Source organism: Agelaius phoeniceus, chromosome Z (genome assembly GCF_051311805.1).
Source record: "Agelaius phoeniceus isolate bAgePho1 chromosome Z, bAgePho1.hap1, whole genome shotgun sequence".
Taxonomy (NCBI): domain Eukaryota; kingdom Metazoa; phylum Chordata; class Aves; order Passeriformes; family Icteridae; genus Agelaius; species Agelaius phoeniceus.
This window is the reverse complement of record NC_135303.1, coordinates 25,355,959-25,480,103: the sequence shown is the minus strand read 5'-3', so window position 1 is coordinate 25,480,103 and position 124,145 is coordinate 25,355,959. Positions and strand designations below refer to the sequence as shown.

Below are 124,145 nucleotides of genomic sequence, written 5' to 3'. Positions count from 1 at the left end.
AATCTGAAGGTTATCTGGAGGTTTCACTGACAGACAAGTCCTCCCAACAGGACAGCAATGACATCTGACTTAGTGTCACATCTGTTGTCCTGCCCATTGACGTCAACAACGGCAGAGTAAACAAGGAATATCCCATGCACATACTGCAGATGACCAGGTAGGAGGGTGCATGGAAGGAAGTTAATAAGTAATCTGGATTTAGCTTCAGAAAGGGTCTCTCTGGAGGGAGAACCAAAAGTGAATTTGGCTTTTGAAAGTGCCATATGTATGGGAAATGTTCATCCAGTTGGAAAAAATTATAATGGCCTTGTTCTTTGTTTAAAGGTGAGAGGAAATCCTGGAATGGTAGGAAAGCATGTGATGGAACTGGCAGAAGCTGTATAATGAGAAAATAAGGGGAAGAATTCTCTTCTCATAGTGGTGACACAACCTGTCAGTACCAGGAGTGAGCAGTGACAGAGATAAACAATGTATTGCAACAGTGCAAAAATGTTTGTACAATGGGAAAGTCCTGTGAAATCTTCATGTCACACTCCTGATGCTCTGTTCAGAGCTGGTACTATAGCTGATGAAACAGTGCTGTGGGTGAGCACAGCTGCAGTGGTGGCTGGCTGGTGTTAGTCCAGCCTGTCTGCACACAGTTTTGGTTCTGGCAAGCCTTCTGTCTTTGGTTGTAGCTGTGGCTGAAGGATATACTGCTGGAAATCATTTCTGCAACACCATTTAACATGGTGGTTGTGAGTCAGCTTATAAAATGGCAGCTTTGCAAGGGAAAAGGAGTTTGCATTTTAGTGAAGATTAGGATATATTTGGAACTGCATTAAGCTATTATAACTCATGCTATAAGAGTTCTGGGTATCAGGGGTTTGGTTTTGTCTCTTTTTGAGGAACTTATTGAACAGAGGATAATGCAGGAGTAGGACCCCTTTAAATGCTGATCTTCAGTATAATCATATAGAAATGAGAATTTTTTTTAAAAGGTGATCAAAAGTCATCAAATATTTTTGAGATCTTCAGGGTAGTCATCTAGATGGAATTATTTTTAGTTTTTAATTGAGATTTTGAAACCTTTTTGCCTATACTTTCACAAATAATAATGAATTTGTGTCTATAAACATAAGAGGAAATGAAAAATACCACAGTGCCTGCAGGATACTGAGATGCAGTTTAAACAGTGTGACTGATCGGAGGTTCCAGGATTTGTCTGGACCTTGCAGTGCCTCACCAAGTACCATTACTGAAGAAGAAAATGATAGATGTTAATTAGTCATCTGAAGAATACTTGATGCATCACTAATGATGCAGTGATGTCGCTGACAGCTGAGTTCCTGTTTCCAGGTTGCTCTTAGGAGTGTCATTTGCCATGACTCAACACTGAAGTAATCAATTAGTTAGTGGACTGCCAGTATGTGTGAGGCAGGCATGCCAGATGATTCTTACTCCACAAGGGGAAATGCTCATCATAGCTGGAGCTGCCAGAATTCAACGTGCTTGACTTGCACACATTTCTGGGAACTAAATTCCTATGGATAAAGGATTTCTTGAGACAACCTGGATTCATTGCAGAATGATGAGAGCCTGATGTGGACATAGTGCTACATTCTAGAATAATTCCTTAACAATCTTCTCTGTCAAAGTTCACAGGCATCTCTGAGACATCTATCATCAAATGTTTTGCAGGATAAAGTAATGCAAAAAACATTGCCCCGTGATTTTACTTCCAGTTTTGCATGGGCTGAGCTCTTCTATTCTTGTCTTGGATACTGGTTAATCTGTACTCCTCCAAAATACTGTAATAATATCAGCCTCTGAAGGTTTATAGAACTACCAGTTAATTAAGAAAAGCACAGCTTGCTTTCTCCCTGTAATGGGCATGTACTTGAATGTTGAGATGTAAATCACAGCATTAGCAAGGAAAATAGAAGAAAATACAGCAGGTCATCAAATGTGAGCCACCTTGTAAACCTCTAGCCCTATAATTATGTACGTTTTCTTTGTTTAGGAGTTCTCATAAGTAAATGTATGCTGGTAGAAAATGCAAAACTAAGTGATTATTGGAAGCATCAGCCTGACTTACAGAGTTAATGAGGAAAGCTTTGCAAGTGACAGGGAGAGATGCTTTTCTTTATCAGATGTTTAGGGAGCTGCTCACGCAAACTGCCAGCATTAATTTCCTGCCTACATTTCATCTGAAAGCTAATACAATTCAAAACTCTTGGTGAAAAACAAGCCATGAACTCTGTATACGTTCTCATCACATACAGTGAGTTTGTAAAGTAGGATTCTTAAACTTTGAAACTTGAAGTAAGATCTTTCTGTGGCTTGATAACACATTTGCAGACAAATTACCTGTAACAGACTAGAAATAAAATATTTGGCTTATTTCAAATAGCAGACTTTCCTGCTGGAGCCCCTAAAAATAGTTAAGATGAAGTCACATTAAAATTATCTCTTTTTTTCTGAAGCCAATAAGAAAACATCTACTTGTAATAATAGGGGTAATACTCATAATTCAGTCATCAATAATAATTTGAGGACATGAAAACAAGAGCCAAAGGCTCCTGCAAGGAGAGATTTTATCTGAAGAATCTCTCCTTGCATTTGCCTCTGACATAACTTCAGAAACCCAAATTGAAGGGATCAGATGTATTCCTATAAGTGCTTTGAAAACAGCACTTAATAGTTTAATAATTTGCTTTTAAACTGCAACAGAGAATACTATGTTTTTATACAAAAAACCAAAAATGGTTTATGCCTGTTACTGAATGGCAGCACTCACTTGAAATCTCTCTTTTAAGGACACCTTGCATTTTTGGGCCTCAAGATAGTACTATCTCTTCTTCGTCTTGCACTTGACTTGCAGTTTCCCTAATCTTATGTGAGCAAATATGACACAGTGTGTCAAACCTATCTATGAAAAGTATCCACAGTTTAATTATTACTAAATGTATCAGCAGTGAAGCTTGTAACATTTGTTGAATAATATGTAGTTATAAAGTTACATGGGTAACAGCTAGATTTTTTTTTTCCTCCTGACTATTATGTTCCTTTTAGGGTTATTTAGTATTCTTTTCCCAGAGCCACTGCACTGTGGAAGATTCTAGCTGCATCAGAGCTGTACAGCCTCTGACTGTCAGCAGCAATGGATTACTCCGGGTTATTCCCAGTAGAAGGAACAGAATTGATACCAGAAGCGTAAAACAAACTGCTCTACCTTGTGGGTCCACCTTGGAGATGGACTATGCGAGTTTCATCAGACACGGGGTAAGATGGTAGATCAGCTTCTCAGAAAGAGCAACCCTGTAGCACCCACACTACCCAAACCTTGCCATGCAAACCCAATACAAAATACACTTATGAGGTGAATATGAAGTGAAAGCCATGGGTCTTGGGGGGAAACGATTAAAAGGTCCTACAATATTTTTTATAGTATTAGAGAAATGCAGAATAATCCCAGAGCTTCCATATCCAAGGAAAAATAAGACCCATAAAACCTGACAACTTCTATTCTTTTAAGCAACAGCAGATTTACTATTACCTACATGACAAAGATTTTAAAAGTCTCTCTGGAAATGGCTAATATCTCATTCTCCACAGAAAATAACTCTTCAGTAGCAGCTGGTCTTTCTGACAACAAGTTAGTGATGGAACCTTCCAGAATGAAGCAAGGTTGTAACTGCATTACTCAGAGAAAAGTCATAATGCAATCTTTATGTTATAAGACTGATCTTATGCTTTTAAAAGATCACAAGGAATTTGCCTAGAAAATACCTAGAAAGACTGAAGCTGTATTGCTATAATCTTTTCATTTTAGGAAATTGTTACCTTAAGGTTTAAGCCATCCCAAAACTATGCAGGGACCGCAACCTCCGAGCTATGGTTTTCACTGTGTTTCGGCAGGAAGTTTTTCTTTATTTCCAGTTCTTGAGGTGCATTTGGGTATTAGTAATTCTGACATTATGAACTCTCCCTTCAAGAAAGAATTGCATTTTGGATCACCACACCCAACTAGTTGCTTCTTTCTCATCCTCATCTCATGACTGCACCTAAGGTCTATGGCCACCAAGTACAGGTCCTGGCTATGTTACTTCAGAAAATCACATTAGCAGCTGACTGGTTGTGAACATCCCTACCCTCCTACCCCCCACACAAAAAAAAACAAAACAAAGCAAAAAAAACCCACCAAAGAGTCCTCCCGCAAATGAGATGAAACACAAAAATAAAACAAAAAAATCAAAACAAAAATGAACAAAACAATAGCAACAATATCCCCTGTCCCGTGCTGGAGCACTTACCCAGGACACTCAGAATGAGTCCTGTTGGGCATTCTTGTCCCTTGCCACTAAAGTGTGCCATTAATGAAAACAGAGTGTGTGGTTCTAAAGGAAGGGTAATGCATATGCTTTAGTCTTTAAATGGAGAGAAGGGCCTCTGTCAAATATCTGACAGTGCCAAGCAGGGTTGTTCAGCCAAGTTTGTCCAAAATGCTGTTTAGAGGCAGAGGGTAGGGGGGAGGTGGTAAGAAGGGGAAGAGGGTGTGGCAGGAAACAACTTGTGAGTATGGAAGTACAGAAGTTCACACGGCCTGTACTTGCCTTTAAAAGACTGATTTGGATTAAGAATCCCACTCATAGAACTGAACACTAGACCTTCAAAGTGACAAAACACAGTTATCACTACTTTACCTTTGTAATTTGATACACTTTTTAGTGAGCTTTTGTTTGGGTTTTTTGTTTGGGTTTTTTTGAGGGATTCAGGTGTTGTTTTGGTTTTCTTAACATTAAAGCATTTTTCCATTAGTGACTCTGTTGAGTGTAGATCTTTTCTTCACAGAGCTACTGCTTAAGTAGCTCTGAGTTTGTTAGTCTGCAACTGGGGAATGTGTTGTGGCTCAACCTGAGCCAGCAGTCAAGCCCCAGGTAGTGTTTACTCACTGCCCCACCTGCAGGACTGGGGAGAGAATCAGAAAGGGAAAGGCTAGAGAACTCTCTCATGGGCTGAGATACAGGCAGTTTGATACGAATGCAAAACTCACACACACAAGCAAAGCCAAGCAAGGAATTAATCGACTGCTTCTCACAGGCAGGCAGGTGTTCAGCCATCTCCAGGAGACCAGGGCCCCATGACACATGATGGTGACTTGGGAAGAAGAACACCACCACTCAAATGCCCCCCATTTCTCCTTCTTCCCTCCACTTTATATACTGAGGATGATGATCTGGAATATCCCTTTGGTCAGTTTGAGTCACCTGTTCTGGCTCTGTTTCTTCCCAGTCTCCATCATCCCTACCCTACCACTGGGGCAGCACAAAGAGCAGAAAAGGCCTTGGCTTTATGTAACCTGTGCTCAGAAATAACAACCAACTCTGTATAGTGAACCCTGTGTTCAGCACAAGACCAAAACAGCCCCATGACAGCCACTGTAAAGAAAATTAACTCTACCCCAGGTAGAGGGTAACTCTACCTGGTTACCCCATCCTGCCTAACCAGGACAGAATGTTGTGCTTGTGCTCCTTCTGGAAGGTAAATGATGTTAGAAGGGAGCTTGATTTACTGACCTTGAGTAAACTATACTGGTAGTTAAATATGTCTTCCCCAATTGATTTGAAATCAGGATAGCCCTGTGGGCTTCATGTTTGACATACTTCAATGAAAAATTTGGTTCGAGTTTTTTAATTTATATTTAGAAAACTGCTTTGCTGTGTCATTGTTCCCAAAGAGAAGGTTCCCAAAACTGTGTGACAACAACTGAGTTGTTGCTCCAGAGTATAATGCATACATAAATCATCTAAAGTAGATGCATGAAGTCACAGAGACTCCTTTTTTTTATTTTTTTCCTCACTTAGTAAATGTGGAAGGAAGAAAGCGGAGCTGAAAAAACCCTGTGTCCCTGTGTTTGCAAATTGGAACATTTGTTTGTCAGTGCCAAAGTACAAGCTTTGTGTTGCTGCTTTTACGGATGTCCTCACGTTTCTCTCTCGAAAAAGCTACCTTGCAACACCAGGTGTCACTGTAGCAAAGTGAAAAAGTTTCCTCGCAAGATAGCCGCTCGCTGCTCGGTGGTACAGCAAGCTGGGCATCTCTGGGGGGCTTTGTTTTCATTCCTCCGAGCTGGCTGGCCAGCTGTTATCTCACAGGGATGCGGGCCCCCCCCGGTCTGCGCGACACAGACCATCTACACTTCTAGCCAGCTTCTGAGGGAGGAGCACGGGATCAAGGGCAGACACCTGAGCCAGAAATCCTGCTTTTAATGTTTTAAGTTTGTTTGTAAGGAAAGCTTAAAAGGCTATACTTCCCAGCCTGGCAGCCTGGCTAACCCACCTGCAGCTGCTAGCACAAGTAGGCAAGTGCTGAGTTTCTAAAAGTCAGAGCTACAAACCTCATACTGTATGTTGGCTTCTTAAAATGTGAATATTTAATTAATTAAAACATACACATGCAGATAAAAATAAAATCCACACCAACCAACCAACCAACCAACCAACCAACCAACCAAGTGAACACTGCACAAACACATTAAATTACACTAATCAAAGGATTACACATAGTTAGATTAAGCTCAGCTCATTAATTTCCCCAGAAATCTCGGAGAACCTGGTGTAGAGTTGTCGAGAGAGAAAGAAATCTAAAAATGAAAACGTACTGCCAGCACATCACATTTAACCAAGAACTCTCATTTTCCACAGCAACTTTTCAGGAGTAACCCTGAGTTGCTAGTTGAGAGGACATGGATGTGTGTGTCAGGACAACATAATTTTTAATTTTCTCTTTAGTTAGGGGAAAAAAAAAAGTGTAGGTAGAAAAGGAAAAGAGTTAGTCTGCCTTCCTGTTACGAATTCCTTCTCAAAAATCACCTGCTCATTCACCATGGTGGGCTAGCCATTACTGAGAGCCAAATGCTCACACAGCTGCTTCCTAGTTTTGTTCTCTGCAACATGGGAAAAGGTAGAAGAAATCTAAGGAGACTTGTGAGATAATTACAGCTTGAGACCCAACCTTAATCCCAATCCTAACCCTGAAAGTAAAATATAAAGTAAACAATGGGTGTTGGGGGTCTACAAATCAAAAGGAGAAATACACTTTCCACTTGCAGGAGCTGTTTAGTTGCTACCAGAAGAGCAGGGCTTTCCCATGAGTAACATTTGTGGGCTGCTGTAGAGAGTCAGCTCCATGTCAGCCAGACCCAATACATTAATGTACTGCATGTGCTTTCTGAATTGTTTCAGTGTCACAGCAAACTCAGCTGTGAGCACTAAAATGATAAATTATTGTAAAACATTCAGTACAGACCTTTGCTGACACACACTGAACAAATTTGTAAGAAGCTAGATCAGCATACACCTGGGGATCCATATATACCAAATGTTTGCCTCTCACTAAAATGTCACAGTGTTCACTGTGGGGTACATTGCATGATAAGCAGTTCTTTCCTTGAATGAAAGATCTGAATCTGTACTTTAAAAAGAATTAATGTCTTCTTCACCAGTCAGCAACTGGAAGACTGTCAACAAAATATACAAAAAATAGTAACATGCTAAATATTTAGGATATGGTTATTTGGAATCATTTGAGTTCGAGAGCAGCAGCAGCATTTGAATTTGTGGTTTGACAAATTTTTCTCTTTTGGAGGTTCCTCAATCCCTTCACTTCTTGAATGCGTGTGTGTGTGTGTGTGTATGTGTGTGTGTGTGTGTGTCCTGGAGAACATTGAGTTTGAGTGGTCATGAGAGGGACAAAGTACAATCATAACTGCTTGGGCATAGAGACCTGAAAACTATTTATGGGCCACTCCTCCTAAGAGGTTTTCAGAGCTCCTTCTTATTTCTTCCACAATTAATTTCAGACTTTGATTGGTGATCTCTAGCAGAGAATTATGTGCATGAGAGCATTCAAATCTATGCCAGCATGTTGTTTTATTTAGTATTAAGGTCTGTATTACAATAGAGCAGCTTTACAGAACAGCACTGCACCAGGTATCTTTCTGAAGTACTAGAGGGCTTTCTGAGACATAGCAAGTTGTTCATTTATCTCAGGTGTCCTGGTTTTTTGGCTGGATTAATGTTAGTTTTCTTCCTAGTAGTTGGTACAGTGCAGTGGTTTGGATTTATGTTTTTGTAATAAAGAAGAAGAGTTTAAAGGGTTTAACACCAGTAACTACACTCCAAACAACCACTGGCTCATTCTGCTCTTCCCACTTCTCCTCTTTCCTCCTCACTTTCTGGTGGGATAAGGGAGAAAATCAGAGTAAAAAAGAAAAAGCGTGGGTAGAGATAAACACAGTGTAAAACGTACAGCAAAAAGGTAAAGAGAAAGGTAAAGCAAAAGACACACACACAAGCAAAAAAACCCAAGGAATTAGTTTACTGCTTCCCATGGGCAGGCAGGTGTTTATTCCTCTCCAGCAGACCAAGACCCCATTACAGGTGATGGTGACTTGGAAGACAAGTGCCATCACTCCAAAGGTCCACCACTTCCTCTTTCTGCCTCCACTTCATACACCTAGCATGATGTCCAGTGGTGTGGAATATCCCTTTGGCCAGTGGGGCTCAGATCTCCTGGCGGTGTCCTTTCCCCAGCCCCTCTCTGGCTGCGTGGGGTGAGAAGCAGAAAAGAGCCTGGTCCTGTGTAAGCACTGCATCAAATCCAGACTGTATAAAAATCACTGGGAATCTCAGTACTAAATCTAATGATGTCTGGATCAGGCATTTTCCAGTCTCTACTGTGCTAAAGGTGACTTTGAATATGAAGCCTTCTGCATTGCAGGCACGCAGATCAGATCTTGCTCCTTCTGAGAAGACCTTGTGGTTCACATGGAATCTCACTATAATGAGATGATTCACAAGCATATCCACAAATGCTTGTTTATCCAAATTGGTCACACAGAAGCTGTTTTGAAAAGCTGTTATAGCAGTGTTTATTTCTGATGTGAATTTCTCTTGCTGGAAAGGCCATTGAACCTAAGGAGATCTTAAGTCTCAGATAAGGTAGATTTGGGGGTAAAATTTTTTTCAGCCCAACAAATAGGTGTAATTTCTGTTTATCCCAAAAGTGAATTTTCTGACCCAAATCTTGGGAGCAGAAGGATTCATCTTCCAATGGTCTAAGACAGGTGGACACAGAGGAGTTGGATAAGACAGCTACCATCAATTCTTCTGTTTTTCTAGACTTTTCTCAGGTAGAACTAAAGATTTCAAACATCCCTTCTCAGCTAACTTGACTGTTTTTTTGACTCTCAGGGTATTTTGTGCATTGAAAACAAAATAGATGAAATTTAACAGCATCTGTTGAATCTTCCCTAAATTCCCCCATAATTTTTGTTGCAAACTTAAATGATTTCTATGGTAACAGCAGAAGAGTGTTTCTAAATTTATAACATCACATTGTGGGTGGGCATCAGTGCTCTTCTCTGCTGAAAGATATTTGCAATTGAACCATTATAGGCAAAGTCTAAGATTTGCTTAAAACAAATTATGTATTTTTATTGTTTTAATTTTTAGGGCTGGTACAATAGGCAAAAAGCTCATTTTTGTTCACAATTCAGCTATGAATCACTTGCCTTGGCTGCAATAAATGTGGTGACTGGATTAACTGCACCAGCAGTGTTCAGGTGTCAAGAACTCTTCCTTTACATAATGTTAATCACAAAAGTGTCAAAATCAAATGTCTGGTCACAGACATATGTCTGGTCATAACTGATGGCTCAACCATGGTTTACAGTGTGAGCATTTATAATTAAAGACCAAATCAACAGCATGAAATGAAAACACAATTGAAAGCTACAGCTTTCACAATACTGTTCTCATTTAGTAACAGTACTAATATTGAATTAAATTAGGTAAAATTAGTATTTGTTATCACAGAAAAAATCTAGAGGTTCTTGACACCTAATCTAAGTAGGCATATCCCTAGTGCTTTTTGAAATGGATAAGGTAGTGACTAGGTCTCTATTAAAAGCTGAAAGTAGCTTTTTTTCTGAGGAATATCTTAATTTGATCTACAGTGTTTCCTGAATTGCAAAAGGCACTGCAGTAAAAGGCACAGGCCATCATGTAAGTAAATTGTATATGGAACAAAGTAAAGTGCATGGATATGGAACAAAATATGTTTTATAAAGAGATGTAATGTAATGTTTTAGGAGTTGGAGGTTACATTGGAAAAATCTTTCTGAAAGCTCTTTCTGGTGTACATGAAGTAACATCAAAACATAAAATTGTTTAGGTTGGAAAGACCTTAAAAATCATCTAGTTACAGCTCCCCTAGCATGGGCAGGGGCACCTTCCTCTCCCAGAGCTACCAGCTCTTTTCCCTCCTAATTAGAAGTGAGTGGATGAGAGTTTGACCAAATGGACAAGAAGAGAGAAATCTTGTCCTTTTTTTAGCCAGTAGATAGAAATTAATAAACAGAAATAGTTTTCAACGTTTTCCTAATCATATTTTTCAGACACTGCCTTCCTTACTAGCAATTTATTTCCTGATGCAAAAACAGCCACAAGGTCAAAAACATCAATGCAGAAGGTCTAGAAAATATTCCATGTACCGTAAAGCACTTTCTTTAAGAGCTTAAATAGTCCTTGTGGCCTTGTGCTGACAAACAACTGGAGTCTTAATTCACCTGCTGAAAAATATCAAATCTATTTTTGTGCGATCTTAAAAAAAAACCCAACAAAGCCACTTTGACTCTGACTTGGTCAGTTCATTTTTTACAATTGCTGTTTGCAGAGTGCAGGAATTAATCACTCTGATTAATGTCTATGGTATTTCACATCAAATGCAGGCCTGTTTCTTTGAACAGTTTTTATTGAAGTGGGTCCAACTCAGAACACAATGTAGTTTCAATAAGGCAGGTCAGTTTAAAGATATAAATTATATATTCCCTCCCTGTTTCTGGCTTAGAAGCAAGTAACCATGGTGACTGGAAAAGCTTAACTTCTGCACATATTCTGAGATTGTCACCTTTCACAGCTTTATTCCCTTCTTAAACCCCCCAAAAGAATTACCTTGCCAAAATAACTTCATTACTTCATAAAGTGATGCCAATAGAAAAGCTTCTTGCCATTCAGCCTAACTCCAAACTGCTGTTCTTGTACCACACACCAGGTTATCTCTAATCTCATATGTGCACAGCAGATCTGATGACAAACTGGAAAAAAAAAAAAAAAAGCTGACCAAACAAGTCCAAAGGACATTCTCCATATGAAAGATAAGACTTTCAAAAACACCCCTGTGCCCAGGGAGCCTGGTCTGTACTGACTTCTTGACACAGGAAATTTATTGTTGTGCCCTGTGCAGCTCACACAGCTGCTGCAGGGTCAGCCAGAACTCGGCAGGTTTGTACCCCACCTGAGAAGCCTCTCCAGGATCACCACTGTGCTGGGAAGTCCAGCTTGGAAAGTCCAGGAGGGAGTCAATGCCCATGGGGAGAGAGAATGGGGGCTGCTGGTGGTGAAGGGAGTCCCTTGCCTCACCCTATCCAGCTGTAACACTGCCATCACCAAGCACCCAAGCAGGCCCTGCCCAGCAAGGGGCACCACCTCCCTTCATCTGGGGCTGCACAGAGGGGTTCTTGACCAGTGAGCTATCGTCCTCACACTAACAACTAATCCCCCAAAAGTTGTTCTTCTGTAGGCCTGATATTTACATCATGTTCATCAACCTGGATTGTGCATGGTCACACCACAAAAAAATAATGGACTTATTTCCACATCTTTTGCCCCATTATAAATGCATAAAGCCAGGTATATCTCATCAGTATTACCTTAAAATGCATATGTCCTGAAATGATTCTTACCATAAAGGGATGTCTGCAGATGAGGGACTCTGCCTACAGGAAGTGCACTCAGGGGTATCACTTCATGGGGCTCTGTTTGACAAAACTGGAGCAGCAACCGTTCCACCTCATCCGCTAGTGTAGGATCATTGTGATGGCTGAGACCAGCTGTCGAGAAAGTATCTTCCTTTATTTTTTCCTTGCTTCTATGTATTGTGTACTTTTTGGAAGAGTAAAGAAGGCACTTTGGCATGTGTTTATACTCAGCACCATACATTCTTTTAGGTCTTCAGTTTCACTTGGTTAATCTGAAAATGTGTCTTATCTTATAAAGCCTTGTCAAAAAGAAGAAGTTCAAGTATCAAGATAGACAGGGCACTATTTTCCAAAATCACTTTGCAAAGAAGCCTCTGATCTTTAACTACTTTTGGTATACAATCATTCTGAAAAAAATTGAAAAAACTTGAAGCAAGGTTGTAACAAAGATCCCATAGTAATTCTGTTTTGTATTTATATAATGCATTTCTTTGAACTGTTTCAGTACAACTCTTTTTAGAAAGAACAAAAGTTCAATATACTTCATGGAACAAAGTCTCAGCTGAGGAGAAAACTTGCATTTTAAGTGTCTGCTGGACCATGACTGCAAAATGGAAATTGAGGCTGCTGATTCCTGTAATCCAAATCAAGTTTTAAAGCTGAAAGTGCTCGTGTTTTCAGGGCTTTGGCTGTATTAACACCAGAGCTGGACATAGTGCCAGATCAGTGCATTTTGATAGAGAGTGAGAAACAGAAGAATGCTGCTGCTGGCTACAAGGTCTTTTCCTGAAGGCACAGTAAATCACACCCACAGTATTACAGGGATTCTTTGGACTGTTGATAAAAATTGTATTTTGTTGTTCTAGTAGTAGGAACATATTGAATTTTCCTTCCTTCATTGCTGGCAAATATAAACTGAATTTTTAGCAGAAAGAAGTAGTAGTAGAAGTAAGAAAAGGTGATGGGGAGCTCAATGTGATTTTGAGGGATCCAAGGAGGCTTTTGGGGTCCAGACAAGATAAAGAAGATTTTCTTCCTATCATGTGTTGTGAGTAGAGTGTTGGTTTGAGCAGACAGGCAGATAACCACCTCTCTTTGTCTACACCCAAAACTGGTGTAGAGTAAAACTGGGGATGCATGAGCATTCCTTGTGAAAATAAGGGATATAAACTGAAGTAGCATTCTTTTTGGAGTATGTCAAACCCTACCAGCCACAAGCTAGGATTGTCTCTGGAAATACTTGCTGGTGCCTGGTGGCTCACTTGACTTTGGCTTAGCTGTTCCCTGACACAGTTATCACTGATCTTTCCCAGAAGTTAAATTACCAGGTGAGACAGCCCTCCATCTGAAAATCCAATTTTTTTTTTTGTTGTTTTGTTTATAGTGCAAGCTTCTTTGGAGATTATAGTGTTGTTTTAATACTTGCAGCTCACAAATGCAATGCAGTACATGACATACATACCCTTTAGCATTTCTGTGGTGTGATATGCGACTCAAACAATACTGGGAATTAAAAAAAGCCAACTAAAAGTACTCATAATTTAAAACCTCTAGCCTATAGGTGTTCCAGGTATTTTGTGTGGAAACTAAAGACTGATATCTTCCTCTTCCACTTAAAAAAATCTGGAGTAAATTTTGAGATGTAAAATAAGACCTTTTTCTAAGAAGTAGAAGCCTTAGAAACCTTTTTTTTCCTATACCCTCTGGTCTACAATTAAAAAACCTGCACCCCAAAAATTTTGAATAATTATGTTGGTCTTTGAATTAATTATGTTGTGTCTTTCTCTACCAAAAGTGCATGGATTAATTTGATTAATGAAGAGGGATTTAAGAGGATGAGTTAACAAAATATATGAACTCAGAAAACCTGTGCTAGATTCTGAGGACATGTTTCACATTCCTTTTCTGCCCAAGGTTTCACCAAACTCTTCTGAAATTGGGGTGTGAGGGATTGTCAGGGGAGGTATTTGGTGAAAGAGGTAATTTCTGCTCTTTCTCTCTCTTTCTTTCTTTCCATCAAGAGATGGACTCTCTTGATCATCAAATCAGACAGAGCTGTATGTTTTCTGAGATTTGATCTGGACTAGCTTGAAATTCTTTTAAGCCACGACATTGCTGAGCCAAAATCTGTGCATTGCTTAACGCGCTTTATTAAATAAAATTAAAATTATTGCCTCTCTTACCTCTTACCTTCTCTTACCTACCTCAGGCATCAGCCCTGTTAGTGACTTTGTTCTGCACGTGTAGCAGCCACACATCTCAAAAGACTGACTGATGTTAGAAGCTACAGATTTTGTAAGGTTTGTTTGGTACCATCCAAACAGGTAACATCCTTCTGTAAAATCAGTAACACATGTCTGGAAGGACCACAATAAACTGGTTTTGATCTACAAAAGGAGGAAATAATCGTTTGGGCCAAACCTACCAAATTTTTTTCTCTTTTCTTTTATCACAGCAGTCCTGAGCCTGGCCATCCTGACCTCAGAGACCTAAAGCCAGTCAACCCTGTGAATCAAGAGCCGGAAAGGTGTATCAGACATGTGGTATGATATACATAATGCCTGACTAATGATGATTAAGTTTTAGTTGCCAAGCATTTGCCTAGTCTGTGAACAGAAGTAAATACAGTTAAAATGGAAGTTTTGAGGTTAGCCCGCTCCCATCACAGCAATCCACAGATGCCTAACAAAAACAGCTGCAACACCAACAATATGCACTGCTGTTTATGTCTTCGCAATGGTCTTTATGCTTTAATACACTAGGGGCACAAGACAGACACTACTCAGGGGACACCTGAGACACAAATTTTTCTCACAAACAATGTCTTTTACAAGCACATGTTAGCTGCCCTGATAAATCTATTTTACAATGTTATGCATGCTAATATTCAAATCCTTCACAGACCTCAGAGAATGTAAATGCTATTGTGAGAACAATGGTTACATTATCACAATTTAGCCTTGCAGATGGCTTTCAAAAACTCTAGTTTCAAAAACTGGTTTTAGCAGAACAGATAAGCTGTTCATGAAGTCTAATTGTACCATTTTCAGATTAATTAGACTGTATCTATATCTCAGCCTTGTATGGTAAACTACCTGATTTAGTAGGACAAGCTTTTTCTGACTGTGCTTCAAGGACTAGAAAAGATCAAAATTTACTTCATGACTGACAGAGGCTGCTGCTGTCTGGTGATTTTTCCCTCTCACCACTGTCAGTCACCTTGGCATGGCCCACACCACCATCATCACAGCACAGCCTTCAGCAACGACTCTGGGCCCTGCTGCAGCCCTGCTGCAGACAGCATCCTGTCTCTCTGGGGTGGCTTCATTCCTTTAACCTGGCAGCTCTTGCAGCATTATACCCAAAATCCTGCTTATGGGATGGAGGGATCATAGCTTACGTACAAGTAAAGTTATAAGTGTATTGTTAGGATGATGGAAATCCTAAAAGACTAACTCATGAATCTTTAATCATCTGTTGGATATGAGGGATGGTAACCTGCTGTGGGATCTGATATGCCACTGATTGCACAGGTTGATCTGACTGATCTGTCTAGCTTAGGCAGGTGTTCCCTCTCTTCCTAACATTCCATATACGTTCCTCTTAATGATGTGTGCTTGGTTAACGAGTAGAGCCTCCCCAACAGACCATTGTTCATTGGTCAAAGGGGTGTGGTAGCTGTGCTCCACTGCTGGAAGCTCTAAGTAAGCTCAAAGTCCGTTTGTAGATAAGTGTAGGGTAATCAAGTGCCCAATACTGAAGACACGTCCAAATGAGAAGCTGCATGCATCAGTCTGCTAGTGGCTTTTTTAAAAAATAAAAATTTCTTAGGGCAATGAAGCTGGGGAAGGGTCTAGAGAGTAAGTCATATGAGGAGTGGCTGAGGGAGCTGAGGCTGTTTAGTCTGGAGAAAAGGCTGTTCAGAGGGACCTTATCACTCTCTACAGCTACATGAAATGAGGTTGTAATCTGGTGGGGTTGGTCTCTTCTCCCAGGCATTGAACAACAAAACAAGAGGAAATAGCCTCAAATTGAGCCAGGGGAGGCTCAGGCTGGACAACAGGAAGAATTTTTTTACTAAAAGGGGTCGTCAAGCTGTGAACAGGCTGCTCAGTGAAAGTGTTTGCGAAATGACTGGACATGGCACTTACTGCTGTGGTCTAGTTGACATGGTGGTGTTCAGTCAAGGTTGGGCTCAGTGATCTTGGAGGTCTTTTCTAATCTTAATAATTATATGAATCTGTGACCTACATCTAATTATTACAGAATATGAGCTAATAAAATTTCAGTCAAATCCCTTCTATATGGAAAAGTCCTGGTAATAACAAAATTAAAATTAAAATACCCCCATCCTGTAGTTTTTATCCCCCCTTTCCTAGAGCTCATCTTCCCACTGCTCCCCTGCATCTTGAAGTCAACAGATTTGGGCCCCTAGAAAGGACAGTGTCAGAAGCTGTCAGCCTCATGAATCAGTCAGGAGGAGAAAGATACTGATATCACTGGTTTCTTCTTTCTCCCTCCAGCACCCATTTGAGGCCACTTGTACACATTTTTTTTACATCTTCCTTTTTCTTCAGTGGTATGTAGCATCCTACTACACCCAAATTTACTATGTATGGGGCTCTCTATGTATGGCATATTTATTTGTTCTCTTTGTTTTCTTTTAAACCAGTTCTGGCCAGCTCTGGGTCTGCATTTCTTTAACTGATCACAGAAGAGTTGTTTATAGATGCAGAGTCTCTCTCCAGTGCCAATCTTGTTCCCCACTTTCTGTCACCCTGTGCCTGTACTCCTCTGCATCATACTGTGCATCTCTGCTTTTCAAGGCCTCTGCTATTGCACCAGACCTGGGTTTCTCTCTTATGCCATTGTGTCAGAGGAGTAACTATCCCATTCTTCATAGAATGGCTGTTTGTTATTGTTATCTGTAAAAAAAAGAGTGGTTTGTTCTATACACAGATTCATCATCAGCTCTTGCTCAATTAGAGGAGTTGCTTTCACTGCTGAGACAATAAAAAGAAAGCCATAGGTCAACAAAAATTCAGCCAGAACAAGGCTGACAAGCTTCAGACCCAAGGTCTTGCAAATTCAATAAAAGGAGTAAGTGTGACAGATCTGAGCCACTGTTTGCTGCTATGAGGCACTGTGGAAATGGGAAAAGATGCCATAACTGCCATTTTTACCCTGAAAAAGCCAACTATGAAGTGCTTTAGGAGCATGCTTATTCCTGAAACTCTTAACAGTAAGGAGGGAGGGAGTTGTCACTCCTCAAAGGTATTTCATGGAATAAGAATTTATAAAAAAGAGATATGAAACTGTTAGAGAGGGTCCAAAGGAGGACCAAGAAGATGGTGAAGGGCCTTGAGGGGAAGCCTTGTGAGGAGTGGCTGAGATACCTTGGTCTATTCAGCTTCAAGAGGAGGAGACTGAGGGGAGACTTCATCACTGCCTTCACCATCTTCATGAGGGGAAGCGGAGGGGCAGACACTGATCTCTTCTCTGCAGTGACCAGTGACCCAAGAGACTGGGTTGAAGTTGTGTCAGGAAAGGTTTAGGCTGGATGTTAGGAAAGGTTTCTTCACCCAGAGGGTGGCTGGGCACTGGAACAGGCTCTCCAGGGAAGGGGCCACAGCACCAAGCCTGACAGAGCTGAAGAAGCATTTGGCCAGTACTCTGCGGCCCCTGGTGTGGCTTTCTGGAATGGTTCTGTGCAGGGCCAAGAACTGGTCTCAATGATCCTTATGTGTGCTTTCCAACTCAGCATAGTTTGTGATTCTGTCACCTAGATGAAGTCACCTGTCACCTAATGCACCCTCAGCCTCAGCAAGTTTGCTGATGATCCCACACTTGGGTGAGTGGCTGCTCCACCTGAGGGCTGTGCTCACCTTCAGCAGGACCTTCACAGGCTGCAGATTTGGGTGGAGGGAACCCCAATGAGGTTAAACAAGGGCAAGTGTAGGGTGTAACCTGGTGAGGAATAACCCCAAGCACCAGCACAGGTCAGGGGGTGACCTGCTGGAGAGCAGCTCTGCAGAGAAGACCAGGGAGTCTTTGCGGATGACAAACCTATTGAACATGAAGATAATACTTTTTCCATACATGGGAAGGTGATCACAGAATGTTAAGGGGTTGCTCTATCTCTATCCAGTGCTGTAGCCTCATCCTAGATAGATCACCAAATTCATCAGGCATGATTTCCCCTTTGTAAAGGCGTATTTCCTGTTACCAATCTCCTCTTTCTTTTCCATGTGCCTTAGCAAAGTTTCCAGCAGAATTCCTTTAATGGTCTTGTCTGACACTAAAGTGAGACTGACTGATCTTTAGTTCTCTAGGTCTTTTTTACCATTTTAAAAAATACATGTTATATTTCCTTTTTTCCAGTCATCAGGGACTTCACCTGACTGCCATGATTTTTCAAAAATTAGGGACAGTGGCTTAGCCGCTTCATCTGCCAGCTCCCTCAGGACCTATGGAGGAGTCTCACTGGGTTCCATGGACTTGTACACATTCAGGTTCCTTAGGTGGTCTTGAAATGGATCCTCTCCTATGGTGGACCTAGGGATTTTATTCTCCCGATTCCTAAATTTTCTGTTCTGGACTTGGGAGATGTGGCTGGAGAACATTAGAGAACAGACCTAGGACTTCAAGCACAAAAACTTTGCCTTTTTCAGAGAACTTATAGGTGGGATCTCATAGGAGGTGTCTCTGAAATTGAAAGAATTCCAGCAAAGCTTGTTGGCCTTCAGGAACAGAGTTCTCCATGGGCAAGAATGGTCCATCCTCATGGAAACAAGGAGACATATCAGGAGGCCAGCTTGATCAAGCAAGCAAGTTGTGACACATCTTCAACAAAAAGATGCAAATACAGGTTGGGGACAGGGACAGGATGCAGAGAAGGAATAAATGAAGACTGCCAAGGCATGTAGAGGCAGAATAAGGGAAGCCAAAATTCTACTGGCTTGCAAGAAGTGTCAGGGTCAGTGGATGTTTTTACTACTACATTAGTCACAGGAGGCTGACCATTGTAGTGTGGGGTAGGTGATTCAGTGACAGCAGGCATGGATAAGGCAGGTCTTCACCACCCTGCTTGTTGTCACCAACAAAGTCTGCCAGGCCTCTGCACTCAGTGAAGGAGAAGAGGAGCTACCAGCTGAGTTTAATGGTCAGGTCAGGGGTCATGCAGGAGCACTTAACACCCACACACATCCTGGGACCTGTCCTGCTGCACACCAGGGTGCTGAGGGACGTAGCTGATGTCCTTGTACAACCAGTTTCCATCAGCTCTCCCAGGCTGTAGATACCAGGGGGAACCCCAACAAATGGAGAAAGTGAAGTGTCAGAGCTGCCTTCAAAAATGGGCAAAAGCCACCTTGATATGCCTGCTGGCTGGCCATAATTCTGGGGTAAAATCAAGGAGGGAGACATTCTGGAGCCTGCATGTGGGCATCTGAGAGAGAAGACAGTGATGGGGAGCAGTCAACAAGAATTTTCCAAGGGTATTTGTTGCTGCTGGAGAAAGATTCTCTCCAGTAAAACTCTTATTCCAAAGAATTTACATTTGCAGAAATAAACGAGCATGAATAAACATTCATCTGAAGTAAACACAAATTGAGCTACATGATGTTTACTTCAGCTGTGAAATGCTTGCTTTTTTAGAGGTTGGTTGGTTGGAAAGTGGGAGCCAGTGCCAAATACTTGTTACTCCCAAGACTAGATGGAAGATCACCTGACATTGTATTTATTCAACAGGAAAATGATTATACTTTTGCTGCATTTTATCCTTTTGTGTGGTGGCTGTATTGTGTGGGATGTTGAAATATGTACATAATGAAGAAATTCTTAGGGATATAATCTGCAGAATGTCTCTTCTGCTGCTTTCTATCCATCAATATGTTTTCCTGAATACAATGAATGATCATTCTATGGAATAATCAATATGTACCATTCTAGTAGCAGCACTAGCCACTCTCATTTCTAAGTAGTTTCAGAAAATAAAATGCAATTTGCTTTCTCTTATTTCTCCTATTGCACATGAGCTGAAAATACATGATTCAATAAAACACATTTGTTTGATAAGAGAAGGATCCAAAAGGAAAGACCTGTAATAATATTTTAGACTCCTGAATATGCATTCCTCCTCTAGTGTTCACTGAGTCTTCAGGATGACAGACTAGAAATATGAAGCCTGATTTTCAACTAGTGGGAGTCAGCTCAGCTCCATTAAGGACCTATCTATGATGCAAGGTGGCTTCTGAGTGTCAGGCTCAGTATAATTGCAATACTTAGAATCTTGAAAGGGAAATTCAGTTTGGATATGAAATTTATGTATTTTTATGAGCTGATATGAGACATGAGAGAAGGACTTCCCCATTATTAAGAACAGAAATAAAATTTAATCACACTTCCCAAATAGCTAGCTCATAAATTAAAAAAAAAAAAAAAACCACACTGAAAATGATCTTATTTTGAAGCAGAATAGTATGGAAACATACATGATACATTCAGTAATTCTACATGGCTTCCCTAATGCAGAAAGCAGCAACTAATCTTTCAAGCCCTGTCTTTCAGGGCTTGAAAAAACTAAACAATTTCTCAAATGTCTGCCAAAGCACAAACATAGAAGTAATGTTAGAAATAATGAAGAAACAGCTTTATTCAGTGTTCCAAGACAGAAAGAAGGGAATAATACAAAGGAAAAATTCCCTTCAGTTTCATTATGAAAAATGGACTAATTTTTTTCCAGAATAAAATCCGTCAGCTTGTTTATTTGGGCCCTTCTTTATTATGCTATTCACAGTACTCATCACAAATCTTACAAATGCAGTCTTACTCTCCCCTTACTACTGCAGCTGTAGTGATGTGCGCAGTGAGTTCATAGCAGATGGAAGTCTTATTGCAACCTCCTCTTATGGAACTTCCAGTGGGAAATAAGGAAATTAGTTTGATGTGTTATTGTTTAGGAATGGTATTCTCCAGTACGGTGCCCCCACTAAAACCATGCACTGCTCGCTCCCTCCTACCCTGCTCCAGTGCTGTGTGCTGGAGAGGGGACCTGGGGGTACAAAAGGCAAAGACCACGGGCTGAGATATGAACTATTTACTGGAAACAGCAATAAGATAAGAAAATGAAGGGGAACAGCCACAATATTAATGACAGAATGTACAAAGGAGGGTGATTCACATGTAAAATGCCCACCTACAGCCGTGACCAGGAGGGAGCCCTTCTCCCTGGAACAGACTCCCTTCCCCTACTCCTGGTAATAAATTGAGGTAGTATAGAATAACTTCTGGGTTCTGGCCATGCCCCTCCTGGCTACTGCAGATAAGGACCCTGTCCTGGCTGGAACCAGAATAGATGTGAAATAAGTTAATACATTTTTATCTTCTCCCTTTCTTTCTTGTCCTTCTGTTACTGAATTCCCAGATTCTTCATCCAAAGTCTTCCAACCACTGTCTGTTGTAACTGGGGCCTTTGAAATGGCTTAGAGAACAGGTATATAACCTGAAGCTAGATCTTGACATGATAGAAATAGCTGCAGCCATTACAATTATGAAAGAACAACTTATTACCTCTAAGAACAACCTGAAAGAAAGACTACTTGTGGAGGCCACTTCATAAGAAGAGACAGGCTGACCTCAGTTTTGTCTCCTCACACTGTCCTCGAGATCTCTTCTTGAGGTAAAATTAAGCCTCCAAATTTTCAAGTAGAAATCTCACAACCCCTTTAAGAAGATACTTTGGGGGTAGGAGTTTCAGGGCTAGTATAATAAGCTGTTTCGCATCCTCCACATTAAAACCGCCTCTCTGAAATTTTTTATACTTCAGTTAAAGATCTGTTAAGCAGAAAGCTCTGAAAAAGCTCTTTTTTGGCAAGTGCTGTGGTACTGTGCAAGCAAGTACCCAATAGAGATTGGACAGTCACAACAAAAAGAGCTGCTGCTAAGTGGAACATATAAATTCAGAAGCTTAAGTCAGAAAAAAGGGAGAAAAGCAGGCCCAGAAGCAATGATTAGCTTGCACATTCAAGCCTATCTGTAGCCATTTTGAAATAGATATTGTCTTAGCAGGCACACTTTCACTGCAAAGGCATATAATATGTAACCAGTCTTAAAAAAACCCTCAAGACTATCTTTAATCAGGTGCATCTGAGCATGATTTAAAAGAATGAGTTATGAACAAAGTGGGTGTTTGCATGTGGGAAGTGAATGAAGTTATTCAGCAGTGAGGAGTTAACGAATTCTGGTGGGTGCTGCTATTTTTGTTTAAGGCACACTGAGCTGCTGTTAGTATTAATACAACCTTCAACTAATTAGTTGCTTAGTCTTCAGCCATTACAGGGTATTAGAAAGGGTATCTTCTCACTCCCAAAACTAGTTCAATTAAGTTGCCCAGAAAATGAGCTACAATCTGGCTTTTCTAATCAACTCCTTCACTGTACAAATTTGTTTCACAATATAAACATTCCTTCCCCCTAGAGAAAGAAATGGGTCCCTGCCAGTAATTAAATAGGATTTTAATGTACACAAAATCTTGTATTTCTGCTGTACTATACTGCCAAAAGTATAGACTATATAATATGTAATATGTAATATGTAATATGTAATATGCAGTGTAAAGTAATTAATGCTTAGATGGAAAATTTAAAAAAATTGTAAAACAAATTAAACATCCAATGAGCCTCTGACCACAGACAACCTGGAGACAGATTACCACACCGAAGTGGTTGCGAAACTCCTGGTGGCAGCAGGGATGAATGCCTCGTTAACTAATAAAAGATGTGGCTGGTGCAGAGATGGGCTTCCCCTGGAACCACCCAGGAACACCCAAGGACCATCAGTACTTGATAAGTGTCATCACTCAAGATAACCAAAGTCATCAAGAACATCCATCTGAATACCCGACTCCCCCTGACATGATCAGCACCCACCAGCACCCAGGAAACAGCGATTGTCCAGCCCTGCACGGTGAAAGAAACTCTCATGCATGTGCGGGATTACAAAAGAAATCGGGGCACCTCTGCCTCAGGCATAAAAAACTGTATAAAACAGCCCCTCTGGAAATGGCATTTGGGAACAGAGGGAGATCCGGTGCCATAGAGGTGGGATCCAGGTTCACCCAGTGCTGATCCTGAGCTCAATGCTGTCTCTTTGGCTGTGGGTTTTTGAGGACTGTATTTTGGTCACAAAAAATAAAATCTTCTGCATTTATTAATTTGGCTTTCTTGTTGATCATTTATAAAAACTATAAACCCCAGTTTCATTTTGTGATGTAAAATGCAATTGCCCACTTTTTGTTTTGTAGTTTAGCTGTGTCAAAATAACCTGGCTTTTTCAGTTCTAACTGCTCAGCTGAGGAGTGAAAGATGCAAATGAGGCTTTCTCTGCAGATCAGCCTTCCTTATGTTATAGATACATATTATAATATTGGCTTTTCGCAAATGTTAAAATGGATTTTATATGTGTAGTGTTAAAGCAACTTTGTTATAAAGATATAGTTTTTACTTCTGTTGTTAATTAAGTTTAGACATAGTAGTGAAATAGCTATGCTTGTATTAAAATAACTGCTTGGAGGGGATAACATCCAATGAACATAGGATGAGGACACCTGCTACAGATATGCCAGCTATCAGCTCTCACTGTCTGAAGACAGTGTGGACCAAGGCCCAAACTGGAAGTGATAAAGAGAAGGAGCCAGAACCACAGCCAAGAGATACACATGCTCTAAAAAGGTGGATCCAAGGAGGAACCATGTAAAATAGCTCCTGGAAAATGTAAACTAATTTATGGATATGCATGAGGAGCTATGAATATGCAACAGGCTGATGTAAGGGAAAAGGTATTTAAAGGGTATCTCCGAAGATAACAGTGTGCTCTTGGCTGAGTGCCAAAATGCACCTGGCCATAATAACCTTTGCTCTATGGTCCTTGTCTCCTATTGTCCTTTAGTAAACTTTTTAAATTTTCACAGGAGAGTGAATGTGTTTTTCACACTTATAATTCGATATAATTTTTTTATAAATAAATTTCATGATTCCATAGATGAGATGAAATCAGGAAGTCTGACAGCAACCATTTCAAAATCATTTTCCATTATTTCAGTTCAGCCAGTTTAAGATTCCTAAAAATACATGGGATTTAAGTTTTGCGGCAGCAGAACACACTTTGAGGCCAGTGTTTGAGGAGCATCACCACTCATAGCAAGAAACCAGCAGGGGTAACGGAGACTTCTATGACATTTTGCAGTCAGAAACTTGCTCAGATATTTTACATTTCTGCACAATTTCCCTGATGTGACACAACAGACCTGGCATTGCTGGAACATAGTTAATTATTGTTTAAAATGGTCTGGATTTTGCTAGCACATTGCTCTGGAATAGCCCAGGCACATCCAGCTTTGTTAGTTAGCCAGTGTCCCCTGGCCACCTACTGTGCTATGCAAATGCCTCTGGAGCAACCATGTTGTTTCCTACAAACCAGGAGTTGCCACATATCTCTTGTACCCAGACCACCACCTAACTGATCATAATCCTGCTTGGAACTGTGCCTGGATGTCGGCAATTCCCTCAGCACAGTGAAGGTGGCCTTCCCTCTTGGTAGTCATTACTGCAGTACAGGATGCCAATTATATGACAGTTTCAAAATCTGTCTGGCTTTATCATGGAATCTATATACCCAGAGCCTTCTGTATGTGTGTGAAGAGTGGCACACATATATGACCTCTAATCTTGCAGGATTGGGAGGTCTGTAGTTGCTGCAAATACAGCTATAAATTCTTCTTCCTTCCCCCTCCCCTTTTCCTTTTCTTTTTCCTTTTCCTTTTCTTTCTCATTTCCTTTCCTTTCCTTTCCTTTCCTTTCCTTTCCTTTCCTTTCCTTTCCTTTCCTTTCCTTTCCTTTCCTTTCCTTTCCTTTCCTTTCCTTTCCTTTCCTTTCCTTTCCTTTCCTTTCCTTTCCTTTCCTTTCCTTTCCTTTCCTTTCCTTTCCTCTTCTTGTTATAAATGATCAACAAGAAAGCCAAATTAATAAATGCAGAAGATTTTATTTTTTGTGACCAAAATACAGTCCTCAAAAACCCACAGCCAAAGAGACAGCATTGAGCTCGGGATCAGCACTGGGTGAACCTGGATCCCACCTCTACGGCACCGGATCTCCCTCTGTTCCCAAATGCCATTTCCAGAGGGGCTGTTTTATACAGTTTTTTATGCCTGAGGCAGAGGCGCGCCGATTTCTTTTGTAATCCCGCACATGCATGAGAGTTTCTTTCACTGCGCAGGGCTGGACAATCGCTGTTTCCTGGGTGCTGGTGGGTGCTGATCATGTCAGGGGGAGTCGGGTATTCAGATGGATGTTCTTGATGACTTTGGTTATCTTGAGTGATGACACTTATCAAGTACTGATGGTCCTTGGGTGTTCCTGGGTGGTTCCAGGGGAAGCCCATCTCTGCACCAGCCACATCTTTTATTAGTTAACGAGGCATTCATCCCTGCTGCCACCAGGAGTTTCGCAACCACTTCGGTGTGGCAATCTGTCTCCAGGTTGTCTGTGGTCAGAGGCTCGTTGGATGTTTAATTTGTTTTACAATTTTTTTTAATACATTTTCCATCTAAGCATTAATTACTTTACATTACATATTACATCTTCTCTTCTCTCTTCTCTTCTCTTCTCTTCTCTTCTCTTCTCTTCTCTTCTCTTCTCTTCTCTTCTCTTCTCTTCTCTTCTCTTCTCTTCTCTTCTCTTCTCTTCTCTCCTCTCCTCTCCTCTCCTCTCCTCTCCTCTCCTCTCCTCTCCTCTCCTCTCCTCTCCTCTCCTCTCCTCTCCTCTCCTCTCCTCTCCTCTCCTCTCCTCTCCTCTCCTCTCCTCTCCTCTCCTCTCCTCTCCTCTCCTCTCCTCTCCTCTCCTCTCCTCTCCTCTCCTCTCCTCTCCTCTCCTCTCCTCTCCTCTCCTCTCCTCTCCTCTCCTCTCCTCTCCTCTCCTCTCCTCTCCTCTCCTCTCCTCTTCTCTTTTTTCCCTCAGTGCAGCAGGTATTTGCCTTGGAAGCTGTAGGGTTGGCACACAGCAAAACTTATGTAGAGTCACAGAGTATAAGTTCTTTTTCTCAAATGATACATCCAGAGCAGAAAGAGTATTTTTGGCTGGTTCTTACCTAGTTGTCCAGACGTCCATTTCTCTCTTACTTGACAGAGCAATGGGATAAAACTCCTCTTCCCCCAGACAGTGAAGGACTCACCAAGAAACTCTGGTAGGCCCCAGCTGTTTTTCTGTAGCTCTGTGTGGAGGACTGAGAAAAAGGAGCCTATTTGATTTGCATAAATTAACTGCCTTTTACAAAGACTTAGTCGTGGTGGGTTTTTTTTTTCCTCCCTGTTGTATCTAATAGAAAAAAAAACCAAATTACAGTGTTTTAACACTGATAGTGTGTGAATGAGTGTGTCTTACCAGGGATCAAGATTCTCAAAGCAGACAATCCACTTTGACTGCTCTGTCTTTCTGTCATGGTGTACTATTTAAAGCTTCATACTTGCATATCAAAAGAGCCTGTGAGTCACGACAGAACATCTGAATCACAAAAATTTGTGCTTGTGCCACAGATGAAAAAAATAGCTTCACTGTGAATGCTACCAGGCAGCAGACAGTTGAATACCTGTGTGTATGTGAGTAGATGTTGGAAGCAGAACTTCTGCATTCCCAGGAAGCAGCCTGATAGTTGCAAGGGTCACTGGGTGGACCTGTAAATACTAATAATACCTGGTTTAAATACAGATAGCATTTTCCAATTCTGGAAGGGATGTTAGAAACCACTTAAGAGGCTGATGACATATTCTGCTTCTGCACACAGACTATTTGAGTTAGGAAAGCTGGAGCCTGGAAAAGAGTAGGTAAAAAAAAAAAAAGACAACTCCCTGGAAGTGAAGGGAGACTGGAGACCAGACAGCTGAGTGAAGATGAGTGCCAGGAGATGCCCAGAATTTCTAGCCAGCACCACACTAGAGAGGTAACTGCCAGAGGTGACACAGCAGGAGCCTGTGTGACATTCTGGCTGACAACACTAGGTCAGCAGTGACCTCCCTGCTGCAGACTGAGGTTGACAATTGGGAGCCTAATGCTGAGGGAAACAAGGGTGTAAGTGCATAGCTCAGATCCCAGATCCTTGATGAGCTGTCATTCAATATGTCTCATCTGGGAAACCTTGACAAGTTGCTTCATATTTTTAATTTAATGATTTTTAAACAATTTCAGAGCAAAGATTTACTAATGTATGCCAGGTGATGCACACAGATGCTTTGGATTAGAGATACCACTGCTCTTTCCCATAAGGATTAAAAGAAACAGTGAAAGGAAAAAAGCACAGGACATATTTACTGTAATGATTTTGAGTGCTTTTATCTCTTAAATAAGATTTTTCTGCTATAGTGGAGTGATAAAATTCTAAAAAGCCTAAAATTTTAAAAAAACTTCACACTGAATAATCTGTTTTATCAGAAATAGCACAAGATGGGATACCATACAGAGTCTGTTTTTGACCATCTCACTAACTCATATGGGAATGACAGACCTCTAGCCACTATTCATGTGAAAGTATATTATGGTATCTCCACTAGAATTGTGGAGATACTGATGCTGTGCTCCACATTCATCTTACTAGCCATTAAAAAAATATATAAATTTTCACTGTTACACTCTGCAAAATACACCAATAGGAAGAGTAGCAAATAATAGAATCCACTTCTGTGATCTGGACATCTTGACTGCTTTGTCTCAAGCAAATTGTGCATACATAGACAGACACAAATATAAGGTGTATGCTCATGAGTGACTAATGTATATTGTATTTATTATGCAGCTGGATAAGACATAGGATTTATCGTGGTCTATAAGGTAATATGGCCTGTTGGTGGAACAGTACAAACAAAATGGCAAACATGCAGGCTTTAGCTGTATAAATAGGGACATTACATAACCTCTGCATTTGGCTTTACCGTGATTGTTTCTAGCATATGGCATTCAGTTCTCAACATCCATGACAGACACTGAAATCAGACAGAATCAGAAAAAGACATAAGAAACATTTAAGCTGGGAAAATAGGCTGTAACATGCAGGACCAAAACCACAATCCATTTAGATTGTCAAACAGAGAGTGAAGGGATCTTCTTGTTACTAGTGAAAGCACAACTTTCATAAAGAGTTTTCCTTCTCAATATAAAAATATTTTTGTTTGGGAAACCAATGTGAACAAATTCAAATTATAAATAAAGTGTCTTTCTCTTTCTTTTTTTTTTTTCTTTTAATAATTTGTCACATCCTATTGAAGACCATAATGAATACTCTACTACTGGCAAATTATTAATCAAGGTCTTCCTAGAGATATTTGAATTAACATACAAAGCCTCAGGTGTTGCTAGTGGCATATATTACATAGATCATCAGACTGTATGATCACAGTTGTCTCTTATTTATACAAAATTTAGCTACATATATGAATGAAGGGACAAGCCATGGAACACACCACAGTTTAACAGCCTTGCATTTACTGTCTCAGCTTAAAACTTGAATGGTAAAGGACACCTCTTCATGTCACTAATGTGAAAAACTAAAAAGCACATTTTAAAAAAATTGGAAAATTTGCTGGAAGTTTTAAGAAAAGAAAAGTTTGAAGAAAACGTGTGTAAACCATAACAATCCTTGAATACTGCAAGGCAACAAAACATGTCTGAGAACAAATTAAAATGTTATGGTATTCATCCATTCACTTAGGCTGAGGCCAACTACATGATGTTCAATAAGGTCAAGTGCTGGGTGCTGCCCCTGGATCAGAACAGTGCTATAGGCTGGGGCACTGTTATGGGCTGGGGCAGGCTGTGGCTGGAAAGCTGATGGCAGGAGAGGACCTGAGGATGCTGTTTTAGAGTGGCTGATCATGAGACAGTGTGCGCCCAGTGGCCAGAAAGGCAGTGGCATCCTGGTGTGAATCAGCAATAGTGTGGCCAGCTGGACCAGGGCAGTGATTGTCCCCCTGTGCTCAGCACTGGTGAGGCCACACCTCAAGTTCAGTGTCCATTTCTGTGCTCCTCACTACAAGAAAGACATTGAGGTGCTGGAGGGTGTCCAGAGAAGGGCAATTGTTGCGGTGTGATGTCATAGCTTGCCTCAGTTTCCTGGTCCTTCCCCAGGTGCCAGTCACCTCTGCTTTCCCCACCCTTACCCCCTGCTGAGTGCTGTCTGTCAGTCCTGGCATTCCAGAAGGGCGTTGAGTGATTGGCAGAGTTCAAAAGATGCCTTTCAGCCCTGGAGGACATTGGGCCATCCAGGTGCCATTTGTCTCTTAAGATTTCCCCCCCTTACCTGGTTGGTGGGATCCCTACCCCTTCCCAACCCCTCTCCCCGGGGTTAAAAGGAACAGCAGGGACACAGTTCAGGGAGTTCTGTTGGAGCTGTTGCTGGCTTCAGAGGCCTGTGGGCCAGGAATAAAGCTCTGGATCAAAACCCTCTGTAATATATGGTAGGGATAATTCATGCTAATAATGAATGTATGTTATAAAAGATTGTAAAAATCCAAACACATGTCTCTGACCACTCTGGCCTGAGAGCAGATGTCTATTCAGATTACAATGAATTCCCAGACACAGCTAAGATAATGATTGATGCTTTAGTTGAGAACAGAAGCTTCCAGGGCGATGATCACTGGTATCTCGAGTTGTTGGAAACCACCTGAGAGCGATCATCGCCCTGCTGATTGCATCAATCAAGATAGTCAGCGGCTCCAAACTTATACATCTGAATACACGGCTTCCCCGGAGCCCATCAACACTGACTGCACACCTGGAACCAGCTTTTGTTCAGCTCTGCACATTGAAAAGAACAATGACGGATGTGAAGAGTTACAAAAGAAATTTGGACACCTTTGCCATGGGCACAATAAATTGTATAAAACCTCACTGCAAGAAGCGGCATTCATGATCAGGGGAGACTCTGACATGCTAGGGATCGGGTCCAGGTTCACCCAACACCGATCCTGGGCTCGATGGTGTCTGTTTGGCTGTGGTGTTTTCGGAGACCGAAACTCGGTCGCGCAGAAAGATTAATAAATCTTTTCAAAATTTTTGATAATTTGGCTCACGATTGATCATTTATAACAATCTGGTGACAACCCAACGTGATTTGAATTTGGGGTTCGGAGGCCCCTTCCCAGCCAGAAGATGCCCCACTGATTTCAGCAGTCTGATGGGATTGGGAGTTCGTGAGACCAATCAAAAATCACCGAACTGAAACCAGAGCCAAAAAGGGATAAAAACAGACCCAGTTCTCAGAAACTCGGCAAGATCCAGGAGAGATCTCTGAGGCCGAGGTGCTTTTTCCACTCAGAAATCGATTTGCACAAAGAATCCATGCGGGAAAGGAACCCTGAGTATTGTGTGGTTGAGTGGGGTATGACCGAGAGTGTGTGTGAGACACGATTCTGTCACAAAGTGAGTGTGGACCCCACGATCGCATTCCCACTATCCTGCGAGGGACATGGTCGGTCAAGGGGGAAGCCGACACTTTTCCTTAACACACATGGGACTGGGGACTCACAGGGAGTTCAGGGGGTAATTGGTCACGGTTGGGTCAGAAAAAGGGGAAAAAGACGGTCCCGGAAAATTCCAGGAGCCCGTCTGCCTTCTGATCCGGAGAAAACAGGTAATAAGACCGGAGATCAGTTGAAAAGTCTGTGGAATGATTCTCTGTGTGACTGAGTAAGACTGGCAGCATTTTGCAAGCACAGGAAATCGACATCGGACAAGGATTTGGGACACACATCAAGCATCCCAGCCAGAGGAGACAAGGTGAGAAAATTCGCAGGCAGGATTTTTGGAAAAATGGGATTGGGAAAAAGCAGGTTCCAGAAAAAGCCCCAGGAAAAATCTCCCAGGGTCCCGGGAAGGTTCTGCCAGAAATTCCAAGGGAAATCTGTTGGGATGGATGCTAGAACATTGGGACAACAGCCCTAGGAGAACGGGGAAGTCCAAGGAGAAAATGGTCCATTTTTGCATGGAAAAATGGGGAGGGAAGGAGATTGGAAAATATGTGGTCTGGCTGATGTTTGGCACATCTGAGGCATGGACTTGTGAGTCCCTGTATGATCATGTATTTGATTGCTGCCCACAGGATTTCAAGGAAATTGAGTATGCCGAAATGTGGAGGTACGCTTGTACGAGTTTATACCTGGTATGAGCCCTCCGACGAGCAGCAAACAAGGGAAAAAATGAATGGGAATCTTTGGACAATCTTCCACCTCCCTACCTTGTTCCTCCACCCCAGTCCGGACCAGTCCAGGCACCGCCGGTGCCTGTGTTGCCTCCTGAGGCAGTGATCCCGCTGGGACGGGTCTCAGTGCCGCCGCTCCCACCGGAGCAGGCTGCGGCGCCTTCCCTCCCATGTGAACAAGTGGCAGCACCTCTGCTCCCATGTGAGCAGCCACTGCTGCCGACCCTCCCCAAAACTGAAGAAAACCGGGTAACTTTCCCCAGAGACAGCTCTCCCTTGGCCCATCGAATGAGGTGGTGAACAAGGAAGGCAACCATGGGAGACAGTGGGGATGAGGAAGAGAAGCCTGGCATCTTTCCTTTATGGGAAGTGCTGACGGCTCTGGGAGTTATTGGCTTTGTACATGCGCCAATCAATACCGGAGATGTTAGGGCATTCAAGAAAGAGATGGGAAAATTGATGGACGATCCTTTGGGGGTGGTGGAAAGGCTAGATGAATTTCTAGGGACCAGCAGCTACACCTACGAGGATCTGAACACAATCCTGAGGTCACTGTTCACCAATGAGGAGAGGGAGATGATCAGACAGCCACGATCAAGGATTGGGAACGGAGAAATCCCAGTGGGGAAAGTGGGGACCAGAGGTGGCCAAACCAGACACAATCCTGGAGTGCCCAGACGGAGGAGGGGAGGCAGAAAATAATAAACTTAAGGAACATGATAATTCAGAGTATCAGAGAAGTGGTACCCAAGGGGCAGAACATGAGTAAGGTACTCAGAGAATGCCAGGGAAAGGATGAGACACCCACGGAGTGGTTGGAGAGGCTCCAAAAGAGCCTGAGAATGTATTTGGGGACAGATCCTGATTCTCCGATTGGGGTGGTTTTCTTGAAAACTCAGTTTGTGGCAAAATCTTGGGAAGACATTCGGAAAAAATTAGAAAAGATAGATGGATGGCAGGACAAGGGATTGCAGGAATTGCTCTGAGAAGCCCAGTAGGTCTACATGAGAAGAGACGAAGAAAACCAGAAGATTCAAGCTAAGGTATTGGTAGCTGTAGTAAGGGAAGCACAGAAACAGGAGCAGGTCAGAGACAGGGCAAAAGCGGCACTGGCAAAGAAGCAGAACCCTTCCCAAGTCAGAGGACAGAACAACCAAAAGAAGGATTTTGAGTGCTATTACTGCAAGCAAAAGGGACACATCCGAAGGAATTGTCCCAAAAAGCCAAGGACAGGCAATGTTTCAAGAAGATTAGGGGTGTCAGGGACTTTTCAGTTTGGGGTCCGGAACACCAAGGAAGCCCTTGATAAAATTAAGAATAGGACCCCGCAGACAAGAGATGTGGTTTTTAGTAGACTCAGGGGTGGAACGAACAGCAGTGCAGCAGCTACCGCAAGGGTGCTCTCTGAGCAACAACTCAGTGATGGTAATTAGGGCAAAAGGGGAACCCTTCAAGGTTCCAATCATAAAAGATGTAGAAATAGAAACGGAAAACAAAAGATGTACAGGAAATATATTATTGATAAGGGACACAGATTTTAATTTACTAGGGCAGGACTTGATGGTAGCCCTAGAGATCAGCTTGACAGCGGAACGTTCCCAGCTCAGGGTGAGGATGTATAAACTCACCGTCCAGAATGAGGAGAAAATAGATCCGAAGGTTTGGTATGTCCAAGGGGAAGCTGGGAGGTTGGGCATAGAGATGATTCGTGTCGAAAATGAGAGACCAGAGGACCCCATTCAGGTCAAACATACCCCATCTTCATGGAGGGGAGGAAGGGATTGAAACCGGTGATTGATGAAGTAATAAAGAAAGGAATGTTGGAGCCGTGCATGTCCTGGCACAACACCCCAATTCTGGCTGTGAAAAGACAGATGGTAGCTATAGGATAGTGCAAGATTTAAGGGCTGTGAATCAGAGAACTAAGACTTTGTTCCCCACGGTCTCAAATCCTTACACCTTGCTGAATAATGTTTCTTCCGAGGACATGTGGTACAGCGTGATTGATTTGAAGGATGCTTTCTGGACCTGTCCTTTAGCAGAGGGCAGCAAAGGGCAGCAGAGATTATTTTGCATTTCAGTGGGAAGACCCGGAGATGAACAGAAAGCAGCAGCTCAGATGGACGTCGTTGCTTCAGGGCTTTGTTGATTCCCTGAATTTATTTGGGCAAGCACTTGAGCAGGTGCTGAGTGACTTTGTACCAACAGAGGGTACAAAATTGCTACAATATGTAGATGATTTGTTGGTTGCAGGTCCAAGGGAGGAGGTTGTGAGGGTGAGCACCATTGAACTTTTGAACTTTTAGGGGAAAAGGGGTTGAAGGTGTTGAAGTTGAAGTTGTAATTCACAGAGCCTTAGGTCAGGTACTTGGGACATTGGTTAACCGAGGGAAAAAAGAAACTGGATCCAGAGAGGGTGGCAGGGATTATTGCTTTACCACCCCCGCAAACAAAAAGGGAAGTCAGACAGCTTTTGGGGTTGTTGGGATACTGCTGGCAGTGGATTGAAGGGTACAGCAAAAAGGTGAAGTTTCTATACGAGAAACTCACCATGGACAGAGTCAAATGGATGGAAAAGGACAAAGAGGAATTCAGGGGAGTCAAGGAAGCACTCACAGTGGCACCAGGGCTGAGCCTCCCTGATGTGAAGCAACCATTCCAGTTGTTCGTGGACGTGAGCAATCACACAGAGCATGGGGTGCTAACACAGGACTGGCCAGGGGTCAGGAAACCTGCCCAGGCCCAAGGAAACTTGTTGAGGCTTTTGGACCCGGTCAGCAGGGGCTGGCCCACCTGCTTGCAGGTGATTGTCACTGTAGCATTGCTGGTGGAGGAAGCTAAGAAAGTAATGTTCGGCGCACCTTTGGTAGTATTTGCACCGCAAAATGTGCGGGGCATACTATAACAGAAAGTAGAAAAGTGGCTCACTGATGCTAGATTGCTAAAGTATGAGGCCATTTTGATTCACTCGCAGGACTTGGAACTGTGGACAACGACCGCACAGAACCTGGCGCAGTTTTTGTTTGGGGAAGCTTCAGAGGAGCTGGTTCACGATTGCGTGGAAGTGGCTGAGTTGCAGATGAAGATCAGAGAGGATTTGGAGGAGGAAGAATTAGATGAAGGAGAAAAATGGTTTGTAGATGGGTCAAGCAGGGTGGTTGAAGGGAAATGAAAATCAGGATACGCAGTTGTGGATAGACAGACAGGAAAAATGATTGAAGCAGGTCCCCTGAGTGCAAGTTGCTCGGCACAGGTTTGCGAACTGTACGCAGTTGTGAGAGCCTTGAAAGGACTGAAAGGGAAAAAGGGAACAATTTTTACAGACCCTAGGTATGCCTTTGGAGTGGTTCACACCTTTGGGAAAATCTGGGAAGAAAGGGGGTTGATCAACACCAGGGGAAAGGGACTGATGAACGGGGAATTGATCTGGCAAATCTTAGAAGTTCTAAGGGGGTGGGAGGAAATTGAAGTGGTCCACTTGAAGGGACACCAGGCAGGGATTAAGTTCCAAACCCATGGAAACAATTTGGCAGACCAAGAAGCCAAGACCGCGGCACTAATGACGGTAAGTACCCCGGAGATTGAAGGGATCGAGGTCCCAGATGACCCTTGTCAACCCTCCCAAAAGGAGATTGGAAGTTATGAGAAGACTGGGGGAAAACTGGAGGAAGGTAAGTGGAAATTGCCAGATGGGAGAGAACTAGTCTCCAAAGGTTTTACCACGAGGATTTTAGGGAAACTGCACCAGTGAACACATTGTGGGGCACAGGCAGAACAATTTTTGAAATTTTTCGGGTGCAGGGGAATTTATGAATTGGCCAAACAAGAGGTACAAGGATGCCTGATTTGTCAGAAAGTTAACAAGACTAAGGCATGACAGGCCATCCTGGGGAGTCGCCCCATTGCGTACTGACCATTTGAAAGGATTCAAGTCGATTTCACGGAGTTGCCCAAAGTGGGGAGATCCAAATTTGTGCTGGTGATCGTGGACAAATTGACCCATTGGGTGGAGGCTTTCCCCAGTCCATGGGTAATGGCTCAGACAGTGTCCAGAAAATTACTGGAGGAAATTGTACACCGATATGGGGTGGTGAATTACATTGATTCGGACCAAGGAAAACATTTTATGTCAAAGATTATTAAGCAGATGTCTGAGGCACTAGGGATTCGGTGGGAATACCACACTCCGTGGCATCCCCAGAGCTCAGGACGGGTGGAAAGGATGAATCAGGCTTTGAAAGTGCAGTAATCTAAATTAAGTTTAGAAACTCAGATGTCTTGGCTGAAATGCCTGCCTTTAGCATTGCTTAATATTAGGACGATGTCACATTCAGAGATGGGACTCTCACCATTTGAAATGTTATATGGGATGCCATATAGGGATGGGATGCCGGTGGAACACCCCAGGCTCAAGGACAGCCAGATTCAACCATATTTGGTTGCGATCAACAAAAATTTACAGGAACTTAGGAAACAAGGGATAGTGTCTCAGAGTGCTCCTCTGGAATTAGCTATCCACAAAATCCAACTGGGTGACAGAGTGCTTGTGAAAGTGTGGAAAGATGTACCCCTCTCTCCTCACTGGGAAGGTCCCTTTCTTGTGCTCCTGACAACAGACACGGCCATTTGGATGGTGGAGAAAGGCTGGACACACTTGTCTAGGGTGAAGAAAATCAAACATCAGGAGGAAGTGCCCGAGTGGAGGGTCACTTCTTCCCCAGGCAACTTGAAAATCAAGTTTCCAACGTCCTTGTAAATGACCAACAGCGAGCGGATAAGTTGTATACTGTCTGACTGTGTATGCCATCCATTTGTACATTTCAAGTGTGAATATTGTCAGGGTGTTTTTGTTGTACACTGCAGAAGGGGACAGAGGCCAAAGGGATTGTGCACTCAGTGTCTGGAAGAGGAGCTTGAGCTTACTGACCACATCCTAACCCTAGCCACAAGCCTAGGAATCATTGAATTAGACTTGCGGGAGTGGTTTCACATTTTTCAGAATGGGGTGCATGGAAAGCTCAGGTCTAAGGCAGAGATTCTGGATATGGAGTGCTGGAAATTGATCAAGGTACCGTGCAGCTCAGATGCTGTCAGAATTTCACGGTGGGGCGCCTTCAAAGGAGGTATGCAGCAAGGTCAGAGAACGTATTCCCTGAAGAATACTCCTGCTGCCTCAAAGATGGTCTTCCTCACCACTGATGGCACTCCAGGGGGTGGAGGCAAAGGCAGAGGAGTACACCTGGTGGGAATCTTGATTGGCCTGAGCCTAGCCATGTGTGGGACGCAGAGTCTGCACATTGAGGTCCCGATGAGAGGTGGAAATGAGAGCTCTGCAGACGAGTGTGGAAATTGCGCTCAGATGGTCCCAGTTGAATGAGGGGATGGGGGAACCTCAGCATACTGAGCCCCAGAGGAAGGCATCAGAGAGCCTGGTGGGTACTGTTGAGTGAATGGCACGGGGGTCAAATTATGTAAACTGGACAAAGGGATCTGGTGTATCAATCCCGAGGCAGGGGCATGGAATGGGCAGTCAGGCAAGCACCAGCATCAGATACGGAAAAGGAATGCGGAAATTATGTCAATTCCTGCTTGCAATCAATGTAATTGAACAATGTGGGTTGGGGAAAAATGGAATTGATCTTTGTCGCATATCACCAGGTGAATCCATTGTATTATGACAATGTGAGGCTGGGGATGTGCATGATGAACAGGAAAATGTATTGGATGGGAAGAAATGTCAAATTTGACGGCAAATTCACTTTAAATAGGGAACCAATCATATTGGATATGGCACAGGCAAATGATGATAGGGTGTGCTTGCAATATGACAGGGTTATCTGCTTTGCAAAGAATAAAGACGGTGAGGATCCTGAGGGAAGAATGAGGGAAATCACTCAGGAATTGAAGAAAAGGGAGTCAGAATTGAGGAAAAAAAGAATTAAACAAGAGAGATTGAAAACTCTGGGAGAACAGTATGAATTACTTGAGAAACAATATGCTTATGGGGAATTACCTTCCCCGGATCAAAACTTATTTATTGATTTAATGCAAGAAATTGCAACTGAACTGGGATTGCCAAATTGCCAGATTTACAGGGGGCTGAAGTCAGCAGAGAACTGGCCATGGAAAGGGGAAGGTTTGGCTCCAGAACAGCTTCTGAAATGGGACAATCCAAGGGTCTCAAAATTGGCACAGAGGCCTGAGGGATGGATTTTGGACCATCCCTCAGGTGGTGATTGGACCATCCCTCAGAAGGTGATTGGAAGCATTTGCATCAGTCGGGAAGGAAAGGAATATACCAAAATGGTGGGATACACTCCGTGTATAACTACCCTGATGGTAAATTCAAACAATAAAGGCAAGGTCTGGCAAGCAGAACACCCTATGGGGTACTGGAGCCGGCAAAATGAGACCAATTCTGAATGGAACAGAAAGATAGGACTTTGCTGGGTCAAAAATCCTGGAGCCAACTTTTACCAATCCTTGGAGGGCCTGAGAGAATACTGGGGAGACTCAGGGAAAACAAACATTAGATGGAAAGCCCCGGAAGGCATTTTTTGGATTTGTGGGAAAAAGGAATACAGTGAGTTACCCCCAAGGTGGAAGGGATCATGCACTCTGGGCATGATCTGGCCAGTGTTCTTTACTCTCCCTTGAATGAAAAGTAACCTACTAGGGACTCCTTTATACGAGACCCTGAGGAGGGAGACAAGAAGTCTGAAAAAGATGATACCTGTCATAAGTGGCAGGCAAACTTGGGGGGAGGAAGAGTGGCCGGCTGTGAGAATAATTGACTACTATGGACTGGCCACATGGGCCCAGGATGGAAGCTGTGGGTATAGGATTTATCTACTGAACCAGCTGATTATGCTGCAGGCAGTGGTAGAAATTTTATCAAACCACACCTTAGAGACCCTGGATTTACTTAATCGGCAGCACACCCAGGTATGAGCATTTGTGTACCAGAATCGAACAGCTTTAGACTATTTGCTGGCCGAAGAAGGGGGAGTGTGTGGAAAGTTCAATGAATCAGAATGTTGTATTGAAATTGATGATTATGGGGAGACTATAAGAGGATTGGCAGCCGAGATCAAGAAAGTGGCCCATGTCCCAGTTCAAAAATGGAATTTGATTTTGAAATCATTGTGGTGGGACAGATTGTTTGATGGGGCCTGGTGGAACAAAATAATATTCTTTGTGCTGTGTTCAGTAGCCAGAATCCTATTCCTTCCATGTCTAATTCCTTGTTTTATTAGACTGATTCATTCCATGGTACAGGGGATGCAAATAGCAGTAGTGCCTGTGGACCCGGAATTGTCTTCCGGAGGCAACACATCTAAAATCATGACCCTGGGAGAGAGGATGTATGAGAGCAATGCTGCCGAAGTATTGGCGAAGTTTGAGAAACAAGTCAAAACAAGTGTAAACAATACTGAGTATCAGGGGATTCCACAAGAAGACCATAGGCTGATTTAATAAAGTTTTGTTCTCTTTGTGAAAGACCCTGAAAGGTGGCAGTAGAAATAAATAGATTTTAGAAATTTGGGTTATAGAGGGAGCATGAATTAAATTGATGATATTATAGGGGAGGGATTGTGATATATGGTAGGGATAATTCATGCTATTAATAATGTATGTTATAAAAGATTGTAAAAATCCAAACCATGTCTCTGACCACCCCTGACCCAAAAGCAGATGTCTATTCAGATTCCAATAGATTCCTGGACACAGATAAGATAATGATTGATGCTTTAGCGTAAGAATGGACGCTTCCAGGGCGATGATCACCAGTATCTTGAGTCATTGGGAACCTGCTGATTGCATCTCTCAAGATAGTCAGAATTATACATCTGAATACACGGCTTCCCCGGAGCCCATCAACACTGACTGCACACCTGGAGCCAATCTTTGTCCAGCTCTGCACATTGAAAAGAGCAACGATGAATGTGAAGAGTTACAAAAGAAATTTGGACACCTTTGCCATGGGCACAATAAATTGTATAAAACCTTGGTGCAAGAAGCAGCATTCATGAACGAGGGGGAACTCTGACGCGGTAGAGGTCAGGTCCAGGTTCACCCAGCGCCAATCCCAGACTCGATGCTGTCTCTTTGGCTGTGGTGGTTTCAGAGACTGAAATTCAGTTAGGCAGAAAGATAAATAATCTGTTCAAAATTTTTGATAATTTGGCTCACGATTGATCATTTATAACACCTCTAGCAGAACCCGACTCCTTTACCTTCACCTTGCCTTGAAGCTTCTCCGCCAGAGGTAAACCTGATCTCCTGCAAGCCTGGACTTGTGCCAAGCACCCAGCTGCAGCATCCAGCCAGCCAAAGGTGCCTGTGAGGTGAAACCACCACAGCTGCCGCCTTTGGTCAAGCAGCAAGGGCCGGACAAGCCAGGCACATCCCATCCAGTTATATTGGTATTTTATTCCAATAGGCAATGGAGCTGGGAAAGGGTCTGGAGCACAGGTTTGATGAGGTGTGGCTGAGGGAGCTGGGGATGTGCAGTCTGGAGAGACTCAGGGAAGACCTTATCACCCTCTACAACTGCCTGGAAGGAGGCTGGGTTCTTCTCCCAGGCTATCCCAGCAACAGGACAAGAGGACAGAGCCTCAAGCTACACCATGGGAGGTTCAGGTTGGACATCAGGAAGAATTTCTTGTTGCTAAACATTGGAACAGACTGCCCAGGGAGATGGTGGAGACATCATCCCCATAGGTATTCAAGAAACAACTGGATGTGGCACTCAGTGCTGTGGTCTAGTGGTGAGCAGTCAAAGGTAGGACTCAATGATCTTAGAAGCATTTTCCAGCCTAAAAGATTCTCTGTGTGATATGCAGGAGAAAGACTACAGCATAAAGAGGAGTCATGTAACAACAGAACTGAGAAGTGCTGTTAGTTACAATCTGGTCAATAAATTGAGGTGAGGAAGTAAAGAACGCCAAGCATGATGAAACAATGTTTTTGGACAACCCTTGGCTAAAAAGGACAAGTGATCCAATGCTTCTTAATTCATTCATTCATGGCCTCTGCAACATTTCTTTGTGTCTTGGTGTTCTGCTCTGTGGTATGTTGTCTATCTATATGTTCATAATGCTCCAGTCAGTAAAGTTTGTCCAGAGCTTTTGCAGATGCATTTCCAGCAGAACAATTTTACCTCAGCATTGCCTTTGACAGTAGCTCTGTGATTATTTTGTGAATTCTGTCAGGATTCTCTTCTGGAGGTGTCAACAGGAGTATGGGTATGTGACTCGGAATGTATTCCTCATGTAAACTTGAGGTTCAAGAAGAGCACTCCATAAAATTGTGAACACTGTTATTACCTTTGGGGAAAAAAAAAAAAAGATATCTTCAGAAGAAGGAAGATACTTAGAATCACAAAATGGTTTAGGGTTTCTTGACATTTAAACTCATCTAGACCAAACCCTCTACCACAGGCAGGGACACTTTCTACTAGTCCAGGTTACTCAAAACCCCATCCAACCTGGTCTTGAACACCTCCAGAGATGGAGTATCCAGAGCCTCTCTGGGAATCTGTTCCAGCATCTCACCACCATTACAGTACAAAATTTATTTCTTATGGCCAATCTTAACTGACAGTCTTTCAGTTTTAAATTGCTACCCCTTGTGCTATCACTAAAGGCTCAGGTAAAAGTGTTTCTTATAAGAAATAATTATATAAGATCAGTGTAAGAAAAATATATGCTGAAAAACCACAACAAATTCTCTACTGGAGTATTTTCTTCTCCAGACTAAACAATCTCAACTCTGTCTTCACAGGAGGGGTGCTTCAGGTCACTCATCATCTTCATCACCTTCCTTTAACATGTCCTTGTCTTTTCTGTGCTGGGAACCCAAGAGCTGGATGCAGTACTGCAGGTGGAGTCGCACAAGAGCAGAGCAAAGGGACAGAGTCCTCTCCCTCACCCTGCTGGCCAGACTGCTTTTTGTTCAGCCCAGCATGCAACTGACTTTCAGGGCTGAAAGGGCATGCAGCAGATTCATATCTAACTTTTCATTTACCAGTGTGCCCAAGTCATGCAGGGCTGGTCTCAATTCACAGCCTCTGCTGATGCTGGTGACTGCCCAAATCCACTGAGTACTGCTGAACTTCATGAGGTTCACATTGTCTCAGTCCTCAAGCCTGTCAAGGTCCCTCTCAATGGCATCCTGTCCCTTCAGCACATCAGCTGCACAGCTCACCTTAGTGTCATCTGCAAGCTTGCTGAGAATGCACTCAATCCACTGTTTCTGTCACTAAGACATGATTTTACCAGTGCCAATACAGATCCCTGAGGCAAACCTCTTGTTAGGGATCTCCTTCTCCTGCTTGATACTGAGGTATTAAAATCAAATCCTTGGATACAGCCATGCAGCTAGTTTCTTATTCACCTAGTAGTCCATCAGTGAAGCACATCTCTAATTTATCAACAAGGATGTTGTGTGAGACAGTGCCCTCGGTGGATTAAGGCTCTCACCTTACCTATTGCCATGGTTCAAAGTGTTGACCTGTGGTGGTGTTCACAGGGGTCCCAGGAAGAGGGAAGAGATGAGGATCTGACTCCATGTTTCTGAAGGCTTGATTTACTATTTTATGATATATATATATATATAATATTTATACTAAAAAAATAGAAGAAAGTATTTCATCAGAAGACTAGCAAGGAAAGGAAAGGAATGGGATGAATAACAAAAATTTGTGTCTGACTGAGAATTTAAACAGCTGGACTGTGATTGGCCATAAATTAGAGACAACCACATGAGACCAATCACAGATCCATCTGTTGCATTCTACAGCAGCAGATAATCAATGTTACATTTTGTTCCTGAGGCCTCTCAGCTTCTCAGGAGAAAAAATCCTAAAGAAAGGTTTTTTCATAAAACATGTCTGTGACTTTGACCTGCTGGAGGGTAGGAAGGCCCCTCAGAGAGATCTGGACAGGCTGAGACCAATGGCATGAGATGCAACAAGGCCAGGCGCAGGATCTCACACTTCAATCACAACAATCCTATGCAGCACTACAGGCTGGGGACAGGCTGGCTGGGCAGTGGCCCAGGGAAAAACCCTGGGGATAATGGTCAACAGCCAGCTGAGTGTGCGCCAGAGTGTGCCCAGGTGGCCAAGAAGGCCGATGGTGTCCTGGTGTGTATCAATGTGGTGGTGAACAGGACTAGGGAAGCAATTTCCTCCTGTGCTTGATAGAGACGAGGCGGCATCTCAAATCCTGTGTTCAGTTCTGAGACGCTCAATTAAGGAAGGATTTGAGGTGTTGGAGCAGGTCCAGAGAAAGGCAGTCAAATGGGTGAAGGTTATGGAGCACAAGTCCTGTGAGAAGCAGCTGAGGGAGCTGGGGGAATTTAGTCTGGATGAAAGGAGGCTGAAGGGAGACCTTATCATTCTCCACAACTACCTGGAAGGAGGTTGTGGCAGGATGGGAGTCAGCCTCTTCTCCCAGGCAGCCAGCAACAGGACCAGAAGACACAGTCTTAAGCTGTGCCAGGGAAGGTTTAGATTGGGCATTAGGAAGAATTTCTTCACAGAAGGGGTGATTGGGCATTGGAATGAGCTGTCCAGGGAGGTGGTGGAGTCACCATTCCTGGAGGTGCTTAAGGAAGGAGTGGGCATGGCACTGAGCTCTATGGTTTGTTTGACATGGTAGTGTTTGGTCACAGGCTGGACTCTGATATTTTTCAATGTAACTGACTCTGTGATAGAATGCTATCTGTTGTGGCTCTAGAATTGCATACCCAAGTTGTGCTTACCAACAAGCACAAGATTTGATGCTAGCTGATGGTCATCAAATGCTCCATGTGTCCTTACCTAATGTGTCCATACCTGATACCACATACCTTACCTGTCCACGTGTCTACACCTAATACATGATTCCTACATGAATAAGTTTATAGATTGCATGTGAAACCAGATTTCTGTAGAAACATCTCAGATTTCCTAGTCTTTACTAAGAGAAAACTGCAAGTATAAAAAGAAAACTACCAGAGGACCTTGCAAACAGATTTCAGAAGGAGATGTTTTTATGGCTTCATGTATGCAGTCATCATTAGCTCCCTTCAACCAAGAGGGAAAACATGGCAAACACACACAACTGGTGCTCACAAGCAGACAATGAATTACTTGAAATGTAGATACAAGGCAAATCTACAACCAAAAGGACAAACACAGCTTGGAAAAGGAATATGAATTTGCACCTCAATCTGCTCAAATCGCCAGCATAAACACATCTATTGGATGGCCAGATGACTCTTACTCATACTATGTTCAGCTTATATGATTGAGTGCTGAAGAGTCAAGAAGACAGAAAAAACAGTGGTTTTATGAAAAAGACACTATAAAAAATCCTCTGAAATACTAAGCAAAATGTGGACAAAAACAAGGACTGACAAAATGAATACAGAGAAGATTAACGTATATCCAAATCTGCAATTTTCCAGCTGTAGGCAATCATGTTTTTTCATGTTCACATGGTCTTTACAGAGTGTACTGACCAGCAGCCATAATGCTTCAAGCTAGGTAAACAGCATCTCATGAAGCCCTGTTAGGAAAGGGTGAGGCTGGGAAGTGTTAGTGAAAGAATCAACACTATGATCAACCTTTAAGTGATGAAGACTCCACTTTTTTCTCGCTTGTCACATGTATTTGCCTTTTGGGGAAGTGAAGGGGCTTTCATCAACTTTTCAGATTGACCTTGGATGAATATGTTCCTCTACAAAATGTTGCTTCTTTTCTCTCATATTTCCTCCTTCCTTCCATTCTCTGTCCTTCCTTAAGAGGAACTATTGGGAAGTTCAAAATATTGTATACCTCAAATTAGAGACCACCACTTTTAGATGGCTTCAAAATCTTGTTTTGGATGCAAAGCAGGAAGTTTCTGTCAAGAAGTCGTTGAAATAAATTCCTGTTCAATTTCAGAACTGGTAATCCATAAAATTATGTACTGGTGAATAAGCAAGTTAGTTCAGTGTAAATGCATCACTATGACAAATGGAATTCAAAAAGTGTTTGGTTATTTTTTAGATTCTCACAGTTTATATATACTATCTTCTGCAATGAAGTGATGGACTAATAATACTGTGATGTTACTTTTGTATTTCTAATAAACTTTCTTCAACCTGATCACAAAACTTTTCATTATGATTTTGCTGCTTTACTGAACACTGGCACACTTGAAGAGATCCTTCAAACAGCTTAGAAGTACAACTGCTGGTCAAGACATTGCAATTATTAAGTGGTTTTACAGGAGTAGGCTTGGGTGTACAGACTATTAATTACATGTTTGAATTAGATTATTCATCATGGTTCAGAGTTCACAAATCACTCAAAAAGAAAATTAATTCCAGCATCAGTGAAATTTGCTCTTTGGTAAAGCAGGAAAAGTGTTCATGTGTGGACAGCAATATAGCAGAAATAAATTGTAACATCTCATTTTAATTCCTTACCACAATTTATTTGTGACTACATGTCTAAAATGTTTTATCTTCTGTTAGCAATGCAAAGCTAGATAAATCACCACTGATAGTATGTTGGAGATTATTATTTGGTTTTACTGGTTTTAAGCATGAAAATGAGACTAACAACAAAGTCTTCTTTGAACAGTTACCTACAATGGTCTGTGATTTTGCCATGACCAGAGATGAGCTGATCCCATTCAATAATATTGTGTGTTGGCTCCACCATACAATGTATTTCCATGGATAAAGTTTCTCAGTGAAAATTCTCAGGCAATAACAGCAAGTCATGTCCATATTTTTCCCCATAAACCTCTGTTAACAGCAGCAGACACCCAAATTTTATTGTATTCTCTTTAAACACAATCAGAGATCAAGTCCACCAAGCACATTGATTCATCCTTTGTGTCTTGTGGAAAATGCAATGAATTTGTCAGCAAAATATCTTGACATGCTTCACCTATTCATGCTTGTACTTCTTATGAGAGATGAGTTTTACTGATATTTGTGTAGCATTTGCTGTCTCTCCTTAAGCACTTTTCTGGCTTAGTTAATACAATTCCTGTTAGGAACAAGCCTTGGCAGTAAAACAGAAAAAAATCATGAGTGTAAGAACTAACATCAGCCAATCTGTGCTTCAGTTAATTATGTATCTGTGAGCAAGCAGAATGTGCCATTTCTGCATTCTACTGATGGGATATTTTATGACAGTACTATGCCAGTACTGGCCTCTTTAGGAGATAGGAAGCACCAGAAAGTAACTCCAGCATCCCCTGGCAGTGTCTGAGCCTTGCCTTCCCAAGGTTTTATAGACTTGTGTATCAAAGGCTGAAAGATACATCTGGGACCTACAGAGTGAGTACTCACAGTAGCAAATGACAAAGAGGTTGTTTTTATTGTAATTTCTTCATTTCTTCGTATTATAATTTCTACATTACAGGAATGTAACATATACAATTTTTTGTGGGAAAATAAGGTGGATGAAGTAGCCTGTGCTGGATTAAAACCTAGCTCCCAACTTAATTTCTCACTTGAGAGTAGGTATTTATCATGCTTCACTACTTTGGGGTGTTTTTTTTTGTCTGTTTGGTTTTTTATTTTTAATAATCCCAAGGATTGAGTTCTGCAAAATCAGTTCTTCCTTATCCAGGAAAAAATAAATTATTGGCAGATAAATCAGCTGTATTTTTTTTTCCTCTCCTCTTATCTAGTAGCTATGTTACAAATAATGGACAAGGTCCATTTTGATCATAAATGCTATAATAACATCATTGCCAGATCAGAATAATAATTCTCATATCCTGGCACTCAGGCTGCACAGGCACTGACCTCAACAGGCTCATGACAGAGGAGTTTCTTGTTGGTGGCAAGTACCCCATCAACTACTTTTTGAAAGTAGTGGGAAGAAGCAGGCTTCTTTTTCTTATATTTCTCAGAAGTTGCAGGATCACCTTAGGTGCTCTGAGACTGTGAATCAACTAATTGAATTCATCCTTGGCACAGTGTGACAAGTGAAGAAAAGATCAGAAAGTGAAAGTGTTAAGGAGAATAAAGGCACTCTTATTATGTTAAAATCTGTCCTTGTGCTCTTAGAAATACATTGACTGATTATTCTTCTAATCCTGAGTATGTTTGGCTTCAGGACTCACCTAAAGACTAATTTCAATAATTTTCTAGAAGTCAATAATTTAGAAGACATAGAGAGTCTGATAAGGTACTGAATAACGAAACAGACTTTTTTCTTTTTTAAACAGTATTAGATCAAAGTACACAGTCTTAATTATTAAAAGTATTAACACATATATGATAATATTAAATTCTACTAAAAGAACACCTATTGTGTGATTTATAAGAAGCTAAATGTCTCTATCCAGACCATCAACTATTCTGGGGAAGGAGAAAATAAACCACTAAACTACTCCTTAAATTAATTACTATGTAACAGTCACAACAGAGCATTAAACTTCTGTTCCAGATGGTGAAGTGCCTAGCCCAGTTTATCCCAGAATAAACTAAACATACTTCACTCTTACAACATTTTTGAGCGGTGGCTCAATTTTTCATAGTTGGCCAAGGTCTCACCTTGACTCGTGTAAGTATCGGGTATGCATATGTAACTGGTTGCAAATTAAAATAAAAAAAAAAAATCTGTGAGGAGGGAAGGGTGTTAACCATTCTTCCACCAGCAGTTTTCCACAGCTCCCATGCTTTCCCATGTGACAGCTGGAAAAAGAAGAAGAGATTTCCTTTTGACAATTCTTTTGACAAGGAAATTGTATAACTTCAGAGTGTTTGGAACACACTAAAGCCAAAAAACCAACAAAAATAATAAAATATCACAAGCACTGTTATTAACATTTCTCCATAAAAGTGCTAATGAAGCAGACTGTCCATATTTTTGGTTTTCTTCTCTTGCATAAATACTATCTGGATTACATCTCACTCAAATCACTGCACTTCTTTTTTTAAGTGTGTTGAAGGCAATACCTGAGATATTTAATGGAAAACTAGGGTTGAAGACAGACATTTTCAGGTGCAGCCCCCTTCACAACACAACCAAAAGGTTCCTCAGAAGCACTGAGCTCTGCTGAATATTATTTTGAACAGCAGAGTAAATGAGTTTGGCAGCAGCAGCTCCTTGGTTTGCCTCTCCAGGACGCTGTCCTAGGACAGCTGTGTGCTTCACTTAATGCAAATCAGGCTAAAACAGCTTGTGGTACCAAATTCCAAGCTCTTGTGCTGCCTGCTGCCACCTTTCTTCACAGGAGGAGCAAGTGAATTTACTGCTGCAGGGCTTGGTCCCTTCGCCCCGTTTCTCATTTCCACTCCCCTTATTACTCAGTTTTGCTACTCAGTAGCAAAAACCAGCCTTTCTCCCACTCTTTATCTTTCCTGCTGCAGAAGACAATTTTCCTTGCCTGGAGTAACATCTCGGAAAACAGCTCATTTCAGCTGCAGCCTTGATGACCACACCCTGAGAAACAACTTTGGAAAAGGGGTTTTTGCAAGTCCTAAGTGAGAAGACTTCTGATCCTATTTTTGAAAAATTTACTACTCTGCATTTCAAAGAAACAGAAAGTGTTATTTTGTTTTAAATAGACTAAATTGCATGAAAGATATTTATGCCAGTTTCTTCTCCAAACGAGAAGATTGAAGATCTTCTAGATCAATCTGCAAGACTTGTGATTTGTTTTGTGTGCTATTTTCTTATGTCAAAGATGCTAGAAATACAATAGAAAACTGCAATATGTCTTAAATAACAATTTTATGTCATTGTGAGTTTTCTTAAACTGCAAGAACTCTTACAAGAATTGCCAATATAAGTAAAAGTCACTTTTGCATGTCTTTTTTTTCTTTTTTTTGAACACTCTATTGCCTGATTAAGCTGATGTCAAAATCCACCTATGAACATCCCATTGATATCAATAAATCCAATATTTTTTATACTTAATTCTCATTAGGATAACACATTCTTATGCAAAGAATGCAAGATAGAGGCTGATGACTTGCCCATAGCAGATTAAAATTAAATTTATCCTGCACTTTCTTGCTGTGTTTCTCGTTCTTCCCACCGTTAGTCTGGAGAGTTTGTAGGAGAGATAATCTGCCATGCCTTTGTATAGTGTCAGCACAACGGGGAGTGCAAAGGTCTTTAACGATAAACCATGTAATGACAAACTTTGCAATGCAGCCCTGAGAATAGCAGTGTCAGTGCCCTTGGTGCCAAGCTCATTTGTCACTTGATAAATTGATGAATAAAGGTCACTTCAAACAGTAATTCAGAGGATATTCATGGTGTTATCCTTGATGCACATAATTCTGCCTTTGTGAAGTCTTAGTCCAACACTTTCAATAGCAATCCTCTTAGGATGTGTTCATTATGTGAACTTGGGCTTGGGCTGTTGGAGCAGAATAACATTCCAGGGACACATTTCTCTGAGTTAACAAAATTAATTTTTCTCTGCCTTTCATTCTCCTGAGGCTGTTTTCTCTTTTTCTGTAGACCATATCCATTGAATGAGGCTGCCTATTTCTGGAAGTTCTGGTACCTCAGCTGGCATCTATTCTCTACTCTTACACTCTTCTAATGTCCGATACAGAGGCCGAGGACTGACGAGACAGTCTGACATTTGAAGGTCTTAAAGGTCTTTTCCAACCTACAAACCCTATTATAAATTAAACTTCCGCAAGTGGTTACAACCCGCAGGTTGGTTGCAAACTTGAATTGCCAGACACTCGTAAAACACTACCAGACAGGTGTCGAATCTCTCACCGCTTCCCAGCGAGAAACCGGGACCCTAAAACCCACCGGGCATCTCTCCTGTCGTTCGCGCCTCTTGCTCGGGGGAGAGCACATCCCTGGGATGGGGGCACCGGCGGCGGGAAGGCCGAGGGTCCGGGGGACACCGCGTCCGCCCGCCCGGGGAAGGCGGAGGTGCGGCGCGGCCTCCCGCCCTCCTTGCGCCGCAACCACTCCCCGTAAAGAAAGTCACCAGGGGGTGGGGAAATGGTGACAGCTCCAGGAAGCCGGCGGCGGCACCGAGAGACTGGGAGGGAAGGCAGCCCGCGGGGTGGCAGCTCCCAGCCCGCCGCGCCCGCCGCCGCGCCCGCCGCCGCCGCCATGAGCTCCGCGCAGCGCCCGCCGCTCGCCCACGTCTTCAAGGGGACCTTCGTGCACTCCAGCGCCTCCGCCCCCATGGAGATCCTGCACGGACACCTTCTGGGGGTGGACGATAACGGGACAGTGAGTGGGGGGCTCGGGCGGGGTGTCGCGGTGCGGGCGGCGGGGGCGATGCCTTGCCGGGCACTGGGAGTGACCTCTGCGGCCCCGAGCCCGCGGCCGGGGTGCCGAGGGGCAGGGCCGGCTCCGCCGGTCTGTGCAGAGAAAGCGGAACATTTTCGCACTCCCGTCCGTCGGGGCAGGCGCCGCGGAAAAGGAATTTCGCACTTTGCGGGAGCTGGAGTTAACCGGGATGGAGGGTCCCCTCGGCACGAGTCTGCAGTTGGCATAAAACTGCTTTTGAGGTGTGCCGAGCGTTCCCGGAACAGCAGCGTTCCTAGATCTGGCATTCTTTCAGATTCTGTTTTCTTTCGGTTTCTTATTATTCTTAGGGTATCTAAAGAGTGGTGGTGAAAATAGCTATCTACCCACTGCACAGCCATCTAAATGAGGCTTTTTTCGTCTTCTCGTCACAAAAATCCCCCCTATGGCATATACCCACAAAGATTTAGAAAGATGGTGATGTTGGGCATTTCAGTAGTATGAACTAAGCTTAAAACAAGAATTGCACTTACTGATAACATAGAAGAGAGTCTGGCAGGGAAGCAATGTCATCTCCTTAACTCTTATCACACTTGAAACTCAGTTTCATAGTGCAGGTTGTGCAAGTAGACTGGTGATATGGTCACCCTATGTGAAATCTAAAAATGTAGTTTTCTTTCTTGTGGCTAAATAACAGGTTTCAGTAACATTTGAAATATGTGCAAAACACAGATTGATCCCTCTATTTGCACGGGTCCATGAGGGCCTGTTTCAAGACAGACCTTTTATAGCTGTTGAGGAGTCTGGTGCAAGGTGTATTGAAGTCTGTGAGGAGCTGTATTTTGATGAACAGGAGGGAGTAAAGACTTGCATAGTTACGTATTGGCTGGTGTTCACTAAAACAATAGATCTAAATGTAAAAAGGTTTGACTGGTGTAACTCGGGTGCGCAAGGCATAAATTCATACCCCATCCCACTCTCTTTAATGTCAATTTCTGCAAAAGTGTCTCTACACAGCATCCATATGAAATCAAGATTTTTAGTGATTTTCTCTTGAAAAAGAGGTATATTAGTAAGCTACACCTAGACATCTGTGCTCTTACTTACTGTCTCCTTTTCCTAGGGAACAAGGATTCGCAGTATAATGTTTTTCTTGCATAAATTGGCAGAAGTTTTTTTTTCTTTAAATCCATTAAAACACTATCTTCCTAAAATAAAATTCCCACCAGAATACAATGACAAGGACTTTTATTTAATTCTCTTTTTATTATAAATTCTTGACATTTTAATATTCCAGGGACTGATACAGTGAGTATCCCATATGCTCTCTTTTCTCTCTATTACTCATAATGTAGCCTCACGCAGAACAACCACTGGAATCACAGAAGAGTTGGCTTTTCAAGAAAGACATGGTGATTAGAAAATGACTTGCCTTTATTTTTCAAATTTACACCAAAACTGTTTTCCTCCCAAAGATGTAAATTTAACTAAACAGGTGTCCTTCTTTTGCCTCATGTTGCTGACTCCATCATGTAAAAATTTTGCACGGTCTCTGACACTGTGTGTCACAGCTTGTATGAACAACTGGGTTCTGTTTTGCAGTGTGGGTCCCTGCATGTCCTCAAGGGATGTAAAATGTCATCTCTCTTCTTTACCCCAGATGTTTTTACCCAAAGTTTTATGAAGAAAATCATTGTCTTTGGATATAAAACCCCAATTTATCATCAAGTTAGCAAAGTAAGGACCATGTTTTACTGAGTGGTTTGCAGAACAGTGTAGTGTCTCCCTTGAGGAAAAGCAAAGAGAAAGACCAGCATTCCTCAGGGTAAAGAAAGCAGACATAGGTACAAAAGATGAGTTGTTATTGAAATGTTGGTGTAATTATCCTAGGTGAGTAGAATATTAAGTAAATAGAAAAATATATTAAGCTAAAAGCCCTTGTTAAGTTATGAAAAGAGCAAGAGTTGTGGAATAAGGATTTTAAGCGTAAGTTTTGATTTCAGCCTGTCGTGACAGTGAGTGGACACATGTCAGCTGTACAAGGAGGAAGGTACCATCCATCTGGAATCCACTGCTTCCACTTTCTCAGCAGGCTGGGCAGTTCCTTTAGCAGCTGGGTGTTGTGAGTGTTCTTGTCTCTCATTTAGCCTCACATTCCAGTTTTGGGAACTAGGCAAACAATAGGCATCACTTGATAACTGGGAGGGAGGAGAGCATGTGGGAGGGGAAAGAGGGCCAGACCCTTCTCATTTTCACCTCTGAATGTCATAGCCAGGCACTGCTGGATCCAAGCAAAGCATGTTCCTTCAGCCAGTATAATTCACTTTCCATTTTCTTGTTAGTAAGATATTTGCACTGTGGTGCTTGAAGGCACTCAGGGTTTGCTCCATCAGGGTTGATGCACGGTTTAGTTGACCACCTATACTTTAATGGAAGAGCTTTGGGCATCACTTGGTATACAAAAGGCCTGAATTAGTCACAAGTGTTGGGAGAGCTTTACCCCTGATCTTTGGATTCTTTAGCCCCATTACATGAGTAACACGTGAGAACTTATGGAAGTGTTTGGACAATGGGGTTAGCAGCCACTAATTCTGTGTTTTGTGATATACCTTTCCCAAAGTGCCAGTTATTTTCCTTGACTTCCTTCTTTAAAGCTGAAGTTCTTAGTCTTGTGCACTTCTCTTGACTCTGTAGTGACTCTGGTGTAGAATTTCTTCTTGCTTCTACAGTGCTGAGGTGCAGAACTAATTTAAAGAACTGTGCATCCAGTTGGTTACCTTGAATGCACAAGCAAATACTGGAGGAAAGGTCCAAGCATAGGATCTCAAAGAGTTTAAAGCATTCAGCATTAGAAATGCATCCTAAAGCAATCTGGAGCAACTCTTGGCTGACTAAGGAATTCCATTGGGAAGTTTGTTTGAAAAAAACATAGAGGTCTTGTTGATTTGCCCATAGCCTAATTCAACCATAAGAGACCAGGTGTCAGGTTTAGAATTGGTTTAATCTACCCAGCTTCCTTGAAACATATTTTCTTCATTTTTCCATGATTTAGATGTTTTATTTTTCTGCACCCTAAGAGTACATAACAGCCACTGCTTTTCCATGGCAACGCCTGTTTCCAGAATTTGTCATCTGATGTTTCATGTTTTTCTCTCCCTCTTTTTTCCCCTCCCTCTTCATCCTCCCCCCCCTCCCCCCCAGCAGCTCTAACATTGCTCATTCTGCATCCATTTTGACTTCAATATCTGAATGACATCTTCTTTATTGCACATCAGATATTTCAGTAGGTCTGTATTCCAAGCCTTCTGCAGTTAAATTAAGTTGGATGTATTCCTCTTTGCATGGAGGACAATACTGCTTCTTATCAACTATTAATGGAATACTACAATCTTACAATTTTTGCTAGTGTGGTATTTATTTATATGATATTATTTTAATATTTTTTCTGACTGAAAATGTAAAACATCTGCTCTTTAAACAATAAAATCATACCAGCCATGATTAGTTTAAAAGACTAGGCAGTCAATAACTTCTTGTCTACAGTTTAGCAGCATTTACAGTATAGTAGCTTTGCTTATTTTTGTCTATGGAAAAACCAGAAAATGGTGAATTTCTATGCAAAAGAAGCATGCACATAAAAAATGGCATGCAAATAAGTGCTAAACAAGGCTTTTTCCAGTCCTCTTGCTCTTCCTCCTGAGTTTCTTCCTATTGCTATTTTAAAAGTACTAAGTTTTGCCTTTTTTAATGTGGTTTTGTTTTTCTTTTTAACTGATACCCTAGAAACTGCTGTCATGAGGGTGACACAGGCCCTCCATGTGAGCATCATCCCAGGAGCAGAAGGATTCTGATAGCAGGAAGAGTATTCCCTTGAAATTAGGGGAACCAGCTCTTACACCAAGGGAGTTAGAAGACCATGAATTGGTTTCTGGCAGAGGCTGTGGCTAGAGGCAGGAATTTCTGTAAGTTCAGGTAGGCAGTCTTTGGCCAGGGGAGACTTCCAAGTCCTCTAAATTGTCAAGTGTTGAGGAAACTTGGATCCGGCATGGAGCCTGTGGTGGGCATTGCAGTTCCTAGGCTCCATAGTGTCTGTTTCCTGGGGAGCTGTCATGCCAATTAGTGATAGACCTGAGAATGAAAGAGTTGAGAATTCAGCTGCTAAGAGTCATCTTGTAGATTAAAATACCACAGAAGTTAAAAATAAATAGGAAATGTGTTAAAATTCTGACTAGGCAACAGCAACTCATCATCAGTAAAGTCTATGTTCTCTAGGAGTCAAATGGGGTTGAGTTTGGCTCCAGATTGTGGGGTTTTATTTTGAAATAAACAAAGATCTCAGCATCCTTTTAGCCCATTCTGTAAAATGAAAATATTATCCACATTTTCCCCTTCAATTTATTTGCTCATCATAGGCACTGAAAAAATTAAAAAAGACTAACACCAGCAGAAAATTAGAAAATACTTAGCTTGATGTCAGTCAGTCATAGGCACGGGAGGTAATTTGACCCCTCTTGTTGTGAATACTGTACCTGCGTTCCTGTAAGGCTGTTGTACAACTCCTCACAAGTGACTGTACTGCTAGCATGATGTTACATTACAGGACACTAAGGTCTGTGCTGTTCTGCCTGTGTATTACCTGAGAAGGAATTAACTGTTTTATTACAAGTTCCAAGGTGGGTGCGGTTATTCACTGGATTATGAGAAGGTATTTCAAAATCATGCTTGATAGTCTGGAAGAACAAGAGTCTCAATGCACACCTAACACCTCTGTAGTAAGTGTGTAAAATTGGTTTTAAGATATAACTTGTTTTGCCTTCAAATAAAGCTGATGTGGGATGCATGTTTGAGGTACTTAACTATGTTTTCTTTTTTTTTAGATTGTGTTTATGGAACAAGCTGATCAGCTAGAGCAACTGGCTAAGACGTGGGGGTTCAAAACATCTGACATTAGACAACTGAGTAAACAGTATGTGTTTTATTAAGATTAGCTACAGCAAATGCAGTTTGTTCTTTGAGTGAGGTAAAGCGAGTCTTTGGAATACATTTTTACAGGGAGCACATTAAAACGATATGATGCCCATATATTTAGTGGCCAAAATTCCATTTTAGTGCAGTGAGAGCTCTTTACCCAAAGGTGGCTATGTTCTGGATGCAACTCAGACAGTCCATGTTCTTTTTGCATTCCTTGGTTTAGAATTGCAGACATGGCTGAATTGTACTGGCTGATATATGCTGCACAGAGCAAAACGCCATATTTAATTTTCAGGCAAAATCACTTCCATGCTCATGAAAGTGAGTGCCATTCTTTCTTGAGATTACGTTTTATATCCATTTTGTTAGCAGTGGACTGTGCCTACCATGAAAGTCTAGACGTAGTAAATATAGATAACACTGACACTGCAGATATGAAACTTGTTTGCTTAGACTTTGACACATTGCATAATAAAAATTAGTACAATTAGAAGATTTAAGCCCTCTAAACACAGAGCTTTTGATTTCTCCATACTGCAGCTGGAGCATTTCTTTTTTTCTTCAGGCACTAAAATCCTCCAACTTTATTGTGAAGTAAAAAAGTTTTGGACTGTGTGAAAAAGTTTTGAAGTATGTTTTGCATGTAGTAGCACTGTAAACGACTTGTGGCTTATCATTGAGACCTGCAACTACCTTCTAGTAATCAATTGTTAAAAATCTTTTATGCTTTGCTGAAAGGCTAATCATACAGTATATATGAATAATCAGATAATTTTTCATTTTAAATAGCCTAAGGAAAAAGGAAGGTGCTGAGAATGTGAATCGATTAAGAAAGACTTTTCAGCATTTATTGCCTGCAAGAAAACAGAAAAAAGAGGAGCTAAAAAGAGACAAAATTCGGTTCATTCTGTAGTCAGGGAGAAGGAAAGAGGAGTGAGAGAAATGTTATGTAGTAAGGAATTTCAATACAAAACAAAATAGCCATAGCAACTTCCTAGTAATGTTGATATATTCATTCCTGCTATTGCATGAACATTGCATGACAACATATAGTTTTACAGTTACATTGCAAATATACCTTTCCTGTCAAGATACTGAGCAGATCTTTTTTCACCAGTGTCTGTGTCTGCATTTTTAGACACAGTGTCTGTTCTTCCATTAAGCCTTGAAATTCATTGATTTTACATATCTATATAGACATATAAATAATGTAGAAGAAAACTGGCATACAGAAAGTCACATTTTGTAAATATAATGGTCTGGAAGCTAGAGGCATTCCATATATATTCAAACTAGGAAACAAGACTGTGTACAAATCTCTTTTTCAGGTGGATTCTATAGTGGAGTAATTTTAGTTACTGTGAAGTCAGTTCCCCTTTGTTTGTTGTCATTTAGGGTGGGTCAGTATTAGAGATAATTAGATTAATCCTGCTCCTATACTGTTTTTCTCACAGTTAGATACATGTATTTTGTAGTGTAAATGATATTACTCAACTGCTTCATACCAAAATGTGGGTATGTGTAGAGGTACAGCAGGAATTAATAGGCTGATGCTGGAAGAGACAGATTAATCTGTACTTGCCATTTATTCTGATGGATTTTAATCAAGTATACTCTTTAACACAAAGCTAATTACTATGGAGAATTTTGAGGCATTTTCGATTATTACAATTTTATTTTCTTTCCTTAGTGAATTCTTCATGCCAGGATTGGTTGATACACATATTCATGCTCCTCAGTATTCATTTACTGGTACCAGAGTAGACCTGCCTCTTTTGCAGTGGTTGACTGCTTACACATTCCCAACAGAAGCCAAATACCAGGATGGTGGTTTTGCAGAAGAAGTGTACACCAGAGTTGTTGTAAGTCCTGAAAACGACATTTACCTACTTGACAGCATTCATTTTTGTGTAATATAGGCATGTTCTCAGAAGGTTGGCAGAAAGAGTAGAGAAAGTTTTACTGTCATGGAAACCAGATGAAGCCAAGATAGCCACTGTTCTAATTGCTAGTCAAGATTGTCTGTTACTAGTTACAGTCTTGTTCTCTTGTTGTTGGCAGTAGAGTTCATTTAATCACAAGGTTAACAATGAACTGTTTATCACCTTTTCTGAATATAATGACATCTACTAATCTACAATAACTAATCTACTGTCAGAATTAGTACAGCCAGCAGGTGCAGACAACCTCAATGTAGCAATAACCAAGCATAGTAAAAAAAAATAATTCAGGGAATGTTTCCTTTCTTCCACATAAGTCCTCTATTATAAACCCACCATCTGAAAAAAAACGCATGAAAGAGAAGATACTTCTGATAGATGACAGATCTGGAGTATTCTGGAGTAGTAAAGAAAGACATTGCTGCTGCTGCTGAGGTCTTTAGAGTGAGAATGTCTTTCACTCCAGGGGCTTTAGAAGGAGTCTCTCAGCGGTATTGTGGGTCAAAGAAAGACTGTGTTTGAGTTAGCCTGGATCTGAGCATTATAAAGTCTTTAAGATCTACTGGATGGACAACAAGCAGCTAGGTCATATTGCAGAGTACTAGTTCTGGCCTATAACTGATATTTATCCCTTAATATGTGGACTGAAATATCTTCAACAGATTAAATTATTTGGCCAGCATAATTTGCCTTGCATTTGTCTATTACCCTGGAAGCATCTGTTGTCAATATAATAACATAACAAATCTGAAATAAATAGTTATGCTGTTCCCTGCCACACAAATTTTAAAAGAAATTACTTTCTGCCATCTGCCATGATAAAAGCATGCAGGAGCAGCCTGGTCATAAGCTCTTTGACAAGCACTTTTAAGCCTTCAAGTGCTTAAAACATAGAGGTGGCCTCACCTTTGAGCCGTGTGCCCAACATGCTGTTACAGTGCAGGCTGAGTGACCCCAGCACATCTGGAGACCTCACCCTGCAAGGTGTGTCACAGAATCATCTGGAAAAGAGCTGCCAGAGAGAGGTGGAAGTTAGTTGTGGGAGCCTGAACATCTCAGTTAGGCTCTCCCCATGTGAATCAAATAGAACAGGGTTAGGAAAATGTCTTCACCTATGGAAGATAAATAATACCACACTCTGCAGTGTTTGAAGGGGCCAATTATAACCTTCATCTGTTAGAAACAGAACTAAACCTTCATGGAGCAGATGTTTTTTCATAAGTTTCATTATGCTTATGAAGTTGTAATGAAAAAACAGTCGATTTTTTCAAATCAAAGTCCTGTTTCCAACAAATGCCTTCTATACTCAGCAAAAGAAACAATTTAGGTGAAATTTTCCTCCTTTTAGCTGGAACCTCCTCTTTGTGCTGGTGATTTGGAAACAGAATTTTTTTAGATTTACTTTAACAATGTTGTTAGGATTTCAGAAGTAGAGAATTCTGAATTTTAAAACCTAGAAAAGACAAAGGTAACTTGTCTTTGTAATGACATTGCTATTTTGAGACTTTTTTGGAACTTATAAAGATTTTAATTTGAATATTGTAAGGAAAAGACAGAACTTGGCTTCATGTTTGTCAAATAATTAACTCTACCCTTCCTCTAAACATTGTGTGGAATGTCCCATCTTTTATCTCATTAAAAGAAATTTAAGAAATTCTCAAATTATTTGGCACCCAGAACCCAAAAGTATAGTGTAGGTCTGTATGTTGGAAAAGTCATCAACATAGTTTGCATCAGTCCCAAGGATGAGAGAAGCTATAAATTTCATAATGAATTAATGTAACTAAAATACCTCGTAATTTACTATTATATTCCCCAAAAGTAATATGGGGATTTCCTTTCAAATGGTATATTAGATAAATAATTAACTCATGGTTTGAGTGGTTTTGCTCAGTTTACTTTTACAGTTAAGTTTGATACTTGGTATTTGGGAGCAACAAAGGTGCATGAAAACCTGGCTTGTTTTTCCAGCTGGATCAGGTTGCTAAAAGAAGGTTTTTCCAGCTAGATCAGGTTGCTAAACCACCATGTTTCCCAAAAACCTTGCTTTGCTAACACTACATAAATGTTGTTTCACAATCAAAATTGGAGAGCCTTTCATAACTAGGAAATAAAAAAAATTACTAGTTGTTTGTATTTCTAAATATAAATTGGAGTATTTCCAGTTTGGGGAAAGGAATAATAACTGGTTTCTATGGGTTTAGCCACTGCAAAAATGTTGTGAGCAGTTTTTGTATTTATTAACCCTCAGACTTAAAAAAACTTTTATGAAATTAAAAATCTATATTTTTACCTTCCCACTTCACTGCAAAATTTCACAATAACTAAATGTTCTTGCGGCTTGAAATGAGACTTCTGCATTTTGGCAGCTTTATTGGCTTTTTTCTCAGACAGTTGAAACTGATTTCTTTTTTTAGAGACGAACTCTAAAGAATGGCACGACTACAGCTTGCTACTTTGCAACAATTCACACAGATAGTTCCCTTCTTCTTGCTGAAATTATAGGTAAGTCTAACAGTGAGTTTTGAAGGATTATGCGGATCGTGTTAGTTGAAGGATTATGTGGATCGTGTTAGTTGAAGGAAACCGTGTTTAGGAGTTTAAACTAGCTAGGGATGTGTCTTTCTCCTAATTTGTTTTTTATTCATTGTACCTGTCACACTGTGTCCCCAGGCCCCACCTGTTACCCATGTTCATTTAAACACCTCTATCCTACTTGCCACTCCTTCTCTCCTCATTCCCAAGTCTGCTGTTGGCTGAGCTTGAATTAGGTCTGCTGGACTTGTTCTTCAGCTGCAGCTCTCTGCTTTTTCTAACCTTTTGTTATTTGAGGTTTAAAAGAACTGAATGACAGGAGGCCCAGTTGGTGCATTAATTTCCTGATACACTGAGGTTTCATCTGACAATCAATATGAAAAATCTTCACACACCTTCTGAAATCAGAGAAGTGGAAGCTGCATCAGAATTTTATCCTTCCCTTCTGTTCATAGTTGCAAATGCCTGCTTGAAAATGTTTTTGTTCTTGCAGGATTTCTCAAGGCTCAGACATCTCATAAAGCAGAGAAATTTAATCAGAACCTCAAATTTCATCAAAAATGAGCTATTCTGATTTATTTGGAAAATTTTGAAGCCATTGCATAAAACAACTCAAATAGTAAAAGTGGACAAAGCGATCTGATTTTAAAACACATTTGACAGCCTAGGATATTATATGCATGTTTTACATATGATTTCTGATTTTTTCATCTAGCATGGGTAAATCTCAAGAAAGAGGCTAGAATAGATCTGGAAATTTCTCCCTCTAACTGCATGTGGGAGGCCTGTTAGCAATCTTTGCCTGTTAGCAAAAAGAGCGATGGTTTGCTAAGGTCTTTATGCCTTCTCTCATCTTCAGGTAGTCATCTACTGCAGCTACTGTGCTTTGATGCTTGTGTTTCTCATTCTTTGTGTCACAGCTGTCTTCACAGACTAGCATTAAGAATTCTGGTTGTGGTTAAACTATAGTAATCTAGTTCTTATTTATGAGTCTTAGTGTGGAAGACAGCTCCTATTTAATGTTGTTTGTTTCCTTATTTTGTCTTTTCTTTTTATCCTTAAAAGTCACATGAATGATCCTAACTTAGAGACAAGGCAGAAGCATAAATTCTGGTCTTCCAAAATGGAGCTGGGTGGGGTGGAATTAGTTTTTTTTATTTCAGTACAAGCTTTGGTAATGATTTCTGAGAACCAGGGATTCTGAGATTTATGTTCTAATGCATCTCAACAGATAAATTTGGCCAACGAGCATTTGTTGGAAAAGTCTGCATGGATGTGAATAACAGTGTGCCAGAATACAGAGAGATTACTGCTGACTCTGTCCAAGAGACAGAAAGGTAAAATGATAAAATTGATGGCATTACCTTTTAAAGTAAGATTTTTCATACATCTGAAAAGTGGATGTGAATTTGTATAAGAGCTTACAGGTGTGAATTTATTAGCAACAGGTTTTTTTGTTCCAACAGTACTGTCCCCTACAGTCCTGGCAATTCCTGCAAATCCTGGCAATTCCTGAAAAAGTTGCTGCACAGCCCAAGTAGCATCCCTCTGGCTTTTCTAAAGAGAGGGAAAAGCCACAGATCTAGGGTTTGAGAGGATGTGTCTGTTTTCTTCTGCCTCTTTTCCCTTTCACAGCTGTGAATGTGTGTGGAGGTCCTGGGGCCTGACATACAATGGTGAGGTGGCAGCCAGTTCCCTCATCCCCATTAACTTCTAAGCTATTTCCTTCCATCATTTAGGTTAAGACTTTATTCAAGCTGTAGAGCTCAGCTCTCATATACTGCATTTTAAATATCTCTTGTCCATCACAGCACCAGTCAAACCACTCCAACATGCAGCTGAGAGAATGAAGGAGAATCAAATGAAGGCAATATTTGTACTGGAGGCGGGCCAAGACTGGATTATTGCAGCTTACTATCATGTTTCTCTTGTCTTTTGCACCCATGCTCAGAAAACAATTAAGCAAAATTACAGCTCTTCTCATAGAACTATCTATTTACTTATATAAATGTTTCAGATGTCATGCTGAAAGAGAAAACCCCTAAGAGTAATATATATATCTTTTGGCACTTGTGTGAGGTTGCTTCCTTTTTTTTACAAATCATGCTAAAGGTGTGACAATAAAAGTTAGAAATAGTAATGTATTTCTATAGTGTTTATATTTAAAGAAAAGTTTAAAACATGTAGTGTGAGTTACCTTCACTCTTCTAACATTTGTTTCCCTCTATGTAAATCCCCAGCTTCTATAATATGGTGCAAGTCCTGCCAAATTGGCCTAAAAGAAGCAGAACTTCCAATTCTGATAGTTTTAAAAGCTTCAGAAGTAACTAAATAGCTTTCTTTCAAATATCTATCTTCTGCCTCCAATTAATTCCTTTTTGATTGTGTAAAAAGAAATTATTCTGAACTTTTGGTGAGAGGTTGCCACAAGTACTCCATAGCTGTCTAGGGAATGGGGCTGTGTGCTTCCTGGCATGTATCTGGAGTACTTACCCAAATCACAGCAGTATAATTGCAGGAAGACGAAAAAGCTGTTTCATTAAGAGTGCAACATGTTAGTTGGTTTTTTAAGAATCTAAGAAATGTGATCTGTCAGAAAATGGACTACACTCATTTCAGTTACTTAAAGTCAAGATTCAGAAATATTTATATTGTATGCATGGAAATAAGATACAATTGCAAGTACTTCATATATTAAATTTAAATTCATCAAGAATTTGAATCTATCATTCTTTGTCAAAGAGGATTTAATAAAAACTGAGGGAATTGAACTCTCTATTACCATATATGGTATTATTAGTTATAGTCAGCTGTAAAGATGAGAACCTTGTTCAAGTCTGTTCTGCTATAGAAAACAGTGATTTGAAGCTGAGCTTCTTTCCTCATAGAGAAATACATAAGCCAACAAACTATAGGCTATATTTGCAAACCATATTTCATCACATTTCAGCAGTTTTGAAACAGCTCACACTGTTCAAAGAATGTGAGAAAGAATGAAAACAGCCACAATGAAATTTTGGCTTGTCAACTGGGCATTATATTTCTGTTAAAGCTTCTGCTCAAGTGTGTATTTTATTGATCAAGTTCTGATCATAAAGCTTCTGATGAAGTGTCATCAGGTTAATTGGTAAGAGGAGAAACAGGCAGATGGTAGCTAATTCACTTGGCATTTTAGCTCTCAAAGTAAGACAATGGTGGGCTCAAACTCCTTTGGTGATTGCAGAAGTCAAACTCAGGTTTCTTGTTTCCATCTGGTGATCTAGTGTGACCTTCAGGGCTGTGAATGTAGCCTCTAGCATAATTTTCTTTTTCCTCTGAAGACATTTGAAAAAATTGATACAATGGCTTGTGATCAAAGTTATACAGTTTTCTTACTATGAACTATAACATAAAATTTCACAGAGATCCTGTCCAGAAAGCATCTCAAACTGTCTTTCACATGTCACTTACATACACTGAACAAATGGGCTTTGAAAGAATTTCCTCCTTCCAAAGTAGGAGGAAGCTTAATTTGCTCATCTGCATTATCCATAGTGACTTCTTGGGGGTTTTTGTAGAGGTCTAAGGTGGCATTATATTTAGCAGAGTAAGTAAATCTTTATTTTCTGGAAGGTAGATAGTCTATACATTAACAGTAATATAAGATTTCAAAAAAAATCAAGGGTTCTTTAAGTGAACAAGGACATAAACAAGGACATACTGTAAGATATAAAATATTGCTGCATCTTTTAAAACTTGGATTTGAAAAGGTTTAAACACTGCAATTTGAATTCATGGACAAACAAATTTAAGTTTGGTTTGTTTTTTCCTTCTTCAGTATTGCAGCTGTAGGTTATAATTATGTTTTCCATTCATATAATGTAGCATGTGTTTGGTTTTCAGGGAGAACTCAGAATAATTACTGCTTGTCAAATGCTAAGTATTGCAATGAAAAAACAATAGTCTTCATGTTCAGAGTCAAATTCAAAACTAGCATAAATGGTGTAACTATGCTGACTTCATTGTGTTCCCTTTTTTTATTTCATCTGAAAATCTGGCTCAAAATTTTGTAAAACTATTGATCTGTCAGAAATGTTTAACAGGGTATCCAAGTATATATTGTTTATATTTTTCATAATTAATAACATTGAAGACAGATTTATAGCAACTTTATTTCTACCCTTTTTCAGGTTTGTTAGAGAACTACTGGAAAAGAAAGTAAGTAGTGTTCTTTATTGAAATCACTTCTGTATTCAGAAGATGCTGTGTGAACACATGAAATAATTAATCCAGCTATCCAAATCTGTTGTCTTAGTGACAAATCAATAAATATACATATGTCTGTGTAATAGACAGATATCATCACTCTGAAAAATGTTCTGGTCATGTTGAAAAAGGTACTTGTAACAGTGTAAAATCAGTTTTCTCAGAGCAGATCAATGTTCTGTGTGTTTCTCTACTGAGTTTAAAAAACCTGGCTTCCTAGAAAGGATGATTTTCTTGTTAAGAAAGGTGGAATTCAGTTTAGCACTTCTAGTATAGAGGTAGACAGACTAATTGAAGGAATTCTCACCAGCAGAAATCACTATTTTTTTAGTAAAGTTACTAATCCACTATAAACTTAGTGTTTTGTGTCGGTGCATGTCTTAAAGTATGTTTCTAATAACATTCATGCTTACACTCCAGTGGTAAAGATAGAAATTTATACTCCAGCATTATACACAGCAGTACTTTTCTTATCAGCCTTTGGTTTTCAGTGGCTTCTTTTGACATCCCACCTTAAAATATTCAAGAGCAGTTGCCTGGAGTTTAATGCCTAAACTGAATGTATCACGAGAGTAAGTTGGCTAATTTGCAAAGACCTGGGCTCCTTTTTTCTGGGAGATAATACAAGGAACTGCAGTCCAAGTTATCACTTACTGGATTGTGCCAAACTCTGGCCTCTGACTGGTGACAGAATTGCAATCCTGCTGACTATTGTTTTAGGAAAATTTTAATCTAGAGATGCAAGGTGTAAACCTCTGTAGCTTTTAGTGTCTTCTCCCCTGTTTCCTACTGTATAGCATATTTGATTATATCACCATTCTTATATAAGGAGTTCAGGGGTTTGTCGCTGTTATGAGTAAAGAGGATTGAACAAGAAAATGGCTTTGGTTTTATAGAAGCTTGCAGTTTTGCATCATTTTATCTTCAATGATCATGGAAGTGTGACTGAAAAAAATCTGCTCATTCAACTGACTTACTTCTCATGCATTTAGACTGTCAGCAAATATGAAAAACTATCCAGTGTTGCTGAAGACTGGTGAAATTTCAGGGACTTGATGCAAGTTCAAATAAAAACTCATTCTTTAATAAAAAGTTCATTAAATTATGGTGAGAAACCCCCACTTTCATTCTCTGTTTCTGCAATGAGATGTCTAATGAAAAAAAGGAAATGACTATACAGCTTAATTTGAGTTGGCAAGGATGCAGTAAGCAGTAAGCAATGAAGACAAAATGTAATTGCCATGTAAATGCTACTCTTATGGTTGCTGAAATATATATGTAGAATGCAAACCCCATCTTCTATTATTTTCAGTATCCCAGAGTACAGCCTATCATAACCCCCCGCTTTGGCCCCTCCTGCACAGAGGACTTGCTGAATGCCCTTGGGGATTTAGCACAAACCCACGATCTCCATGTGCAGGTAAGCTCTCAGAGCTCTGTGTGCCATTTAAGTGGTGTGGACAGACAGCGTGCTGACCATCTAAAGATGCCTTTGGGAGGAGATACATACCTGCTGCCTTGATCTCAGCATGCACTCTGTTGTAGGCGTCTTCTCTCTTTCACTTCACAATAACATCGTGTATTATTTTATCTATTATTTTAACATCTTCCTAAAATTGGAAGTGGAGCCATTGTGTCACCACATTACTGAAATGGACATGTGTACCATCTCATATCCCTTTGTTCCTTTAAGGAACAAGTGGAGCTACTTCTTTAGGCTCTATGAAAACTTGTTCAGGTGTGATGAAAAAAGAGATGCAAGGACTAGATGGAGCTAGTCCTTTACAGGCACTATTTTTTATGAATATATGTTTAGCACCAGTAGATTGCTCAGAAGGTTGCAATGTCAGGTTCAATGCTGTTTAAAGGACTTGCTCTATGTATTTTCTTATTCCAGAGTCACATAAGTGAGACTGAGGAAGAAATCAAACTTGTGGAGAACATGTTTCCTGCCTACCAGAATTACACTGAACTGTATGATAAAAACAAGCTGCTAACCAGCAAGGTAGCCACATTAAAAATTCCCAAATATGACTTAAATTAATCCATGTAGAGAATATGATGGTTCACTGTATTTACCTGAAAATTTTGTTTTGTTCTGTGAAGGTCAGTGACATCTGGGGAAAAGTAAATTTGTTTTATGTTCTATGTTGAGGTGTTGGATCTTTAAACAAGCCCTCTGTGTTCCTAAGTATTTTAGAGGAAGTGAAAAAGAAACATATTTTATGCTTCCTGATTCATTTTCGAAAGGCTCCAAGGAGAATTATGGCAGTAGGAATAGAAGGAGGCTAGATAAAGCTGGTGTTGTAGGAACTGGTAATTCTTGGACAGTACCTAGTTATCCTTATATTCCAAGGATGTTACCCAGTTTTTCCAGTTTGCCTGAAAGTTTCTTCTGTGGTGTTACGTTAGGACCAGCTTCATTTTCTTCCTATGGAGAAGCAGCCTTCTGTGTTGAATTCTAAACATCTACATCACTTGCAGACAGCTGCACTTTATTGCTCTGACTATCCAAAAGCACTCTCACCTCATTTTACCAACTTATTTTACCGAGCTTTGACAGGCACACTAGCCCGAAGAATTGAAATTCATTACAGCTTTGTGCTGCTGAGAAAAATGTAATATACCTGCCCACAGTAATTACAGGCTAGAGACCCAGGGCACATCTAATTAGATAGTGGACTGCCCCTGCAAAAGTGAATATGAACAACCCAACTACAGTCAGCGTACCTAAACATCAGTCAAGTTCATTTAAAAATTTGAGAGAGAATTTTCAGATGCACAAGGGGCAGCTGGAAACTGCCAAGGAATTAGCTGCTGAGCCCCCATTTCTGTGTTTGAAATTTTACCCCAGTAAATGACTTGTTTACTGTCCTTTTTGCTGAGAAATCAATATGGACTAGAGAAGCATGTACACATAATTAACCTTTGCTTTCTTAAGTGGTCCTTTGCATGCTGATTTGGTGTGCAAGTGTTCTAAAGAGCATATTTGTGCTGCAAAAGCACAAGTCTTAATTCTGTGACTTGTATGCACACAAGTGAAAATGGTCATGAAAAATCATGATTACTGATGCCTTCTGGAGTCAGGCTCCTGGATATTTGGGAAAGGATGATATTAAACACAAGCATAGCAGCAGAACCTCAGATATTGTCTCCCCATCCACTCAAACTAAGACACCAAATAAATTTTTTTTAAGTGTTTTAAAAGCGGGTGTTTTTTTGGAGCTGTTGCTGAAATGTTTCTTTCCTTTTAAAAACAGCACAGATTGGCAGGGATATGGTTCAGTAGCTACCATATGTAGGTCCTTATCTGAAGATGTGGCTATTCTCTTTGTGTTTTCAGCTACAGTGAGCTTGATGAGTAGAGATGAGAGGGGTACAGTGCCATTAGGTGATGCTCAGTGGAAGCAGTCTCAGTGCCATGCTCAATTTTATGTGCAGATTGCAAGATCTAACAGAGCTCTTGATCCTCTCTTTCAGTGGGCATTTGGCATATGAGGTAATGCCAATTAGATTTGAATGGGAATAATTGGTTTATCCACTATTAAATTATCCTATCCTATACTTCTATATTTTTCTTGTGAACTTATTTTTAAAGTCAGTTATGTTGGCTAAAAAGTAAAAGTAATTTATCAGTTGCATAAAAAATTAGATTATATTTTATGTAAAGGATATTTAATCTCGTTCTCTTTCCCTGGTGCAAACCTTTAGAGAGCTAATAGGAAACATGCTAAGAGTACATACATCTTCCATTTTATCTGATGTTTTCCTGGCCCCAGCACTTAATCTCTGTGTTAGCTACAAAATATAAATTGTGAGCTTGCTACAGCACTAGGACAACTGGGAAGTTCTTGCTTTTGTCTTTGGTCACAGCTGTCACTGCAAGAGCAATTATCCTGTATTCTTATATTTAAAAAATGCAAAAAAGCTGAAGGAATGATATGTCAGGCACACTGAAGTTAATCAGCTTTTGTGGGTTTTAAGAGCTTAATTCAAGAAGTGCATTAATTTCACTAAATGGTAACGTGTCCTTTTTGGCTATTTAAAGCAGCGCAGCAAACCTCACAGCCACAGAAATAAATGAAATATTGAGTAAATTTGTGATTCTCTTTTTCTTTAGACTGTGATGGCACATGCCTGTCATCTTTCTGAAGAAGAGCTGAAAGTTTTTAGTCTTCGTGGAGCTGCAATTTCACATTGCCCCAATTCTAACTTTTCGTAAGTTAAAAAAAAAGGAATGGTGCATAATTAAATAAAGCTGTTGTTTGTGTAGTACCCTGAGTCGGAGCTACCATTGCAAAACTATGATATAGAAGCTATATGATACCTCATTACACCATAAATGACATATTGGATTGAGCATGATTATTCATCATCCACTTCTGCATAGCATGCTCTGGACGAGTTTGTGGTCTTTCAGTTTAGTTATTGCATCTATATCCATATCTATATAAATACTTCTTTTCTAAAAGTTTGTTTCTTTTGACTCTTCTGTCAGTGGTAGATGTCAGTGGCATCTCCCTTTCCCCCTGAAGTCTGCTAATGTTTTGGGGAAATGGACTATAAAGTCTTCTTTCTGTTGGACAGACATGAGATACTGCATGGTATCCAGACAGAATTAGTAATAAACCAAATCTTGTATGCATTAAAGGAGAGTCTTTGTCATAAAATAGCTCTGCAGCCCTGCTTCTCCTGAACTTTTTCTGCATGTAGCACACAGAACATGTTTCTTCTTCCAATCCAGGATGTGCAGTGGTGTCTTAAATGTGCAAAAGGTTCTTGAACACAATGTGAAGCTTGGTCTTGGCACAGGTTAGTAGTTTCCTCTGAAAGTGTTTTTTTCTGGAAACCATTGGGAGATACATTCACCTGTTCATATTTAAAAGTCAGCATGTCTCCAATTTTTGGTCCTCCTTTGTTTTCTCCACTTGAGTAAGGAAGTGTAGACTATTGAAATTCTAGGGTTGGTCCAAAACTCTTTCAAAACAAATTTTAAAAATTAGTGAAGAGTTTTGTTGCTGTTGTCAGCTTAAACAGGACCTGACCATCAACTTTTCAGGTTTCTGTTTTTGTGTTGTGTTCTATTCACCTGACTGTGTGCGAGAGCACCTTTTTTGGGAATTATGCCTTCAGAGACAGTGCTTAGCTGTAGAACTTGTTTGGTTTACCACATATTCGCTTCAGAACTTTGAATTAAAACTTATAGAATTTAACATAGAGATTTATACCCAAAGCTTGTTTCTAAGACTCTGATCCTTTCTAGATGTTGCCGGTGGATATTCAGCTTCTATGCTTGATGCTATCAGGAAAACAATGGTGGCATCTAATAGCCTTCAGATCAATAAAGTGAATGAAACAGGACTAACCCTTCAAGAAGCTTTTCAGCTAGCCACTCTGGGAGGAAGCCAAGGTAAGAAGAAAATTCTTTCGTGTGCACACAGAGAGCTACAACTCTCTTTGATTATATGTCTCCCTGTCTTCATGGGAGATTCATGGATTTTCTGGTCCAGAGTGAAATCTAACTGGTAGGCAGAGATAATCCTTCAGTTTCTCATACTCACACTAGGCTTTTTAGAGAAGAGTACTCTATTAATGCTGAGAGTTTAATAACAAAATCTTAATGGCTTTTCAGGGTTGTACATTTGCTTTGCAAAGATCCTCAGACTAAGTCATAAGGCTGTAAGTGCTTGTCTATTTATTGTACCAGCTGGAAATTTGTTTTCTCAGCAACCATCACCTAGAAGAAAAACTGCAATTACTGTAAAATCATGCATTCTATTTGTTATGAGTTTCTAATTTTGCTTGCGCTTTTTGAGCTGTCAGTGAGGCAGTTTGTTGCAAATCAAAACATTATGCAAATCACTCCTCACTCAGGGAAGAGGAGAAAAACAGGCTTTCCACCATGGTTGTTCAAAACACAATTGCATTTGCAGAATGCAATCATATAGTATATGGGTTATCCAGTTTTGGAGAACCAATTTTGCTGTAATCAGTGTGCACATAAAAATAGATACAATTAAAAAAAGTTTTAGTGTAACTGGTATGATTTAGCAGAGAGGAAATCCACATATAAGTGAAAACCTATTATTGTTTCAGTTACCAGAAATGAGCTCACTACCTTCTAAAGCACTGGTCCCAAATCTTCTCAGTGTAACCTGCCTGTAGCTGCCAAAAAGCTCCACTGGGAATTATTAATGGAAGCTTAAAAGATGTAGTGAAAATGTTGTCAATCAGGTCTTCTCAGAACTGAGTTTGAATTCCTGGAGAGTGTAATGGGGAAAATAGAGAAGACAGAAGATGAGCAGGGAACAAATAGTGTTCTTTTTCCTGCAATATATACTGTTCCACAAAGTGTGAGAATAAACTAGCTGAGACACAGAAAGGAAGACTTATAAAAATCCCAAACTCATATGTGGCTTCCCTTCCCAGCTACTCCTATAGCTATAGGAGTATAGTATAGCTCCTATAGTGTTTTTTCTATATTAGGTTTCCTTAGTAAGGTGTTAATTTTTTAAATTGATTTTAAGCTGTTTTATCCTTACTGAATCAATTTTAAGGGTAGAATATAAATTATTTCTACAAGCTTCCAGTAGCCTGATACTGAAAGGGAAAATTTCAATAGCAGAAATTTAAATGAGTGATTTTTTTTTTTTGGAATAGTTTGCTTTGTTAAGACTCCTAAACACTTATCACCCTCTTGTGTTTAATCTAAAAATTGCATTCTGCTCAAAAACCTGAAGGAACATGAGATCATTTTTGTTGAAACTAGTAGGTAATCAAAATATTTCAGAATTTGTAGGAGTTTAAATGTCTTTAAGATATTGCGATATTCCTGCCACTCACAAACTTCAATGACTTCTTAAAGTAACTTCAAGACTGAATTTCCTTTATCAGTGCAATCTGAAAACAAATAAATTATTTGCAGGTATTATGCTCTTTCAGAGTACTGGAAAAATAGATTTAATTCACAGGTACTTTCTAGAAATTAAAAGGGTCCTAATTTATTTCTAAAGATGCACAGGAGTTTCTCTTTAGGAATTCTAAGCACTTGCAAGCACCCAGTCCCTGAAGATGAATTTGTAGGTTTTCAGGGCATGTGGACCTGAGAACCTGTAGTTGTAATGAAATTTTGAAAAAATAAAGCTAAATAGTAGACCACAAGGCAGGCCATACGGGTAGGTATAAGACCTTCAGACTGGCTATAATTATTTCTCCACACCATATTATTATTTGTTCCTGCTAATTGCAATTAGATACCACTGGATACCTCTTCTATTATCATATTACTATTGCAATATGTCTATAAAAACTTTCAAAATTGCTTAAACTTTTTAAAAAATGCAGTCTAATACTGCCTTAGCAAGATGAATGTTATTATATGCTTTACTGTTTCTCATTGCCCCATTTGGAGTTCGAATGCTTTTGGAATATAATCTATTGTTTCTTAAGTGCTAACATACTATTCAATTTGTTTTTGGGTTTTTCCTTGTAATCATCTAAATTTTTGTTTGTCTTATGAATATTTCAAGTAAGTTCCAGGTACTTCTACATGGTGGGAGGAGTCTGGTCCTGAAGACTTTTTTTTTTTTTTTTCTTCCTCAGCTTTAGGACTGGATGGTGTGATTGGAAACTTTGAGGTGGGAAAAGAATTTGATGCCCTGCTAATCAACACAAAGGCTTCAGACAGCCCTTTTGACTTGTTCTCTGCTGATGATTTTGAGGTAATCAGAACAGGATTGATGATCAAAACATGAATGGAAGTGATGTGGGGAAGGTCCACGATACAGACAGAAAAGGTTTCTTGAGAGTGATTCTGGTGGCAGGAATTGGGTGTGCTATACCTCTGCTGTCTGTGCTTCAGACTGCATGTTCCATGGGGTTTTTGTTCATCAGAGTCTTGCTGACCCCAGTGACAGTGTCATAATGCCATCAGCAAAAATGCATGTAATATTTTTAATGCATATTTTATTAGCCCAAGATTGCAGTTCCAATTGCAGTTATGTATTTGCAGTGACAAATGGCAGCGAAGAATAAGCAATTTATTTTTAGTCAATACTTAGAGCAGAGCTCAGACTGAAAAATGTCAGCCTGTTCCCAGAGAAAGATTAGGTTGCCATTTCTGCATTGCTGTTACAAAATGAAGCCAGCACTCAAGATGGCTATTTTGAGTTAGAAGCACAGTTTTTATGTTAAGTTAAAGCAGTGCTGGTTTTATGGTAGGGAAACATCTTCTCATTCAAAAACCTTCTCTGACCAAAAAATATAGTTAAGAGCAGTTACTTGAGTTTATAGATGTGGTCAGACTACCTGGAAACAATTCCAGTTCTGTAAAAAGAATTATTTTTAAATTTAAATATAAACCTTTTAAGCTAAGTTATTGGTCCTTAGCACTTTACAAAAATTTAAATTTTGCCTTGTTTTCAAAAAGCAAATTATGTATATATATTAAATATGTATATATATATTAAGTTTTGATTTCACTATTACTAAGAATATTTAGGAGAAGTGTTATTATCAGTTCTTTCAAGCTTCAAATGATTATGAATCAGGACAGCACATACTGACTGCTTTCTGAATTTTTTTTCTTCCATTTTTTTAAAGGACACTCTCCAGAAGTTCCTGTATCTAGGTATGTTTTGAATTTCAGTTCAAGTTGAATTCTCATTTCCTATATCAAATATCTCAATTAATATTGGGGTTAATAATAAATTTATTTTTACATAAGTAAGTGTACATTTGTTTGCAGTAATTAAATATATTTATTCAACTATTATATGAACAGTAACATGTCCCAAATGATTAGCATTAATATTTGACATTAATAAATACAAACTGGCTTATAATTATAATGGTTTGTAAGTATGTCCGGGCAGTGTCCGGGCTGGGGCTGTGCTGCTGCTGTGTTGCGGTGTTGGGGTGCCTGGTGCCAGCTGTGGCCACAGCTCTGTCATGCTGTAATGAGACTTTTGCCTTTCTGAGGAGCTGTCTCACCAGCTTTCTTGGTGGCTGGTTCAAAGCCAGTTCAGACACTGTGCAACAAATCATTTTCTGTGCAGATACATAATATTTTGGGGGTTTGGATCTACTGGATATACAGAAAATCCATTGCACTATTGCAGCAGCTCAATGCTATGTTTATTCTTTTTTTAAACACATGGGCTGATAAAATATTTATTAATTTTTGTGGTAGACCTGACTATTTCTCTTCAAATGGACTTTCTTAGTCCTAGGAAATAGTTGCTGCAAATAATGTGTTCCAAAACTGTTTTTGTAGACTGCATAATTGTCATTAATTAAATCAGTGTTTGTATTTATGAGCAAACCTCAGTTTTGATCATGTTATTTCAGGTGATGATCGGAATATTTCGGAAGTGTATGTGGCTGGAAAGCAAGTGGTTCCTTTTTCAAGCTCTGTATAAATCCATTTTCTGTTTGCAAAATATTCTGCTTACATTCTGCATCTGATTTGGAAAAGATTGATTAAGTGCAGTGCCTGATCATCAGGAATGACACCTCAATTTTGGATAATGTTAAAAACTTGCATATATTGAAAATTTTGTTAGACCTTTCAAGAACTACTATACTGAAATTTTTCATAGTTCTAGAGGGAATGGCTATTTAAATTTCTTTGTAAAAATAGCATTTGTGCATTGATTGGGGATTTGATGAATACCTTATTTAAAGAGAACACCTGCTGCTCTATTTAATAATAGTATAGGAATCATTATGTGGTACAATGAGATGCTCATTTTCTATAGGAATTTAAATAAAAAAACCCAGTGCTTGTAAAGTGATTCTGCTGGTAATGAATATCATGGAAGACTGCAATTTCCATAATATTATTATCAAGTATGGAAAAATCAATGTCCTTTTGGAGAATGTAGTTTTCAGTTTTTTCCATGAGCTTTAAAAAAATTAATTTAAAACATTATTTTTTAAGAAGAGTTAAGTCAGAAGTGTGTGTTTATAAATAAATAAGGGTCCTTATTTAAGAGTTTAGGATTGTCATTTGTAGTCAGACACTCCATTGAATTACCTTGATCTGAGTGATGGCTGAATGAAACTTCTCTTAAATTAGAAGCAGGCACTAAGATATCTCTGCAGGCTACACAAAGGCAAACAGATTAAGAGGGTTTTCTGGACTAGAGTACGTACTTCATTTAGTTTGGCATCCTGCAGAATCTTCCCAAACTCATTTGCTCCTGACTGTTCAGACAGGATGATATGATGATGTCCCTTCTCCTTTCTGTAAGGGAAGTGAATGCATTTAAAATTTTCCAGGAGAAATGGTCTCTTTCTGGCCATTACCACCTTTGACTTGAGGTGAAAATCATCACTGAAAAAAGCAGCTCAGCTTTACTGTGCTCTTTGCGTTTTTCAATGTGGCAGCCATAATTCCAGTCCTGTATAATTCCAGGATTCCAGGTAAAAAAATATGCCCTTTTTGTTTTGGAAATCTGTGTGACTTCCTTTCCTAAAATGGCATATTTCCCTGCCCTTTTTGGTTTTTGTTTGTGTTTTTTTTTTGTTTTGTTTTGTTTTGTTTTTTTGTTTGTTTGTTTGGGGTTTTTTGTTTTTGTTTGGGGTTTTTTGTTTTGTTTTGTTTTTAAATTTTTTTTATTTATTTTTTTAGATTTGTTTGATGAGGGGATTTCTTCTTGTTTATTACATTTTTGCAACACAAAGAATGTGCGCTTTAATTTCAGGGTCATTAGAGACCAATATTGTATTTAGATACTGTAAACGTGTTGAATATGGTTTTAAGGCCTACTTCAAACTTCTTTGATTTCACTAAGCCTTGTTTCGCACTTTTATCTCACTGCCTGGGGATATAGGACTTACCTCTGTTTACAAAACAAGGGAGGTCACTGCACCAAAGTTTCACTACGTGTCTACTTCAGAGAGAGTGCTTGGCCAATGCCACTCATAATGTTCTGATTTTACAAGAATTTTCAGAGCTTATGTATTGTTATGATTATGCCTACATGAGACAGCATAGCGTCAAGGGGAAGTGTAACAGCTAATTTGGGCACTTAAGCAGTACAGTCAGTGTTCAATGTGGTTTTCTTGCCAAAGCTGAGGGGCTGTACCAACACCAGGGAATGACCAGGAGGTGCCTTGCAGGCATCACCTGGATGCTGCCACTCACTGGAAGCTGGCTCAGGTGTCCTCCTGCTTGCTGCACCGTGCTGCTGCCTGCCAAGGCACAGCCCTCCTACCCTCTATGTCCCAGGACTCCTAAGGCTTTAGGAGTCAAGATCTAAGGATTAAGATTTACACATTCCATCAGGGTGTCTTCTCAACCATTATGTTTTGCATGTGTCCCAATCACCAACACAGTTGCACACTTGTTCAGCAAATAACAACCTTCAGCTTTCTAGCTTGCTTTCCTGATTCAGGGACATTTATTCTCGTGAATTTTACATGAATTTAATTGACCAAATTTCACATTTCAAAACCAAAGAACTGTGAGACACATGTTTTAATCCTCCCAGTTACTGTTTGAAACTATTTTTAGGGAATTACATGGTTTTCAGCTTTGGCTTTCCTGTGGTGAAGAAAGATCACACAGGCTTGTGTACAATGTATGCTAGTGCCCTACTTCTTTGTCTCCAGAGCTATGAATTAAATCAATGCTTTTATTTTAGTGGTAGTCTTAACTGTCTCTGACTTAATTGTTTTCCCATTATTTTGTGGTGTTTTTAAGAAAGGGATTCAGCATTTCTTAAAGTACTATTGGGGGGTGGACAGGTTGCTTATTTGTAATATGAGAACTTGCTAAAACTTTAACAAGTTCAGGACTACACTGCTGGCCCAATTACAAAGGGACTCTCCTGAATAACTGCTGCCAGTGAGCTTTGTATCTGAATTTTTACTGGGTCATGAGCAGTTTGACTCCTGTTAAATTCAGGGACAAAGTAGGAACTCCTCTTTTGATTATAGCTTTTTTTAATGTCTAGTATCCAGACATTACCCAGACATAGCAATGGAAAATCATCTTTTTAAGAATCTCAGCTGGAGGAGGAGCTCTGCCTGCAGGTAGTACCCTGGGCTGCCTGCAGCACTCTGCAATGCCCAAGATGGATTACATTAATGCTGAGATGTAAAGGAAAGAAGTCTGAATTTGATGTTTGAGAAGCCAATGGAGGAGTTGACATAAAAAATAAACTGATGGTCTTTTGACAGCAGCATTTAAATAGATTTGAATGGAGAAAAAATGTGCTGCCAGAAAAGCTAAGTGGGGTCATCTAAGGCAGTCCCAAAAGCTTGTTCAGTGGAAGATGGCTTATGCACAAAAATTTAAAGGTTTTAGATCATACAAAGAATGTAATAATCAGAATTCTCTGAAGTAATTTAGGGAAAATTATTCACTAAGGATCACTAAGGATCCCACTGTAAAGTCTTGGTCCTTGAGACTCTGTGCCTGTGTGTAGATTGCCAAGATGTTTGTTTAGGTGGGGGAGAATCAGTGGATTAAAGGGGTTACTGCTGAAATTTACACATGCACACTATGTGCATCTCAAGACTACATCTATTCTGCTTCCTTGGATAGATGCCCCTACTGCATATGCACTTTGAGGCAGGCCAATAATGGGTTCAGATTCTTAGTGTCTCTTTTGGAGACTGGAGAATATTTGGAAGGCAGCTTAATTCTTGTATAGCAAACCACCCTGCAAAGTGAACCAAGGTCCAACAAGGGAGAATGATTGGGAATTTAGAACAGCACTGTTGTCTCAAACCAAAATGCTAATAGAGGCTAGAACTTGAACTATTCCCCATCTGTCCTCATCCCGTCACAGAACTCAGTAGCTGAATACAAATTCAAGCAACCCTCTTCTACCTTCCTCCCTTTCCCCCAACACTACCCCCTTAAAAAAACTAAACAACCAAAAAAAACCCCAAACCTTAAGATGAAACAACTGAACATTAAGAGGATATGAGTATGTGGAAGAAAATAAAGGAATAATTTTCAGTCAGTATAAATTGAAAAATATGACAGTTTAAATTGATTGATTAAAGATAAAACCTCTGGAAAAATGTACATGCAACAGATTCCAGATGTCTCTCCCCACAAGTTTTCTTACCAGATGGTGGATGAGATCTTTCTTTCTTAATATGTCTTTATGTTCAATGGTAGCACGCCATACAGACAAAGGAAAAAAAAGGGTATTTGTGTAAAGCTTGCTTGTTGGGACAATATACTTACTGTGTTCTATGGTCAGATGAGCACTTATTTATTATAAATAGAATGCATTTGAATTACTGTTATATGTTGATCTCATTGTGTCACTTTAGGTTTTGAAATACTAGTAAGAATTGCCTATGCATTATGCAGCATTATTTGCATTATTCATGTGTGGCAAGTGGAGTTCTGCACTTTAAAATGTTGCCTTGGCCTAATGTTTATATTTATGCTGTATTTTTGTGTAATCCTAAGGTTTTGTAGGGGGAAAAAAAAGTGTATTTTTTCACTGTATCGAAATTTTCAGTAAGTTGGCTTTCTTTTAGAAAAGGGAACTTTAAAATTACCCTGTCTAAAATTCTGTGCCTGATTATACACTCATGAATGGAAAGAATTATAATGGTTTTATGAACTTGAATAGTAACATTTAATGTTAAAAGAAGTGAAGATAAATAGAATTTTTTCAAATATAATTATTATAATGCAATGCAAATTAGCAAAAGGTATTACTGTTGAATAGCTACAGTTAAATTGAGGAAAAGAGAACATAGTTATTCTTGATTATTCATTTAAAAAGAATACTTAAGCCCAGGTTCTTTCAAAGGATATCCCAGTTTTAAAAGGAAAATACATTAATGTCATTACTCAGATGACCTGTTTAAAATTATTATTTTAAACATTTCCAGGAACAATCCATAACAAATCATAAGGTGGACATCTTTGAAAGTTCTGGATTTTCATTAATAAACTATGCTGCTTTATTTGCAGCCTGGTATATCTTACACATACCTGTAAAATGATATTGTAGAGTCACAGAATAAGGTAGGCTGGAAGGGATCCTCAGGGATCATCGTGTCCAGCTCCTGGCCCTACATAGCACCATCCCCAAGGACAGGGAAAAAATTAATTTCAGAAGACATTTGAAAATACTGGTAGCAGAATACAAAATACTGCAAAGTAGAAAGGAAATCGATCTGAGGAGCTCATAAAAGGAAGATGATATGTCAGTAAAATTTTAGGTGTGAAATGCTCAGGGAAAAAGATACATTCCCAGGTAATGATCTGTAAGATCATGGATGTCATTCCTTCTAAAAGTCGTGGAGGTCCAAAACCTGACCAAGTTTCCAAAGCAGTTCCTTACGTACTTAATAATACAGGCCCAGATACCTGCTCATGGCATAATTATGTAACTCTTCACAGCTTCTGGAGCTTGGCTCCAAGATTTAAATCAAAACTACCAGTAATGGCTCCAGAGGAAACATAATGTAAGGGCATATTATGTTTTATCTACACCTGTCCTGTGAAACATTTAGCACTGGCCAGAACGGAGGCTGAATTAGTCTGGTCCCAGTGAAGAATTTCTGTTTGTGCATGCCCCAGACATCATTCCCTGTCATGTGCCTGGTGATGCAGTGACAACCCAGTCCAGCACAGGCAAACAGTCTGGTGTGACTGAAGTACTGAATGCAAACTGTTTTAAATATCAGATTGTTTAGAAATTAAGCTCATTGCTGAGACCAATGCATACATTTTAAATCACACAATCATATATCTAGTACTGAACTTCTAGACACTAGGACTTCGGCTTAAATCTGTGGGGTTTTTAAGCCCTTGCACTAAATGTGCAACAACTCACGCTTCTCTCAGCAGAGAAACCAGCAAATGACATCCCCAAGGTATGAAAAAGAGTAACAACAAAAACAACAAATACCATTCTTGGGAAGCCAAAAGGACATCAGCAGCATTAACAACAATCTGTTGTTTGAAGTTAATAGAACTGTTGGTTTATGTGCAATGGCTGAGCTATGTTTTTGGGAGGCCGTTTCCTGGAAACTTCAGTGGAAATTCTTTCTTAGAAAATGCCCAGAATCAACGTGCTCCAACCAAAAGGTCCTTTGTGGCTTCTGCAGAGGCAGTCACTTCTGCAGAAGTGAATGCCTTATTCATGCCTAGACCCTCACTTCTTTACCCTGTCATGACTCGTGTGTATTAGCTTTAATTCTGGTATTGGTTTGTGGTTTCTCATAGACTGAGTCTTAGTTTGAAAATAACTATGGTAAAGGAGTGGAGCTGAGGGTAGGATAAGGATAAATGGCAATCTTACACCAGTCTGCCTAATGCTCCAACACAAAATATTTGTCCCACCAGGTAGATGATGTTATGTTTGCACAGCTCTTAGACTCAATGATTTGGCTTAATGACTTGAGTCAACTCGTAACAATTAAACTCAGTCAAGGCTAGGACATAAACTATGAACAGCTGACAAACACATTGTTTTACTGTGTATTACAGTTTATGTACTGTGTACATAAACTATGAACAGCTGACACCGATTGTTTTACTGTGATCTGCACTTAAGCCATCAGCAGTTTTCCTTGGCCAAGTGCCCCTAGGCATATTTAGATACAGAAAACTGGAGATAAGCCAGCAGGAGAAGGCGCCAGTTTTGGTGACAACTGAAGGCTCTAAACTGCATCCTATCTGCCTTGTGGCTTTGGAGCTGGGTTGTGTACTCTAACAACTTTTTGTGATGGAGCTTTTAGAAAGGATTAGCATGTGCTCCTTACCTGAGGATGTTTGCATCCCTTGCTTCAAGACAAATTTTCTTTCCCCAAAGGAGAGTTCACATCTTGCTGAAGTAAGTTTTTCTGATGCTGATTTGTCTGCTTGTCACCTGTTGTGCATAAGCTCTGGTTCATGTGAAAATGCCTAACTGGAGTTAATGTTGTTGAATTTATCCTTCCTTTTGTACTTGTGCAGTTTCAAGGAAGAACAATGTATTAGGAGAAATGGTATATGCGATTTCCACTGTTCTGCTTGGTTTTGGTCATGCTAAATAGGAAGTCATGTACTGTTGAAACAAAATAAAGAGGCCTTGTGTTTACACCAACCCTTGTATCTTTCTGTATTTGACTTTTGAGAAGAAAGAGAAAGCTGACAAGCTGACTAATAAGCAATGAAGGGCAAAATACACAGCAACATACCCTGTTCTCTGGGGAACCTGGGCAACCCCCCCATCACAGGAATTTGCAAAAGGGCATCTTTTTTCAGATTCAAAGCTCTTACAGGTTTTGATGTATATTTATTACCAAATTGCTGGCTTCATAAATCAAAGCCAGTGTTTAGTAGCCACTTTATTTTTTTGTGTTGAAGTATACTGTCCTAAAATGGTTGCTTCTTCTGCTTAACAAGAGTCACATCTCCTTTGATGTGTGTTTCTTCACTTTCTTATTTTTCAAAGTATAGGCATAAAAAGCTCCTCAGTCTAAGCATCTGTGAAACTCACCAGAAGTGGATTTTGTTAAAACAAAAACTGCCATAAGAGGACCACTAATTACACACTGAGGAATTGTATACTGAAATGTTGAGAATTATGTGCAAGCTGTTATCAACTCACTCAAAATTTTGTGCACAAGAAATAAAGCTGTTCTCTATTTTCAACAACCAGCAGAAAATAGAAGTGAAAGAAAACTTCTTTATAGACTACTTTTCTTACTAAGAGGGTCCGTTTAGGCTTTCAGCATGGGAATTCTGCTACTTGACACTTTACTTTTGAAAAACACCATTAAGAAATGCTTTTGCAGTATTTCACTGGAGTACTCTGTTGAAACTTACCTGTTTAAAGTAGTGTGAGCCCCAGATGCGAGCACAGTTCTTATGCTGTAGAGGGTTTCCAAGACAATTTGAAAATCTGAGAGCCTTTGGTATGCTCTCAGTAAATCTTAGTATATAAATTGTCTGTTTCATTTCAATGAGTTGGTGCAGGCTCAGTTTGTACAAGTGAAAACAAAGTTTGCAATCCCCCCAAAAATTCACTGAATAATCCTGAATACTTTGTCAACATAAATTTATCAGTCTTATCCCATGACTGTAAAGCAGAAATTCTTTTGGTTTGAGATCAGATACTGGATCATTTATATTTCAGCTTAATGGGTTTGCAGTTCATGACTTAAGAGCATAGTTAAAATGCAAAATGCAGATTGCTTGCCCTATGCTTGTAATCAGCTGTCTTCCTTTCAAAGCATGTGACTGCCTTCTTGCATTATTTTAAATTAAATATGGCCTTTAGGAATTACCTTAAAAATACAGCATAAAGGCCATGAAATCAAGCTGACATACGAGCAATGCCTCTTCCTTTCATAATTGGTATTAGTTGTAACATCTCAAAATATAGAAGTATTTTTTTCTTAGGAACTGAAAGTATTAAGCAGTAGGTACATTTTCATCTCAGCCCCTGCTTGAACCAATCTCACCTCCCAGCACAATGGTGAAAGTTCAGAGCTGTCAGAAACCCAATTTCTCTGATAATTCATAGGTATTCAACTTCTCTCATAATTCATTCAGAATATCAATTCCAGCTAGCTAAGGGCAGCATTAATAGTCACTGTATTCTCTTGGTGCTCTAAGAATTATTCCCTGGCCTTTTTTTTTTTTTTGAGAAAGAATCCCTATTGTTGTATTTTTATGACTTGTGAAACAGCAAACAGATGTGCCACATGAGCTCAGCATTGCCTTGCAGAACACAGCAGCCAGTGCTGAGCAATCATCCCTACCCCAGCTGAAGGGCTGCCTCTGGGCATTTCCAGCATTGTTATGCAAAATTCACTTGCTTCAAGGAGTAACAGGAAGAAGAGAAGAGTTTGAACTGTGTGTAACAGCTGATGCTGTTGCAGAAAGAGAGATTCACAGATTTTGTCAGTGTAAACCTATAAAGAATGGAAGAATTGCAACCATCTGCTCTGACCTTTCCAGGTCAGAGAGGGGCGGCTGAGGCACCCGTGAGGCCATGTCTCATGTGTTCATCATGTACCCACCCTTGGGGCTGAATGTCCCGGTGAAACACCCACAGAGTGGATTTGAGAGACCAGGATTAGTTGTTTCAGGTACAGTATGTAAGAGCAGCTTAGTACTGTGCACATGCTAAACACCCGGTGTTTCAGTTTACCATGGGTCTTGCTCCCTTAAGTGCAGTGCAGTGATGAACCTGTGCTGTCAGTTTGGGAGGTTGCTTGGGCACCCTGCAGAAGTAGGGTCAGCTCAGCCAGCCTACAGGAGCAGCCCAGACTCTCTCTGGAGGCCTGTTGGAGAGCAGGGAGATCCCATCACCAGGGCATCATCCTCTCAATGACATCACAAAATGTCACATTACATTCAAATTGCTGCATTTACACTTCCTCTGATACAAAAGCCATCTCAATGCAGTTTATGTGCACAGACAGCTCTTTGCTGCACCCCTGCCTGTTCTGGGAGCTGCTGCTGTCCTGTAGCAGCTGCTGCTTCTGGCTGATGTGGAACTGAGGCTAGGTGAAGCAGCATGAAGTGGCATCATGAGCTGCCTTCATAAACTCCTGCACTTCAGTTTTTCCTCTCTTTAAAATGAACTTGGCAGAAGAAAACCCTTTGTAAAACCCTGTGAGGATTTAAAAGGGGAAAGAAAAGAAATGAAAATAAGAGAAAAATGAAAGAAAGTGCAAAAAGAATAATGAAAAGAACAGCAGGAGTGGAAAAAAAGCACTTTTTCCTGCACTATTTCCTAGGCTTGATCTTACAGAGGTATTTCATACCAGTGGATGCAGCCCAGGGAGGTAGGTGGAGGGTGGTACCTGTCTGTGCTGCTCTTCCCTATGCCTGCACAGGCCTTCTCCCTCTTCTCTTGGAGCATGACTCCTCAAGGCTGGCTGGCAGGACAGTCATCCTAATCCCCTGGGTAACCACAGCCCTCTGAGAATTATCCTTCAAAGTACCATGTTTCACCACTTTTTGTGAGCCCTTCACACCTCTGAAGCACAGTCCATCATCTGTCCATCATAGAGAAGCAATTGCTTACATGCAATTTGCAGTGATTGCCCTACAATGTCTGCCACCATTTCATACTTTTGCCTCCAAAGCAATAAAAGCCTTCCATTAAAAAAGTCCTCCAGGCTTCTCATAGTACTGAAATGAGCAGTGGAGAAGAGGACATGACCTGCCCAAAGAAACACCTTGTTGTTTAGGCTGTGAAAATTGCATTTATAAAATCACTGCAACAATAAGAGAACTCCCCAGGAACACAGACCCCCCAGGATCCATGCAGTTTCCTGATGGTTGCTGCTCGCAGAGCAGGTGTCACACAGGCTGCAGTGCTGAGGGCTGCAGCCTGTGCAGGCATGAGATGAAGGTGGGCTGTGGCACCACCTCACAGTGCCCTACCCTGTCCCAGCCCATCACGCCTGGCTGCAGGATCTGTGCCAGGCTTTGCAATAGTTCCTTCCAGAACAGGAAGCTGTGGGCTCGGGTGTGCTTATGCATGCAGCCAACCCTCTCCATTATTTTCTTGGTTTTTCCTGCAAAATGTGGTTTGATTTAATTTAAAGTGCCTGGTAACCTTTTTCCAAAAAGAGGTTTGCTGCTGAGTGAGAAGAAAGTAGATGTACTTTTAGGGGGGTGATGAAAAAAGAAGTACACAGTTGTCACAAATGAGTGGTTTAGATAACTTGAGTAATCACTGTCAAAGGTATTTAAAAAACAATTTTAATATAAATTTCCATAAGCATAGCTTAACAAAGTTCAATGACAAGATTCTCTGCATTACATACTACATGGATGAAATATACAAAGTAAAATGAGATAAGAAGTGATTTAGAATTATTTACTGGGAGACATAGAAACAGTAAGGATGAAGAGGGGAGACTATCCTTCTGAGTCATGAGATTCAGGACGGACCCCCTCATTTTCTAAACTACCAGCAGATATCTGTCAAGTTGAAATGCCCCATGAGTGCAAGGGTGGCATTGTGGGATTTCTCCCAACCTCCTGTAGAATGAATCATCTGCCTATTCATCCTGGCTAGGTGGTCTGTAACAGACTCCTACCAGGACATCCACTCTGCTGACATTCCCCTGATCTTTACCCACTCAACCTGTCATCACCATCATGGGTTTCAATCTAATCTAAACAATCCCTCACAAACAGTGCTACCCCACTGCCTCTCCTGCATCACTTACCTCTTCTAGAGTTCTTAAAGCCACCCAAGAGAGAAAGTAAAATTGCACCCATTGCAAAAAAAACCCCAATTTTCTCCTGGCAAATGTTATCTGTAAATTCCACTGGGAATATTTTGTTGTGGGACCAAATAGGCATCAAGCTGGATTGAGCAACTCTTTTTCCTACATAATACCCATTCTGTGGATTCACAGAATCCTTCAGCCATCCCACTGATGACCCTGGCCCTTCTATCTTCAGACCAAAAAAACCCTATAGCTTTCTGATGTATTAAAAACTACTGATTTGGGGGGAAAACATAGCAAAGGGAGTGGGCACAAGAATGTTAGAGTTGTTAATGGTATTATATTCTTCACATGGACAGCAGGTGCATCTCTGTGGCACACCACCCTCTCCTCACTGTGTGTCCTCTGCAGGGATAGCTGCACTACTCATGACCATTCAAGGATGTGAAGAGCTTGAGCTGGGTCAGACCAAAGGTTTATCTAGTAAAACTGTCATGTTTCTAGTAAGGTTGATGAATAATAAGGATGTGCAGGAGGAAAGCAGGACACAAAACAAGTCTTCCCTTACAGACTGCCCTGCTTTCAGCCAGTAAATTGTATACGTTTAAGTCAACACTGCATTAGAGAACTTTGTTTTAGCTCCTTAGTTTGTCTAGTCCCTTTCTGATACATTAATGTTTTTTGCTTTTTGCAAAATTCAGCAACTGTGAGTCTCATCTGTTCATTTTTTGTTGGGTGGCACAGTCCTTTCTTCTGTTTCTTTTACTGGCTGCCTAAACATATCGCTGCTTCCCAGACTGCAAGCTCTAGTGAATAGTATAGTGTCACCTTTTCAACTAGCATCACTGTCCTTAAAAATTATTTCAAGGAAGACTAAGAGTGTTTTCTGCTTATAATTTTCATTCAATTTATCAAATGGGTGTGTTCATGTATTTTTTTTGTAATTTGGTTTGACACAGAAAAATTCAGGCTGGGCAGTAAATTACATGTGAAGTAGACTGGACTGGTTTCTCAGAAAACAAGGAAAAGCTGTTACTACTACCTATCTCCCAAATAAAACAGATCATTTCATAGACCTGGAGGCAGCAGAACATTTTGGATGTTTTGTAAGGGCCAAACAGGCTGGCATTTGCCTCAGGCCATTAAACTACCTTGTTTCTCCATGTTAAGACTGATAGACATGCTGAGCTGGGAATTGCTGGAAGATGGTGTCAGACTCAGGGTTCACCAAACTTTAGAAGAAATATTGTGCAGCTAACATCCTTCTCTTGATCCAAGGCTGATTTACAGCCTCAAGCTTCCACCTTTTCCTCCTTCCTGTATGAATGTGCTGTGTGGTATGACAGCCATTGTGAAGAAGATAGCAAAAACTCTATGACAGGGCATAGAAGGAGGGGAGAGAAGGAAGAGAAGGGTGTTTCCTTCTCCCCACTGGCTCTCGTGTATGTAAAACTTAATTTTAAAAATAGATCCTTTCTGACAGAAATGGAGTACAATCAGAATATGGAATGTTGCACTTCTAGTAAGGACATGAAAGGAACTGGTAGTGTCACCCTGGCTGTGCCATCTCCTTTTGGAGATGTTTTGTGTGTTTCTGCTGATGTGCATTCTGTAAGCACTACCAGAACTTTATGTTCTGGGACAAGTTTAAAAATTTGCATCCAACTACAGACATACTTGAGGTCTGATCTCAACGAATTTACAGCTTGACTGCAGCAGGATACACAAAGTGCAAAATACTGCTTTGGATCATGATTCATGCTCCTGTTATTCACATGGGATCTCAGAACCACTTTTTTTAATTGTCCCGATAAAATTCAGATACTGTGGTGACAAATGTGGGATGGATGGATGAACTATATGATATTACTAATAGCAAGGATAAGAATTAGTAAGTTGTTTTTTAAACCCAAGATTACCATGTAACCTCAGCATCCTCATAGATGCAAAGACCATGAAAATTTCAACTGGCCTTCTCTTGGAATAAGGTCACAAAACCAAGGTATTAGACATTACCAAGAATTACTTCATAATAACCACAACAGCCTTTTAAAAACACTTACTGCCTTTTACTCCAGAGGGCAAGAACAACAGCATGGCCCCACTGCTTTTAATGTCTTTGGCAGAGCCCAGGAGGACTAGCTGGACACTGTGGCTTCTCTGCCAAGACAGGAGTACAACGATGAGCACCTCCCTCGGCCTCGAGGATTCACCTGCCAGCTCTGCCCTCCTCTGGAGCAAAGGAAGCCAATGCTGACTGCTTGCGAAGGTGTAAGCAACTTGCTCTGATAGACGTTGAAAGATTGCATTATATTGCTCCCCTCTGGAATGTTTGTGCTGCTTTGGAAGAGTTAAACCTTTCTACAGGCATAATTTAACCAAACACTTCTAGTCTCAACAGCATGTGAAGATTTTTATTAAGGAGGATTCTTGCCTATTCAGTAAACACTACACCCTGGTTACTAAAAATGTCTATATAATTGTTTTGGGTGGCTCTGTTACTTAGGCAGGTTTCTGAAGTGTTAATTGGGATATTAGTGCTAAATGCACTGAGCTGTCTTTTGCATTTACTGGAATTGTGACTCACTGAGCTGACTAAGTTGCTACATGTTTAACTAACTTCAGAACAAGGCAGAGCTAAAGTATTTCGAAGTGGTATTTGATAAGCAGATTATTCCACTGCCTACAAAAATCCATAATAATAATTAGACAAAATTAAGTATGAGAATTAATTGTGTGGTGTCTCTCGCTGACACAAATAGCTCTCACACTCCTGCATTTTGCTTGGTCTATTCACCATGCAAAGTGTGAGAACCTTGAAGCAACCACAGCCTCAACATTGTATACAGGATTTTGAGACTCCTCTTTTGACATTTTGTTATATCATCATAAAAACAGAACAAACACTCTTATCTCCTATTACAGCCATTTGCATTATAATTCACCTAAGCATGACATAAGATTCCTCATTGCAAATCTTTATAAAATCATAAAACAGGAAAAAAAAAGTACTCCCCTTTTTCTCATGAGTCAGATCAGATATGGGCAAAATTCACGTGGAGCCCTATAAAGAACAATCATACTGCAGCATTAAACCTTCCTTGTTATTAAAGGAAAAGTGTTTGGAAATCAAAAAAGGGACTTGAAGCACAAAACACCCTCCTGGATGATCCACATGGCTGCTTGCAGGGCTTTGTACAAGTTTTTGTGGCACTGTTGTGCTTTGCCTCTGAGCTCAGGTAAAGTGAAATCAGTATGTCTTGTTGGAACTCAGTCTTCCCTGGCATTTGCAATGAATGTGGGGCTATGACACTGCTTGTGCTGGAGCCATGGTGACAGAGGAGTTGCTGTTCTCCCCTCTTGCAGTCTCTGCTTGGCCTGGTAACTTGGAGCATTTTTTCCATCTGATAGCCCCTTGTCCAGCATCCTGGGGATCAGCAGAGGCAAAATGTTGGGAATACTCACTCCCTCCATGGTTCCCTTGGAAGGGCCTGGCTGCTGACTACATCCACATACTGCTGAAACTCCAGATCCATCATCACCGTGGTGGCGTGGCATAGACAGCCCCAGGGCACCATGCCCTGCCCTTTTGATCCAGTCAAAGTCCTTCTGAGCTCTGGAGCTTAGCTTATAGTCAAAGTGACCTGATTGTGCCACAGCTTGGCACTATCAGCACAGATAAAATAAACACACCTGCCTAAAATATTTATTTGTTCCTGGAACTTTGTTCTGGGACTAGCCAGTGTGACTGACAACTTTTATTGAAAAATGGGGTCATTTTACTCTTAGTTTTAGCCTTGGGAAAGGGGAGCCTTAGGACACCAGTTAGTTTCTTTTATTTTAGTATTTTTCTACATGCAGTTTCCTTATATTGAAATTTCTTGTAAGGACCCAGCGAGGAGGAAAAAAGGCTGTTATTCAGCTGCTGAGTCACTGACAGGGGAGGTTTGTGGTGGTGTGAGGATGCCTTGCTGGCGGTGTGGGCTGGGACTGGCACTGCAGCAGGCACGGCTGGGACCCCCGCAGGCCTGCCAGCCAGCCTGGGACTGCTGCAGTGACACAGGAGGACTGAACTGGGCTCCTGAAAGGCATGACAACTGGGACTCCTGCTCACATGGGGATGGCAGTGTCAGGGCTCAACCCACAGCAGGGAGACCCTCATGGGCTGTCCTGGACACCCTTTCTCTACAGCTGATTTTTGTGAATCACTTTCAGATGTGCCAGAGGGAAACTGACACACAGTGAAGACTGTGGTTAGCCACTGGTTGGTTATATTAAGCTGAATCAAACTCGTGAGCTTGTTGTGTTTCTACATTTGTGGGCTGATAATGGCTCTTTCCTTGAAGTAGGAAAGAAAAAAGCGATAAATTGTGCTCATGGCTGTAAATCCTGCACACAAAATGTTTTGAAACACAAAAGAATATATCTGATATTTGGACACAAGGCTTTGCTTCTCTACACACAGCTTTCAGATGACTGAGGTGGGAGAGTGAGGGACAAGGGTTTTCAGATGCAGCTCTCACCTAGAACAGAGCTGGGCAGCAAGCGTGTTTGAACAACAGACTTTTTAAAAACACAATGAGCAGGTTTGCAAAAACAGAGATTTCAAACAGAATTCTTTGTCTATACTCCACCTAACCGTGCTTAGTTAAAACAACCCAAACATAAGTTAGCAACTTAACTGATGTTAGTAAATCATTCCCTAAAAAGAAGCATATTTAGCAGAAAGAGAAGTGGAAGTTACCCTGATTGCTTAGGACTTGCAGTCCATAGGGGCATTCTTGCTTTTTTCTTTTCTAAAAACAGTTCTACACTTGTATCCCAAACCAGAATACTACTTATACTGCAGGCTATGCATATATTAACTTTCTTCAACACTAACAAGGATTGTTGCAAAGATATGTTCTCGGCATAACCTTTTAGTGGAGTTAAAAAACAACACAAACACACATACACAGAAATCAGGTTTTCGAATTATGTGAACTGCCTTAAGAAAATCAGACATGTTTACTTCAGACTGTTAAAGTGCTTTCACAAGTGGGGATGAAATGAAAGAGCAAAGGCCAGTCAAAGCTTGTGCAGGAGTTAAGTAACAGAGTAAGGGAAAGGCAGCAGAAGTGTATGGGTATTCTTGCCTATTGGTGCTTTTCTTGTTTGGCATTGGTGTGATACAATTGTTACCTGAGCTGAAGTGCTGGTGATTGGAGAATTTTGATAGCCTGATGAGTACCAAGTGTGGTTCTGGGTGGATTTTAGCGTCCAGAGAGCATGCTGGAGTTCACAGATCTTTTGGGGCAGTTTTTGCTCTAAGGTAAATGTAGAAATGACAGTTCTAGGCTTCATCTGCTTTTGCCCACCAATGTGAGATGGTGGAGTTGTGTCTTGAGTAGTGTCTGCTCAGGGCCCAGCCAAGGGGCTGCTGCTCCTCCCCAATACCACTCTGGAGCTTGGGAAAGCAGGTATGCCACAGTGACACTTGAAGAAGCAAGGAGAGCTGGGTCCAGAATATGGCACTGCTGCTTTTCCCAGACAGGGGCAGTTTAGAACTCAGATGTTGCACTCCTCTTATTGAAAGATGGCGTTTGTTGGAACTTGGGGTACTCCTAGGTGTTGTACCTCTGCTTCTGGTAGTGTAACTCACCCATCCTCCCTGAGATCTGTGATGTTGCTCTTTAAAATGTGGCTTTTTAACTTGGATCACTTCACCAAAACCAAATCAGGGAGCAATTGCAAGAGTTAGGGTAAAACTAATGCTGTAAGACAGTCAAGCAGCTGGTGGCAGTAGTCTGGTAATACGGCACAGCTGGAGCCAGAACTGCAGGACAGTGCCCTCACTGACCCCTTCCATGCTTTGTCCTCCCCTCTGTGCATGAGGACAGCAACCCTTACCCACCAGCATGAGGGGCTCTGGAAAACAAAGAGGCAGATTCAGTAAAAGTCCTGATGCTACTGTTCACTGATATAACCTTTGGCTTCCAGCAGGTATTTGCAGAGTGAGTGTTACATGCCTCTATTTACTGAAAGCTGGCCAACACTGAGAAATGACTCTGTGCTGAACTGTGATTCAGCCTCAGCTGATGACAAACACAACCACCCCTGCTTAGGTGAAATGAGGAGCAAATTAACTTGAATCTCTAGGCCATTTCCTAACATAGTACAATTTCAAAACTCTAGCTTAGAAAATGTTGCTGAGAAGCCAGTGAACTGCTGCTCCCGTTGGACCTTTATCTATTGGCAGGTCCAGACATGTAATTACTAACTAGTTTCAGCGAAAGTATCCACTTAAATTTAAAGCTATCTCTGCAACCTGCAGGTTACTGGCTCACACTCAGCTAGCAAACCTAAGTCTCAATGGCAAATGCTAATCTCTGCATCACTGCTATGCTTGAAGCTACCAGCCAAACTGTTTCAGCACAGAGACTGAAACCGCGATTCCTCACCAGTGTGTGCAAGTCTGTGTGGTCTCACCTCTCCACCTGCCTGTGCATCATCCTCACACTAGACCCAGTACTCAGTGAACTTTCCTTGAGTTGCTGTCGTGACTGAATTGACAACAAAACATCCAAGACTTTGGTCAGTCAGGAATTCTAACAGAAATCCACAAATCAGTAAGGGTGTTATTCATCATATGAATCCAGCAATCAAAGGAACCAGCTCAGTCTCACTCTGAAGACTGAAACCAGACTGAGAGGGATCAAGATTTTTCCAGGGTCATAAATCTACTTTCCCCTCATAAATCCCACGCTACTTAAAATACAACTAAGGAATATCTGCTTTAGCCTAATCCAGTTTAAACCCAATCTGACCTGGTCTCCCAGAAGTATTATCAAAGTCAAATAGTCCTGTGCACAAACTGTGTTTCACAGGCTTTCTTGGGAACTCAGGGGACAGACATCATGCACCCAACTTCTCCCTGATGCATTAAAGAAAATTCAATCACATCTAAAAATGTTTTCCACTCAAGGAAAACCCTAATCAAAAAATGGCACAGGCTGGGTGGGTTTTAAACAATATATAAGTGCACTGTGGTAAGGAGTAGATGAACAAGAATAAGGGATAGTGAATTAAACTGATTTCCTTTTCCTCAGATTTGTGCTACAATCTCAATGATACTACCAAGTGAAGATTCACAGTGGGACTTTATTTTCTTTTGTTATATTTGAAAATATATTAAACAGGCAAAAATATTAGACACAGATATTGTTGGTCTCCAAAAGTGAAAGGTCAGAGCTGTAGGTAGCATTTCTTCACCTCCACACTTGCCATGCAATAGCTCAGCAAATCTTTTCTGCTTTTAACACCTCTCACAAGATTATACCAACAATGTAACAAAACCTGTAAATATAATTATCCCATTTATTTTTTGTTTTCTCTTCATAGTGAATAAACCTCAGATTGTGATAAGCAGGCTTACTGCTGCTTGAAATAAATGCTGGTGAACTAGTTGTAGATAAAGACAGAAAAGAAAGAGCATCACAAGGGGATTTAATGAAGACACAGATATCTCATTAAGGCAGTTTGAGCTGAAGTAACACTCACCTGAGAAGCCCATCTTCCAATGCTGCTACAAATCTGGCCATGAGCTTACAACAGAAACCCACACTGAAATGAAATAGGCATTAAAAAAATGATTTGTCATCTGCATCTTACCATCTAGTACAAAAGACACGTACAAGACAACTTCTTCAGGAAGCTATGACACCAATAATTTCAATTATCAACTTTTTTTTTTAATAGTAGATTCTACCTACACAAATAAAATAGTCAAGCCAGTTTTTGATGACTATTCTAGATGTTGATTCTTCCATTTATTTCAGTACTCCCATCTTTACCCCTATTTTAATCTAATTTACATCAAATCACAGGCTGCTGATATTCTGCTAATTTGCCTCCTACAGAACTCAATTCTTCATACTATGAGTGATCCAGTCTTTGGTTTGGCTTTATTAGGCTGATGTGCCCTTTGAAGCAGAAATGGCCTCTGTATTTCCTTTGATGAAAAAAACCTCCTAACTCCAACCCTGCTTCTTTGGCCATCACTAAATTACTTCAAAAACAAGCAACCTAAGGGCTGAAGCACTTTCTCCTAAGTGTTTACAGTAGATTAAGTGACAACACAGGTTTGCAAAATGGCATTTAAAACTCTCTGTGGTGATAACTCTCACTGCACTTACAGACAGAACTTTGTTCCTGCACTGTATTTCAACATACAGTCACTCATTATTTTTCCAGCTGTAAAATAACTTCTAACTATTCAGTTATTTTCTAACTATTCATGTTCGTCATATGTCAATCCCAATGCCATCCAGGTATGCTGCCAAAGCTCTTTATGTCCTAAATCAGAAAGCAGTCTATCAGCATCCTGGGTATTTAATTACAGAAAAAGATCAAGGGAGCCAGTAATATGTTACTTGTGAGAAAACTTGTTATTTCTGGCTGACAGAGAAACTAATGAAAGAAGCAGAAAAATCACACATCTATACAGAGAGCAAAGTTCAATTTCTGACTGAATCATAGCTACTTAACACACCTGGATACCTGAAACAAACCAATTCCTTATTTGCTGTACATTTCTTCCATCAAGCAGATGCATCAGATGACACTGTAGAGCAGCTTAGGAACACGGGAAAAATGACATGCATTTTGACTCATCAGTGACACCAGACCTGAGTCAAATCCTTAAGTACCCTTTCAGTGACTCGAAGCATCTAAGACATTCCGTTACACCTGTGAATAATGACCTTCCAAAGCAGAGTCACCAGTGATCAAGGGCACGGTTTCAAAGATCTAAGCACCATGTCAGGGGTGTTGGTAGTCAGGGGTTCCTGACCCCATGGCATCCTTATGCATCAAACCAACAATCAACTAAAGCATCTGGCAGTTCATCAGCATTGGAACCACCACAGGAAGGCTATCCTTACATTCCAAATTTCAGGTTTAACAGTAACAACTGTCAGTAAATTTGCCCAGAATCCTGTGGAACATAGTACTGCAGAGCCATAACACTTGGGGCTAGGCAAGCATTTCACAGATTGAAGATTATGAAATGATGACCTAGGTGTTTTCATTTATTCATGTTTACATAGCCCTTTTTGTTTCCCAACTAAAAAGTCACCGCCATCTAGTAATATTGTTTAAAACAGAGTAAGACTTTTCCCAGAACTTGTGTTTATGCAAGAGTTAAAAAGATCTTAGTCTAACAAGCAAATGTTAAGGAGCATCAGTGACACATGAAGCAATTGTTTCTTTCTTGGAAAATGTACCAGTGTTTGCACTTCAGTCTGAATAGTGTCCCCATCCACATACTTTGTCAATACCTGCTCTTTTCAAACAACCTTCCCCTCCTTTGTTTCTTGAGCATCCACAGAATCAGAGCTCAGGACATACACTATTAAAAGAACAAAGCACTGGCCAACTTGCTGACTTGAAGAGAGGCTCATACTCCACTTAAGTGTAATTTACATGATACGGTTAATGATTTTACAAGAAAAAGAAGGGTTTTTCATTCCATACTTTGCTGTACAGATGTACCAAGATCAAATTATTTCAACAAGTGTTTGCAAGTACAACCTTTGTACCAAAAAAAATCAGACTGAGATTGGGACCACCATAATAATAAAACAACAATATCAGTACTAGTACCAGTCCTAAACCATTCTAGCCAAGCAAGTATCAAAACCAGACAGTTCTTCAAACACCCAGCTACAGGGCATTCTCAGGTAAAAAACAACAAAAAAAAGCCAACATCTTTATGCTGAAATGCAGTTGCAGATGTTGCTTTAATACAAAAGGTAGTAATACTGTTATTTTGGTGCTTTAAAGCAGTTCCATGGCGATGTCCTGGAGCATGCCTGTGTTCCCTTACTAGAAGTACACACAGTGGCTGGAGTATTAACTTACAACGTTGACTATCAGCTGACTGGTGGAATACACATTATCCATTTCTGATATGAGCAATTTTTATGTATCATCCAGTATTGAAGATGTCTTTCTCCACTGCAACATGCGCTGTGTACTGTATCCTTTTCCTTCCCACTGGAAAGGATAAACCAGGTGTATTTACCACCTGTATTGGGTTGCTGACACTAACTGATGAGGTCTGCTGGTGAAGATGTGGACAGAACAGTTTAGTCAGTGTTCTGGCTCTATCATGACTAATCTACTGGAAGTAAGTGAGACGTTCATTGCTAATACTTTTCTCCCTTTAAAGCACACTGTTATTTGCTGGCATTTTTGTCAGGTCATCAAGTAGCTACCTCTACCCCAGTTGCCCATGGCTATTTGTCTCAAAAAAGCTGGTATATCCAAGTAAGGACATAGGCCAGCTTACGCATAGGACAATATCTGTAAGAACTTGTATTAAACTTTGCACTCGATCCTCTACAAGGTCATATTCCCATTACACCAAGAACTAAAACCAGTGAACTACCATAAAAGGAAGTATTTCCTTCTGTACATTATTTTTATTATTTACATAATACAATATAGCATAGATGCTGGGTAGCTTATGTGCAATACATAAATATGAACTATCTGTACATGTTTGCATATCTAATAACTCAGAAGAACAAAGTTAGAAGCGAAAACCTGATACTTTTAATAGTGAAGTAAAAATCAAGACTGAACACTGGCAACAAAAATCAGGTAGGAGTAGTGCCTTGTGTATGTAACTATTTACAAATGAGAACAGGCATTACCACAACACTAGTCTAAACCGTATTTGTTTATATAAAAAACACAAGTTTCATACATCACAAAAACCCCTTCCATTATAACACAGAAGTGATATATATTACCAGACAAGCATCAGTGAAGAATACTGCCTTTTCTAGAGTTGTTATTGTACAATGCCGTAGATAACGCAGCCCATGCAATACACCCAAGAACACTACAGTCCTATACCCAAGTACAATTAAAAATGATAAAGCAGCCCTCCAAGAGTGGTTCCAGCTACCATTTAAGTCTACAGCAGCCATGTTAGGTATGGTTTTCCATGCAGAACAGTGCAACTGTTACATTTAAAACTAGAAAAATTAATTTCTAATATTCTTTTGAACTTGGAACACACAGAACATAAGTAGTACATGAATAATAAACTGCTCTAGTATTTCAGCAACTTATTCAGACCTGTGTTGCTTGATAGAGATGCTGTGATATGTCTAGAAACATTTGTAACTGTGTTTTGAAAACCAATCTTACAATATTGTGCTACACAACATTTTTAGCTAGGCAAGGAAAAGCGGACAACTCTTTTGCAGGCCAGTTCTTAAGCTCCTAATGGGACATCTCCTTTGGGAACTTTTTTCAGGATTGCTAAGTTAATGTAATCTTTTTTCAAAACAATTTTCTTCTCATATGTATCTGATTTTTTTCCATTTTTCCCAGTGCAGTTGTTAAGTGACTTAAATACAGCAAAGACGCTCATCTTACTGTGATGGTAGACCCCTCAACACAGCTTGCATTCTGCTGGAAAACTAAAATGGGAGTGTGGCAACTAAAAGTAGAATGAGATTTTAAATGATAGAAGTAGACTGCCAACTGTTTCGATGTATCCTTCTCCAAAACAGGCATATAACATTAGCCAAACATTAAACACCTCATGCACATCTCAAAAGGCAGAGCTGCTGCACACATGCAGACTGCATACATCTGTTTGGCACATGTGAACTGGAGTCTGTCCTCTGTGCATGTGTATTCCTGTGCAAGTTTCTGATCATCCATCTATTCTGGGGAGGGCATATACATTTTCAAGGGCTGTATCTATCCAATTCTGCCTGTAACAAACACCCTAACATTTGAAATATCATTTAGACAGACAGGACTAGAAGTAAAACTTTCAAAAACAAAGGAAAATGACCATGCACCTGCTCTTTTCATGGTTTTTAGGATGTATTGAAAAAAAAGCCCCACAAAAAGTCAGTCAGTCTTTTCACAAGCACATTAATTTATATTCTCTGAATTTTTTCAGCCACCACAACTGGATTCTCTTTTCTGATTTTTGCTGCAGCTTCTGCTTTGTAATCATATGGGCAGTTATGCTTGTCAGAATAACGGTGAAGTCCACAAAATAGGTTTCCACATCGACAGTCAAATCCTGTATACAGAAAAAGAAGAAACATTACTAGGAATTAGTTTTTAAGTAAGGTGTTAATTAAGGGTGCAGTTACTACAAAGGGGATATGTTTGTCTACTATGACATACACAATAAGAAAAATAAATGGACTTACTAAGTTGTGTGAATTGTGAAAAAGCTGATAAATCAAATAAAACAAATTTTGTCAAGTTTAATCTAGCAAGAGGTAACTAATCATGCAAATTTGTTTAAAATTGACAGTATTCTCATACCTGTAAGGCCAACCTTCTTCCTGCACATGAAACATCTGTTCTTCTTTGGTTTCGGCAGTTCAGCAGCTCTCTCCTCACTCTCTGAAGTACTAGGCTGAGAAACTGATGGGCTTGGTTGAGTAACAACTGTTAAAAGCACACAAAGGAAATAAGGGTTAAATTTGCTTTTCTTGACTTCATGAGGTATCCAATAGTATGCATATAATAAAGATTAATTCAACCACTAAGATCCTGACACCTGTTGCTTACAGTACTACGCTGAATAGTCTAAAAACATGAATCAGAAATAAGGATTTTTATCCACCCCTTCCGACTACTTGAGACACTCAGATTATTCCCCACATTTCAACCAGCTAGAAAATATATGGCACTACTCTATATATCTATACAGGCTTGAAAAGCATGACAGAAATTCCATGTACACCTTTTATATTTAAATAAATCATATGATTAAGTAATACTTAATCTAAAATCTAAAAAGTAACAATACTGTCACAGCTAAAGTTGCTGAATACAGATACCTCTGTAGAAGATATAACTAACAGGAACATATTTTAGGAAAAAAAAAAAAAAAAAGAAATTCAGTAATGTGTTCCTGCTGTAGTACTAGGTTGTTTTGCCACTTCTGCAGTGAAGTCAGGTATCTAAAGCAGTTCACCAAGACAGCAGCTAGGAAGCTGTTAATTCTATGACAGATCCAGACCACAGTTACAAAATACAGTTCTAAAGAGCCCTCATTTAAATAACAAAGTGCAAATTGGCATTGCATATTTGTATTTTTTGCAATTTATTCAGTTTTGGTGTTCAAGCAGGTATAGTCAAAATGAATATTTTTTCAATTGCCTCTTTAGACATCTTCAGAACATCTTTAGACATGGCTGTTTTATTGAAAAAAGTGTTTTATCCCAAGAATTTAATTTTTTAAATTTATATCCTCTTCATATCCAAAACTGGAACTAAGGAAAGCTGAGAGATGCACTTGTACACAAGTGTAATACCTGCTCTTGGTACTAGTTTGCTGAACACTCTCAGACCATGATAACATCTATCATAATGTCTTTAAATTACAAAATGCATTTCACAATAAATGGAATACATAAGCCTCAAGGACGTATTTGCAGTCAACTTCATACAAATATGGTTTGTTAGACAAGATTCTTTTAAATAGTACTTGCTTTTTAAAATTGTATTTGCATTGTCATAGAAAACTTCACAATTCACTGTGCAAGAAAGGCCCCAGGCAAGACTTCATAATCTAAATAAGACTTATAAGCAACAAATTCTCAGAAGTAACAGGGAACCTTCAGTGCTCATCGCCAAGAAATTTCATGCAGTAAAACAAACGACTGCTAACATTTTTTTATACCTCTACATCATAGCAACAGTGCTAATGAACAACCAAGGTCATTTACAACCTGGTTTGGGTTTTTTTTGTCACATTGCAGATATTTTATAACCCTTTTTTGGTGAAAACTATTTGTTCTGATCAAGATTTTCTAGATGAACAAATATGACACTCTGAACCTGTCTTTAAATCCTAAGAAAATCAGTGTTCAGTACCAGTTTGTCTACTAGAGAGCCTGTGACCAAAAACTGGCCTAACAGCCAGCAACATCACAAACTGAGTATACCTGTTAGATGTTATGCACCTTGGCTAAGAGCTGTCAGCTATGGCCTTAAAAAAATACAAAGACTGAACACCTCCCCAAGTGTAGTCAAATCTCTTTTTAAGATTTGTTATATTGCTAGTTTGTTTCAAAATGAAATGCTACTGCAAGCCCAAACAGATGAAAAAGAGGAACCAGAAACACACACATTGCAATTTGGTGTGTAGTTAGTAAAGAGAAAGCTTCATCTGTGTCAGAAGTAATTTAAAAATTTGAGCCCTGGGAGCATGCATGCTGTTTTAATCATATGCTAAAGAAAATATAGAGGGTGGCAAATCAACAGTGACATAAAGTCACTCACAACATACACTAAGAAAAAATGAAAATGAGAAGACAACCATTATATCACTGCCAAACACATGTCAACAAGGAAGCAAAAATTAAAACTTCCCAGGAATTACCAAGGCAAAAAGACAGCTTAGTAGATCACTCCACCACAAAACAAAGCCTCTGAGAACAAATGAATCTAGGGAAAATGTTACCAATTACTACAAGTATACTTCCATCTTTGCATCAAGAAACTGCAACAATGGCAGCCCACAACGTGTAAAGCGACGAAAGTGATTCTAAGAAACTGCAGCACCACGTTCCCTGAAAGGGCTGCTGAACAGGATCCTTCCCCCACAACTAACACATCTTCCAAGGAGGAAAAGCAGGACACAACATACAGTAATAGTCACTAAAAGGTAACAAGCCAAGAGGGGACATAGCTCCCTAAATTCAAACTAAAATGTTCCATTTATTACTCTCCAAGAATAAAGTATTCTGCTGTTATTTTATGCCAGCAGACTTTAGTCTTATTGGCTTTTATGATGTTAAATATTCTTAAATGTGCTTCTGAGTAATGGTGAGGACAGATGAAAAAGTTGCCTGCCCTGTCCCCTGGAGCTCAGAACAAAATTCCTTTTTCATCAACCTGCAGATAAAAAATACTAAAAACTGCAGTTGTTCTGCCATGACATCAGGAGTCTACCTAAATCAAAATACTGTTCTTACAGTTTTTTGCCACAAAAGGCTTCCTTTAACACAAAAGACAAATCCAACTGGGCAAGTACAATTCCGGTCCTCAAGATATTAACTTAAATTCATGCCAGAAATCACAGCGTTAATCAAAGTGCTCAAAATGATTTATGTATCACCATAGAACAAGTAGCTGAAAAAGTGCCAAAAGCTGTAAAATAGTGGCTGCTGGTACCTGTCGACCTGCTTCCTCAGTAACAGCATTCAGATGAAGCAAACTCCTCACACTAAAACTTCTCACCACTGTAAAAGAGCTCTTACTGGTATGATGCACTTTTTCATCCTGATCTCCAAACTGGAGCAACATGGAATTGAAGGATGAACTAGGTGGATAAGGAATTGACTGGATGGACACAGCCAGAGAGGTGTGGTCAGTGGTTCTATGCCCAGGTGGAGACTGGTGATGAGTGGCATCCCTCAGGGCTCTGTCTTGGGAACCCTGCTCTTGCATATCTTAATCAGTTACACAGACAGGGATTAAGTGCATCCTCAGCATGAAGGAGGGGATGCCAGACAGGGAGATCTGGACAAACTTGAGAAATGGGCTCAAGACTTGTCCATCTACTCTGCTACTGTAGACCCCATCTGGAGTGCTGAATCCAGCTCTGGGGTCCTCAGCACAGGAAAGATGTAAATCTGTGGGGTTAACCAGAGGAGGGCCACAAAGATGATCAGGAGGCTGAAGCACCTCTCCTATGAAGCTGAGCTGAGAGAGATGGGGTTATTCAGCATGGAGATGACAAGGCTCTAGGAATACCTTACTGAAACCTTTCCAAGTTTAGAGGGATAATAAAAAAATAATAAAAAAAAGAGGGATAGATTTATATGTGGGCAGATAGTGATAGGATCAGGGGAAACACTTTTAAATTACAAGGTAGATATATATTAGATGTTAGGCAGAAATTCTTTACTCTAAGAGTTGTGATGCCCAGGAACAGAGGACTTGGAACTAGATGATCTATAAAGCCCTTTCCAACCCAAATGGTTCCATGGTCCTGTGTAGCCCCCTCCATCACCCTGGTCATGTTCCCTCCTGTCTCTGGCTCAAGACCTGCAAAGATTTACTTCGCTCAAATTTTACCAGATCAGTTCTCCTAGTACAATGCCAAAAACTTTAGGGATAGCTGATTTTCAGAACTGGGTAGGCTTCTATTAACACTATTTTCGTCCTACATGATTGCCTGAAGGCACTCTAAATATGCATTACCATCATGAACAATGATGGATATCATCCTAGCAAATTAAAGACTAACCTAATCCTATACTGGATGTGTCTGCCTGAAAAAGTCTACACAAATGCAGGCATTTCATCACGAATTTTGGAAAATTTTCTTCAAATGTAGCCTAAAGATGAGATGCATCCTTACAAGAGGAACAGCAAGGCCACTGATGGAACCAGTCAGCCACAGGACAAAGTACAACAGCTACTCAATCTACATGCAAAAAGGTTCTACGAACTGAAGAATAAAGTTCTTAAACTCATGGGAATGCCATTCGAAATTAAAAACCACTCTAAGAACATTCAAAGCTGTCAGTAGCTTTCTTATATAAAACAGTATAGCTACTTAAAAAAACCCCATGTATCATCAGTATCAGTATTACAGAGCTTTCACTCTGAAAAGGAATGAATCCATTATTTCAGTTGAAGAAAACACATTTTCATCAATCAGTACTATTTTCTAGCATTCCCCATAACTAAAGTGACCAGAAAGGAATACAAAAGTAACAGAATAAAGTTTTTAGAAGCTTCTCTGACTGAAGAAAAATTCACCAAAATAAAATCTAAACACCTTAAACTTAAAGGATAACAGTGGCACAAATTCTTGAAACTGCAGGGAAAGAAATTGATTTAAGGACTGTGACTCAGTGAAGCTAACTGCTAACTCTCAGCATCGAGGAAACAGAAAAAACAAAACAAGAGAGAGAAAAGGTCAAGTCAGAAGTTATCCAAAATACTTTAGATGCATTTCTGCAGCTATGGAGCTGAAGCAATAGTAGTAACAGTAGTACTAGACACAATACAATCCTTAGACTGCATATGAGCGCAACTGCCCTGGTTTCAGCTGGGATAGACTTATTTTATTCTCAGTACCTGGTACAGTGCTGCATTTTGGATTCAGTATGAGAATAATGCTGATATATTACTAGTGTCAAATAATAAAACTAGTGTTTTAAATATTTCTAAATAGTGCTTTTACTTTAAAACAGAGACTTCTCAGTTTCATGTGCTCGGCAAGCAAACAGGTGCACAAAAAGCCAGGAAAGAGAATCATTGGGACAGCTGACCTGAATGAACAAGCATTGCCTGCTGTCTCTAATACTGCTGCTGCTGAATGAAAGGGTAAGTTACAGCATGGACGGAAGTTGACAGTATTTAAGTATTTTTAAAATATGTAACTTACACAATACCATTATCAGTTCAACTTCTGGTTTACTTTTTCATAAGCCATACTACTTACATATAACACTACATCCTAAATCAGAGCATTACTGCATTAAAAAACCCAACCCAAAAACAACCACAAAAAGTACTACACTTTAGAGCCAGTGCAGATACTGTGTCTAGAAACACTGACAGACCTAACCAGAAACTGATCATTTAGCAGAGTGATCACCTACAAAAGTCTAAGAAAATGCTAAAAACATGCTGTGCATTAAAACAATACAATTGTTGAAATAAACTTATTTTAAAAACCATTTATTTATAGCAGTGTATTGGTTTTGTATGGCCCGGTTTTGGTAGTGCAAGGCTACAGAGGTGGCTTCTATCAGAAGATGGTAGAAGCTTCTTCCATGTCTGGCAGAGCCGAGTGGGATGTGTCGCCTTCTGGCCAATCAGAAATGGTGGTAACACCTCTGTGGTAACATATTTAAGTAGAAAGAAATACAGAAGTTGTTGCACAGCATCAGCTGTAATCACTTGTGAGAAGAACGACTCTGCAGACATCAAGGTCAGTGAAAGAGGGGCAGGAGGTGCTCCAGGCATTGGAGCTGAGATTCCCCTGCAGCCTGTGGGGCAGACCATGGTGAAAAGCTGTGCCCCTGCAGCCATGGAGGTCTATGGGGATGCAGAGATCCATGTGCAGCCCAGGAAGGAGCCCCACAGCAGAGGAGGGGGATGCCTGAAGGGAGGCTGTGACCCCATGGGAGACCTGTGGAGAGAGGGGCTCTGCTTCCAGGATGAAGCAGCCTGTCCTTGAAGACTGCACCCCCTGGAAAAGTGACCCACCCAGAAGCAGTTTGAGGAGTGCCATTGCCCATGGAATGGGCTCATATTGCAGCAGTTCTCAGGGACCTGCTGCTCGTGACATACACTCATGTTGGAGAAATTCATAGAGAGCTCTCCTCAGTGGGAGGGATCCCCACAGTGTAGCAAGAGAATGACTCCTCTCCCTGATCAGGAGGAGCCTTGGGTGATGAACTGACCACAACCTGGCTCCTGGCACCACTGGGGTAGGAGGCACAGAGGATGTGGGGGGAAGGTGTTTTTAAGGTCTGATTTTACTTCTCATTATCTTGCTCTGATCTTGTTAATGATAAACTCCACACCACTATTTCAAGTCTGTTTTGCCTCTGACAGGTATCTGGGGAGGGATCTCTCTCCATCCTTATCTCAACCCATTAACCCCTCATTTTATTTTCTCTCCCCTGTCTGGCTGTGGAGGGGAGTGAGGCTTTGATGGGTGCCTGGAATTCAGTCAAGACTCAGAGCACTTCAACAAGTTACAAGAAAACAATCATGTGAGTTAAAACGGAGTTACATCCACCATGCCTTTCTTCAGATGTTAAGGTACAATTGTCTTAGCACCAGCTTTGCTCTGAAGGCGAATCTAGGTTGCAACCTCAACCTGAGCAAAGAAAAAACAAAAAATCCCAACAAAATCAATAGAAACAAGCTTGTTAAACTTCATAGTTAATTTTTTTCTCAACTTCTCCACTTTCTAGTCAGTTGTTTCATTTCCAAAAGCAAAAAAAGTATAATTTTACACTACAAGATGAAAAAAAAAAGAATTACCAGATGTAATCCTTCTTTTAAACTTTCTGATTCGTAAGGGAAGCATACAAAATCTCTTTTGCTAATGAAAAGCTGGCAAAAGAGAATGTGACTTTATACTGTTGAAGATACAGCTCATGATCTAGTACTGTCTGGTTATGAAATTGTCTCTAGTGTCAGCCTATGCTTACAGCTACACACTTATTTCATTAACAACTCCATGACTGCATTATTTTAGAGAATCATATCTCAAAGAAAGTATTAACTTTTGTTGCTATCAGGTGATGCAATTTACAATTGTTCCAGTTTGTCTTCAAGAGACCAACACATAACGGATGCTACTGGAAAAAAGGAAGATAAAAAAATCTGCCTAGTCCAGACACATCAGGAATTTTTAATAAAAAGTCTAGGCCAGCTTCTCTTGCCTGCAAGACACCGAGTAATGCACCACTAAATATAGCCAACACTGTTAAATTAAGATGTCCAACAAACCCTAAGAATAGTATATAAGGACATTATCTTACACTGTCTAGAATCTATGCTAAACAATAACACTTAAAAGGGAACTTGGGCATCATAGCGGCTGAGGCTGCCTCATGAATTTACAGCTATGTTCTCTCAGAAGGTAGTTTTTTCAAGTTTTCAAGTTTTTCCAGAGCCATTTAAGTTCTCTGGTTGTATTTCCAGCCATCTCTACACAAGTTTGTGACAGCTTTTACTGTAAATGGTAAAAACCCTTTGTACAAATACTGAGCAAATTAACATCAAGTGTCAGACCAGTCTTTGTTGGCAAAGATATAACTAGATAAAACCCACTTTGATACAGGCTTAGTAGCATCTGATGCCATTTTTATCTCAATGACTTAAAAACTGGAGAAACAGATTTTACCTTCAGCTTGAGTAAATAGATTTCCTTACTACACATCAGTTTTTAGTTTTTAAAACTGTTTCAGAGCTGGTAAATTAAATAAAAAACTCTGGAATTGTTAAGAACAAAACAAGTGCATTATTAAGATATCCATTTGAACAAATTGGTACAAATTCAGTTGTTCACTAGTTAGGTTAAGCAAGCTGCCCTCCCTCCCTGCCTCACTACAAGAAATAGCTCAGTCATCGAAGTTTTACTACTCCAGCTACAACAATCCAGCATGAGAATAAAACTGTTAAACGGACAACAATTAGAGCTCCATCACACAACAATTAGAGCTCCAACTACCCTACATCCCTGAAACGATGCATTGAGTATATCTACAGATTGCTCAATTAGTTCAAGAACCATAAGCAACTTGTTAATGGTTCTAAACCACCTATTCTCCCATCCCCATCAGCCTCACTTCTCTGTAGAATGGAATTTATTAAGGACCATTCTCCAAACACAACAAGCCATTTTGACTGCCACGAGTCAGCTGGAATTGTTCTGCTAGATAACATACCAAATCCCAACAGTTCCACTTCAAAACAGAACACCTTGTCCTAATATGATTTTAAAACCACCTTTAAAAACAAGTGTTAGGGATCTAAAAACACCCTCATAAGTATAAATTCTTTTACTAACAATTAACGTATATTTTAAAGCTGTTCTGGAACTAGTCCTTTTTCTTTATTCTGAGGAGACTGTACTCAAAAAGCATTCTAAACACATTTCTTAAGACCACCACCACAACAGGAGATGGCTACTCAGAAAGTAAACACACCCTGCACTCATGTTAAAACACTGGTTATGCCCAGTGCCGCTGAGAACATACCTGGCTCGGTCTCTGTTTTCGGTTTTAATTCTTCCTCTCTTGAAATGCTCATTTCTGTCATTTGCTGTGTTACAGGCAAAGCGGCAACAGGCACGTTTCTGTTTAAGCACAGTGAAACACAAAATTTACAACAGTTTTACATTAGTAATAAAAGCTTGAACTGTTCAGACCCATTAATGAACTACTGGTTCAGTCGCTATTGATACATTTTCCTGACCTATGCTTCTACTATCTTCAAAATACACTTCTTTATTCTATTTTAGATTCTCTAGAAAAAAACAGGCAAGCTTGTAACAAATTAGTTCCGTAGATAAAAAAAAACCCCATTCATTTTACTGCAGTACTACAACACCAAATATCTGAATGATTTTTCAATTTACATGGATTCATAGAGCCCTGTCAGACCCACTTTCTTCTGCAGGCACTCACTGCAACAGGGCAGGATTGCTGCAGGCCTTCTAGCACACTCACAGCTCATTCAACCGTCACAGTACAACCTTAATTTTACCTTGTTTTTTCAGATGTGCTGCCAGCAGCACCTTCACAGTTGTTTAAGCTAGTGTCTGCTCTCTGTACAGATGCAGAGTCTGAGGTAGGAGTGTTTGAACCACTGGTTGTTCCTATGTAACAAGAATTTGACAAGTTATGAACAAAGCACAGAAAACACATTAATCAAATAGTCTCCTATACAGCTATGAACTGCCTGCATACAATTTTCAATGCTACTGCTTATTACTTTTTACTTAAAATGCTAACAGGAGTGGCTAAGTGGGAAAGCAAGTTATGATTGAATGCCAAGCAAACCAGAACACATTACACAGAAATTATTTTTAACTTTACTGTGCTTTTAAGTAGCATTTTCTTTGAATATTCATTCTTTCAGTTCAGCTTTCAGAAGTTCTCCAACAAAACGTTCTAATATTCCTTGTAATCCTCTGTATATTTCATTTCTACAGAAAGAGAGATACCCAATCCCAAACAATTTCCCACATCCTTACCCATTGGGCTGATTCTACCACTATTCTGCTGTCGCTGAAGATGTTCTTTGTAGCAAACTGAACACATCCCATTTGTCCTAGGATTTCCATAAAATCCACATCCTGTACTACACAGCATAGGCCCTGGGGTCTGGTTTGTCTCCTGAGTCATCTCGATGCTGTAAATAAAATCAAAAACTGCATTAGGAGCTGGCATGTCACCAAAATCAATTACAGGGTTAAACGTATTAAGAATTAAAAGAATTTTAAGTATATCTGCTCACCCTGCCTCACCAAGTGATATCACCATTCTTAAAGAGGGTTATATGAACATTAATATACCATTCAAGACCACAATTTATTGCTAAGTAACATCATTACGAACCTTTAAGACAAGGCAAAGTGTCATCATACTAATACTGAGAAATGATATACTTGTTGAGCACAGAAGCATGTGCAGGTTAATTGACAGCCAAAAAACCTCTTTAAGTGCCAGCTTCTGAGCTCCAACAGGGATATGCAGAATAAGTAAGACTAAGCTCATACCCACAAAACAGTTCTGGCAAATAACATAGCTTATTTTTCTGGATTCCAGCAGAAAAGCCCTGCTTTTTCAGCACTGATCTTACATCATTTTGAGGCTAATTTCACAATTACTCTCACAACACTCTTCCAAGGGAGATAACAATGACTCCAAACTATTGAGTATGTTCTGTTGCATAGCTTACACATTTACAGAAGAAAAAATTCTTTCGCTAATCAGGTTGTGTCAAGACTTCTAAGCCCTCCAGAGCCAGTCAGTGCTAAGCATGTTAGAAATAATATCTTCACCTTCTCCGCCTATTAACCTCTGAAAAGCAAGGTTAGTAGAAAAAGGCATAGCAGCCAAATCCTTGACTCCCAAGGGCAATAAAACTGGAACACAGTAATCATGCATTTGCTACAAATTCAAGTAATGTAATAATATTGCACTAAAATTTAAATTTAGTAGAAGCTGCGCATATGGCATCTGAAGACATTTTAGTATAAACTTTGGATTGCTGTTTTCCTATTCAGAAACTGTCACAGTAAGAGATATTTGACAGCTGAGATTTGCTAGAAGTCAAAAATGCCAAAAGTAAATTCGTTACAGCGTAAAGAAAAATGATTCTAATTAAGAAAGCTCACACGGCGAGTAGTACTTATGTTTCCCTAGTACAACTGCAACTGACAGGTGCCTTTAGCTAAACTAAACTTCTAGGATGACAGTAAGTAAAACCGGGAGAAAGTAAACAAGCAAAATTCATCCTGTCAGCTAGTGGTCACAGGACCTAATTTTCCAGGTATAAATAGCTGTACTATTTATAGGTTTGTAACACCTTCCAGGTATAAATAGCATTCTTTCTGGCTACAACATGACTTCACACTTTATCTGATACAGTTTTACAGCCAAACGCACGAGCAAAGGAGCTACAAGAAATTCCGACCTACCTACAGGAAATCTAAAAAAAAAATCTTGTCATCTTTGACAAGACACAGAACTATGTCTATATAACACAGAAAAATAATACTTCTGCCCTTTTGTTACTAGCCAGGTAAAATCAATATGCTATCCAACATCAACTGACCTGTTTAATTTCCGAGCTAGTGCCCTAAAATTTCACCACTTCCTAAATATTGCTTTAGGCACCAACTATAATATTCCAGCACAAACTAGAAACTCAGCAGCTCCTCTGGTCGGCAGAGTCTTACACTACTTGAAATGCATGCCCCTAACGGAACGATCAAGTCGTTGCTACCCAACGCTGAACAAACAAGTCATGCTTTTTTACAGGCTCCGGGAGACGGCCGGGGTTTCACCCGCGTTCATTTTCAAGGTGCCGCCCGACAAGGGGAACCCCGCTACGGCTGACGCCCCCCGACCGACCCCTTACCGCAGCTCCGGGCCGGGCCCTGCCCGCTCGGCGGTGCCGCTGCGGCGGGTCCGTCACATGGCGGACGAGCGCCTGCGCTTCCGCCTGTCAGGCGGCGGCGTGACGGGCCCGGGCCGCCCGCTGAAGTCAGCCCCTATTTATATCTCCCGCAGGCCGCCGGCTCCGGGAGGAGGCGCCGGCGAAACCCGACTGCCCTTCCCTTCCAGGGAGGAGCGGAGAGAGCGGGTGCTGACCCGCAGCCCAGAAAATGCGGCATTGCCAGCCCGCCGCCTCCCGCGATGGGCGCCCCAAAGCAACCATCGCTCCACCAATTGCGCCCCGCAACCCGGGGCGGGCAGGGTTACACCCAACCGCTCCACTTCGAGAGGAGGGGAAAAAGATAATTGAAAAAGGTCTCCTTCCACCGGGACCCCGCCGTCATCAGCCCAACTCGGAGAAAGAGGAGGGCAAATCCCGTTAGCGGCCCCGGCCGCGCACCTCAGTCACCCCCTCAGCTCCGATGCCATGGCCGGGCTGCCGCCGTCCGGCCGGGCGATCCCACACTGGCGGCGTAACGACAAAAACGAGGGCCCCAACGCGCGCTGAAACCAGCCCGAAAACCTGGGCACTGCGTTAGCAACGGGCTCACTGACCTACATACCGAATGGCCTTAACATCCTCCTTCCGAAGAGGGATCATGATAAACACGAGAAACTCAGGAACAAAACAAAAGGAGGACGCACAAAGGCTGCGCGGGTCACTCGCCGCTCGCTCGCGTTCGGCAGAGCCCAGTGTCGGTACCGGGGAACCGAACCGGAGCAGGGCGCTCGCCAGGCGGCTGCAGTCCGGCGGCTGACTCAGACAAAGCGGGGGGCCCTGCCAAGCGCCCGCAGTGCCGCGCGTCTTAACTGCGTTTCCCACCCCCTCCGCCGCCCCCGACACCCGGACAGAAAAGACCCGCGAGGCTGCCGGGCTGAGCAGCGGCGGCAGCGGACGGGGGTCTCCGGCCCGGCCGCTCCTCGCAACCGCCTGAGTCACGGTCGGCCCCGCCGCCGGCAGGCCCCACGCCGCCGGCAGACACAGGAACCTCATTGTCTCGCCGCCTGCGCTGCCCCGCAGCGGCCCCACCGAAGGCCGAACGCAACGAGGCCGGCCGAGAGGAGACCCGGGCACACCCCGCCGCGGTGAAGGCCCCGCGGAGCCGAGCCCAGCCTGCCACCCCTCACCCACCTGTTCCCGGCGGGGGCCACAAACCCCGCGGCCGGTGCCGTAGAAGGCGCCGCGGACAGCTCCGGGCGGCTGCGGGGAGAGCGGGGGTTGCGGGGGGCGCCGGGCTGGCGGCCGCGCCGCCGCCGCTTCTCTCCTTTGTTCCCGCAGCGGCAGCGGCGGCCGTGTCGGCAGCGGCGCGAGGCGGGACCCGCCGTGCGTGGAAGGCGGGCGGCGGGAAAGCGCTGGAGGCGGGTGGGTGGAGAGGGGGAAGAAGAAGACGGCGACGAGGAGGAGGAGGAGGAGGAAAAAGAGGAGGAGGAGGAGGAGGAGGGAGGAGCCCAGCCCGCCCGGCGGACGCGGCTCCTCCCTCTGCCCACCCGCCGGTGCATGCGTGCTGCCGGCCCGCGCTCCGCCCGTTGCCGCTTTGGGGCGGGGCGCTCCCGGTCCCGCCCGCCGTTCTGTCCCCAAGCCACGTCACCGAGCGCGGGAGCCCCAGGCGGGGAAGGCTCCTCGCTGCCGGAGCGCCTGCTTACCGCTAGGTGTCCGAGGGACGGAGCGCCTCAGCGCCGGCACACTGCGGCACTCTTGGAGTCTTAGAGAACGCAGATTGCCTTTAAAACATATTTTTCTTGGGTATTTCTTTCTTTTTATTTCACCTAAATTTGCCAACAAGATTCAGCCGTCTTGTGAGATGGAATGCAAAAATGCAGGAGCATTGCTTCGGAAGGGAAGAGAACGTCCAATTTAAACTGCCGATTATAAATTTAATTGCCAGTTGTCTGATAACAGTTCTTTCACTGCTCTGAAAAGCTGAGTTTCACAGGACAGAATGAATAAGGAAATAATTATACATTTTACTTAATCCAATGATAATAAGCTAGTTCCCATATACCATTTTGGACCGAATCTTATCCTCTAAGAGGTTACTACCTTCAAAAATACTGTGAGATTCACAAAAAACTGCCTTGGAGACCTTTTCTAACTTGTGATGTTTGGAATGTCAGGGACCCATAAAAGGAGGACACCCCCAGGGTAACCCTATGATTTCATTACAAGGATCAAAAGAATATGTGCATCCTTAGAACCCACAGCTTCAAACGACAATGATTTTGGACCTCCTGTTGTTTACTTAGCAGCATCACAAGCAAGCTGCCTTCTGAGGAAATGGGTGACTGGTTTGAGGGACACACTTTTAAAGAAGTCTTCTCTGATGGACATATTCATTGTAGAGGAGAAACATACAGCTTCCATTGTCTTAGAGCTGTTGTTTCTTGTTGCATGTTGTGAGTTCTTCAAGAATGTGGGTACCTAGAACTCAGCAGATGAGGCAAGCAGGAAATAAGTGGTTTGGGAATCTGAGCAGGGTTCCAGAAGTTCCTTTGAAAGACTGTAAGCTCACCTCCTGATGAAGGGCATCTGCCCTCTGAAAAGAATCGAGGTGTAGCATTCCTGAAACGTTTTGGTGCAGATATATTGTTTTTAGACATTTATGGGGTGCAGTCCAACAAAGGACAGAGTGAACATCTTTCCCACCCATTCTTCTCTAGAATATATCGGACTATTTTATGGCATATAATTTTAGGCTTTCACCTAAGAAGAACAGTAAAAGACTGCCAGTACTTTCTCCCTGCTACTTTCTTCTGTAATGCTGACATTTGAGTATCTCACCTCCGTTGTAGGGACTAAAATAAATTTAGAAGATGACTAGACTACAGGGTCCTCATGTTCTTTTTCTGTGTCCTACTGAAAATACTGTAAAATCCTGTTCCAAGGTGCAACAAAATAATAGTTAATTATTTTTATAATTATACATATTATAATATTAGAATTATCATTACTATGGTGTAATTTAAGGCATGCTGAATTGTGAATCTCTGTGACTGGTGAATAAGTGCCTCAATGAAGCTGGCTGCGTTGATCCTGGCCAGTGCTTCTCAATTTCCCCTCCTTGTTGTGCCAGTGACACACCATTGTCCAGACTCATTTTAATCTTCAGAGTTTACTGTGCTCCCAAAAGTTGTGTCAGTTCATGAACTATTCTGCATAGTATTTTCTTTGTGCAAATGCTCACATTCTGCTCTCATAGCTTTAATTTTCAACTCTCAAGACCTCTTTTTAATATATGATACTTTTTGTACCTTGCTTTCTGATGGTCCTTTAAATAGTTTTTCATCAACTGATTACCCAGTGGCTGGGCCAGCTACTAGTTTAATTTCTCTAATGACTGAATTACTTTAAAACTGAAATCAATGCGCAGAATATAATCCGTGGTTTGATAGTCTTTACTTGTGACTGGAAAACTATATCTGACCATAGGTAATAGAGATTTCTCCATCCAACCCTTTTCTGCAACATTTTAAGGAAGAAGCCCGTGTGTTTGGATGTTTCTGACCTCCAAAGCAATGCAGTTGTTTAAGATACTTACATGATCTAAATCAGTGGTGTCCAAAGTGGGCCCACATGAGATGATATGGGATGCCAGAAGGAAATACTAGAACTTTAGTAATGTATGTATACAACTGATAAAATAAATATATGTACGCTAGGTGTGTGTGCTCAAAAATGCTTTTCTAATAGGGATGCACAAAAAAAGGTGAAGTTGTAGGAATCTTTTTATGTCACACAGAAATCTAAGTAATTGCTGTGCCCTGATAAATTTATCAGTGGAGACCACTGATCTAAACTATGCTAGGTTTCTTTTGTTGTTGTTGTGGTTGGGTTTTTTTTTTAATGCAATAAGAGGATAGATTATTTGCTTTACTTGGCCATGTATCTTCCTCTCAGTTATTTTCCTGAGAAAAATTGCAATAGTGTATATCTACTTCTCTTGATAATCCTGATTTCTTTTTTTTTTTTTTTTTCCTTCCTACATTTAAATAGGAGTCAGATAGGGTCATTCAGACTGCAGGGAATTTCTGCCCAGTCTAGTACTTTACTTTATGTATCTAACAATTAAAACCTAATTGTTGCCCTAATTTGCCTTGTTGGATTTCTCTGTATTTTTGATCATCTTCTAAGCAAAGACCAAACTGTAGTTGTGTTGTGGTCCTGATACAAGGAATCTGCAAAGTGACCAGTTCTTAGTCCTGGAGAATCAACAAATGTGTTTTAATTTTTCACAAAAGAGATGAGCATTTGGAGGTGGATGTTGTAGCTGCAGTGTTGATCGGTAGAGAGGTCGGAGGGGTGAGGTAGCAGAGAAGCTGCAACATGAAAGCCGGTGAATTTGCAGCACCTGTTTTTTCAATACTGGTGAGCAGTGTCCTTGTTCACATAATGCTCATGGTGGTGGCAATGTTCTTTTGTCTGTGTAGCTGTACAGAGCCTGTTAAGCTACCCAGCTCTACCCGTGGACAGAGTGTACCTTTCTTAGTACCTTTCCTTATGCCTGATGTAATTGTAAACCGGGTCTTTTTGACTGATACAAGGACATATGTCATACAAAATATAAGCTTGTCAGGGCGCAGCAATCACTTGGATTTCTGTGTGACATAAAAGCATTCCTACAACTTCACTTGGAGCAGTTCACCTTTTTATCTTTTCAATGCTTTTGAGCAAATTTGGATCTGTGGATTATAATTTGCTTACCACAAATATGTAAATATTTGGCAGGATATTACAATAGTGGTCTATGAATGCCCTCATTAGGTCTAAGGAAAAACACCCACCCCCCCTCCACTACCCCCCAAAAGCAGCATAAGTTTAACTCTCTCCTCATAGGAGTTTTCAGGACAATACTATTTTTGTTTTTAACTTCCTCAGAAAAATGTCTTCTCTCCCTTCCCTGTGTCCCAATACTTTCATATGGTGTTCTTTGGGAACCCCATAAATATTAGAGTATTGTGTCAAAACCAGCCTACAGTAAATTTCCTCAGAGAATGAAAATTGGTGAGAATTTCAGAGAATGAAATTCAGAGAATGAATTGGTGGAACCATAAAAGAAATTTACCTTTTTAAGCTGCTTAGGTCCTTCATACAAAAGAGCCCAAGGAATTCTTATGCCTTGAAGCTAAGACTGCATCAAGGACATAGAAAGGAATAAACTTTACATCTGGTGCAATATGGAGACTCATTAAATGCTAGCAACATTGTAATGAATGGGTTTACATGGTAAATATAAACCTGGTTTACATTTAGGTTTAGGGTATTGGGTGTAAAGGAACCAAAATTATTTTATGACAAGTATGGAACATTTTAAAGGATGGAATTTTAAGGGCATAACTGAAACTAACATATCAGGACAAAAATGTTCCTCAGAACAGGAATAAGACAGCGTACTGCCAGCTTCACAAGACTAGAGCTAATATGAGGCAATACTCAGAGTTACTGGTCTTTTAAAATTTGCTTCTGTTTACTTTTTTAACAGACCTTAACTGAGCAGTAGGGTTTATGCTCACTTTTCACTGAAAGATGCCTTTTGTAGGAAAACTGATTGATAGCCCTTGATTCTAATAGTTATTTATATTATTGTATTGTTTTATAGCATTACTTAAATTGTGTATTATATGTTATTTATAGTTTTATTTGGATTTCATGGCTACATATGGATACCTAACAGTCCATGCAATTTGTGACTATAGGAAATAGTAATCATGACTTAAAAGAAGACTATTAAATACAGTTTGATTTCAAAGGAAAATAAACACACTACAATAAATATATTCAGATGCTTTAGATGGACATACATTTAAATAGAAGGGCAGATTTTCCATTCTGATATCCTTTTTTTCTTTTTTACATCTTTGTACTGAGGAGAGACTACCTCTGAGTACTGGAAGCTTAAAAGCAATTTGTTTGGTCTTTGGTTCAGTTCTCAGGGGTGTCCACAAATACCTGCATACCTGCAAAACTGGATAAAAATGGATCAGTACACAAATAATTTCTTTCTGCAAATTTAGTGGGTTTTATGTTAAAATGTTCTTCTGGGACAGTAAGGATTGACTGAAAATTTGATCTATATTATGTAAAGCATATCACCTTCAGACTGCACAAGTTGCTTGGTGAAGCATCCAAGACTCCCATCTAGCTAAAATTCTAACATGCTTCTGAGGTCTTGCTTATTTTCTGGATTTTTTAGATGTTCAGTGCCTATAGAATATGGAGTTATGGTATTTCAGTGTGCTGTAGTGCATGAATGTCCATGAAGGGGCATCGTGGCAGTTACTGCAATCTAAGAAGACATAAAGACACTGCTCTGTAATCACAGGTACTCATTAGCAGAATTTCATTAACCGATAACACCAAATTTCTATGTATCACTAGATTTGCAAGCACACCAGAAATCTCAAATATCTCCATTGTATCCCCTCGTTATTCTGCTGTAACTCACACAGAGGTTAACAATGCATCCCTAGAGAAGCCAGCTGTCTGATGCATAGACAGTCTGAAACAGTCTTTAAGGAACATGCTTTGGCAAAGTTCCTGTAAGCTCCACCCTGAGCAGAAGCCTAATGTGTCCTTCAAGGTGTCCAAGTTACAATACCTAGAGATCCATTTACCTAAAATTCTTAAAATCTTTTGAACGTTTTGATTTAAGTGACTTTTGAGAAGTATGTAGCAACTCAAGAAAACCAAGATGCACATTAGTCTGATTTCCATAATGACTTGTTTCATGTAGTGGCCAGTTTGGGCTTCTGTCAATGGACAGAACTTTGGGAGGAGCTGAAGGGCTAAAAGGCAAAACCTCCGTGGTGTGGATGAGCATATGGTGGGAAAAATCCTCTGCTCCCAGCACTGAAATATTTTCTCTATTCAGTCTTCTGTTGTATTTTTGATAAGGTTTTAATAAACCTTTTACATTTTTTGGAAGTTAGTAGCATTTCTCACTAAACTATTTGTTGAAGGAGTTTAGGTTTTGGTTTTAGACAAGTTAAGGGAGTGCACAGTCTAAAGTGAATTACCTCCCCTGTAGTTTAGCCAATCTCTTTCCACCAATAAGGGGAAGGAAATGTGAGTAGATGTAAGTGACAAAAGAACAGTTTATAAAAAGCCCTCAGAGCAACAGCAGGTGAAAAACATCCGTAACCGACACTAGTTACCAAGGTGCTGAAATCCCAGTGACCCCGGGCACAGTGACACTCAGCTGGCAGAGCGGCCCCGCTGCCGAGGCTGTGGGAGGGCAGACGGAGGCGGCGGCAGCCTTGGCCTCGCCGTCCATCTGTCAGGCGGCTGCAGCTCCGTCTGCGAGTGCTGCTGGCAGCTCTGGCGGCTGGTACTCGCTCAAGGGCTGGAACTCGCGGAGGGATGATGTTCTACGGTCGGCAGCAGAGAGCAAGCAGCCGGCTTGGGCAAGTCAGACTGTGTCTCGCCTCCTCCTCCTGTACTCCATACCTGTCAATGCTGCGGTTCACAGGGGTGTGTCGCAGGGGCAAAAACAAGCACTGAAAATGGTACACTCTGGCCGTTACTGCTGCAAATTCACTCTGAAACAGTTTTTGATTGTGAAATGCAGCTTCTTGGGTTGCTGCCGTTGCCAGTAGAGCCAAGAGGCAAGAAGCAAGAGAGGCAAGAGGCAAGAGAGAGCCTAAGAGTCGAGCCAACAAACAGGAGAACTCAGCTTGGGCGGGTCTGACTTGTGTAAGGGACCCGCACACCCGTCCTCTACCCGGTGGTTTAATTTCTGGCTGCAGGGTTTTGAAGAGACAGTAACAATTTTAAGCACAGGTAGATAAGAAATACAATAACATTGTATTGCTTTGGTTACCCCGAACTTTGGTTACACCAAAAATGGTAACCCGACGGGGGTTTATCTCACCCCTATTATTCAACTTCACTTGATTTATCTCTTCAACATTTGCAAAGCACAACAGAGCATAATTACACCTAAGAGTGTAGTTTAATATTGAAAACATTTATTTCCTTTGTTCAAAGGAGCTAGCTTTTGCAAGACAGAAGCAGTATACCTATGAGCAGTGTTTTGACAAAAATGATTACTACAGCTCATAAAACACAAAACTAAGATATGGAGTATGGGAGAGCTTAATGAAGTCTGATTTCACTGGCAAAAAACTAATAATCTGAATTTATATTTGTGTAATCTTTGGTGGGGTTTTTTTGTTTGTTTATTTGTTTGGGTTTTGTTTTAACTGGTAGCTTTATATTTGGGAAATTTTCCCTCTCCCAGTGCACAGAAAGTCATGCACACAGCCAGTGGGTATTTAAATAGACAGTCCGTTATGTTCTGTAGGTACAACTGCTAATTTTGAAACCTCATTTTTTGACTGCCTCTTAGCCAAATTAGGAATTAGATAATTGTGATGCAAGTTTATTCAACAGATACATCTTGATGTTTTCTCTGACTGAGTCTGTGCTACAGACTCTTCTGGTGCACACGCCTTTTAATGCCAAAACTGTGTTTTTGTACCTGTGGCTTTGTTCATCTGTAGGAGAAACAGGAAAGCAGATTTATTTTACTAATACCAGAAATATTTTGGTGGAACAGGAGTGATTTTTCAGTACAGTATAGCAGACTTGCTGTATTATGCTTTTTTTCCCTGGCAAGACAGAGCTACCTGTTTTCAGACTTAACTGTAGCACGGCATCTTGTAATCTGTTTTGATTCACTTGGCAATCTCAAACTTCTTCCCATATGCTCTGAAAATTAAGAAACCATTTGGGATCAAAAATGCTTTTCTGATGTCAATGAAAAAGTGCAATCTTTAACAAAAAGGAGAGTTGAGAGTGGATGTGTAGGATGGGGTCACGGGGAGAAGGGACATCATACAGGGAACCAGGCATCTGTGTGCTACGGAGGCAGTGCAGTGCATGAAGGCAGACGGGGAATCTGCCAGTGAATGCACTAATTAAACATCTCTACTTGCCTAAATTCCAGCTAACAGGTCACAGGACTGTTTCTGTTTCTTCCACAGGACTATTTGTCAATTACAAACTGGAACAATGCTGAGGCATGGGATTCAACCTGGCATTCCACATCACTTGAGGTATAACATGCATAGCCCAGTTAGTTGACCTGCATACTCAGCAATATTGGAGCCATATTGAGAAAAGTGGAATATTTCTTCCCAAGGAAGGTACCAAGGATGTACAGGTGACAGAGCATAGAAAATGGTTTCAGGGTATCAGGACAATTGAACCATGAAGAGAATATAGTTTGCATTTTTCCCTTCTCTGTTTCTCTTTGCTATTCTTTGGGAAAAAATACTAGTGGTTTTTTTTATATAGAAAAGAGCATGTTTACCCTCTAGACTTCAGGCTGTCTATCCCAGAACATTTTAAATGTAGTCTAAGTGTCATTAGTGATAAAATTCCAAAATGTTATGAAATAATGAAACTGGTAATGAGAGGAAAATACAAAAATCTATGGAAATTCTGCCTACAGATTTTCTTGTTTGTGTCTTGCTTGTTGTTTCAGCCTCTCACAGGAATTCACCTGGAAACTATTGATGACTTTTCAGTCATGATACCTCACCATGTCCTGCAGACAGACACTTAGAAAATGTTGTGTCTGAACATTGGGTATTAATCCCTTCCCTCTGCATAGCAAAATTAACCTAGGTGTTATGTGCAATTTTATTGGCTTCTACTACTAAGTAAGGTTCTGTGACTTTGCTCTGTAGCAGAAAGACAGGAGAGAGTGGCCAGGCCTTTCATTGGGTACAGGTAAGCCCTGATGTGAGCCAGGACACAAGCAGGGGTTGCATGTGGGTGGTTAAGCTGTGAGTTAAGCTGTTCAGAGCAGCCTTTGGTGATTACCTGCTGGAGATCTGATTTATACTACCAGCACGACAATATTATAGGAGCAGGAGGGAAGGTCCTGAACTGTTCTTCCTCTGTGTTTGCTCAACGGCACAATGGGAAAACCTTAATCGTGTTTGTTTACCCACAGCCTAACCAGCTTAGCTAGCTTTGTTTCAGTTTAGACATCAGTGGTCTTTCAAACTGTACTGACTGAGCTACACTGAGTGGAAAATAATCTTGTTTTAGGTTTCTAGCCTGGGCCTAGATTTTTATAAGTCATTGCAGTAGCAATGTGGTAAGTTAGGAGAAGTTTTAAAGATTTATACCAGTGGTATTTCTGTGGAGATTCTGAGAATGGCACAAGTGACTTGTGACCTCTCTATCTGGGAGTATACCAGAAGTTTTTCATTGATGTTTTATCATGGGATTTTTTAAGATGTCTCTCCCATAAGCTTTGCTGCAAACAGGAGCATGGAAAGGCAGTGGTGAGGTACAGCATGGCTCTGTTGTCTCTTTCACATGGTGGCTGGGGCCTGCCTAGGATTCTTGCCCATGTGGTGACCAGAGCATTGCTTTCCCATTTTCTTCTTTTCTCATCCTCCCAAAAAGGATGCAAGTCTCCACAGTAGAGGGTCATGATGATTTTGTCCCTGTACTCCTCCTGTGACACAGAAATCACAACAACCCTGCTATTTAACTCACATTTCATTCATGTCATTAGGAAGGCTTTCCACTTGGTCTTAGAGCAGCCCTGCAACCATTAGAAAATATATTGGAAAAAATTTTAAAAGTGCCACCAAAAAAAGGTGTCATAGCTTATGGCTTTGAAACTCAGCCTGGCACATCCACTGCTGAATTGATTTATTTTACCATTCTCTCTATAAAGAGGGGACTAGCACACACTCAAGCCCACCTCTGATTTTTGCTTTTCTCCAATTGCCTTTAAATATCCAGGAATGAGTGAACATTTCTAGCTTGACTTCTGGCTGAGCGGATAAATGTGAGTGCGCTGATTTTTGCTTTCCAGCTTGCAGCTGTCTTGTAGAAGTGCTAGTGTGTGCTCTAGGAAAAAAGCAGACAAAGAATTGGCTTGTCTGCATGCCGCTGTCTTGTCTTGTGCCCAGATTTGGGCAGGAGGGTGGTGGAAGGGTTTCTATGCTTTTGGCTCTCATCCCCCCTTTGTGCAAGGACTCTTCACATTTCAACTGTGAAATTTGTCATTCTTTTAAGTGCTTGTGCCAAACCAATGGTGACATTAGGGAGGTTACAATCATGAACCCTGGCTTTTATTAAAGGATTTGAATCGATTGCTGACTGCTTACAGGCTCAAAACTGCAGAAAATAGGAATGGAGAGCCCATGGGCTGTATTTGTATACATTTATGTGTCATCTTCCCTGGTGCCAGGGTCTGGACATTCTGAATGCTCCTATTCCTCTCAAAATTTCAAATAAAAATTTGTTATTTCTTATTGAAAAATTTCTTATTCAGAATTTATTATGTATTATTCAAAAATATTTCTTATGGTGTAGGCAGTGGATTTTATATTTTTAGATTAATTTCTCCTCCTTGTGTTTTAACCATGGTTTATACTTTGGATGAAAGAAGCAACTCATTCCTCTTGGGTCTAAAATACCTTTTAGGAAGGCTTTTTGTGATCCCTTCCTTTTCTGTTCTTTAGCTATGGATGTCAAGTCCCATCCCCATCCCACTGTAGTACAATTAATTATTTCTTCTTTTAACTCTGGCATGTAAAAATTCCTCTCTCTTTTCTTTCCTGTGGTCAGGGTAGTGTGAAATTACATCACATTAACAGGGTACCAGGGTGCATAGGTGGGGCACAAGGAAAGCCAACCTGTTGTAAGGTAGTTAAGGGCTGACAAAAGGTCCAAGTGGGGCTGGGGTCACACCCTGTCAATTGAAGGAGTTACCACAGAGGAGCCGGTGGTAGAAATAATCCTGTGGACCATTTTTCTAGAAAACACAACATTATAAAAATGCACATTTAACTGAGTCTCTAAAGGGTGAAATGATAAGAACAAAACAGCTGCAAAGGTTTATATTAATCTTTGATGTACTGCCTTATTGCAACATGTGGCATATGTAAAAGTTTTCTTAAGAAAGGATGTTCTTTGATGTTTGATCTTTGTATGCTTTCAAGCCTAATCAACAAGAAGGGAGATTTAATCTGTGAAACAGATAGCAGCTAACAAGCAAACTCTAAATGATGCCCATGTACCAGAAAAATAAATTCTTGTTTAAGTTTAGGGCATGACATGCTTCAATGATCTCAGATCTAGGGGGAGGTTTAACAAGGCTTGGGAAGAAACGATGTTTGCTAATATTGGAGACAAAGAATGCAGAATTTATGTGACATCTGGTAGAACTCCCAAGATAAGGGAGAAACTAATAAAGCCAACTCAGCAACTGTGCTGAAATTAGCTCTGACTGGGTAAAAGGTAATTCCTGCAGGGGAACCTGAGACCACCGGCTCAGATCGCATACCCAAGAAACCCACTGACTCAAGAGAAGAGTAGGAATGAGCAGACAGACTAATTAGCATGAGAAGCAAGAGAATCATTACCCAGTAGAAGATAGGACATTAATTAATAAGAACTATGTAACAAATTTGTATTGTGGCATTGTGGCATATTCCTTTGTTTACTAAAAATGTATCAATACTAGACAGCTTTAATAGGTGAAATGCTTGATTTGTGGAATGCACCAGGCATCCACAAGGCTTGTGCAACCTTGAAATAAACAATCAATGCCCATCTAGAGTGTAATTATTGGCTTGTTGCACACCAGATAATGAATCAGTTTCTTTCGCAGAACAGTCTGTTAGTAAACAGTCTGTTGTCACTGAGTCACTGTACATGACTGCATGTCAAACAATGACTTTTTCTTTCCCTTTTTTTTTTTTTTAAAAAAAAGCTTATATTAATGATTTTCAGTGTATAGTAGCACTTACATTACTGAAAATAAAATTTTAGGTGAAGTCTTACAGTATGTTGTAACTTTAGGGATCACAAGACCATTAATCCACACATCATTTCATGTCTGATATGATTTCTTACTGATTAGGAGAATTAACAGGAACAGTCTGTTAGTGTTTATCACCCACTGAAGAATCTTAGCATTTGCTAATAGCAATTTTGGTTTTTCTGAAAATTATCTGTGCACCATCTTCATCAATGTCCCTTTGCTCAGGAGGTCCAGCATTACACAGATCTTTTTCATCTGCTTTTTCTAAGGTCACATGAGCACTTCCTAATTTTCACACGTTTTCAGTTCCAGTTGATGGTGAAAGAAGAGCTGGAGATGTGCCCATGAATGTATGTTTAGATGGTTTGTCACAAAGAATCACACATCTTTAGATTAGCAGATTGCTTTTGCTGAGCCTTGTGCATGCTCACCTTTTCAGAAAGGAGAAAAGCACTGTGAGGAACTTCTGCTGCTGTTGAGTGCTAGTGGCTTCATTCATCAGCTCAGCAGAAGGTTGCAAGACAAGGCAAGAGGTCACAGGAGATGTTTTTGTACTGAAAATGCTGTGGTTTCAAGTAGCAATGATTAGCAGTGGTTAGGTTTTCAACTTAAGGACAGACAGTTAAGATGTAGTTTTCTTGTAAGAAGGTTTTGTGGTTATTTTATGACTTTCAAAAGTGAGATCTAATTATTGTACCTTTCCATGGCCACTGTAACAAAAGCACTTTGCTCATCTTTAGGAACAGGGAGACTTCATTGAACTTTAAACTTTGCCAACTCATGTCAATTTTTGCTTTCTTTTATTTTTTCTTTTCCCCTGCTAAAATCAATTATAATATTTTTAAAATTCATATTTTTCAAGGTTGTCTTTGAAGCCCTGATTTTACAAAAATTATCTTTTCCATAACCAGAAACAAAGCTTTCCATAAAGCTTTGATAAGTGAATACTTTGTAGCCCAGAAGTTTCTGAGAAAGAAATATCAACTTTGTGAAATGTAGTGTTGGAAAGTCAAAGTTGCCAGGGTAGCCCTAGTTCAGGCCCTTTGAGGTATTAAGCATTATGGTGCCAGCTTTAATGACATTGCTGCATACATTTTTTGCTACTTAAAATTTCATCTACTGTCATGCTAATGTTAATAAATCTTCCAGTGTTTGATTTTAATGGTCCCTTACCCTCCAACTCTGGCTGCTCTACATCCCAGGAATTCTCTATGGGCTTCCACCTTGATTGATGGGCTGTAAGCTCCCTTTGAACTTATCAGAAATAGTGTTCCTTGGGAATTCTCCTGCCTAACCAACTGCTGTTGTCTAACTCCTTGGAATGTTATGTACTATTTGCCTGCATGAAACAATATGATATTTACTGGACTTCTGAGGAAAATTCCAACCCAGTTTATGGCCAAGGGGAGGACTGACAGACAGACTGACCCTAAGCAGCAGTCCTGAATGAGGCTCTTGGAGCTCTGCTGGGCCACAGTAGCTGCCCCAGCACCTCTGTCCCATTGCAGCACCCCTTGGAATTCAGCAATTTTGCAATTTATAGCCCTCGGGCCACCAAAACCTGGCATTAGGGTCTGGGCTGATACTTCCTTCATCGAATCTCAACCCTCACCTGTTGAAAGGTGCAAAGACATCCAACATGAGTATTTCACTGAACTTGAGGTGAATTTTTAACAGGTATATACCTATATATACAGGTACATACTTCTTTGTGCTTATATGCATGCATGAATTGATTTAAATATAATTTCCCTTTGTATGTTTCATTCATGTAATAGGTAATACAGTGAACCTTGAATTTTGTTAAGTTATACTTTTGGAAATTTTTATTTAACCTTTTTTTTTTAACTGTGATGATGATTCTATAAGTGACATAAATCACTCATTAATGACAGATGTGGAGAAAGCTGGAAAAGTAAGGACGTAACTCCTTGGGATTTTTAAAAAGGAAGCCACCCTTTAAACTAAATAATTGTCTTGAGATCTCCTGACCACCTTTCACATGGGTCTTTAGCAGAGATAAGGAGTGCTGACACTTTTCTTATTATTTGAACCAAAGGAGTGACTGGTGGTGGTAGAAGCTCAATTGACTTGAGTTTCCTAAAACACTAAACAACAAAACCACAGACATGTAATGCAGCTTGAGCTCCTGGCCTCTCTTCCTTGATGACATATAGCATAGTCTCCTTTTCCTTTCCTTTTCCAGTCTGAGATGCTGAGTATTAAATGTGAAGGTGCTCAGAGAAGAATCTAAATCCCAGGCCTATAGTACTGTATTTTTTATTTGGTTCTGCCAGCGAACACAGGCTTTGTTCTCGCAGCAGCTATTCATCTGCTTTTAAGATGGATGGGAATTGAAATCAGCCTTTTCCTGGTTCCTTCTCAGTGCTGTTTGTGGGATGCTGTCTTGGACCTCCCTTATGAGGAGCTAAGCACTCACACTTTTCAGGAGCTGCTCAATTTCTCAGAGGACACAGACCATGTAGCAAATGACAGAGTATTTTTCTAATGAAAAGAATACGTTGGAGGACAAAATAAATTACTGCTTAAACAAGGCCTTTGAGTTTGTTCTTAGAGAAACACAGACATTGGAAAAGAGGAACAATAAGAACATATTTTTTAAATCAAAATCTCATGGAAAAAGATCTTTGTGGTTGAGGGGATGGAATACAGACTCCAGTTTCACCAGCTGTAATTAAAACCATAAATTTCTGTTGTGATCTGATTAAAAAAAATATCTAGAAATCCTTATGTATGTCATTATTCAACCTCTTGGTGCACCACTGAAAGAGGGAGGAAAGCTCCAGTGTCACATGTTATTCCACATGGGCAAACTCCTTTACCTTCCATGAGTTCCACTAATTTTAGTAATTAGTGGGGTAACATTGTTGTCTCAGATATGAGCTTGTTACCTGATGCATAGCACCAATTCACACACTGAGGTGAGGAATTTCTATCTTTTATTCTAAATTTTATTCTAAGTAGTGAGCTTGGTGGTAGCCCATGAAATCCTGGCTCATGGATCATTAAAACTTTACACTATTCATGCATTTTAACAATGTATAAATCAGTATTCATTGGTTACAATTACATAACTTTTTCATTTTTTAATACTCAAACCCCTATTTATTAGTTATATCTCTTGTTTTCTATGCTTCTTAGTCTGTAGGTGCAGTTGTTCCCTTTGCTTGAGTCTGGGGTCTGTTTTGAATAGGTGGACAGTGGCTATGATGGCTCACTGCTGGAATAATCTTTCCCCCAGTTTCTGCTTAGTTCTGCTGGCTTTACCCTGGTGGCTCTCATCCACACACCCCATTCACCTTGGGATTGCCATCAATTTCCCTTAAAACAAAGGATTAGCCAAGCATACAACATTCACAGTGCAATTGCTTAATCATAGCTGTCTAGCTATAGCTACTGATTAACAAATAAAGCTTTGGTTCAAATTTTGAGGTGCTTAAATCTTGCTGGGCTTGATATCAAGGTCTTAAAGGAAAATTACTGTCAGCTTTGGGGAGCATCAGTGCTTGGCTTGGTCTCTGCTTTTTAGTTTTATCAGCATGGATACATTGGCAGGATGATGGCAGCAGCACTAGGATGGGTTGGTGAGTCAAGCAGACGGAGGAGCTTTGCCCAGCCCAGCACCTGCAGTGTGTGATCTGCTGTGATCTGCTCTGTGCGTCACTAACACTGTGCAACATCGCTGTGTGGGCTTTGCCATGCATTCAGGGAGCTCAGCAGTGCTGGCTCTGTTCCCCAAAATTGTGCTTCAGCACAGCAGGGACCTGGGTCTGCATCAGCCCATCTGCCATCCCCACCCAAGGTGTACCTGCCCATCCATACTGCTGTTTCAGTATGAAGGTGTCAAATATACAGACAGTGTCAAACCATGAGTAACTGCAGAGATTTCCCAGCATTTATGAAAGAATGCCTGTATATAATCAATAAGGATCTACCCTTTGAACTCTCTATCTGTGCAGGTAAGAGATGTGTTATGAAAAGGGTACCCTTTTGGACCATTATAACTATAATAATGTCTTCTTTACCCTTCTCTTTTTTGAAAATACGTAGGCAGACATTGTCTCAAGAAAGAGAGAGACCAAGAGCAAAAAATGTCCAGTGAAAAGGGTTTTCTTTTCTTAACTTTCTGTCCATGAAAGAGTTCATTGTTCCACCTCCACAGTTCATTGCTGCTGGTAAAGAAAGGAGCAAATTACTGAGTGCCAGCAGAGGAAAAGAATGGTATTGAACTGAGATGAACAGGGGGTTTCATCATGACAAGTACAGGACAGATAAGAAATCAGTTGATTTGTGTCAATGGCTGATGTTATATTTTAATGTTCCAGTAGTGGCTGTGCTGTCTCTGATGCCTTTTGGAACTGTTTATACTTTGATTTAATCGAGAATTAAAGCTTTAAAGCAGATTCGGTAAGCCCCTGGGGAGAAGAGCTACTTGTCAGCTGTGATTACATTTAATTA

General features: G+C 40.6%; 2 protein-coding genes across 4 annotated transcripts; one reads left to right on the top strand and one right to left on the bottom strand.

The window, feature by feature from the left end:
* Positions 1-48,996: 48,996 nt before the first annotated feature.
* GDA (guanine deaminase) lies at positions 48,997-79,041 on the top strand. Its single transcript, XM_054652121.2, has 14 exons — positions 48,997-49,259; positions 54,155-54,243; positions 55,939-56,110; positions 58,606-58,693; positions 59,955-60,060; positions 62,893-62,920; positions 64,281-64,388; positions 64,866-64,973; positions 67,089-67,186; positions 67,713-67,780; positions 68,232-68,378; positions 70,571-70,689; positions 71,570-71,597; positions 72,317-79,041. Exons 1-14 carry the CDS (start codon positions 49,023-49,025, stop codon positions 72,385-72,387), a joined length of 1,467 nt encoding a protein of 488 aa, XP_054508096.2. The 5' UTR covers positions 48,997-49,022; the 3' UTR covers positions 72,388-79,041.
* Positions 79,042-93,578: 14,537 nt separating this feature from the next.
* ZFAND5 (zinc finger AN1-type containing 5) lies at positions 93,579-108,143 on the bottom strand. 3 transcript variants are annotated; one of them, XM_054652177.2, is made up of 6 exons: positions 108,008-108,143; positions 104,907-105,064; positions 104,417-104,528; positions 103,909-104,006; positions 95,483-95,608; positions 93,579-95,231 (listed from the first exon to the last, which is right to left on the bottom strand). In XM_054652177.2, the coding sequence occupies exons 2-6, from the start codon at positions 105,055-105,057 to the stop codon at positions 95,083-95,085; spliced, it is 636 nt and encodes a 211-aa protein (XP_054508152.1). In that variant the 5' UTR covers positions 105,058-105,064; positions 108,008-108,143; the 3' UTR covers positions 93,579-95,082. The 3 variants fall into 3 exon arrangements, with proteins under 3 accessions (XP_054508152.1, XP_077027370.1, XP_077027371.1); XM_077171255.1 differs by lacking the exon at positions 108,008-108,143 and adding an exon at positions 107,439-107,591; XM_077171256.1 differs by lacking the exon at positions 108,008-108,143 and adding an exon at positions 106,799-106,821.
* Between the last annotated feature and the right edge of the window lie 16,002 nt (positions 108,144-124,145).

Bases quoted from the DNA above. Each gene is read 5' to 3' on its own strand.
- ZFAND5 (XM_077171255.1), bottom strand. From the start codon at position 107,476: ATGATCCCTCTTCGGAAGGAGGATGTTAAGGCCATTCG. The intron at 104,007-104,416 runs GTAAAATTAAGG...GTGCTTAAACAG, and splicing joins AGCACATCTGAAAAAACAAG to AAACGTGCCTGTTGCCGCTT. The intron at 95,609-103,908 runs GTATGTTCTCAG...TGCTTTTAACAG, and splicing joins GAAAACAGAGACCGAGCCAG to TTGTTACTCAACCAAGCCCA.
- GDA (XM_054652121.2), top strand. From the start codon at position 49,023: ATGGTGACAGCTCCAGGAAGCCGGCGGCGGCACCGAGAGACTGGGAGG. The intron at 54,244-55,938 runs GTATGTGTTTTA...TTCTTTCCTTAG, and splicing joins ATTAGACAACTGAGTAAACA to TGAATTCTTCATGCCAGGAT. The intron at 56,111-58,605 runs GTAAGTCCTGAA...TTCTTTTTTTAG, and splicing joins AAGTGTACACCAGAGTTGTT to AGACGAACTCTAAAGAATGG.